The sequence below is a fragment of the Populus trichocarpa genome, chromosome 18 (genome assembly GCF_000002775.5).
Source record: "Populus trichocarpa isolate Nisqually-1 chromosome 18, P.trichocarpa_v4.1, whole genome shotgun sequence".
NCBI lineage: Eukaryota > Viridiplantae > Streptophyta > Magnoliopsida > Malpighiales > Salicaceae > Populus > Populus trichocarpa.
In genome coordinates this window covers 5,710,845-5,855,023 of record NC_037302.2, presented here as the reverse complement: position 1 = coordinate 5,855,023, position 144,179 = coordinate 5,710,845, and the positions used below count along the sequence as shown (strand labels likewise).

General features: G+C 33.4%; 9 protein-coding genes and 1 long non-coding RNA gene across 15 annotated transcripts; 6 read left to right on the top strand and 4 right to left on the bottom strand.

Moving 5' to 3' along the window:
* The first annotated feature begins 25,338 nt into the window (after positions 1–25,338).
* Positions 25,339–39,728, top strand: LOC7476632 (uncharacterized). Of its 3 annotated transcripts, none has more exons than XM_024590547.2 (22): positions 25,339–26,460; positions 27,713–27,828; positions 28,429–28,637; positions 29,601–29,720; positions 30,903–31,031; positions 31,109–31,234; positions 31,949–32,004; positions 32,086–32,185; positions 32,268–32,385; positions 32,673–32,882; positions 33,217–33,550; positions 34,679–34,772; positions 35,502–35,610; positions 36,017–36,288; positions 36,482–36,609; positions 36,742–36,976; positions 37,327–37,515; positions 37,658–37,947; positions 38,442–38,631; positions 38,730–38,972; positions 39,135–39,223; positions 39,334–39,728. In XM_024590547.2, exons 1-22 carry the CDS (start codon positions 25,628–25,630, stop codon positions 39,479–39,481), a joined length of 4,338 nt encoding a protein of 1,445 aa, XP_024446315.1. In that variant the 5' UTR covers positions 25,339–25,627; the 3' UTR covers positions 39,482–39,728. The 3 variants fall into 3 exon arrangements, with proteins under 3 accessions (XP_024446315.1, XP_024446314.1, XP_024446316.1); XM_024590546.2 differs by having other exon boundaries at positions 25,340–26,460; positions 38,430–38,631; XM_024590548.2 differs by having other exon boundaries at positions 26,328–26,460; positions 27,708–27,828; positions 38,430–38,631.
* A 927-nt stretch (positions 39,729–40,655) lies between these two features.
* LOC18107597 (glutamyl-tRNA(Gln) amidotransferase subunit C, chloroplastic/mitochondrial-like) lies at positions 40,656–42,610 on the bottom strand. 2 transcript variants are annotated; one of them, XM_024590551.2, is made up of 6 exons: positions 42,361–42,606; positions 42,227–42,267; positions 42,091–42,146; positions 41,498–41,549; positions 41,313–41,398; positions 40,656–40,899 (listed from the first exon to the last, which is right to left on the bottom strand). In XM_024590551.2, exons 1-5 carry the CDS (start codon positions 42,562–42,564, stop codon positions 41,323–41,325), a joined length of 429 nt encoding a protein of 142 aa, XP_024446319.1. In that variant the 5' UTR covers positions 42,565–42,606; the 3' UTR covers positions 40,656–40,899; positions 41,313–41,322. The 2 variants fall into 2 exon arrangements, with proteins under 2 accessions (XP_024446319.1, XP_052304825.1); XM_052448865.1 differs by lacking the exon at positions 41,498–41,549 and having other exon boundaries at positions 42,361–42,610.
* Positions 42,611–57,732: 15,122 nt separating this feature from the next.
* LOC127904719 (uncharacterized) lies at positions 57,733–61,795 on the top strand. Its single transcript, XM_052449081.1, has 3 exons — positions 57,733–58,123; positions 59,702–59,758; positions 61,608–61,795. The coding sequence occupies exons 1-3, from the start codon at positions 57,733–57,735 to the stop codon at positions 61,793–61,795; spliced, it is 636 nt and encodes a 211-aa protein (XP_052305041.1).
* A 1,093-nt stretch (positions 61,796–62,888) lies between these two features.
* On the top strand, positions 62,889–65,910 carry LOC7476634 (signal peptidase complex subunit 3B). The gene is made up of 6 exons (XM_002324123.4): positions 62,889–63,100; positions 63,184–63,231; positions 64,562–64,624; positions 65,128–65,181; positions 65,428–65,514; positions 65,588–65,910. The coding sequence occupies exons 1-6, from the start codon at positions 62,975–62,977 to the stop codon at positions 65,711–65,713; spliced, it is 504 nt and encodes a 167-aa protein (XP_002324159.1). The 5' UTR covers positions 62,889–62,974; the 3' UTR covers positions 65,714–65,910.
* Positions 65,911–80,714: 14,804 nt separating this feature from the next.
* LOC7476635 (calcineurin-binding protein 1) lies at positions 80,715–91,356 on the bottom strand. 2 transcript variants are annotated; one of them, XM_024589540.2, is made up of 19 exons: positions 91,210–91,356; positions 91,055–91,129; positions 90,734–90,853; positions 90,582–90,622; positions 90,295–90,506; positions 88,220–90,096; positions 87,765–87,977; positions 87,000–87,641; positions 86,686–86,921; positions 86,384–86,594; positions 86,110–86,265; positions 85,521–85,678; positions 85,206–85,398; positions 84,527–84,918; positions 83,889–84,069; positions 83,177–83,406; positions 82,063–82,726; positions 81,424–81,502; positions 80,715–81,192 (listed from the first exon to the last, which is right to left on the bottom strand). In XM_024589540.2, the coding sequence occupies exons 1-19, from the start codon at positions 91,210–91,212 to the stop codon at positions 80,957–80,959; spliced, it is 5,919 nt and encodes a 1,972-aa protein (XP_024445308.1). In that variant the 5' UTR covers positions 91,213–91,356; the 3' UTR covers positions 80,715–80,956. The 2 variants fall into 2 exon arrangements, with proteins under 2 accessions (XP_024445308.1, XP_024445309.1); XM_024589541.2 differs by having other exon boundaries at positions 80,715–81,186.
* Positions 91,357–91,425: 69 nt separating this feature from the next.
* On the top strand, positions 91,426–92,169 carry LOC112324903 (uncharacterized). Its single transcript, XR_002978887.2, has 2 exons — positions 91,426–91,641; positions 91,745–92,169. It is a non-coding gene; the product is annotated as an uncharacterized LOC112324903 (long non-coding RNA).
* Positions 92,170–97,406: 5,237 nt separating this feature from the next.
* On the bottom strand, positions 97,407–98,283 carry LOC18107599 (oleosin Ara h 15.0101). Its single transcript, XM_024589656.2, has one exon. The coding sequence runs from the start codon at positions 97,949–97,951 to the stop codon at positions 97,529–97,531; it is 423 nt and encodes a 140-aa protein (XP_024445424.1). The 5' UTR covers positions 97,952–98,283; the 3' UTR covers positions 97,407–97,528.
* A 9,779-nt stretch (positions 98,284–108,062) lies between these two features.
* LOC7463732 (serine/threonine-protein kinase Aurora-2) lies at positions 108,063–111,365 on the top strand. Its single transcript, XM_002324124.4, has 9 exons — positions 108,063–108,221; positions 108,464–108,580; positions 108,832–108,978; positions 109,066–109,161; positions 109,394–109,489; positions 109,591–109,687; positions 109,883–110,000; positions 110,259–110,331; positions 111,047–111,365. The coding sequence occupies exons 1-9, from the start codon at positions 108,186–108,188 to the stop codon at positions 111,146–111,148; spliced, it is 882 nt and encodes a 293-aa protein (XP_002324160.4). The 5' UTR covers positions 108,063–108,185; the 3' UTR covers positions 111,149–111,365.
* A 9,427-nt stretch (positions 111,366–120,792) lies between these two features.
* Positions 120,793–122,941, top strand: LOC7476637 (profilin-6). Its single transcript, XM_006371807.3, has 4 exons — positions 120,793–121,143; positions 121,308–121,445; positions 122,492–122,634; positions 122,737–122,941. Exons 1-3 carry the CDS (start codon positions 121,021–121,023, stop codon positions 122,624–122,626), a joined length of 396 nt encoding a protein of 131 aa, XP_006371869.1. The 5' UTR covers positions 120,793–121,020; the 3' UTR covers positions 122,627–122,634; positions 122,737–122,941.
* Positions 122,942–134,471: 11,530 nt separating this feature from the next.
* Positions 134,472–140,996, bottom strand: LOC7476638 (endoribonuclease YBEY, chloroplastic). 2 transcript variants are annotated; one of them, XM_002324715.4, is made up of 12 exons: positions 140,475–140,994; positions 140,110–140,361; positions 139,923–140,018; positions 139,579–139,756; positions 139,338–139,406; positions 139,144–139,244; positions 138,759–138,851; positions 137,226–137,297; positions 136,232–136,351; positions 136,091–136,141; positions 135,453–135,641; positions 134,472–135,167 (listed from the first exon to the last, which is right to left on the bottom strand). In XM_002324715.4, the coding sequence occupies exons 1-12, from the start codon at positions 140,847–140,849 to the stop codon at positions 135,000–135,002; spliced, it is 1,764 nt and encodes a 587-aa protein (XP_002324751.3). In that variant the 5' UTR covers positions 140,850–140,994; the 3' UTR covers positions 134,472–134,999. The 2 variants fall into 2 exon arrangements, with proteins under 2 accessions (XP_002324751.3, XP_024446228.2); XM_024590460.2 differs by lacking the exon at positions 137,226–137,297 and having other exon boundaries at positions 140,475–140,996.
* Between the last annotated feature and the right edge of the window lie 3,183 nt (positions 140,997–144,179).

The following is a 144,179-nucleotide window of genomic DNA, read 5'->3' as shown; positions in this document are numbered from 1 at the left end:
ATGATGAATGTAGAAAGGCACCAGTGAAAATAGTTATAATTGATGAGTTGCCTTTTAATTTTGTGGAGGGTAATGGATATAGATTATTTTCTAGGACCTTGCAGCCTAGATTTGACATTCCTTCTCGTTTCACTGTTATGAGAGATTGTTTGAAACTTTATGTTAAAGAGAAGGAAAGATTAAAGAGAGCTCTTAAGGGTCAAGGATTATGCTTAACAACAAATATATGGACATCAATCCAAAACATTAACTATATGTCCTTAAAAGCTCATTGGATTGATAATGAGTGGAATTTGCATAAAAAAATTCTGAATTTTTGTCAAGTTTCCAATCATATGGGTGAGACAATTGGTCAGGTGATAGAGAATTTTTTGTTAGATTGGGGGATTGATAAACTTTTAACTGTTACAGTAGACAATGCAAGCTCTAATAGTGTTACTATTTCATATTTAAAGAATGTGATGAAAGATTGGTCAACTAATATATTGTCAAATGAACATTTACATGTTAGATGTTGTGCACACATTGTAAACCTAATTGTGTGTGATGGTTTGAAAGAGATTAATGTTTCGGTTGTTAAGATTCGAAATGCAATTAGGTTTGTGAGATCTTCACCTTCTAGGCTACTTGCATTTAAAAAGTGTGCAGAAAAGTTGCATATAGAGTGTAAGAAATCATTGTGTTTGGATGTTGCAACTCGATGAAATTCAACTTATCTTATGTTAGAAGCTATTGAAAAGTTTGAAAAGGTGTTTGTGAGGTTATGTCAAAGTGAACCTAGGTATATGAGTTACTTTTTGGAGGTTGATTCAAAGGGGAATAAAAAAAACATAGAGCCACCTAGTTTGGAGGATTGGGAAAATGCTAGAACTTTGCTGAAGTTTTTAAAGATCTTTTACATGGTTACATTGAAGTTTTCTGGCTCATTGCATGTCACATCAAATTCTTTCTTCAATGAATTGATTTACATGCATACAAACTTGTTGCAATTGTGTAAAAGTAGAGATAATCTTTTGAGTGGAATTGCGATGAACATGATGAGTAAGTTTGAGAAGTATTGGGGTTGTGAAGCAAATCATAATTTTTTATTGTATGTGGCTAATGTTTTGGATCCACGTCTTAAGTTGAAATATGTGAAATTTTGTTTAGGTGAGTTGTATGACTATGACAAAGCACAATTGCTAACAAAAAAAGTGAAAGATAATTTGGTGAGCTTGTATGAGTTTTATTTGAAAGCCGATGAAGTGGTGGATGATAATAAGCATAAACAAGATGTTAATGATGTTATTGATGACATGGAGGTAGATGTTAACACTTTAGCTCGATTCAAAAGGCACTCACAAGAGGAAGATATTGTGGAAAATAGAAATGAGGTTGAGAGGTATTTGGTTGATGGTTGTGAGGATTCTAATGATGATAAATTAGATATTTTAGGTTGGTGGAAGATTAATGCTTCAAAATATAAGATACTTTCAAAACTTACACAACATGTTCTGGCTATTCCTATATCGACAGTGACTTCTGAATCAGCCTTTAGCACAGGCGGTCGTATACTCGACCAATTTTGAAGTTCTCTATCTCTAGCAACAGTTCAAGCACTTATTTGTTGTCAAAATTGGTTGCATCATGGTCCAATTTCAACTGATAATAGAATCTTGATGAATGATTTTGAAACCTACGAAAACCTTGAATCAGGTAATGTTTCTTAAAAACTTACATCTTTTATTTTATGATTTATTAATTAACACATTTTTATTCTAACATGTTTAATATTTTATTTTCTAGAATTTAGTGGAAAGTTCCATTTAGCAACAGATGATAATTAATTCACAAATTGTGATGCATTTATTGAAAACGTATGGTATAAATACTATTTTTTATTTTTATATCTTCTGATTTAATTTATCATGTTATAATTCTAGATTATGAATTTCAGGAATCAAAGTGCAATGCTCTTGAAGTGCTTTTTTATTGAGACGATGTGCATATGAAGATTTTTTTTTTTTTGCTTGTGGTGTTTTATGATAATGTTATTTGTTGTTTTTTCGTTAAGCCCTTAGAAGGCAATGATTTGTAATTTGGATTTTAACTTATTGGTGTGTGATTGTGAGTGTGTGTTATTTAAACTTTTCGGAAGTAGAAAAATATTAGGAAGGTAAAAAATATATTGAACACAAGATTGACATTAATAATTTCATATAAATGAATATTCAGTGGCCAAAAAACTTGATAAACATAAGATTGACAATAACAATTTAGGGGTAAAAAAATTAAATATATTTGGAATCTTCAAAGAAAATGAAGCAATATCAACATTAATTGCAAGCCCATCATAAATCCATTCGAAGCCCATTATAAAGCCAAAAAACCGAACCGAAACCAAAAAACCGAACCGAAACCGGCCGGTTTTGGTTTGTTTTTTTTTAGTTTGGTTGTTTTTTATTTTTATAAAAACCGAACCGAATCGAAAATAATTACCCTTAATTACTATTACCGTGGAGAAGGCATTGTCGTTGCTGAGAGAAAGAGCGTTGATCACGATTGGAATCAATGGGGCTGCTGTAAAATGGAAGAAAAAGACATTGTAGAGGATAGCAATTTGGGGCTAATTTCGGAGCTATTTAGGGGCTGATTTCAGGATGAAAAATGGAGAAAATGGTGTCTGCCAAGAGGGGTAGATGGAGTGGACGGCTAAGGCAGCGCCGTTATTTGCTGGTGGTTGTGGAGATTGCGATGGCTAGAAGTGAAGAGGATGGGGGTGCTGGTGTGGTGTTTGTATATGTGGTGATGTGTATGGCCGTTGGAAATGAAGGCTTGTGGGGAGGAGCTGGTGAGGTGGTGGATCGATTCTGGTGGGAGGCTTGGTTTGGTCAGCCATGGGTGGTGGAGGTTCTTGCACAGTGGATGAAGGGGGGGCTGGTGAGTTGGAAAATATGGGGATGTTTTTTTTTGTTTTTAAGTAAAATGAGGAATGACTTTTTTTATTTTTTCTTTTATCTGTATTTTATGATAATATTTATAATAGAGTCTCCAATCCTAAATAAATACAAAATTATTATTTTTCAAATTTAAATTTTATTCAAATTTGAAAATCAAATTTCAAAAATAAATTTATATATGAAGTGTTTAAATAAAATATATTATAATCTCTAGTTTTTTTATAAGTTGATGAATCGCGCCTCTAAATAAATTAAATAAATATTAGTACTTGATCTTTTAATTCTTATATATTAACCCAATTAAAAAAATATATTGAAGTAAATAAAGTAAAATTTAGGTTACACATCATTCATATGAAATTCCTCTTTCTTACACAAATATTTGCAATGTTATTTGATGATTTTTTTTAGTTTTGATCATATTTCTTCTTCTTTTTTTCTTTTGATAATTCCGTTTCTTCAAACCAAAACAGTTTTTAAATGTTGCTAATTTTATTATTTACGAGGAGCTTTTATGTTACTTAGAGTAAACTATATAAGGGCAATTCAAATGATAATGAAAGTATTCATCTAGCCTGACATCTTTTATTCAAGTCTTATCATAAACTTTACGAAGAGGTGATAGATATATTTGTGTTCAATCAGCTTCGTCTGAAGACAAGATATTTCGGAGGCATGAACAGAACAAATTAAGTCAATATATAGGAGGTGGGGGTAAGACACGTCTGCTGAAAGAACTAACAGCAACAAAGGAGAAAGCGGAGCTGCCAGAAAACTGCATATTTCCAGCATGCATGCGATGCGAGGCTACCGATCCTCCGAGCATATTAGGTGGGGAAGCCGTCACTGAAAGATTGAAACATGAGCCTCTCACGAAGAGAAAAAATCAGGGCACCTTCATCCATCTTCACATTAATTACCTTGCAGTACTAACGAAAACAATAATAAATCTATAATTATGTTGTTGATGATCGATGATATACAAAAAAGGAATGAAAAAAATACCCTTTCTGAAGCTAGGAAGATCTCCCAAGTCATCCCTGAGATCTCCTAAGACTCTCTTGTTACCTATTTCAAGGGAAAAGTACAAAGTCCCAATGAGTAGGAGAAATACAAACGCAGGGTAATTATATCAACGATATCTTATATACATGATCAAGCATTTAAATATATATATAGAGGAACAAAGGAATACTTAATTTAATGGAAAATATAAATATGCACGAGGTCCATAGCCAAACTGCACGTAAAGGATTATCAAATAAAAAATCATGGTACTCTAGTTAAGAAGCTGGTGAAGACAATGGTGGAACAGAGCAATTGTGGACACATCTAACGCATGCAAAAAATGCATATAAGTACTATGGTTTCCAACACAGATTGACAAAACAGGTTCAGTCATCGATCAAACCAAATCAAAAGCTACCTACCTCAGCAGCAACAACAACAACAAAAACATTAGGGCACCCAGATCAAACATCTTTCTTGTTTCCTCGATGAACTAGCATCATAAATTCCTGGTTCACTGTAATTAAGAAACCGCAAACTGTAGCAGCAACTGTAAAATTATGGACCATGACAATATCAAAGTATTTTTGTGGCTTTGAAACTTGAACTATCATCATTAATGGACTTGGAATATGGAGACACTCAAGTACATTGATGATCGAGTGGTTAAAAATGATTAGCACCAAATTCCATGAATTAGCTTTGTATTCCTTTAACACGATAAGCTGCTAGAATTTTGGTTTTCAGATATTATTTTTTATCGAGTTGTTAAGAGGTATTTTTACAAAATTTGTGTATGTTAAAACTTTTTTTTCTTAGAAAGCTTTAAAGATGAATTCTTCATTGACATAGGGCCAATTAGAGATGGCGATGAGATGAGTATCCATAGGTTATACATTGCATTATTCATATCCAAACCTGATCTTAATTTTTTTTATTCAAACCTGAATGGACATGAACCAAACTCGATCCAATCGGGTTTCGGGTATTCATTGGATATGTAATCGTTGAGTATCTTTTAGGTATCCATTGTCCATCCATCGGGTATCCATCAGATATCCATACCAAACCCGATAGCGAACCATTGTGACTGTAAATGTTGTATATGTAAAGATCTAGAAGATGATCAATGGACAAATTTGACTTCTAAACTTTCAGATGCTTATTGCAATTTCATATCCATACAACTCAGGCATCTGAATATCCAAAATAAGTATTTGGAAAGAAGATGCAGCTTGGCCAAGAGCACGAAGGCTTTCAAACCCAGATGCAACAATAGCAACATTTCAACCTGGTTTCTCAAGTAGTTTCTAAGTCACAGCTTTGTTGAAATCATCAGCATCAGCCAATCGAACTTCCAAGCCTCTGGAAATAGAGTTGGAATGTGGGTGCTCTAAATATTCTTTGGATTCAAAGATTGACTACAATGGATGGTCAAAGTTGAAATACAAGAACAAATCCCATGCTTTCAGCAAAACCTTGAGAGTTGGGCACTATCTAGATCTTACCTCACATCAACTACCAAATATAAGGAGGTGGGCTTCATCATTTTAGGGAGAATGCACGTTTGGCAGTGATGAGAGGGAAATGTGAATTGTTTCGGCATATGCCCTAGTTTGTCTTCAAATATATAGATCTTATTGGCAATGGTCGCTTGGTATGATCACCTACTACCCTAGGATTATAGGAACAGTTGGAACGGCTTCTTCTATTTCTACCTAATGTAATTTTAAAAAACTTTAAGGTTACGTCAAGACTTCTGGGCTAAGTTTTGGGTTGGGCTAAGTAATATTCATACCCTATTCAAACCTAATTTTTTCACTTTGGGTATTATCTGAATGGAAAAAAAAACAAAATTCATATTCATTTTGATAAATTTAAGTTGATATCGCTCGGGTTTGGATGAAATTACCATCTGTAGGGCCAATCTTACATTCCTAAGGGTTGAACTTTCACATTTTGCCATATCTAGCTAATCTTGGCACTTGAAAGTAAGTCACATTAGACTTTGTTGCAAATTTGTAAACCTCTCCCAAGCTTGAATTTTGTTTCTTTTGTTTTTTTTTTATTATGTTAATGCTTTTTGATAATGCACATCTCTTTTTCCCAAATTCCTATCAATTATATAGCAAATAGGTAATCGAATGCTTCCACTATTTCCCCCCTACCAAGAGTCAGCATTCCATAATGTCAAGTCAATTAGAGATATTAATGTTCTTCAAGAAATCGCATCAGAGGGACTGTCCTTTGCAAAGAAGCATATGCGCGATAAAAAAACAAAATCTCTGGATTTTGAAATCCATTTTAATGGTACTAAATAGTGGAACCTTTCTATAGTTATATTTTGGTTCCATGATCTGTAAGTGTACTTGAAAAGTCCATGCTTGAAGTGGTCTAGATCTAGATCTAGATAAATAGCTAGGAGTGGTCTGATCCAAAATTAAGATATAGTTTAAGACTCCAAGATTATCGATTATAAGACAACGTGCTTAATGTTAGTACTTCCATACTCTAAAATTTCAGTTCTAAGTTTATTACATTAGTTATGTAAGATTACTTAGGTTGGCGACATGAATATAATTTTATCTTGGCATATCCAAAATCAAATGACTAGTTTTTCATGTGGTTAGAAACGAAGGAAAGAATGTCCTTGTGGATGTGCTGGGATTTATAATGCTCATGTTGCTATATATATGACTGTATGCCAAGGTTTTTGAAGAGCTAAGTTCCTGCTGTATCTATTTTTCTTAGACTTCCCTCTGGGCATGAGCTTTGTGAGGTGCAGGGACAAGTCATGTATATTATTTGCACTGCAAATTCCATATCTAGGTTACTAGTTTAGCGCATCGTATGTTGAAATTTTGCATGTGATCGCTGAAACACTTAAATCGTGTCTACTATTTGTATGTGTGTTGCATGTTGCTGCTATTACGCATCCATGTTAAAGATTTGCCTCAGACATGGTGCGTTCATGTCAACTAAATTACTGGTTTTATTGCTTCAAGGCTGGTGCACTTGACAAGCTGGAGGCATTTACAAGCTTTAATGGATTTATGTACTTCCAAGAAACACCTCAAAGATCAAACTGACTTGGACTCCGTGGAAAGTTATAGATGGTGTTGATTTTCATTTTTATTATATTTGTTTCTTATAAACTTTTATATTTATATTTGATAAATACGAAGAATAATAAAATTATAAGTGACAGATACATTATAAAGATGAAATTATTTCTAGATTAATTTAGTACATTTCTTTTGTGTTTATAACTTGTATACGGTATAGATCAGAAAAAAAAAATTATATGTCTCATTGTATTAGTTTTTTTACTCAGAAAATTAACCTAGCTCCTCCCCTGCTCCTTTAATACCTCATTTGCAGATATCCAAAAAAATAACTTATCTAAATTAACACAACAAATAAGATTAAAAAAATAAGCTAAATGCCTTTTAAGTTGTATTTGTTTTCTGGCAAACAAAGCAAGTAGCTAATCATCAAAAGCAGCAAAAGTTGGCAAGAGAAGAAAGTACCAAAAGCTGATAACATTGGCTCCTAGAAAATCCTGAGAAAAAATCAGCAACCACAAGGAGGCACAACACAGAGCCTGAAAAGTTGACGGAAGTGTAGTTGTAAGGACGCAAGCCAAAAAGGGAAAGTTGCGACTATAAAAAAGCAAGCAGGTTTTAGAAAAAACAACTACCCAGAGAATCGCGAAGACCAACCAGCCTGAACAACTGCACAAATATTCTAGCAGTCAAAGGAAGAACACAAATATGATCGTCTAGGGGTACCTTCCCTACTTTCGCATAACCACTGCCCAGTCTTTTTTATGAACTTGCTTGTAGCCTAGTTTAAGCTCGTACTCTACTATAACTAATTTATGAAAAAAAGAAAGAGAAACGGGAGAGAAGGAAGGGGTAAGAAATAAGAATAAGGAAAGGAAAGACTTGTAGACCAATAACAGCTCATGCTATGTTATAATCAAAATAAGAAGTAAAACAAACCCAAATCTTGAAAGCTAGAAAGAAGGAAGGGCCTCGCCGGATTAATAACTATAATTTCAATCATATATATATATAGTCATTACACATAGACAAATTAAAAAATATTTTATGTAGATGTAGGCTATAAATATAGTTATTACACGTAGAAAAATTAAGAAGTATTTTATAGAGATGGAGGTTATAAAAAAAATATATGAGGCAAGTATTCACAAATTAACTTTATATTTTTTGGGTTTATTAAAAAAATATTTAAAAAAATCGATTCTCACTCTGATTCACGACGTCATCCAGGTTCCGAGTTGACTCAACAAGCTACCTGGGTTTTACCGAGCTAATTACAAACCTAGATTTAGACCATTTAAAATTCTAGCAAGATCCCGAGTCACCTATATCCCGGATCAACCTGCCCTACCAAGCTGAATTTTAAATCTATAATTTTAATGTGATAGGTCAAAAACAAAAAGGGAAGAGAAATGTCAAGAAATAAGCCATGTTACCCAAATAAAAGGAAAAAAAAAAACTTTTGTTGTTCATCCAATGCTCCAACCTATCAGTTTTAGCTTTCATTGCAATTTGGTCCCTTAAATTTAAAACACTTTTAACAAAAAAAATATTAAGTTTTATTTTATAAAATTGAGTATAAACATAATATCTTGTTGCCCAAGAATCCTATGGAAATCTAATTGAAACAAATTATCACTAAGCTAATGCAATGTCTAAGAATGAAATTAAGAAAAACAATATGTGATGAAAGGAAAAAAATTCTCCACGAACCCGAAAACAAAGAGAACACTGTTATGATCCAGAGTGTTTCCTCACACAATCCACAATAAAATTATGATTTCTAATTTTATTTTTTTTGTTAATTAGTGATCATAAACATTGGGTGAATGGAAGAAAACTTCATTTTTTTACGATGAGTAATTTTAAAAAATAAATATTTTGATTTTTTTTTAATTTTTTAAATAATTATTTAAGAAAAAGAAACACGTTTGTGACTTTGGGCTCATTTTTTTTTTCAGGAAAACACTTTTATGAAAATATTTTTCAATGTTTGGTAACCTTAAGGAAAGTTGATCAAGGGAAAATGATACGATCCATACTACGTCAATGGTTCTATTAGAAGTTTATATAGGGTTAATTACAAGATCAAAGGCAAAAAAAAGCTCAAAGATATATTTAATAGGCTTATTCAGAATATTTGGACCAAGGTAAATTTCAAGGAGACTACATCATCAATAAATGATGATTAGACCTTAGTCAATTTAATATATGTACAAGAGGGACCTAATCCATCTAATTTCTAGGCTTAATTAATTTCAACAACAACAGGCTTATTTGTTTCCATGCGTTTTAATGGATTATTGAATAGTACTTAAAAGTGCATTTTTATCAAGGTTTTATATCATCATTTTGCACTTGAAGTATCAATAACTCCTTAACTAGATCATGTTTTATAATAACATGTCTAATAATATAAGATACCTTTAATTTATGGTAAATGTTCATCTTAAATGCAGGCCTATCACATGAATCAAAGGATTGATTGATGAGTTTAACTACTGAAATTGAGAAGACAAAGAGAGGGCTAAGCTTAGAAAAGAGATGTTGGTTCAGTCCAAACTGCAACACCATTCAGTTATTGGATCATAACTGGAGCTATAAAACTTGGATTTAAGTCTGGTTTATATGTATAAAAAGCTAAGACATAGACCTAAACCTTTCATGAAGAGTCCAAGATTCAAAAGGATCGTTTTCAAGTTCAAAATGTAGCAACAACAGAGAAGTCGGAATCTGTCCTGCAGCCCAGACACTGTTCAGTGTTCAACCTATATCTCGAGTTCTAGAAGTCCAAATACACCGATTCATTTTTTGTTGGAGAGCTGATACAATTTCCTAGAACTTTCATGAAGACTATCTGTTCAAATTTTGATGTTAGCAATGACGTTTCGGTAGACAAGAAGATAAGGATTGTTATCAAGTCAAGAGGTGGCCACCCACTCAACAATTAGTCATCAAATCAATAGTTCTGAATTTTGGCCTATAAAATGAGGCATTTGCCATGCATTTAGGCATCTTGGTTTTAAGATCAAGATCATGTTCTTGCTCTCTCTCTCTTTCTCTTTATATTTTTGTAATGCTTAAGTTTTGTTTATATTAATCTCTTGTTTATGCTTTTCATTTCCTTTCCTTTACTTAGTTAACTTATATCTTATTTATGCTCTTTATGTTTCTCTCTTTCATTATGTTTAGCTAAGTTTATTATGTCAAGGTGAAAAGGTTACACTAATGGTGTAAGAATAAGTATAGTATAAACTCAACATGGATTTTAATGTTTGATACTAATATGTTTTGTATTTGTTATTTTGTTCACTTTTAATACTTTGCTTGTTAAATGGTTAATCTAGATTTATGTTGTATAACCCTTGGTACAACAAATACTTGGCACTTTCATAGCCCAACCGTATGGTATAACCGACACATGTGCTATGAAAGGAACTTGATTTGTTGTTAACATAAGTTATAATCATGAATACCTGACAACATTTACAAGTATTAGCATTATTCGAATAAGATAACTAATGTAATCATGTTAACAATTTATAATCCGATTGGAACCTCCTTTGTGTGTGGTTTCTAGTTGAATAATAAAACGAGTTTATACTATACTTGTTTGAAATACCATTAGTGGATCCTCTAACCTTGACAATTATTTTATCCTTGTTTAATCCTTATATCAATATCACATCTCAAAGCTCTCTTCAACTCCTTTTCTATTATTATCTATTTTTTTATTTGTAGTTTATACAGTTAACCTCTTGTGGTTCGACCCCAGTCTTGCCGGGTTATTTATTACTTTGACACTCTTGCACTTGGAAGAAGACACCAACTCTTTGGTCGTGTCAAGTTTTTGGCGCCGTTGCCGGGGAGGTAAATTCTTATATAAATTATAATATTTATTTTATTTTTTCTTTTCACTTTTCTTGTATCTAACTTTGTTTCTTTTCTTTTGTTTCTTTTTCTTTTATTTTCTTCTTCCTTTTATTCTCTTCCTACACGTGCATGAGAGTTTGGTCACGTACATTAAGTGGTAGAATTTGTAGGGTATCCTCATCATTTTTAGAAAATATGGCCGAAGAAGATAACCAGTCGCTTCATAATGAGAATAATGAAAATAACCGTGTTAGAACACTTAGAGACCACATATAACCAGTCGCTTCATAATGAGAATAATGAAAATAACCGTGTTAGAACACTTAGAGACCACATGAATGCCACAAGAACAAATGCACCCTCATGCATAGTTTTCCCCCCTTATACATCTCATTTTAATTTTAAGCCAGATATTATTCAACTTTTATTTTCTTTTCATGGCTTAGATCTAGAAAATCCATGCTTGCATTCGAGAGAATTTGAGGAGGTTTGTAACACCTATAATGACTTAAATTGTAGCATGAACACCACAGATTAAAGCTTTTTCTTTTTCATTAAAAGATAAAGCTAAAACATGGCTACAAAATCTTAGGTCAGGATCCATTCGTGCTTAGGATGAAATGTAACAATAATTTTTAAATAAGTTTTTTCTGTCTCACAGAACAAACTCTTTCAAAAGACAAATCACCACTTTCACTCAAAAACCAGGAGAAACATTTTACCAATGTTGGGATAGGTATCGAGATTTGCTTAATACTTGCCCTCATCATGGTTTTGAAACATGAAGATTGGTTTCACATTTTTATGAAGGGTTAACACCTATAAATAGACAAATGGTAGAATTGATGTGCAATGAAACATTTGAAGATAAAGACCTTGATGAAGCAATGGAGTACCTAGACTTGCTAGCTGAAAATGCTCAAAATTAGGACACTACAGGCACTTATGAGGCACCAAGTAAAACTCAACCTCATACATCTAGTGGAGGAATGTACAACCTTATGGAAGATCATGATCTCCAAGCCAAGTTTGCATTTTTAGCTAGAAAAGTCGAGGCACTAGAATTGAAAAAGAGTGGTCAATTAAAATCTGTTCAAGATATTGTGTGTCAAATCTGTGAAACCAATGAACACTCAACCAATAACTGTCCAACTTTGTCTTCTTTTAGGGAATGTCTCCATGAACAAGCTCATGCTTTAAACAGTTTCCAAAGGACCAATCATAACCCATACTCACAAAAATATAACCCTGGTTGGAGAAATCACCCAAATTTTAGTTGGAAGAGTGATGCATAAACTTCACAGCCACCGTTTCAAGCACACTATAATTTCCAAAATTCTCATGGATATGCACTTCCTTATGCTCCACTTCCTAGAAGAAATCTTGAGGAAATATTGCATGCATTCATTGAAAAGCAAGAGACAATCAACACTCAACTTGCTCAAAGCATGACAGATTTTAAAGATATTCTTGAAAAATTCACATCTGCTCTCAGTTTTAAAGAGAAAGGTAAGTTTCCATCTCAACCACAGCAAAATACCAGGGGGCAATACAATGCAAATGCAAGTAGTTTTGGAAGCCAACACATGAATCAAGTCAAATCAGTCATCACTCTTTGCAGTGGTAAGGTTATTAAAAAACCCACTCTTGAACCTTGTGAGAAAGATGATGAATCAATCTCTGAGGGTAAGGAAGAGGTTGAATCTGAACATTGCAAAGAAAAGACTGATTCCCCATCAGCACTTCTATTTCCTCATGCCATGGATGCTATTAAACAGGTACCTTCTTATGCTAATTTTTTGAAAGATATGTGCACTGTGAAGAGAAAATTGAATGTGAAAAAGAAAGTCTTTTTAGCCGAACAAGTAAGTGCTATTCTTCAAAACAATAATGCTTTGAAATATAAAGACTCTGGTTGTCCTACAATTTCATGCTTTATTGGAAAACATAAAACTGAAAAAGCTTTACTTGATCTTGGAGCTAGTGTGAATTTACTTTCATATTCGGTTTTTCAAAGTCTCAATCTAGGTGAGTTAAAACTAACTTCTGTAACTTTTTACTTGCTCATAGATCTGTAAAAGTGCCTAGAGGAATAGTTGAAGATGTGTTAGTACAAGTTGATAAATTCATTTATCCTGTGGATTTTATTGTCTTGGATACACAACCTGTTGAAGCATGTAATTTAATTCTTGTTACTTTAGGACGTCCATTTCTTGCAACTTTTAATGCATTGATTAGTTATAGGAATGGACTGATGAAGCTATCATTTGGAAACATGACATTGGAGATGAATATTTTCAACATTTCCAAGCAACCTAGAGATGATAATGATTTATAGGAAGTGGACTTTATTGAAAAATTAGTTCATGATCAATTTCAAACCACTTCCAGTGAAACTGAGATTGATGAATCTGACGATTTGCAAATGGTTTATTTTCAGGAAGAATCAAAGGCAAATAGTTGAAGACCAAAAATTAAAGAATTGCCACCATGATCAATTGAGTCCATACCTTCAAGTGTTCAACCACCAAAACCTGATTTGCAGCCTTTACCATTCAATCTCAAATACTTATTTTTAGGAGAAAATGAAACTTTTCCGGTAATAATTTCTTCCAAACTTAATGCACATAAAAAAGCTAAGTTATTACAAACTCTGAAAATGCACAAAAATGCATTAAGATGGACCATAGCTGACATAAAAGGAATTAGTCCTTTGATTTGCACACACAGAATTTATTTAGAGGAAAATGTTAAACCCTCTAGAGAAATGCAACGAAGGTTTAATCCTAATATGAAAGAAGTAGTGAAAAATGAAGTTATTAAACTTCTAGATAATGGAATCATTTATCCTATTTCTGACAGTAAATGGGTAAGTCCTACCCAAGTTGTACCCAAGAAGTCTGGAGTCACTGTGATAACAAATGAGAAAAATGAGTTAATTCCAACTAGGACTATTACTGGTTGACGCATGTGCATTGACTATAGGAAACTTAATTCAATGACTGGAAAATATCATTTTCCTTTACCTTTCATGGATCAAATCCTAGAAAGAGTTGAAGGTCATGAATTTTATTATTTACTAGATGGCTATTCAGGTTACAATCAAATTGAAATTGCATTGGAAGATCTAGAGAAGACTATTTTCACATATCCATTTGGTACTTTTGCATATCGAAGAATGTATTTTGGATTATGTAATGTACCAACCATATTTCAAAGATACTTCAGTGATATGGTTGAACTTTTTTTATGCGAACCTCGTGATCACGTGGTCACGCAACCCACAATCAAGATTGAGATTTGATCCTGGAAAGCCAAAATAGGTTTGATAGGAGTGTGACACAATGGAAACCTACCCCAAGGCACCAACACTATTGGATTGAGTAGAATGACGCCACGAAGCCAGTTAATCTTCGATAAGTCAGATTCAGTTCGTTCAAGAACTGAAGAATGCAAGAATAACTCTCACATGTTAAAACTGAAAAATTCAGAAGTAATTATCATCAAAGCTGCCAAAATTTTGGCTTACATGAGTTTAAATTGTTCTTGAAAAATTAACCCTAATAGACCCCTTATGTGGACTTATATGAGGTCCACTCAAAACTGACCCAAAACCCTAAACTGAAAAGCCCATAACCTAATCCAAACAAGCCTTGGATCCTAACTGAAAATAAAGTATTAATTAAGCCCAAACATGAAAGAAAATAATAAAAATAACTAACTTGTCATTAAATACCACCAGCCTTTCTTTCCTTGTGTAGCTAGGATGAATAAGGAATCCTTATAAAAAAAAAGGATTCTGAAACATTAATGAATCATTGCCACACTTGGAGATTATATTGCAGCTCATTCAAAATCCTTGTGGAACTAGGAAATTTCCAAAACAAGCTCCCACATCCTTGTAGGAAAAGGATCCTTGCTAAATAAGAAGTCCACAAGTCAAAAGGAAGTAAATAAAAGAATTCGTATAGCTTGTTCAGACCTATATTGCAAGTCCTTTTCGAACGTGGATTCTCCTGAAAATATACCCCAATATAGACAGACACCTCTGGAATCTTCTGGTAAAGTTTCAGCTCGATCCCATGATTGGATTTGAAGTTATGCTCAATAGCGTAAAACTAAACGGTAGAAACTTTTATGCTAAAATCCGAATCTGACCTTGCTTGGTTTGTATCACAAGGCTGAACCGTATCAGTTTTCTTGAGATTTTTATGGATGATTTTTCTATTTTTGGTGATTCATTTGATTGTTTGACTAACTTATAAAAGGTTTTGAGCAGGTGTGAAGAGAAGAATCTTGTACTGAATTGGGAAAAATATCATTTTATGGTAACAAACGGCATTGTACTTGGTCACATTGTTTCATCAAAAGGAATTGAGGTTGACGAATCTAAAATCGAGTTAATTGCTAACTTGCCAACACCAAAATCTATTAAAGATGTTAGATCATTCTTAGGACATGCTAGTTTTTGTAGAAGGTTCATTAAAGATTTTAGTGTAATATCTAAGCCATTGAGTAACCTTCTAACAAAGGATAATATTTTTTAATGGACTGAACATTATGAAAAAGCCTTTATTAAACTTAAAAACTTGCTTACTTCTGCTCCTGTCATTCAACTTCCTAATTGGTCATTGTCTTTTGAAATAATGTGTGACACTAGTGATTATGTCGTGGGTGCTGTCTTGGGACAAAGAAAAGATAAGAAACCTTATGTGATTTACTATGCAAGTAAAACTTTAAATAGTGCTCAAATGAATTACACCACCACTGAAAAAGAATTACTTGCAGTAGTATTTGCAAGTGAAAAATTCAGGTCTTATCTTGTTGGTTCACCTGTTATTGTTTTTAGTGATCATATAGTGTTGAAATATCTTTTTTCTAAAAAAGATTCTAAGACTAGATTGGTGCAGTGGATTTTGTTACTTCAAGAATTTGATATCAAAATTAAAGACAAGAAAGGCACCGAAAATGTTGTCTCAGATCATTTGTCAAGATTGACAACAGATTCAAGATCTGACATCACACCAATCAATGACTACTTTCCTGATGAATCTTTACTTTTCGTCTCTACAATGCCTTGGTTTGCTAATATTGTTAATTTTCTTGTTTCAGGACATTTGCCAGCTCATTAGAGTACCCAAGATAAAAGAAAGTTATTGAACAAAGTGAAGAACTTTTATTGGGATGACCCTTATTTCTTCAAATATTGTCCTGATCAAATATTTCGAAGATACATTTCTGACAATGAGGTAAGTAGTGTCATTAAATTTTACCATTCTGAGGCATGTGAGGGTCATTTCTCATCAAGAAAGACAACTGCAAAAATCTTACAAAGTGGATTTTATTGGCCCACCATGTTCAAGGACTCACATGCATTCTGCAAGACTTGTGAAAATTGTCAAAAGTTGGGATCTATTTCAAAACGTCACATGATGCCTTTAAATCCTATTCTTGTCATTGAGATCTTTGATTGTTGGGGTATAGATTTCATGGGTCCATTTCCTCCATCATTTGGTTTTTTGTACATATTAGTGCAATATATTATGTTTCAAAATGGATAGAGGCAATTCCAAGTTGAAACAATGATCACAAAACAGTGATAAAGTTGTTGAAAGAAAATATTTTGAGTCGATTTGGAATCCCTCGAGCCATGATAAGTGATGGTGGAACACATTTCTGCAACAAGTCATTTGAGTCTTTAATGAAGAAATATAGAAATCACACATAAAGTTGTCACCCCCTATCATCCTCAGACAAGTGGACAAGTAGAACTTGCTAATAGGAAGATCAAACAGATCTTGAAGAAAACAGTGAACCCTAATAAGAAAGACTGGTCTTTAAGACTTAATGATGCACTTTAGGCTTATCGAACTGCTTATAAAACATCATTAGGTATGTCACCTTATAGATTAGTATATGGAAAACCTTGTACTTGCCTATAGAACTTGAACATAAAGTTTATTGGGCTATTAAAGCTTTTAATTCAAACCTTGAGGATGTTAGTCAGTTGTGAAATTACAAATAAATGAGATTGAGGAAATAAGAAATGATGCATATGAAAATTCAAGAATTCATAAAGCAAGAATCAAAGAGTTTCATGACAAGAAAATACTGAGAAAAACATTCAATGTTTGTCAAAAAGTCTTGCTTTATAATTTTCGACTCCATTTATTTCCTGGAAAACTAAGATCAAGATGTAGCGATCCTTTTATTGTGAAACATGTGTATCCATATGGGGCCTGTGATATCGAAAATCCAAAGAATGACAACGTTTTCAAGGTAAATGGGCATCGTTTGAACGTTTACTTTGACAATTTTTCAGTTGAAAATGACTATTGAATTGAGTGATCCTGTATATAAAGATTGATTCTTTTTCTCACATTGTTTTTGTGTTTCTTTTTGGTGTGAATTTTGTTTTGCTAGTCTTTCTCACCCCTGTCAAATGACGGATAACGGTACTCTGTGACTCTTAAGTTGGTTCTTTTAGTTTCCCATAATAACTGATATATGTGTATATATTTGTGCAATTCTTTGCTCTTTCTCCTTTCTTTTCTTTGCATCTCTTCTCCAATTCTGATTTGAAAATGGACACCACTCTTGACAAATTGAAAAAGTATTTTCCCGCTTTGCCTCCCAATGGGATTGTAAAAATTTACCGTGCTAGGTGTGCAAGATTGAGGTTGTTAATGAATCATGGAATTCCTGAAGATATTCGCTGGCTAATTGAAGCAAAGGTCCGATTATCAGGTGAGTCCTCCAATGCTTTCATTTCATACATGCATGGAATAGGTAAAAGCACTTTTGCAAAGAAACGTCGTGCAAAACGACTGAAAGTCTGTCACCGATGTGCTAGATGGACTTGTAATGCACAATGTCGTTCTTTATGAATGGTATCTATAAACCGTGAAGATAAAATATAATTCATTAAGGATGGCCTGAGTAAGGAGTCTTTAGATAATCTTCTATTGACTCTTGAGACGCATCCTAGTGGAGATGATAATGATTCATAGGAAGTAGATGTTATTGAAGAATTAGTTTATGATCAATTTGAATCCACCGTGAGTAAAACAAAGTGTGACGAATATGCAAATTTGCAAATGATTTATTCTCAAGAAGAAATCGAGGACAAGAAAGGCACTGAAAATGTTGATACGGATCTTTTGTCAAGATTGACAATAGATTCGACATCCGACATCACACCAATCAATGATTACTTTCCTGACGAATCCTTACTTTCTCTTAGTCCAATGCCTTGGTTTGCTAATCATATCAATTTTCTTGCAACATGAGATTTGCTAGCTCACTAGAGTACCGAAGACAAAGGAAAGTTTTTGAACGAAGTGAAGATCTTTTATTGGGATGACCCTTACTTATTCAAATATTGTCTTGATCAAATATTTCGAAGATGCATTTCGGACAATGAGGTAAGTAGTGTCATTAAACTTTGTCATTCTAAGGCATGTAGGAGTCATTTCTCGTCAAAAAAGACAACTGCAAAAATCTTACAATATGGATTCTATTGGCCCACCATGTTTAAAGACACACATGTGTTCTGCAAAGCTTGTGAAAATTGTCAAAAGTCAGGATTTATTTCAAAACATAAGGAGTCTTTAGATAATCTTCTATTAACTTTTGGGACATATCCTAGTGGCAATGTGCATTGTGCATTTCATAACTTATGACCCCATTTTCATAAAGAACATGTTCGACATAGTCTTAGGAATCTGACTATAAAAGACCATGTTTGCTAGTTTTTAAGAAAACTAGATGGGAAGCCCATCATCGACCCACAGAGGGTGTTTAAGTCGTTCTTAGACGTAAAACCAAGGGAAGATGCGAGCCACAATCACAACTACTTGTACATACACATGTTTTGATCAAAAATAAAAAGAGAGAGAGAGAGAGAGAAAGAGTGAGACTCTAGCTGGCCTACATATAGGTGGTATGATTGTATTTTCAATTTCTCATCTATAAAATCTTATCTTTTTTCCCTTCATTTCTACTCAACCCATACATTCAACATTTATAAAAGTGTGTAGAAATGGCAGGTCCCTCAAGTCATCACATAAGAAATATTTGTGTTTTCGGTTGATCCAGTCCTGGGAACAAAAAAGAGTTTTTAGAATCAGCAAATCATCTTGGTCAGGTACTAGCTGAGAGAAAGATTCATTTAGTGTATGGGGGAGGCAGCCTTGGGTTAATGGGGGGTGTGTCAATAGCTGTATTTTTAGGAGGCAGTCAGGTTTTGGGGGTCGTACCCAAAGCTTTAGCAAAAGGGGACATCATTGGAAAAACAATTGGAGAGGAACTACGGGTCTTCACAATATCTGATCGAATGAATGCGATGTTTAACCATGCTGATGTCTTCATTGCTTTACCAGGTGGTCTGGGCACATTGGAAGAGATCTTTCATATTTCCTCTTGGTCCCAATTGCACATTCACCATAAATCTATAGGTTTATTAAATGTTAATGGTTTTTATGATAATTTGTTGTCTTTTCTTGATCAAGCTGTGGAGCAGGAATTTCTAACATCTTCGGCACAACAAATCATAATCTCTACTGCTACTACTGAACAATTGATTGACCAACTACAATCTTTCATCCCTATAATTGATCCCTCCATGAGTCGCATAAATTGGTCAACTAAGGAAAACCGTAAAAAGCTTAGATTGGATTTGAGCCTTCATTTGTGAAACCTTGTGTCTTTTGGTTTTATTAATAGCATATTATTTTGTTTTGTTATTTCTTATATTTGTTTAAGTGTGTTTCAGGTTTGTTAGTGTTCGCTGTTTCAGGTGATGTCTTATATACTCTATCATTCTACCTTAAGACATTGAGGACAATGTCTCGTCTTGGTTGGGGAGAGAGGGTAGTAATTAATATAAAAAAAAATTAACTAACTGTGTTTTCTATTATTAAAACCATTTGCAAAATTGTTATTACTAGGATGGTAGAGTAAAGGAAGAATTTTAGCGACTCTTGAGACGCATCTTAGTAAACATTTTCCAATGGTTATTTGCAATATTCATAACAAGGTCTATCAGAATACTTCCTGAAATATTCAGGTTTACAAACTCTCACATTGTTATCACTTGATTTTGCTCATATACTCATTTAACAAGTATTCTTAAACCTTCATCTTCATACACACACACACACACACACACACACACACACTTACACACACTTTAACATATGATTGTGGGTTGCACATTGGATTATTACATTATTTATGTTCTTTTGTTAAAGGTAACAACTAAGGGAAATGGATAGTATATAATTTGTAACAAAAAAAAACAAATTGATAATATTGATGATAATAAAAACGTAGATAAGTTTGGTTTCGTAGCCTCCCTAACCTAAGCAATTAAGCTCGAAGGGGTGTTTTAACACCTAATACCTTAAAGTCAACTAACTTGGGAGCTATTGGCCCAAAGCTTGTTACATGGGTTAAGGAGAAAAGCTTAAGGGAATCAAACATTGCACTATATATGTATCAGTATCTGCAACCTGAGTTACTAAGCTCGTAGGGGTGTCTCAACACCTAATGCCCTAAGACCAACTGGTTTGGGAGTCATTAGCCGAAAGCTCGTTATATGGGTTAAAGATGCATTGTGTTTTAAGTTATATGTATATATATTAAAAAAAAAAGATAATAATCCCAACCCAAGGAAGTTAACCTTACAAAAACATTAGAACAGAATATTGTTTTCTTCCAATAAAAGCCCCTTCATCTATGTTTTCATACATTGGGCACATAAAAAAAGAAGGTTTATTAATATCTTGTTTAAGAAGTATGAAGCAGATATATAAATTTAATCAGAGTTTGTTTATTTGGATAGATTAATGGAAGTTGAATGATGAATACCTTGCTTTCTGGAACTTGCAAATTGTTTTTCTACTTTAACGCTTTGATTACTAAAGACTAGTAATAAGCTGGTTGGGGGTGTGATTAATACTTAAAAGTGCATTTTTATCAAGTTTTATATCATCATTTTGCACTTGAAGTATCAATAACTCCTTAACTAAAACATGTTTTATAATAACAAGTCTGATACTATAAGATACCTTTAATTTATGGTAAATGTTCATCTTAAATACAGGCCTATCACATAAATCAAAGGATTGATTGATGAGTTTAACTATTGAAATTGAGAAGACGAAGAGAGGGGCAAACTTAGAAAAGAGATGTTGGTTCAGTCCAAACTAGAACACTATTTAATTATTGGATCATACCTGGAGCTGTAAAACTTGGATTTAGGATTGGTCTATATGGATGGAAAGCTAAGACATAGACTTAAAACTTTCATGAAGAGTCCAAGATTCAAAAAGGTCGTTTTCAAGTTCAAATTATAGGAACACAGAGAAGTCGAAATCTGTCCTACAACCTAGACACTATTCAGTGTTCAGCCTATATCTTGAGTTTTAGAAGTCCAAATGCACCGATTCTTCTTTTGTTAGAAAGATGAGACAATTTCCTAGAACTTTCATGAAGACTATCTGTTCAAATTCTGACGTTAGCAATGATGTTTTGTTCAGACAAGAAGATAATGATTGTCACCAAGTTAAAATGTGGCCACCCACTCAACAATTAGTCATCAAATCAATAGTTTCAAATTTTAGCCTATAAAATGAGGCATTTGCTATGCATTTAGGCATCTTGGTTTTAAGATCAAGATCATGTTCTTGCTCTCTCTCTCTTTATATTTTTGTAATGCTTAAGTTTTGTTTATATTAATCTCTTGTTTATGCTTTTCATTTCCTTTCCTTCATTTAATTAACTTATATCTTATTTATGTTCTTTATGTTTCTCTCTTTCATTATGTTTAGCTAAGTTTATTATGTCAAGGTGAAAATGTTACACTAATGGTGTAAGAATAAGTATAGTATAAACTCAACATGGACTTTAATGTTTGATACTAACATGTTTTGTATTTCTTATCTTGTTCACTTTTAATACTTTGCTTGTTAAATAGTTAATTTAGATTTATGTTGTATAACCTTTGGTACAACAAATACTTGACACCTTCATAGCCTAACCGTATGGTATAACCGATACCTGTGCTATGAAAGGAACTTGATTTGTTGTTAACATAATTTATAATCATGAATACCTGACAACATTTACAAGTATTAGCATTATTCGAATAAGATAACTAATGTAATCATGTTAACAATTTATAATTTGATTGTAACCTCCTTTGTGTGTGGTTTCCAGTTGAGTAATAAAAAGAGTTTATACTATACTTGTTTGAAATACCATTAGTGGATCCTCTAATCTTGACAGTTATTTTATCCTTGTTTAATCCTTATATCAATATCACATCTCAAAGCTCTCTTCAACTCCTTTTCTGTTATTAATTCATTATTTGTAGTTTATACAGTTAACCTCCCTGTGGTTCGACCCCGATCTTGTCGGGTTATTTATTACTTCGACACTCCTGCACTTGGGATAAAACAACAATCTTTTGATCGTGTCACACTCATAGGGCCACCACAGTGCAGAACAATGCAATCCATGGTGAATTTACTCACAGTGCATAGTAGATCGCGTTAAAGTGAAACACTGATAAATTTTAGTTATAGTTGATAAACTTAATCTTTGTATTTCTAGTGTTTGTGTTTCTTTATTACATGATTATGATGATATTTTCTCTGATGAAATTTCTACTATTAGAAAAATTGAACATCAAATTAATCTTGTATGCAAAGCAACAGTAACTAATATGCCAGCCTATAGAAGTAGTCTCGAGGAGACAAAGGAGCCTCAAATGCAAGTGGAAAAGTTGATGTTAAATGGATATATAAGAGAAAGCATAAGTTCATCTGCAGTTCCAATGTTATTGGTACCTAAAAATGATGAGACTTGAAGAATGTATATTGATTATCATGCAACCAATAATATTACAGTAAAGTATACACATCCAATTCCTAGACTTGATGATATGTTAAATAAGTTGTATGGATTTTATGTGTTTTCTAAAATTGATATGAAAAGTGAATATCATCAAATTATAATAAAAGATGGAGATGAATGAAAAACTACCTTTAAAATTAAATGTGGTTTATATAAGTGATTAGCTATGCCTTTTGAACTTGCTAATGAACCTAACACTTTCATGAGATTAATGAATCATATTTTGCACAATTTTATAAGTAGATTTGTTATGGTTTATTTTGATGATATTTTGATTTATAACAATAATTTAGAAGAGCATGTTGAACATTTAAGGAATGTATTCGATGTTTTAAGAAAAAAAATATTTATATGCTAATCTGAAAAAAAAATGTAACTTTTGCATAGAGAAAATTATCTTTCTTGGTTATATTAGTAGTGTAAAAGGAATTGAGATGGATAAGAAAAATGTAAAAGTTATCCAAGAATGACCTATACCTAAATCAGTCATAGAAGTAAGAAGTTTCCATGATTTGATTAGTTTTTACAGGAGATTTGTTAAAGATTTTAGTGCACTACTCACACCTTTGTTTAATGTAGATGACAATTTGAAGTTGAATCCTTTTAAAGAGAGATGATGATGTGTATGTTTATTTGTTTCCATGTGTTTTATGAATTCCAAGCTATGGAAGGATTCCCTATTATGTGTGAAAATAGAGGTGGTTAGGGAAGAATTAATTGCAAGAGTTTTATTTGTTTGTTTTGGACTCCAAAGGGCGACATGACACATATTTGCCCAAGAGTTCTTTTTAAACAAGGATTTCACTCAACAATTTTTTCTTCTACTCTATTATATTAGACACATTGGGTTTATTTTTAGAATTATTATTATTCATGTTTTGGGATTATTTTATTTTGAATTAATGTTAGCCCATTAGGTTAACTAATGTTTAGTTTTTCCAGGTATAAATACTATTGTAAGACATTATTTTTTTAAGTTAGAAAATACATTATTTGTAGCGTCTATTGTGAGAGGATTCTCATATTTTGGTTTTTTATTGAACTACTTTGATTTATTGAAGAATTAACCAAGTTTCATGGCATCTTCCATACTTCTTATTCGCTTTGATTTGTAGGCGTTGAGTAGGGGTTCAATAAGTTATAATCTTAGTGCCTCGGTACAGGTTATCGTTATGTCAAGCTCAATTATAATTCTAAATTTAGCTTTATTGGAAAGGTTCAATTTGATTGTGGATTTTTAAACCTTTATTGTATCGGGAAAACTCTTTCTAGTTAAATAAATAATTGACATTAAAGAAAGGAAAGTGTTTTCCTTTCGTTTTTTTTTTAAAAACACTTTTCAAAAATTTAAGGGAAAAAAAAGGTCTAAATATTTTTTTATTATTTTGATTGTTATTTATTTTATTTAAAATAATTAATGAAATTAGATTTTTTTCAATTTCATCTTTCTTTAACTTTTTTATTTGTCAGATTTGGTTCATATTATTTTGATTGCTATTTATTTTATTTGAAATAATTTCTGAATTAGATTTTTTAAAATTTCATCTTTCTTCAACTTTTTTATTTGTCAAATTTGATTCTTTTTTCTTTTAATAAACTTGAAAAAATATAAATAAATTATTTTTTAACTTATATTCCATAACATAGTCAAATATCAAAAATACTTTCTAATCATTTTCTATGACTCTATTAAATATAAAAAAGTAATTTATTTTTCATTATAAAAAAAATTAAAACTCTTATTGATATTACTGCACAGATAAAGATAATCTATTATAGATTGTAACAATTGAACCATAATAATATTAATAAAAGTTTTATTGCATGTTTTTTTAGGTTTAAGCATGAGCTTGTGAAAATAAATTATGGATGGCTCTGCCAAGATAGGATTTTTGCTGCAGTTATTGATTGTTTCTTTTTCTAATTAATATGTTTGTCTTTTGTACACGTGGTTAATCTCTTTTCTTTTTCAGGGTTTCGGTGCAAAATAGTTTCTCATCTCTGTATGGGTTCTCCTTCATATTGCCAGGCTTGCTGGTCATTATTTAACGGTATATTTGAAATTATAAGTAGCAGTTATTATTTACAGTATTTTTTATTAAAAAATTAATTAAAATAATAATTTTTTTATTTTTTAAAAATTATTTTTAAAATCAACACATTAAAATAATTTTAAAATATAAAAAAAATAATATTTAATAAATTATTTTTTAAATTTGAGGAAATAGAGAATCGATCCATTTCTACGCGCCTCTGTTACAGAACCGCGCGTGAAAACAAATATCAAATTCCAAAGCTAAACGGCCTTAAACCCGGAAGGCCTTCATTTCCTCCATAACCGCGCGTGAAAACAAGTTTCCTTCGCGTGGAATTCACTAAACCAAAATATTCACACACGCTCAACGCCATCAAAATACAACCTAATAGCATGTCCCATTGGTCAAATCTATAAGAAGTCAAGCCAAAGCAAGAACCCACACAATCTCAACCAATAAAACCTCGATACAAGACCAAGCTCACGTGACATAGCCTCATTTTATCGCGAACCTAACCTCACCCAATAAAGCGCCCCTCTCCTCCTGTTTTCTCTCTCTTCCCATCCTGTCCGTTGTGTACTGTTTTGTGCCCTTCTCTCTCAAAACCTTTCCATTGGCCGAGAATTCCATTTCTAGGGTTTTCAATCCTCTTAAAATAAGGAAATTGCATCTCCTTCTTTCTTTCTCATGGTGAAATTGATTCCCGAAATCCAATGCTTCCATTTCCATTCAATTCCAAAATCCACAAATCCTAATTTCCAATTGTAATGCCTTTCACCATCAATGAATGGCTCGATTCCAGTTCAATTTCGCCTTTATAGCCTTTTTAATTACAACAATAACCCTAACCTCAAACCCTAGAGTTCTCTCTTCGGATTCGGAATCCGATTCCTTTTCGATAATTGATTTCGATTCCAATCTCCTCTTCCACCAAGACTACTCACCACCGTCACCACCTCCACCGCCACCGCATCCACCGTCGGCATCTTGCACTGATGATCTCGGAGGCATCGGTTCGATTGATACTGCGTGTCAAATAGTTACCGACGTGAATCTCACTCGTGACGTGTATATAGAAGGGAAAGGAGATTTTTATATCCATCCCGGTGTGAGGTTCCAATGCCCTAATTTTGGATGTTCAATAACGATAAATATCTCAGGAAATTTCAATTTATCAGTTAATTCGTCGATTTTGACCGGTACGTTTGAGCTTGTTGCGAATAATGCTAGTTTTTTTAATGGTTCGGTTGTGAATACGACGGGATTAGCTGGGGATCCTCCTCCGCAAACGAGTGGGACACCACAGGGGTTAGAAGGGGCCGGTGGAGGGCATGGAGGGAGAGGGGCATGTTGTTTGATGGATAAAGAGAAGTTGCCGGAGGATGTTTGGGGAGGGGATGCGTATTCGTGGTCGAGTTTGCAGGAGCCATGTAGTTATGGGAGTAAAGGAGGGAGTACGAGTAAGGAAGTGGATTATGGAGGGGGAGGAGGTGGGAGAGTGAAAATGACAGTGAAGGAGTATTTGGTTTTGGATGGGGCTGTATTGGCTGATGGTGGTAATGGGGGTGTCAAGGGAGGTGGTGGTTCTGGTGGGAGCATACATTTGAAGGCATATAAAATGTAATTTACTTACTTACCAACTACATTCATTCCTGTCTTGTGTTGGATTTATTGTTAGGATGCTGTTTTATTTTGGAATTATATATGTTTTTAATTGGGTAATTGGAATTGGGGTTTTGTAGATTACATTTTGGAAAATAATAAATGAAAAGATTGATTAATGAAAATCTAGTTAAAAAAGTCTTGTTCAATAATTTAGAGTTCTTGATTTGGAATTGTTTAGTTTGGTTTTTGAGGGGATTGAGGTTTAATGGTTTAAGAATTTGTGAAGAATTAATGGAGAGATTGGTTAATGCAAGGCTGGTGAAAGAGTCTTGTGAAAGGTAAGATGTAATGAAGACAATGGAGTTTGAACATTAGCCTTTTTAATGGTATTATCAAGAGTGTTATAAGGTTTTAGATATCATACTATTTATGTGAGATAAGATGTAGCATCAGCTTTGAAGGGTAAATGTGAATCCCAATGGCTGTGGAAGATCATTTTTACCATAGAATGAGACTTAATTGGTTTAATTAAATATTTTGTGTTAAATGAAGGAAAATCTTTTGATTTCCTTTCATAGATGTCCTTTCTTTATTGATAACTAGAAAGAATTTGGTCACTGCCTCTCCATGTGGTCATGTTTGTACCCCTTATATATCTAGGCCTAATGCAATGTTTTTCATAAAGTGGCCTTGCTTGGTCTACTGACTTTCAATGTTTAGCTATTTTGTGGCCCTGCTTACTCGATTCTGGTAGTGCATGCTGTTTTGCATTTTCTCAGTCAATTGTCACTGTCTTTCTGGCTTTTGCATTTGGATGGCATGGACAGTCAGATAGTTTACTGATATATACCTGCCTCTAATTATGATCTTCGAATGGAGGACAAGACACTATATTCTTGTATGTCAAATATAGTTACAGTTTATGTGCAGGTGGAGAGGGGTTTAACTATACAAGAGTTTGATAACTGAGGGCATCAAATGTACATACACGCATGCTTCATTATGTCTCTGCTTATGCATGTGTGTCTTGTAACTTGAAGAATATCTGCATGTGTGTGAGCATGCATGCAAGGAAGGCACATTTGAGAGGTTGAATTATTTAATATCATGTCATCCATGTATCTGTGGTAGACTGAGTTTTAGGTACAATGCTGATCATGTCTGTCTCAACTTGCTGATCATGTCTGTCTCAACTTGCATTCTCTGCAGTCATGGTATCCCCATTGGGTTTTAATGTCTTTGTGACTTGTCTCTATGTGAAGAGCAGGACTGGAGGTGGCAGTATAAGTGCTTGTGGAGGTAATGGTTTTGCCGGCGGTGGCGGGGGAAGAGTTTCAGTTGACATTTTCAGTAGACATGATGACCCTCAAATATTTGTGCACGGTGAGACTCATCATGTTCCCTTGCCACGCCTAGATTTTTTTTATGAAATCTTGTGAACTACTTGTCTGCTTTCCTATAGAGACAGAGAAGTGTAGGTTTAATTAAAAGGAAGTTTGAACTATCATTCATGTTCACAACATTTACATTCTTTCCTTTTTTTTATAATCTGAATTATGTTGAAGTGTCCTTTAAGGCAGTCTTGGAGGTAAAAATATGCATTTGGAGGTATTTTTTTCTCTTCATTTATATACACAACCACTAAATACATCCAATTTAGCCACCCCCCCTCTCTCATCCATGTCTGCCAAATATAGTCACCAGATGAATGTGAGAGGGTGGAACATTCTACTGGGTTTATTAAATAGTTTCTCTGTTAGGCTTATACTTTTATTGTTCTGAAAGTCTTGCAAAGCCCCATTCCTATAATTCAAAATTTCTATCTTGAGCTCATTTTTGTTTGGATATTATTATCGGGGTGCGATTGCTATCTGTGTATTAGATGACTCTATGTTTGGAGGACTTGTCCTTTTATGGTTCAATTCAATTGTTCTTTTCAATGTGCAAATACTGAAATCGCATGCTTTGTTGTTATGCTTGTAGGAGGAAATAGTCTTGGTTGTCCAAAAAATGCAGGTGGTGCTGGAACTTTATATGATGCTGTTGCCCGGAGCCTTACCGTAAGCAATCACAATATGTCTACTGATACAGATACGCTTCTATTGGAGTTTCCTTATCAGCCTCTCTGGACAAACGTTTATGTTCGAAACCATGGCAGGGCTACTGTTCCATTGTTCTGGAGTCGTGTCCAGGTTGTTGAAATTTGAGTTGCTTCTTAGCTTCTTTATGTCTACAAGAACTTGTTAGCCTTGGGAAGAGATTAAGACGTCTTTCTTTGTGGGTTGTTGGTATCATTTAATGGAAATGAATAGAGTGGAGAAATAGGAAGAGTATGAAGTGCATAAATAGGAATAATCTGAAATTGCAAAGATTAAGAAATTCTATTTTGAAGGTGGGTTGTGGTCTCATTTAAAGGAAATGAATAGAGTGCAGAAACAGGAATAATTTGTAGTGCTGGTTTTAGAATGTGCAATACTTTGTGTGCCATGCATATAATAGCAGGCAGAAAAAGATGATTTCTTACTAAAAACTACATGTGCATGCACAGGCCCAGACATATAACCAATTCCTGCATAACATGCAAATATGCATTTATTATATACTTCAGCAAAATTATTCAGTCCATTTGTCCATTTTTTCGTCAGTTTTTTTAGTTTTGGGACATCATTCAGGCACAACTATTCAGAAAGTTTTTAAAATTGTACTTGATGAAAATGCTGAAAAGCATAGAAATTCTGTCCATATAAGATGGCTTGCACCGGCTGTTTGAGAGGCTTGTTTCCAATGTCAATAGGAATTTATTGTATTCTTGTATATTTGTCTATATAAGATAGCCTGCACTTGCTGTAGCTTTTTTATATTTCATTCTGTCCATATAAGATAGCTTGCATCAGCTGTAGGATCTTTTGGCGCACCAGGCAGGCCTTTTATGTTGGCCTCCCTTTTTAATCTTTTTCATTAGTGGAATTTTGAGACAATGGGTTGAAGGTATCAACTCTCAAAGGAGAGGATATTTCTACTGGTACGCTATTTTGTTATCGTAGTTGGCGGTCATCTTCTTTGGCCACAATCTTTTGCATTTGGATTTTTGATTGATGCTAAGTTTTCTCTGTTGATATAATTGCATTTTAAGCTAATCCTGGTCAAATATGTAGGTCCAAGGACAAATAAGTCTTTTATGTAGTGGAGTCTTAAGCTTTGGGCTGGCTCATTATGCTTCATCAGAGTTTGAATTACTGGCCGAAGAGCTTTTAATGAGTGACTCTGTAATCAAGGTAAGCTATATGCATTTATGACTTAACAAACATGGCAAAAACCCACGCTGCTGTATGTTTTCAGCCAGCATTAAGGAAAACTGTATGCTTTTCTTTGGTTTCCCATACAGGATACAAGGAATGGAAAGGAGAGAAGAAAAAAGGGGAGAAAATAGAATAACATAGAAAAAAGAGAGTAGAAAATGAATTGCCATCCATTCTCAATTGCTTATCATCAGAATCCTCTATTCCACATTACATAATATGGGTTCTCATGTTGAGGCTCCACCAAAAACTCTAATAGACCATAGTAATTAGGTAATAGAATGAAGTCTCTCAAACTGAACTCCCAATTAATATTAAACACACATCCTTGGTCTCGATTCATTTTATTCTTCTCATCTCTAATTGCATCATTAAATCTGTGCAAAACTTGTGGGTATGTATTGGATCTTCAGGAACCCTAGTATAACAAAACTAAATTGGAAATAAAATAACTTCTAAATCATAAAGTTCCCTAGTAACCCAAAATTTCATTATAACCTGAAGTAACTAGTTTTTGCAAATAAGATACAAATTGTAGTAGAGCCTCAAGAAGAATAGCTTTCAAGTTTCTGTAAACTAAATTGTTTGCAAACTGAAATTGCTTGTGTGTCACTGCATCACTCCTGGAAGTTTCATAACTTCTCAGCATGTCCATGGTTATTGTGAAATTCACCCATCATTCTATCACCCTTTTGTTGGCCCTTGCCTTGTATAATTATGTCTTTGTATGCACTTGTATGTATATATTTTGTCTATCACGGGAACACCTGCATATTGGTGCAGTTTTACCTTTTGAATTTTTATATCCAACATAATACTCTGAGTAATGTTAGAGGTATTATTGCTTTTGTTAATCTCCTATTAAAACTAAAACTTGGAAATCATCCCTAGTATTATTATAACTGTTTGATGTCTTTTCCTTTATTTATAGTATACTTATTGTTTCATAATTATGGTTTCTTTAAATCTTCACTCCTAGTCTGGTGGTAGTATTTTTTTCATAGACTTGATAGATGAGAATTTGAAGTTTCTGCCTATTCCACTCTCTACCCATGCATTGTTTAGATTTGCATTCTGTTGTTATTTGTATGCTGTTTCTTATTCATGCTTGTACGCGTATGAATTTGATGTGCATGATCTTTGCTTTTTGCACATCAGGTATATGGTGCTCTACGCATGAGTGTAAAAATGTTCTTAATGTGGAATTCCCAAATGCTCATAGATGGGGGTGAAGATGCAACTGTTGGGACTTCTTTGCTTGAGGCTAGCAATCTAGTTGTTCTCAAGGTACTTTTTCATTGTGTCCTTTACATATTACTTAAGCTGTGTTTGCAAATGATATGCCGATCCTTTTTGTAAAACAGGAATCATCTGTCATACATTCTAATGCCAATCTGGGAGTTCATGGTCAAGGTCTATTGAATTTGTCAGGACCAGGCAATTGGATCGAAGCTCAACGTTTGGTTCTATCACTATTTTACAGTATTCATGTAAGCTGTGTTTTGTAATTTAATTAACTGTATTGACCTTGATGGCTTACAAAGTTCACTTTGCTTGGTGGTTACATAGTGGTCTGTCCCCTGTTGTTTTGGGGAAAAAACAGTGATTCTAATGCATTCAAGTTCTCTTGTCTCAGTTTTGTAGTTATTTTTTGCACTACCTGCTGCTCTGGTTTTATTTGCAGTACTTGAAAAGTATACCCACTGTTTCATTAGTTTTTAGCAGTCATGGCTGCTGGGATGAGATATCAAATAAGTGCATCTGGCATGGCTATAGTACATGGTTTTTTGGATGTCCAATATTTTTTTCAATTTTTAGAAGTCAATAAAATTGTTTTAGTTTCCAATAATATCCCATAGTCTTTACCGTATGTTAAAATGAACTTTCAATGTAAATATTCAAGTGGATTAGGATTAACTTTGGAAAGTTTGTGTCTATGTATTTATTGCAATCTTCCTAAAACATTCCTCTGTTGTCAAATATATTTCTGAAGGACCACGGGATGGAGTGATTCTTTCGTAAGGGTTATGGAAAAAGGTTGAAAAGTTTGTTTGTTTCTTATTTCTGTTACACTGATAATGTTGTTGTGGCATGATTTTGTCCCCGAAACCTTTCAATGTTTGTCTACCAGCCTTGCTGATGCATGTGACAAGTTTGTATTCTTACCATTGATGACTAATTATGTGTTTCCAATTTTCCATTAGGTTGCACCTGGATCTGTTTTGCGTGGTCCTGTTGAGAATGCAACAAGTGATGCTATGTAAGTCCCATATTTTGTTGGTTTTTTAATCTCTCCACTTTATGTTTGGGCTTACTGAGATCTGTGGTTTTACTTCTGTAGTACACCACGGCTCCATTGCCAACTTGAAGAGTGCCCTTCTGAACTACTTCATCCCCCTGAAGATTGCAATGTGAACTCATCTCTTTCTTTTACTCTTCAGGTGATCCTTGAATAGAAGTTGCATGTTATAAGGTTTGAAATTTACTTATTCCAGGTTACCTTACTTCTTTCATTTATTTCAGATATGCCGAGTGGAGGATATTACTGTTGAAGGACTTATAGAAGGATCTGTTGTTCATTTTCATCGGGCCAGAACAATATATGTTCCGTCTTCTGGAACAATAAGTGCGTCTGGCATGGGTATGCTCTCTTTTTCTTTGTACAAGATTCTTTTATGAACATTATCCTACCCTATTTCAGCTTACACAGACTCTCCTCCCTCCCTTCCTTTTCCACCTTCCCCTGCACACACTTAGACAGACACCAATAGATTCAATGTATACCCTCACACAGATTTAAGCTGAATTTTGAATAGTGTAGGAGGATTTTTCGAGTTCGTTTGTTGTGTTTGAGTAAAGATGAGAGAAGTTGGTGTTCTCATTGAAGAACCATATTTAGACAGAAGTTGACGACATCATATCATGCAGGTTGCACTGGTGGTGTGGGTAGAGGTAATGTTTTAAGCAATGGTGTTGGCAGTGGTGGTGGCCATGGTGGTAAAGGTGGGTCTGCATGTTACAACGATAGATGTATTGAGGGTGGTGTTTCATATGGTAATGCAGAGTTACCTTGTGAACTTGGTAGTGGAAGCGGAGAGGAAATGTCTGCTGGTTCTACTGCAGGTGGTGGTATTATAGGTAAGTTTGTACTTTAGATCAATTTATCAGCTGATAACTTTCAGCTTTGTTTTGACATTCTTATGATGTCGAATTATCTTTTTATCTGTATCATTTGAAAACCTTCTGCATAATATGGCAAGGGATCTGTCTATCCTTCTTGGCAGAGTGATATTTGGATTACCTCTTTCATGGGTATGTTAAAAATAGCAATATCTATTCCTTCAGGTTGGCATCTTTTAACATTGTTAAGTTGCCCTTTTGCATTTCAAGGAAGTTGGTTGTGTTTGTGTTCATATGTTACTTACCTGCGAACTGATCCACTTATGTTCATTTGTTCTACCTGTCTGGGCAGTAATGGGTTCATTGGAGCATCCCTTGTCAAGTTTGTCTGTTGACGGTTCAGTCAGAGCTGATGGTGAAAGTTTTAAAGGAATCACCAGAGATCAACTGGTTGTCATGAATGGTACTGGTGGAGGTCCTGGCGGTGGCTCTGGAGGAACTATTCTTCTGTTCTTGCATACTCTAGATCTTGGTGGGTATGCTGTTCTTTCAAGTGTTGGGGGATATGGTAGTCCGAAGGGGGGCGGTGGAGGTGGTGGTGGAAGGGTTCACTTCCATTGGTCAGACATTCCAACTGGGGACGTGTACCAGCCCATTGCTCGTGTGAATGGAAGCATCCACACTTGGTTCGTATTTTATCTGATCTGTTTAAACTGATATATTTAAACGATGCATATCTGGTTGTTCCATATAATTCCAATTCACAGGGTTTTCTTTTTCCAAGGAATATTGGAAAACCTAGTTAGAAATTATCAGATCTGCACAGATAATATTTTGATCATTTAATTCATTCTATATCATGATTATTAGATTTTCCTGGTGTTTGAAATCAATTTGTTCTTAATATTAAAGTCTTTATGAGTCCACTGGAATAAAGATAATTTGAGAATTTATGGTATTGTTTAGTCTCAGAAGCTATTTATTTATGAGTTCTAATGAAGTTTAGAAGCCAATTTTGAAGGAAAGACCACTGTTAAAGAGAAGTTGCGTCTGAAATCACAGAATGACTATATGCTGAATAGTTTGGTAATTGAATAATCAAATAAACAATAATTATGAATAAGAAATTTAATATGAGCTACTTGATATGAGATGTCGGGTGATTGACTGGGTAATTGATTGGATGAAGCTGTCGGCCAGCTACATAGCATAAAGACACCAGCCAAGTTTGGAAGGGACTAAATTGTTCGTTGATTATCTGAAGATATAGTGGGACATCCACGCTCACATAAATTAGGCAAGGCTGACCGATAGAGCTTCTGTTTGGCACTTGGTATGCTGAACACGTTAGCACGAAAGCTTGCACAATCCTCATCCTAACACATTGCTTGTTAATGCTTCCCTAATATTATATTTCAGGCATTGGCCAAATGGAAGATATGAATTTCTGTGTGAGCAAATATTAGATTATCTTTGCTTGATGCTTTTTTGGACTCTTCCCAAAGATCACAAATAGCATATATGTTCACCTTTCATTAAGCCCGCCACAAGCACACATTTATCATTTGGATTAAGTTCTTTGAGGGACGAAATCCTTTATCCTGCCTCTACTGAATGCAGTCTGCCCTCTGCATCTTTAGCATTTGTGAATGTATATTCTGCCTTGTTACAATGATTTTATTGTTAACTGTTGACTCTGTCCTCTGCATCTTTATCATTTGTGAATGTATACTCTGCCTTGTAACACCAATGTTTGTAACTGTTAGCTCTGACACGCATTCTTGGTCTGATTGGGTTTTCACTCTTCATTGCAGGGGAGGATTGGGAAGAGATGAGGGTCATGCTGGGGAAAACGGGACAGTGTCGGGGAAAGCTTGCCCAAAGGGGTTGTATGGAATATTTTGTGAGGTAGTGTATTTAGTTCTTGACATTGTGATATTATCTATGTCTTTTCTTGAGTTAATTATTGCTTGTGTATGTTGAGATTATATGCATGGGTCTTAGGAATTACAATCCTGCTGTCATCAATACAATTTTAGTTGAGAAAATAATGTGGTATTCAATTTCTGTTGCATTTATTTCATGATAAAAAATTGAAGGTGATTTTGTTAGTGTTGTAATTTTAACAGGAGTAATTGTTAAGGGGTAAAACTTATGGCTTAAGGATTTTTCAAGTGTTAGCAAGTTAAACAGTGCATTTTAAATAGTGATCGCGAGAAAAGGATAAAAAATTGAGAGAGGGTTCCTTTCCTTTTTCTCCCTCTACTTCAACCTATGTATGCTAAAACATACGAGGGACAAGAGTGGAAATGGTTTGATTTCGGAAATGGTTTGATTTCTTGCTTCTTTTCCTTCAGTTTGTGCTATACTAAAACGATCTTGCAACTTGTATTAGTTGAATTGTCTCTTAAGTTTTTGGACCACAGAAATGTACATTGCAATCATCTAATCAGAAATAAGGGACAAGAATCATGGCAAATTGTATTAGTTCTTAGGGAGTTCTGTTGTGATTATCCTTTTTGGCGATTGTTGCAGACATCCTGTTCCAAACAATTATTGACTACAATAAAGCTGTAGTTGCAACATAACCTTTTCTTCAGTCTTCAGTTTATCCTTCAATTTTTTGTACTTCTTCAGGAATGCCCAGCTGGAACATATAAGAATGTAACTGGATCCGATAGAGCTCTCTGTCGTCCTTGCCCTGCTGATGATATTCCTCATCGTGCTGCTTATGTAACTGTTCGAGGTATTTAAAGTTGGAGTTCACAAGTATGTTGCATGATGTAAAACCACATGCTGGGAATCTTTGGTTGTCTGCCTGAAATTTGTATAATTGCATCCTAACAATTTGATCTCTGAAATTTTGTGACCTCTTCGATCCACCTTTATATGTAAAGGAGATATTAGACAGCACGAATGGAGGGGTGCAGTTTTGAAAGCTAGTGCCTTTTACATTCTATGTCAAAGCAACAAACAGCATCTTGTAAAGTTGAATTTTCTTGAGATGGACAAATTATTTGGAGGGTAGGATTTGCAGGGGTACACACGCCCATCTCACACACAATGCTGGAAGACACCATGCATTTGCAGGCTCATGCATTATGTTTGTAGTCCTAAACAAGTGCAAAACCTCACTCTGTTCTCTCTACCAGGTGGTATTGCCGAAACACCATGTCCTTACAAATGTGTTTCAGACAGATTTCACATGCCACATTGTTATACAGCCCTGGAAGAGTTGATTTACACTTTTGGTGGGCCATGGCTGTTTGGACTTCTTCTTTTGGGTCTCCTAATCCTCTTAGCGCTGGTGCTCAGTGTTGCTCGGATGAAATTTGTTGGGGTGGATGAATTACCTGGTCCAGCTCCCACTCAACATGGTTCCCAGATAGATCATTCTTTTCCCTTCCTGGAGTCATTGAATGAGGTTTTTCCATGCTCAGAATGTTAATTTCTGTTCATTTAAAAGTTGTATTCAGAACCCAGATAAGGCCTTGGATATCTCCCGTCTCTTGATCCTTGTATATATGTGTATGTGTATGTATATGTATATGTAAGAGTTTGAAAGGAGGGCTGCACTAGCTAATGTATAGATTGACAAGTTGCATATCACTTTTCAGGTCTTGGAGACAAATAGAGCTGAGGAGTCTCAGAGTCATGTGCACAGAATGTATTTTATGGGTCGTAATACTTTCAGTGAGCCTTGTCATCTTCCCCACACTCCTCCTGAGCAAATAAAAGAGATTGTGTAAGTTAATTTGCACACTGTTTTTTACTGGAATGGCTCAATTGACCCTGCTCTTCGGCTAAACTTCAGGGATTTTGATATCAATGATCATTGTAGAACTATGTTTTCACCTTATTTATTTTGGCCTGTCAGATATGAGGGTGCATTCAATACATTTGTGGATGAGATTAATGGTATAGCTGCTTATCAGTGGTGGGAAGGTGCAATTTACAGTATACTTTCTGTTCTTGCATACCCCCTTGCATGGTCATGGCAGCAATGGAGACGGAGGATCAAATTGCAAAGACTGCGAGAGTTTGTTCGATCAGAGTATGATCATGCTTGCTTGCGCTCTTGCCGTTCACGGGCTCTCTATGAAGGGCTTAAGGTTTGTTTGTATTAAATGTTTGGTCTGGCGTTAGGTAAAGTCAAGTAGTTGAATATTTATGTGTGATTTTCTTTTGCATGTTAAGACCACATTTTTTCTATTCCTCTTCCCTTCAAAATAAGCGTGTCACATGGCTTACTTTTGGTCCTAGTAGTTTTAAATTTTGTTGTATATTCATTAAAAGTTTGGCCTATTATTGTTATTGTACTTTATGTTTTGAATATTTCAAGAGAAAGGAGAGGGTGAGATGTTTGACGATTCAAGACATGGTATATATTCCTTAAAAAACCTAGGACCTTGTGAGAAACAAATCATAAATATTTGGCTCAAGTATGGTATTTGTCCTTTAGGTAGCTGCAACTTCTGATTTAATGCTCGTGTACTTGGATTTCTTCCTTGGTGGAGATGAGAAAAGAACTGATATTCCTGCTCACCTACATCAAAGATTTCCAATGTCTATTCTTTTTGGAGGTGATGGAAGTTATATGGCTCCTTTCTCAATTCAAAGTGACAATATTCTTACCAGCCTCATGAGCCAGGTTTGACATCCACTTCCAAGAACTCAAAGCTAAAAATTTTGCCATTTTCATTTTTAAGGTTAGGGAGGTAGGTTTAGCTTGACCAACATATTGCAGTTCGTAGCTCAACAAATTGATCTATGGTTTTCCTTATGGCATGCAGATGGTCCCTCCTACCACTTGGTATCGAATGGCAGCTGGTTTGAATGCACAGCTGCGCTTAGTTCGTCGTGGGCGGCTAAGAGTAACTTTTCGACCTGTCCTGAGATGGCTTGAAACACATGCAAATCCAGCTTTGAGAATCCATGGGATACATGTTAATCTTGCGTGGTTTCAGGCTACTACTTCTGGTCATTGCCAGTATGGACTTTTGGTTTATGCTGTTGAAGAAGAAAGTGAACATATATTTATTGAAGGCGTTGATGGTGTGAAACAAGTTGAAGAAGAATCTCGGTAATGGTTCATTATGTTTTATTGGGGTATAATTTCCATTTATCTGATTAGCCTCTTAAATTTTAGCCAATTAGTGTGTCCACTTGGAAGTTTATCTCAATCAGGGTGTATAATATTGTGGTGAGTTGTCCTCATTCTGAATTATTGCAAGCATGAAGACGGTGAAATGATGATTATATGAAACAAAATTTGTCAAGTTTGTCATTAAAAAGCCACAAACCAGTTCCCATTGTATGACTAGAGCAGGTAAAAGGTAGTAGAAGGTTCAGACATGCACTCGTTGCAGAGAGGTATTAATGAACATGCATGGAATATGAGGTTGTATGACATAGACCTTTGTGAACTGTTATGCTTTTACATGTCAATTAATAAATAACTGACCTTTATGGTGAACTTTCATCAGATGTGATAAGATGCACAAATTTACATTTATGTGTTCCATGCATTTGATGTTGAATGGCATTTGACTTGGTTTTCTCCAGCCTCTTGGTTAGTGGTGTGAACAACACACACAGCGAAAATCCATCTGGTCATTGGAGAGAAGAGATGCTTGTATCCCAAGCTCACAGAAGCAGTTATGGGGGAATCATAGTTACTAACAGCTTAAGAATGCTTAAAGAGAAGAGGGATTTATTTTACCTCATCTCTTTCATAGTTCATAACACTAAACCTGTTGGCCATCAGGTAGCTTTTGTGTCAATGAGTTCAGTACATCTGCATTATTTTTTTAAAGTTTACCAGCAATCCAACTTACTTCATCTTTACTCTTTCTTGTCTTGCAGGATCTTGTTGGTTTGGTCATCTCTATGCTTCTTTTAGGAGATTTTAGCTTAGTGTTGCTTACTTTACTCCAGCTGTATTCAATTTCATTGGTGGATGTCTTTCTGGTTTTGTTTATCTTACCTCTTGGCATTCTTATGCCCTTTCCTGCGGGGATCAATGCTTTATTCAGTCATGGACCTAGGCGCTCTGCAGGCCTTGCACGTATCTATGCTTTGTGGAATGTCACATCCTTGATTAATGTTGTAAGTTTCTGTATCTATCCACCTGGTCACACTTTATTCTTCCACCATATGAGCATTTCAACGTTGTTCTTTCTGCTAGTTATTTCAGTTGCAGAACATGTGATTTGTTCTTCATCTTCTGCGAAGGAATGTCACCTAACCTATTCTTTGACCGTCTGCCAGGTTGTTGCATTTATTTGTGGATATATTCACTATAACAGTCAATCGCCCTCGAGTAAGAAGTTCCCCTTTCAGCCATGGAATATTAACATGTAAGTTGATTCTTTAGCTTACAGAAAGTTAAGTTAATTGGCAAGTTGGTGTGACACAGCACCACTAACATGGTTTTGCGCTTGTGTATTTTTGTGTGGTTATGCTGCAGGGATGAAAGTGAATGGTGGATTTTTCCAGCTGGACTGGTTGCATGTAAAATTTTACAATCTCAACTTGTTAATTGGCACATTGCAAATCTGGAGATTCAAGACCGCTCGCTGTATAGTAACGATTTTGAGCTGTTCTGGCAGTCGTGATGGTATGCCAAATACATATTCCACATTGACAATGAGGGTTCCTTTTCTTCTCCTTTTGCATGCTTTTTGAGAACACTAGGTAAATGGTTGACACAGATCTAGGAATAGAAAATAGAAAAAAAAAATAATAATAAAAATACATACAAATAGAGTGAGCATTAATTGTTGGTTGTAATTTCACGCTTTATCCTCATTTTGGCATATAGAGTTCAATGTAAATATAAAGGGGCAATACCTGTTTATTGAATTCATTTTGCCATATAGAATCATACATTGATTGTCAAGGAAAAGCTATGCTGGTTGCCTGGAATTCTCGGCAATGATTTCTCAAGATGAATAGCTACCAGAGCGAGAGAGAGAGACAATGATGCGTTTGCCAAATTGGCATGATTATCATGTTTCGGGGAGGCGATGTCTTTGTGCATCGACAGATGACAATGTCTTTGTCCAGAGTGTTTACAAAATCGCTTATGCAGGCAGGCCCGTAATCTTCTTGACAATTCGGGAGTTTAAGCAGTGAAAAATCTCAATCGAACCAAGCGTGTGACATGCAAGACCCGTAGTCTTCTTTGTATTAATCCTGGCAATGCTGGGCCACGCTCTCGATTCCACTCTGAAGTAATTTTATTAATTGAATCATGCTCGGCCAAGACTCATCACTCGAGCATTTTCGATTCATATCCTTGTTCTTAACCTTACAGGTAAAATTGCTAATATTCTGTCTGGCTTTCTCATATTTCGTATAAAAAATTAGACCAACGCTCAAGCGTTAAATGGTTAAGATACCCACGGGCACGGAGAGTAGTTGATGTGGCAATCATTACAGGGCACCTAGAAATTGAACAAAAAGCCGGATGCAATTTCACAAGAGCAGGAGGTCGGTAGGTAGCGTAGCACGCCAGTTGTGCAGTGTAGAAGCTCTTCGAACCACCTGTTTTTTTATTGATCTCGTTCTTTGTACTCCTCTTTCGTTTTCAAGATGAGCTTAGAGTTCCGAAGAAATGAAAAGCTTCTTTCTTTGTTGTATCATTCTTGCTCGGGGGTTTTGGCAGAATCGGGTTCAATTCCTTCTACGAGATATGCATGTCTGCATTAAGATTTAAAACTTGTCTGTTTTTTGAAAATGTTAGGGAAAAAATGGCGCACGATAACACAGGGCCACATTCTCCGACGATTGAGGAAGAAGAAGGAGATTATTCAGAGAGATTTATTCCAGAGAAAATCTTAACAGTTACCCATCACAAAGTCTGCATAAAGAAAGAAATATATGTCCCTTTTCTACTCAATCTAGAAACAAGATTGGACGTTATTCTGGTTCCTTGGACAAAAGATTATGTGACTAGAAGGAGAGTGCTTCACACCAACGCTGCCAAACGTTCCCCCCATTTGCAAGGTCGCACCATAATCTCTCCTTAGTTCTGTGACACGGGATTAAAAAACCCACAGTAATTATGCAATATTCATTGTAAATATCATCACAATAAATTAAAATCATTCACGAGCCTTGGTTGATATCCTAAGAATACTAATTATACTTGAAAAACATATTCCCCTTCTAAGTTGTATCTCGAGAGAAAGGGGTTTGTTGGTGGAATGTGATTATAAAATAAAGGTTGAGTCCTAGAATCCCAAAATCATATGCGAGACTTCATAGGAATAGCTTGTAAGAAAGGTCTAATTGCCCTTATTTGTTGTGATATAAACAACAAATAAGGGCAATTGGTAAAAAAGCAGCAACTTTTATGAGATTTCTTTCTGCTTATATGGCTAAAGGACCATGCAAAGAAACAACCCATTGTTGTTAATGGTGCATTCAAGGAAAACAACTTACCTAAATAGTCTCACTCCTTGTTCAAAACCTTGGGAACTTTGACGTAAGGATCCTCGTAGTTTGGTACAGCAGCAATGATAGCTTCCCTGTTGGATGGACATTCAAACGCACATCAGCGGTGTTATAATAGAGTTTATCATGACACAAAATTATACGAAACGATGAGAGAAAAACACATCAATAACCTGTTCTCAAACGTTTCAGGATTATCATGACGCAAGTTGTCACCTTCAGTGTCTGTAAGTTGAAAATTAGACAGTCAAATTTGAATCAGCTAATGTGTGCTAGAAGGCAAGGAATGCTACAGCAGGCAAACACATCCCCTCCCTTCTATTTAATGAATGAGAACTTCATACAAAAAAGATTCACTTTGTAAATATGTGGTTGTCAGTCTAAATGAGAAGAAGCATGATCAAGGGCTTTCTACCACAAAGTTAAACGAAGGGAGTTTGAATTTCTTCATCATATCAAATAGAAATATGATGTGCCAATTCTTTAGGCGAAAGAAGCCGGCACAAGTGAATGATAAAACTCAATTTGGATTATAAATTACCATCACATTTGCTCAAAATGTGATGAGGATTTTCGCCAAAAAAATCGTCACAAAATAGCCCTCACCAAATGCTCGAAAAAACAACTACCATGTCCAGTTTCAATAATCTCACGTTTCCCTTCATTCAAATCCCTTAAGAATTACATCTTACATTTTCTATAACCACTTTATTGTTTATGCAAATACATAAAACGGTTTTGACAGCATACAAGGATTGTAAAGCACCTGCTCTGATTGAGGGTTCCACACTGTCAAGGTCAACAGCTTGAATTTGTCCAAACCTGAAATAAACAACCAAACATAAAGGGTCTCAAAACACGAACATATCACTGGAAAAAGAAAGAGACAGAGAAGAGCATGCCAATCAATCACTTGTCGGATTTTAGGACCGAATTCTTCAACCTGAAATTTGAAAAGAATAAGAAAAACCCACTACATTAAGTGAACAGGAGAGTAAGTTTTGAGTCGTATTGTAGAGATAAAGAAGAGAAAAACCTGCTGTGGGGTTAGTGAAATTCTAGCAGTTTCAGCCAAGCGAGCGACATCTGGTGGTTCAAGAGAGGACCCATTGGCTGTTGCTTTTGTTGTGAATCTTCGTATTGAAGGAGCGGGGCTGATTTTTTTGTGGTTTAGAAGGAAGAGGATGCTATGCTTTGGTGGTGATGGTCCTTTGAGTAGCAAAACAGCTCTGCTTCCCATTTTCTTTCTTTCTTTTCAATGGATTTTCTGAAAGCCTTCCATAATCCTTTGAATAAATAAAAAGAAGGGTAAATTTTAATTTGGCCCCAATATTTGTTGAGTATTTCGATTTCATATAAAGACTTTGATGTGAATCAATCACCCCCCACAAGTTTCATTTATTTGTTTTTTAGCAATGAAAAACATGTGTAAATCACAAAATCCATCCCTGAAATGTCATCCAAAAACAGTGGTCAAAACAGTACTAGTAATCCGCAAGTTATTTAATTTTTTTGTTCTTAATATTCGAGGTTCAAACATATAGCAAATTTGTTCTCTAAACAAAAGAAAATAAGGTAATTAATAATTAATTAATTAATTATTGGATGTAATAAACTAAAAACTAAAGAATAGAACGAGAGAACTTGGGAATCTTACCGTTTGTTTACTGAAAAATAATTTTATTTTGGAAAGTGTTTTCATAAAAAAAAATTGATTATCTTTTAATGTTTGATAATATTATAAAAAATGAATTGAAAAATATTTTTTAGTGTTTGGTTATGTCATGAAAAATAAACTGAAAAATAATTTATTGATGTTTTAATTTTTGTTTCAAGTTTATTAAAATAATAGAGATCAAATCTAATATATGAAAAAGTTAAAGGATGATGAAATTGAAAAAAATAATCAAATTTCATAAATTATTTCAAATAAAACAAATAGCAATCAAAATAATGAAGACCAAATTTGACAGATAAATTTTTTTAAAAGAGGATGAAATTGAAAAAGAAAGTCAAATTTCATAAATTATTTCAAATAAAATAAATAGAAATTAAAAGAATTCGGACCAAATTTGACATAAAAAAATTGAAAGCTGATGAAATTGAAAAAAATCAATTTCATAAATTATTTCAAATAAAAAAAAAAAAGAATGAGAACCAAATATGATAGATAAAAGAATTTCAATTAAAAAAAAAGATAAGAGAAAAACAAATAATTTTAAGAGATGAAATTAGAAAATATATAAAAAAGGATTCAAAATAAAATGTATAGTAATTAAAAGATTGAGGATAAAATTTGATATAATTAACAAATAACAAGATATTTTTAAATTTTTCATAACTTTTAGAAAGTATATTATGCTTAATAAAGTTAAATTTTTTTAACTGAAAAGTATTTTATTATAAACTTTTTTAATTATAAACAAACATAAAAAAATTTAAAAGTAATTTTTAGAAACAACTTTTCATGAAATAAAAAGAGCAAAGGTTTTCAATGATAATCGATTTTAATTATTTTTGTGATTTAGAATTAGAATGCATGCCAATCATTTAACATGTTAACCGTAACATTTCAAAATCAATGATACATCGAGGGGTCTTTATTGTAAATGGAATATATCATAGAGTGAGCCATTACATCAAATTAATAGTTTAGGAATTCAATTAATTGTGTAAATGTTTGGATTGAATTTAGAATAATATTAGTTAGGTGGCTCGCACTACGCCGCAAGGCCAACTTTTTATTTTTATAATAACATATTAAAAAAATATAAAATCAAAAGTGTTGGGTGTGGTTGTAACGCCGGATTCAAGAGCTTCGAGTCTATTTAACCTGTCTACTCAAATTCTTATATTTTTTAATTTTTTTCTTCAATAATAATAATAGTATTTTTTAAAATTTATTAATGATAATAATAACTATAATTTTTAATTTTACCATTCAAATCAAATCTAAGTTATTTTTCAATATTGATAATAATTTTTTTTTCAAATTTATTAATTGTTTTACAAATAATATTAATTATAATAAAAATAATAATATTTATAATACAAATAATAATATTTAGAAACCTTAGACTCAAAAACCTTGGGTCTTGACGTAGGACCCATGAACCTTAGATTCTAATACATGACCCATCACCCTTGGGTCCTGACGCTGAACCCAAGAGAATTGGGTCCTGACGCTGAACCCAAGAGAATTGGGTCCTGACGCAGAACCTAAGAGGATTGGGTGCAGAGGCAGGACCTAATCGAAATGGGTCCTCACGCAGGGCCTAAGAGAATTGGATCTAAATCAAGTGTTGTTGGGTCCCCAAATTTTTTGGGTTCTGTTGTGCAGTCGGACCAAAAACTCTTTTTGGGTCTTGCCCACACAAGAACCAACTCTAATGAGTCCTGCATTAGGACTCAAGAGAACTGGGTCATGCATGAAGACCTATGAGCCTTGGGTCCTGACGAGAACCAAAGAGAATTGGGTCCTGACGCTAGACCCATGAGCTTTGGGTCTTGTCAGGGCATGCAGCCATGCACGTGGGTCTGACCCAGCGCATAGGTAGGGCAGCCCCAGTGCCAGGTGTCGCGAGCGGGTCTGGCTCAGCACCTAGGGCTTCCCAGCCCCAGCGCTAGGTGTCCGCATCTCAGGCACTGCAGCCCCACCAAAACTGGAATTGGCTATTTTCTCCCAAACTATCCTTTTAATACCAAATGCATCCCAGTAAAAAGACAACCCTACTATGGGCCAACTTTTTATTTTTATAAAAAACATAAAAAAAAAAATATAAGACCAAAAGTGTTGGCTCTGGCTGCAACGTCGAATCAAAGAGCTTCGAGTCTATTTAACTTGTCTGCTCAAATTTTTATATTTTTTAATCTTTAATTTTTTTTTGGTTTTTCTTCAATATTAATAATAGTATTTTTTTAAAATTTATTAATGATAACAACAACAACAACAACAACAATAATAATTTTTAATTTTACCCTTCAAATCAAATCTAAGGTTGTTTTTCAATATTGATAATATTTTTTTTTCAAATTTATTAATTATTTTATAAATAATATTAATTATAATAAAAATAATAATATTTATAATACAATTAATAATAATTTATATTAATAATTTAATTATAATAAAAATAACAGTATTTATACACACAAATAATAATATTTAGAAACCCAAGACCCAAATAACACAAATAATTATATTTTTTATATGAATACTTTGAGTTATAATAAAAATAATAATATTTCTAACAAAAATTATAATATTTTTTATAGGAATACTTTGAGTTATAATAAAAGTAATAATATTTATAACACAAATAATAATATTTTTGATACGCAGGACCCAAGACCAATTGGTTCTGTGTCTGAAGCACTTAAGAGAATTATAATAAAAATAATAATATTTATAGCACAAATAATAATATTTTTTATATTAAGACTTTGAATTATAATAAAAATAATAATATTTTGAACACAAATAATTATACTTTTAGAAGAATACTTTGAATTATATATATATATATATATATATATATATATATATATATATATATATAAATATTTATAACACAAATAATTATATTTTTGAGATGAATACTTTGAATTATAAAAAATAATAATATTTATAACACAAATAATTATATTTTTGAGATGAATACTTTGAATTATAAAAAAATAATAATATTTATAACACAAATAATTATATTAGTAAACCCAAGACCCAAGAACTTTGGGTCCTAACAAAGGACCCAAGAGACCTGGGTCCTGACGCAAGACCCAAGCGAAATGGGTCTTGACCAGGACCATGAGCAGTGGGTCCTCATGTCGGACACAACAACATTGGGTCATGACGCAAGACCCAAGGCTAAGGCTTTTTCGAGAGGGTCTTCAGACCCGCTCGCTTGGGTTTGCAGCCATGTGTGCGGGTCTGGCCTTAACGCCCAGGATAGCCCAGACCCGCTCGCCTGGGTCAGCAACCATGCGTGTGGGTCTGGCCCCGATGTCATGTGTCTGCAAATTATGGCTTGCAACCCCACTTGGCGCGTGGGCACCCAGGGCTTGCCTATCCCAGCGCTAGGTGTCTGCAATCTGGGGCCTGCAACCCCACCAAAACTGAAGCTGACTATTTTCTCCCCAACCATCCCTTGATCAGCTTAAAAATTATGTGTTATATGAGCTTGAACAACTTTTCAATGAAGCTGCAACAACACTTCAAGATTATAAATTGCCAATGCTCCATGGCCAATTGTTAATTAAAATTAGGAACAAGCTTCTAAGAGAATAACTTAATTATGATCTTGCGGACCTTAAGAGTCAACATTCATTAAATCTCCCCCTTCTCAACAATGGACATAAAATAATATATGATTCAGTTGTTGCAGTTGTCCTTTAAAAGAAACAAAGTTTAATCTTTGTTCATGGTCATGGAGGAACTGGTAAAACTTTTTTATGGCATACAATCATCAATCACATCAGATCTGAGGGATTAGTTGTCCTTGTTGTAGCCTCATCCGGTATTGCATCTCTTTTACTGCCAGGTGGTCATACAACCCTTTCAAGATTCAAAATCCCACTTAGTGTTGATGAATTATCAACATGTGCCATGACACGACTAAATAGTTGATGTCTTCTCCCAAGTGTAGGAGTGTCGAAGTAATAAATAACCCGGCAAAATCGGGGTCGAACCACAGGGAGGTTAACTGTATAAACTACAAATAAAAAAATAGATAATAACAGAAAAGGAGTCGAAGAGAGCTTTGAGATGTGATATTGATATAAGGATTAAACAAGGATAAAATAATTGTCAATGTTAGAGGATCCACTAATGGTATTTCAAACAAGTATAGTATAAACTATTTTTATTACTCAACTAGAAACCACACACAAAGAAGGTTCCAATTGGATTATAATTTTTGTTTTTAAATTGTTTTCAAAATTTTATTGTCAGGGCAGCCTCAATGTTTGTGAACCTAAAATTAAATAAAATTAATAAAATATTAATTAGTTGTTCATAAATTATGTTGTAAGTATAAAAAAAAAACTAAAACCTAAACAAACTGACATTGAAAGGTCATCCTTCCATTGTGCTTGGTACTTACGAGTGAATTGACCCTGCTGTGAAACAGCACTAGAAGAGGCAGCATCACAAGTTGGCGCAGGTGCCTCTTCGTGATCAGCACTTAAGGATAAGTGATCCTCGCTGCTAGAAGAACTAGCTGCAACCGTCTGCCGACGACGTGTTGTTGATTTTATTCTACGCATCTACACAAATTTATACGAATAATTACATAATTAACTTTGATTATTTAAAAAAAATTCGGCAGCACCTCCCATATACTAGAGACTACTCACAGTTTTCAAACCTGTAAATTTTTACAATAACCACAAACCAATTGACTCCATTGGAAAATCTTATATACAACCTAACATCCATAGAAATTTAACATCTATATATTTTCAACTAACATCTATAGAAATGCAATGACAAACATTGATGTTGCCCCCTTGTACTGGTCATTGCCCCCAAGTGTGCTATGTCAGTGACTTAGACAAATAATGCTTTTAAGAGGCCATTCTCTCATTTCTCTTCTTTTCATTTTGGTGAAGGAATATGGGTCTAGAATAAATCTTGAAATCTTGATCTTGCATTTTGAAAACAAAAATTGTTAATATGTGAGTCTAAAACAATTTGCTTTTGAAATCTTGCAACTCCTTGGTTATTTTCTTTCTTGGAAAAGAGATTATTTGCTCGTGTTTGGCAATGAGGTCTTCAATGAAAATACATTATTAGGTGACCTTTCGATAATGAGTGTAGGATTCTTAATAAAAAAATAAAATAAAAAAAACATTAAATGATTTAGGAAAAATAGCCAAGTCAAACGCAAAAGCATCTGACAACAAAATAGCATAAACCAGTAGATCATTTATCAAGTAATCACGCAAGAGAAAGGTGCAGTAATTATGCTATAACAGGAAACCTATTAGCTAATCTAAAATAGCAGAATGGCAAACACGACAATCATCTAAATCAAACAGGGCAAGGGAAAGAATGAAAGTAGATAAGGGCAGTACCTCAAAGCCAAAAAAAAAAAACATAGTAGAAAAGAGGACGTGAGCTGAGTTAATTATAGAAGCACCCAAGCAACCTCCGAAGCTGTCTGAAAAGAGAAAAATTCAGCCCCTCCTGCCAATAATCAAAAGAGATAGGAAACCACATTTAAAAGGCTAACCCAACAGATAACTTATCAAGTATTCACGATAGAGAAAGAAGAAAAGGGCAGTACATCAAAGCAAAAAGAAGAAGAAGAAGAAAAAGAAGAAGAAGAAGAAGAGAGGATGTGAGCTGAGCTAATGATAGAAGTACCCAAACAACCTCCGCAACTATTGCAAAACATAAAACTTTAGCTCCCCTAGCCAACAATCAAAGCAGATAGGAAACCACATTTAAAAGGCAAAAAAAAATCACTTTAAGAAAGAAAGGGCGTAAGAAAAGATATATGTATAGGTACATATATATTTACACACTCGGAACAACGTGACACACAGCTAAACACCAACCAAGACCAACAGGAAACAATTTCTAAAAAAAGCTAGACATGCACCTCCAACAACACCTGAACCTAAAAGAGCACACATAAAAGAAGCTAACAACGCACACATGCGAGAACCTAACAACAACATGAACAAAACAATACAGCTAATGGATTAATAAGATAGAGAAAAACAACACAACACGCAATATCGAATGGCTAGCAAGGCAAATAAAACAAAGCCATAGCACAAAGAAAAATACTCACAGCGCAGGACACCAATAAAACAGTAGGCTAACCAAGAACCGACCGAAATCTAATCTCTCTCAGTTTAAAATACAAAAGCCAGAGCTGCAAATAAAAATAAGTCAGAGCAAAAACAATAACTGAAATTGAGAAACAACTTCCAGCCAAAAACAAATGTGACAAATAAGTAGAAGGAAAATAACAGGCACCGGCCAGGTGAAGTAATGGCAGAAAAGTACCGAAACCCAAAAAGAAAATCATGCAGACCCAAAATAGCAGAACGAAATGAAATGGCAACCCAGAAATGACCCTAAAACCATGCACCCCTACAAACCAAAAATAAATGACGTGAAAGCCTGGCAAACCTAATGGAAATGGTAGCATGCCATCTAAAGAAAATTATAAACAAAAAAGAAAATGAAGTGACAGAACAACAACTAGATTTTTGGGAAATTAAAAAATAACTCTTAAAAACCTAACCAAATGAGAACAATTTAAAAAACACTAATCAACAGCCCCCCTGACAGCATAAAAAGGCCAGCGAGAGGTAAAGGAACCAAATTCTCCAAACTAAAAGCAAACGAACCTAAGAATGTCCAATTCAACCGAGAAAGCAGTAGTTCTCCCAATGCTACTGCAGGACAAAAGGCCCAACCAATTGGGTTTTCCATTTAATGCACGATTATGATTACATGACATTTCCTCTAAGACAACACCAAAAACACAATAGAGCAGTGACTTGTAACAGGAAGTCGACACCAGAGTAGCCGAAGCAACTGAGGAGAAACCTCAAAGCAAAGAAGTGTATTACAGCTAAATCACAACCACACACTGGTACGGGTGAGAAATGAATAGTTCTAATCTGGAGGAAATCCAATGGTTATTATGGTGGTTAGCTGGAGAGAAAAGGGCGTGGAGGGTTCCTTAATGTTCAGCCATTGAAACTAACGTAAATGAGAGAATCAAGTTTGTTCGGTTCCCTAAAACTTGGAGTTCATAAGTTTTCATTTCATTTTTCATATTCCTCCAGTCTGTTACAATGCATCTATATATAGCATTCTTCTTTCTACAGGAAACTAGGAACTTTGAGAAGGAAAACTGTATGTACAACTAAAAGTGATACTTATTTACAAAACTAAAATGATGTGTTTGACTATAATTGAAATGGTGTGTATAACTGAAAGTGATACTTATTGACAAAACTAAAATGATGTGTTTGACTATAATTGAAACGGTGCATATGAATTTGCAATCGCTAATTCATTTTAAATTTATAATACAAATTTATTCTTCTTCTTCTCCTTGGCTGGTATCAATTGCCCCTTCTTAAATCCAACCTTGTCCCCAATATTGAATCGTGGAAATCTCAACTTCATTTTATCAATGTATTCCCATGTTGCATTAGTAAGGGAGAGACCATCCCAATGTACTAGAACTTGAGTGATTGCCAAATTCTGTCATTTTGCAATTCGCCTTTCTAATATGGTTCTTGGTTGCAGGTCAGGGGTTCGTGGCATCGTAGGAGGAGTGCCCTGCACTATATGATTACCTGCATGCCTTTTTAGCTGGGATACGTGAAACATTGGGTGAATCAGAGTTGTAGGAGGCAGATCGAGCTTGTAAGCCACGCTTCTGATTTTAGCTATTACCTGGTAAGGCCCATAATATTTTGCTGCTAGTTTTTGTGAGGATCTGTGTGCAATTGACTATTGCTGGTATGGTTGAAGCTTGAGGTAGACGTAGTCCTTAACTTCAAAACTTCTATCATTTCTTTTTCTGTTTGCCATCGTGGTCATCCTATTCTGAGCCTTTTGGAGATGACTCATGACCATTTTAATCACTTCTTCCTTAGTTGACAAATACTCATCCACTGATTCCACTACTGAGTCCTTAGGGAAGTAGGGAATGCGTATAGGTAGAGGAACCCCGTATAATACTTCATAAGGTGTCATCTTGGTAGCTGAGTGGTAATTAGTATTGTACCACCATTTGGCTAAAGGTAGCCACTTCGCCTATTAATTAGGGCAGTCACCGGTCATACATCTCAGGTAGTGCTCTATGCATTTGTTAATGACCTCTGTCTAACCGTCCGTTTGTGGGTGATATGCTGATGAGTAGTGTAGATTGACCCTTTGAATGCTAAGCAACTCTTTCTAAAATCTACTCAAGAACACCGGATCCCTATCACTAGTTATAGAAGCTGGTAGCTTATGTAGTTTATATATGTTGTTCATGAATAATTTGGCCACCCCGGAAGCAGAGTAAGGATGGCTTAGGGTTATGCAATGTATGTATTTGATAAAGCGATCCACTATTACCATGATAACATCATTCCTTTCTAATTTTGAAAGGCCTTCTACAAAATCCATATTGATGTCGATGAATGAGGCAGACGGAATGGGTAGTGGTTGTATGAGTCCTGGGCTAGCCATATTTTCATGCTTGTTCCTTTGACAGGTATTGCATTCCCTGATGTATTGCCTGATGTATTTTTGTTGTCCTTTCTAATAGAATAGACCCCCTATAATCTTAGAGGTTACCGTCATGCTTGAGTGTCCCTCCACAGTTGAGCTGTGAAACATATAAATGAGCTTGTTTTGCATTTCTAGGTCCCTGCCTACCACCACCTTCCCTTTCATGTTAAGATGATCATTCACCCAAGTATAGTTATGATGTGAGCTGGAAGACACTTGCAGACTCTTGATGATATCTTGAATAATACGATCCCTTTCATATAACTTCCTAATTTCATCCATTAAGTTGGTAGAAACAATAGAAGTGGTCAGGGCATAGACTTTATTGCTAGGGATCCTGGAGAGGGCATTAGCTGGCACATTCTCTCTTCCTTGTTTGTACTCTATATCATAGTCATAACCTAATAATTTTACTAGCCATAGATGTTGTGCAAGAGTAGTCATTTTCTGATGTAGAAGGTACTTCAGGCTTCTGTGATCAATGCGTATGGTGAAGTGTCATCCCTATAAATAATGTTTCCATTTAGTAACAGCATGTAGGATGGCTAGCATTTCTCTCTCGTAGACTGACATTACTTGTTGTTTGGGCCCAAAAACTTGCTTATGAAGGCAATGGAATGCCCCTCTTGCATAAGGAGTGCTCTCACCCCAGTCATGGATGCATCTGTTTCTACTATAAATAGTTTGTTGAAGTCTGGCAAAGCTAAAACTGGAGCACTAGTCATTACTCCTTTCAATAAATTGAATGCTTTCGTAGCCTCCTCACTCCATCCCATAACATCTTTCTTTAGCAACTGAGTTAGTGGCTTACATATGCTGTCATAACCCTTAACAAACCTTCTATAATAACCTGTCAACCCCAAGAATCCCTTTAGCTGCTTCAATCCTTTAGGCAAGGGCCAATTTATAATGGCATGTATCTTGTGGGGGTCAATAGCTACTCCTTGCTTTGAGATGATGTGACCCAAATACTCTATTTGCTTACTGTAGAAGAAGCATTTGCTAGCCTTTACCACCAATTGGTGTTCTCTTAATAGGTCAAGGATAATAGTTAGGTGCTTATAATGTGGTTTGCAAGTGTCTGGCTATACACCAATATATCATCAAAGAATACTAGGATAAATTTTCTTAGTTGCTCCTTAAAAATTTTGTTCATTAGACTCTAGAATGTAGAGCATTGGTTAGCCCGAATGGTATAACCAAAAATTCATAGTGACCACTATATGTTCTGAAAACTGTCTTAAATTCTTCCCCCTAGGCCATTCGGATCTAGTGATAACCAGATCTGAGATCAATTTTGGAGAATATAGCAGTCCTCATTAATTCTTCTAGTAGCTCCTCAATCATTGGGATATGGTACTTATCCTTAATAGTAAGCTTGTTCAAAGCTCTATAATCTACACACAACCTCCATGTGGAGTCCTTTTTCTTAATAAGTATCACTGAGAAAGCAAAACGGTTGTTGTGGTTCTTATGATTTTAGCCTCCAACATCTCTTTCACCATCCTTTCTAAGGTGTCTTTTTGTAGGCCTGAATATTTGTAAGGTCGCTGGTTAACTGTTTCCCAACCTCCCTCAGAGGAATCTTGTGATCATAAGTTCTAGGTGGTGGCAACCCCTTAGGTTCCTGAAATAAGTCTTGGTAGTCTACCAATATACTCTACATGTGGTTCTCCTCATTACTCTAGGACTGAAGTGAAGTAGCCAAGGATCCGAAAATAAACCCATCATCCTCCTCTACCATCTGTAGATTACATAAATGATACCCATCTACTTGATTATGGCTCCCAACTAGAGAACTTAGTTGTTCTAGTTCAATGTATTGTAGCTTGGGTGGATTTTCCCCCCTTAGCAAAACCTTCTGCCTTTGCCAATCGAATGACATCCACAAGTGTTTGTAATTAAACAATTTATCACCTAACAAGGATAACCATTATATACCCAACACCATTTCACAATTACTTAGCTCAATGATAAACATATCTGCCATAAAATTGATTCCTTGCATCTTCCACCTGAGTCCCTTGCACAAGGATTTGCAGACCATCTTTTCGTTATTAGCTGCTTGCACAATCATTAGATTAATGGTAGTTAACTGGAGCTAGAGTTTGAGGGCCACAACATAGTTGAGGAAGTTATGTGTGCTTCTTGAGTCTATCAAAATGCTCATTGTCGTCCTGTCAACTTTCTAGTTACCTTCATGATATTAAGCCCTATTATGCCCTCCATTGCATCCAGTTTAAGTCCCTCTTTAGACGCCTCCTCCTCTGTATTTAGAGAACACAACCTTTGTTTCGACACTTGTGGCGAGAAACGAACTTTTCATCACACCAAAAACACATCCCCTTCAACCTTCTTTCTTTGAATTCTTGGTTTTGAATAGATTTTATTGGTTTAATGGGGTTTCTATAAGTGTTGTTGGAAGGGGTATTGTTCCAGGGGGCTAGATTTGGTTTTGTTATAGTAGTATGAGGGGTCATGTAAACCCCGGGAAAAATAAATAAATAAAAGTGAAGAAATTCATGCATATGGTTAAATAAAAACAGGAATTCAGAAATTTTATAAAATAAATTTCCGGGTTAAATAATTCGAGACATTATAATAAACCCGGTACTGTTGAGGGTTGGATTTAATTGAAGGGAATAATACACTTAAAGCAAAAGGGGGCCTAAATGCAAATAAGGAAAAATATAGAGTATAAGTACTCTCTCCTCACCAAAAATCTGCAGGAATCATAAGAAGAGAAAATATGGAGTTTTATACCCATTCTTGCGAAATCAAGAGAGAAACACTAAAATTTCAAGAACCCATCCAAGATTAAGGGTTTATAGATGGGATAAGCATCTGAGAGCAAGGGATTACCAAGAAATTGAACAAGAAGAAAAGAAAGGAGGGAGTTAAAAATATTCAACCGGTTGAAGATCAAAATCTTAATTCGTACCGGGTAAGGTGTACCAAACATGATCTTAAAAAAAATCATTTTAAATTCGATAATGAATTGATGTCTTGATATTGAATCATAGGTTAAAGTTCTTAGACATGAATTGGGGAAAAAGTACTTATTGTTAAGATTAAGTTAATTCATGTGTGTGGTATGTAGTTTATGAAAGTATTGTGTGAAGGGGAGGGGGAGACGAATCTGGACAGACTTGTCTCCTGACTTTCAGTGAGATTTCAGGTAGGAGGATGAGGGAATTAGGATCGGATTCCTCATAGAAATTGTAGATTTGAATGTTAGCTAACTAAGAAAACTAGTCTTGCTCAATTTGGAGATGTAGAACTCCAGTTAGTAAACAGACCAGGAAGGTCGACTCAGTTAGGAACTAACTCAAATAGGGGATGACCCAGAGCACAAAATAAAAGGGATCAAGGAAAGGTTTTCCATATGACCAGGAGGATGTCAGATCAGCATCAGATGTGGTGGCAGGTATGCTGTAAATGAATGACTATCAAATGCATGTTTTGTTTGATTCTGGTGCCACTCACTCCTTTATAGCAAATAAAAATGTAACCAAATTGAGTAAGGAAACAAAAAGGGTAGAAAAAGGATTTATTATTGGGACACCTTTGGGTGAAACTGTGGAAACAAATATTGTATTTGAAGGGGTGGGAATTAGTATTAATGGGTGTGAATTAGAAGCAGATTTAATACCCCTAGAATTAAGTGATTTTGATATAATTCTAGGTATGAATTGGTTGGGAAAAAATAAGGCTCGTCTAGACTGCTTTACAAAAACGGTAACCTTCCAAGGGGCTAAGGGTGAAACAATGGTCTTTAAGAGGGAGAGAATTTCCAATTTTACAAATATAATCTCGGGTATGGTTGCGAGAAAACTACTAAAGAAAGGTTGTACAGGATACCTTGCCTATGTGATAAATTTGAAAATGGGTGAAATAGGATTGTCTGACATTCCAATTGTGTGAGGGAATTTCCGGATGTATTTTCGGAGGAATTGCCAGGACTACCCCCAGAAAGAGAAGTTGAAGTCATCATAGATATATTGTCTGAGGTGTCTCCTATAACCCAACCATCGTATAGAATGGCCCCAAAAGAATTGGATGAGTTGAAAATTCAATTGCAAGAGCTTTTAGACAAAGGGTTCATACGACCAAGCAACTCACCTTGGGGGGCACCCGTATTATTTATGAAGAAGAAAGATGGAACATTGAGGCTTTGCATAGATTGCTGTCAGCTGAATAAAGTGACGGTAAAGAACAGATATCTGCTTCCGCGGATAGATGATTTGTTCGATCAGTTGAAGGGTGCTAAAGTATTCTCAAAGATTGATTTAAGATCAGGATACTACCAGATGCGAATCAAAGGGCAAGATGTGCCGAAAACTGCCTTTAGAACTCGCTACGGACACTTCGAGTTCTTGGTGCTACCCTTTGGATTAACTAATGCTCCAACACTTTTTATGGATTTAATGAACCGAGTATTCCAACCATACCTTGATAAGTTTGTTGTCGTATTCATCGATGACATCTTGGTTTACTTCAAATCCTATGAGGAGCATGAACAGCACTTGAGACAGACACTATAGACTCTGAGGAGCCGCCAGTTGTATGCCAAGTTGGATAGATGTGACTTTTGGTTAAAAGAAGTTATCTTTTTGGGGCATGTAGTGTCTTCAAAGGGCATTTTTGTGGACTCTCAGAAGGTGAAAGTAGTTTTGAGATGGGAAAGGCCTACTACGGTAACTGAAATTTATAGTTTTCTCGGATTGGCAGGGTATTATAGAAGATTTATCGAAGGGTTTTCAACGATAGCAACTCCATTGACACGACTCACTAGAAAGAACATAAGATGGGAGTGGTCAAAGGAGTGCGATGAGAGCTTTCAAGAATTGAAGAGTAGGCTTGCTACTGCCCCCCATACTAATCCTTCCATCCGGAACAGAAGGCTTAGAATTAATTAAAGACTACGACTGTATTATAGATTATCATCCAGGAAATGCGAATGTAGTCACGGATGCTTTCAGCCATAAAGACAAGGCGATTAGGGGTGGACCAGCGACTTGGAAAGAGGAAACTATGATTGGACTAAAGAGATTAGGGGCAGTATTAAGTGTTAGTCCGGAAGGATCCTTAATGGCTCAACTAAGGGTGAAGTCAGGATATCGAGAGCAAATATTAGAGGCACAACAGCTTGATAATGAGGTGTTAAAAGTAAGAATCAAACTGGAATCGGGGGGTGAAACTCTTTTTCGAATGGGTGATGATGGAATAGTGATGTTGGGGCGATGTATGTATGTGCCTGACAACAAAACCCTTAAACAAAAGTACTACGAGAAGCTCATGAGTCTAAGTTCATTGTTCATCCGGGTAGTACTAAGATGTACCAGGATCTGAAACAGTACTACTGGTGGCCAAATATGAGAAAAGAAGTGGCTGGTTACGTGGCAAAATGTAGTGTTTGCCAACAAGTAAAAGCAGAACACTGAAAATCGGCAAGGCTGTTACAACCATTACCAATCCCTGAGTGGAAGTGGGAGATGATCACAATGGACTTTGTGTCGGGACTACCCAGAGGAAAGAGGGAAAATGATGCAATCTGGGTCATTATGGATCGACTAACTAAGTCTGCCCTTTTCCTACCAGTAAAGATGACAGATCCAATTGACAAGTTGGCTAAGATTTATGTGAACGAAGTTGTAAGGCTTCATGGAGTCCCAACATCAATTGTTTCAGACCGCGACCCAAGATTTACTTCACGTCTCTGGCCGAGCATACAACGTGCCTTGGGAACAAATTTGAGTATTAGTACTGCCTTTCATCCGCAGACTGATGGCCAATATGAGAGAGTTATTCAGGTCTTAGAGGATTTACTAAGGGCATGTGCTTTGGAATTTGGGGGAAACTGGGAGGAGCACCTGCCACTAGCAGAATTCACGTATAACAACAGTTATCAGACAACAATTAGAATGGCCCCATTTGAAGCTCTTTATGGCAGAAAGTGTAGGCACCCTTGTGTTGGGAAGAAGTTGGGGACATAAAGCTGTATGGGGCAGAATTAGTACAAATCACTACTGAAAAAGTGAGGGTTATTAAGGATCGAATGAAGGTGGCTCAGGATAGACAGAAGAAGTATGTAGATATTCAAAGAAGACCCCTTGAATTTTGTCCTAGAGATAAAGTATTTTTGAAGGTAGCTCCATGGAAGCACATGCTGAGATTCGGCATAAAGGGAAGTTAGCTCCGAGGTTCATTAGACCATTTGAAATCCGAAAACGTATCGGACCTGTAGCATATGAAATAAACTTGCCCTCACAGTTGGCCAAGGTTCAAAATGTTTTCCATGTTTCTTTGCTGCGAAAAGCCGATGTAGACCCTTCGAGAGTGTTACCTCAAGTGCCAGTGAAGGTAAAAGAAGACTTAACACTTGAGGTAAGACCGATAAAGATACTCGATTGGGGCGAGAAAGAACTTCGTAATAAGAAAGTTCCCATCATCAGAGTCTTATGGCGAAGCTCACTAATCGAGGAAGAAACATGGGAGAGAGAATCAGAAATGAGACGAAAATTCCCCGACTTGTTTATAAACTCAGGTACATCACTCAAATTTCGAGGACGAAATTTCTATTAGGAGGGGAGAATGTAAACCCCGGGAAAAATAAATAAATAAAAGTGAAGAAATTCATGCATATGGTTAAATAAAAACAGGAATTCATAAATTTTATAAAATAAATTTCCGGGTTAAATAATTCGAGACATTATAATAAACCCGGTACTGTTGAGGGTTAGATTTAATTGAAGGGAATAATACACTTAAAGCAAAAGGGGGCCTAAATGCAAATAAGGAAAAATATAGAGTATAAGTACTCTCTCCTCACCAAAAATCTGCAGGAACCATAAGGAGAGAAAATATGGAGTTTTATACCCATTCTTGCGAAATCAAGAGAGAAACACTAAAATTTCAAGAACCCATCCAAGATTAAGGGTTTATAGATGGGATAAGCACCTGAGAGCAAGGGATTACCAAGAAATTGAACAAGAAGAAAAGAAAGGAGGGAGTTAAAAATCTTCAATCGGTTGAAGATCAAAATCTTAATTCGTACCGGGTAAGGTGTTCTAAACATGATCTTAAAAAAAATCATTTTAAATTCGATAATGAATTGATGTCCTTGATATTGAATAATAGGTTAGGGTTCTTAGACATGAATTGGGGAAAAAGTACTTATTGTTAAGATTAAGTTAATTCATGTGTGTGGTATGTAGTTTATGAAAGTATTGTGTGAAGGGGAGGGGGAGACGAATCTGGACAGACTTGTCTCCTGACTTTCAGTGAGATTTCAGGTAGGAGGATGAGGGAATTAGGATCGGATTCCTCATAGAAATTGTAGATTTGAATGTTAGCTAACTAAGAAAACTAGTCTTGCTCAATTTGGAGATGTAGAACTCCAGTTATGGGTTACCAACCGAGACTGAGTCGTGATTGATTATGTAGGGCAGTGGGACTGTTTAATTGATGAGCAATTTTGACTATCTTGGAAGTAGAACTGGGTTCTCCTTCCTTCAGAGAACTAGTAGCCTCGTGTCTTAGCTTTCTAACGAGATCAATCTCACTTAAAATGGAGTTTTAGAACTTTAGATATAGTTAAAAATCTGATTAGTGTTCAGAAAGTAACAGTTCAATGTGTAGACAATAACAGTTCAAATATCTAGACAGTAACAGTTCAAAGTTAGACAGTAACGGTTGGACAGTAACAGTTTAATGTGTAGACAATAATAGTTCAAATGTCTAGACAATAATAGTTCAAAGTTAAACAGTAATGGTTGGACAATAATAGTTCAAAGTTAGACAGTAACAGTTGGACAGTAACAGTTCAATGTGTAGACAGTAACAGTTGGACAGTAACAGATGGAAATTGGACAGTAACAGTTCAAAGTTAGACAGTAACAATAGACTTTCACGTGAATACTATATATAAGAATATCAAAGAATTGAGTCATACGAACACTTGCACATTGAGATACTAACTCTGAAAATATACATGATATATGTATGTATATTAATATGAGGAAATGAACATGCATAGAAAGTAACATATGAGTAATGGATGAATATGGATTCTCTATAATATCGGCTTAAAGGAATCATAACTAAAAACTTCCTTGTGATTCAGGAGGAGCAACCGGGATTGGATCTTCTGTTAGGGGAGGTCGCGAGACAGGCGAAGCAGGTGCGTGATTTTCCCTCCTATTTGCACTTATACAATTTAAAATTCCTCTGGTGAATGTAATTATAATAAATATCGTCTTTAATGTAAATAAAGCCTAGCGTATTTACAAGATTAACTTCGGCTAATGGCATCCGTGATAGGATTGCTAGAAGATGAATTACAAGATTTGTTTCGGCTAATGGCATCCGTGATAGGATTGCCGGGAAATGAATTTCAAGATTAGACTTTGCAAGGTCACCTAGTTCACGCAAGTAAATAAGAGTATCCAAATTAAGAATATGCAAATGAGTGTTAATTGGGTTTAAAAGATTTACGAGCAATATATATAAGTTCTCTGTTAGAATTCTTATAGATCCGATAGAAAATTAATACTTCATTCATATACATTACATGAGCATATATATATATATATATATATATATATATATATATATATATATATATATATATATTCTTTATCAACATAATGGTATGTTTATTTATGTACCAGGTCCATCAAATATCCAGGGAGATCATTAGTTTAGGACTCTACTTTGTCAAGCTTATGTAAATATTTAACTTAAACTAAAGGGAATTAATGCGTTTATGTAGTATACTTTTGTCTAAACCTTGATGTATTTTTATAAAAGTTCAGCTTAGAATGTAGTATTTTAGTTATCTTGTAATTAACCTTTTTGAAATGTTTAAGAACACTTATTATGTTATAAATGCTTTCTTTACATGTTAGTATTCCTTTTCTTTTAAATTTTATGATATGATATGTAGACTATGTTCATATTGAACTTACTCGTAGGATACATACATACATATATATATATATATATTGTGTGGATTGTATGAGGTGTTGAATTATGATGTTTGATGAAAGGTTCGGAATTATGGGACCTTGTGATGATGGGTTGATTGAGTAAATTGATAGTAGTCGATAATTTGGGATGTCATAAATACAAACGAAACTCTGCCAAATTTTTGGTATATATAAAAAATTACCCTCAAATAAAGAGGATATGTTGGGATCTTTTAACATTGACCAAGACGTACAGTCGGACTGTTACAGGTTATAAGGTTTTTTGTGGGATTTAGTGGTGGAGAGTGGATAACTAGGTGAGATGAAGAGGTGTTGGAGGTAGAATATCTTCTAGGGAAGCTGGGAGATTTCTTGTAGGCTAGAGTGTTGGCGTGCAACCTGGCTAGATTATAAGCATGTTTAAGAGTCTTAGGTTCGAACAATTTGAGTGTATTCTTGATCTCCAAATCCAGACCTTCTAGGAAGATGACTAGAGATTGTTTTCACTGATCTCAGCCTTATTCCACAGGATATCGAAGTCCAGGATGTATTCTTCTAGGTCCCCCAGCTTTTTAAGTTCCATCAATTCCTTAAGAGGATCTTGTTGCCCTCAAAACCTATAACAGATTGCTTCCACATATTCTTCCAAAGTAGCTCTTTGGTTTCCCACGCTCCTCAAGAAGTTTTGATGCCAATAAAGAGCAACTCCTTCTAAATAATATGATGTTATTTGTAGTTTGTCAAAGTCGGTAATGTCTTCGATCTCGAAATATTGCGTGCACTTACATAGCCACCAGTGCACATCTTCCCCATTAAATGTTGGGAAGAAGTGTTTGGGTTAGTATACCTTATAGGATGGTACCCTTTCTTCGTGTAAGAACTTGTTTCTAGAATCTATTCCTTCCATGCTCGAGGCTTGTTTGTCCTTGCCTTGACTTGGACTACTTGGGTTTTGAGAGAGTCTTTGCAGAGCAAATTCCAACTGTTGTGCCATAATACCCATGATGCTCTTGATGTCTCTAATCCGAGCTCCTTGGTTTTTGATGGTTTGATCTATTTTAGCATTCTATCCTTTTAGCAGGTCCGTCATCAACTCATACTCCTGGCTATTGTCCTGTGAGACCGCTGTAATAGAGTCCTTGATACGTCTAAAATCTGCTGCTCTTGTGTCTGGTGCCGTGGTAGAAGTCCGTGGATTGCCAGCTCTGATTCCACTTGATACAAGTGAGAAACGATTAGTGCCAATCTAGAGAAAATCTAGTGGTTACTGTGATGGTTAGCTGGAGAGAAATGAAAATCTAGTGGTTACTGTGATGGTTAGCTGGAGAGAAATGGGCGTGAATGGTTCTTAATGTTCAACTATTGAAGATCTAGTTCATAAGGTTTTTATTTTATCTTTCATATTCCTCCCATCTGTTACAATGCATGTATATATGACATTCTTTTTTCTACAGGGTTCTAGAAACTTCGAGAAGAAAAACTAAAACGATGCATATAACTGAAAGTGATACTTATTAACAAAATTAAAACGGTGCATTTGGCTATAATTAAAATGGTGCTTATGGATTTGCAAAGGCTAATTTGTTTTGAATTTATAATACGAATTTATTCTTCTTCTCCTCCTTCGGCTGGAATAACACACAGCCGAGAAAACAAAGAGGCAAGGCCAAGCCTGCATACCAATAGCCAGGCTTGGTTCACAACAGCAACATTTGTGATTTCCCACTTTGTTTTTTTCCCAGCAAGGTCTCCAAGAAGGATACAAACGAAAACCCGAACCTTCCCTTGCCAACCAGCTCTGAATAACCCAACGCTCAAGGATAATATTGCCAGCAGTCCACAGTAAAAGCACTCTGCATGCACAATGATCCAAACAGTAAAAATGGCAGCCGTTTTATATGTTCTGTTAATTAGGTTTGTATTAAATTGTAATCCTTTTTAATATATTTTTTATGTTATTATATTATTTTAATGTGTTAAAATTTAAAATATATTTTAAAAATTTAAAATATATTTTTTTAATGTATTTTTCTTTATAAAAAACATAACCACTGCAACAATATAATACGTCACACAAGCAAAAAAGGGTCGGTAAAATAGATGTGAAAGTATTGTTTTCGTGTTTTAAAAGCATTTTAAAAAAAAATTATTTTTTTTATTTTTTTTGCTTAAAATTAATATATTTTTTAATATTTTCAAATTATTTTGATCTACTATATCAAAAATAATTTTTTTAAAATAAAAAAATATTATTTTAATATATTTTTAAATAAAAAAAACTTTAAAAACGTTTAAAAATAAAAAGCACAATTTCAAACAAAACGCTGTCAAAAACATCAACTCACCAGAGAACAAGGAAATAAACTCCTCCTCCTCCTCCTACCACTTCTTTCAAAAAAAAAAAAAAAAACGACAACGACATCAAAAGAATGCATTCGTTCGGATACAGAGCGAACGCATTGCTAACGTTCGCCTTGACTATACTGGCGTTAATGTGTGCCATCGCTTCTTTCTCTGACAACTTCAATTTCCCTTCTCCTTCTGCCCAAATCCAGGTTCCTCTGTCATTCCGTCGATTTAATGTTGTTTGAATCTAATTGCAACTTTTAAATCATTTTCTTTAATTGGGGTTTTGTAGATAGTGAAATTCAACTGGTTTCAAAAACAGGTACATGGAAATGATGAGGTGATTGATTCTTTCCTTGCCTTTTTCTTATAAAGATTTTGAGTTGTATAAATTGATGAGATTTGTTAAATTTCTTAGTTGTTTAAATTGAATAAACATAATCACTTTTGGGTTCAATTTGTTGCTAATATAAGATGCCACGTGGGTTTTTATTGGTGTATAAATTTGTGTACAAGCAGGTTTCAAGATCTGGGTTGAGTGGATTAATTTTTTAGATTAAGGTTGCATAATTTGTATTTATTGATTTGTTGAATTGAGTTTTTAGTATTTCTATTGATATGTAGCTCTAAGTGTATTTATTTATTTATTTATTTATTTTTCTTAATGTTGTAAGAAAAGGCTTAGAGGTTAGCATTCTCTCAGTGGTTTGATCTTCTGTTTGTTATTGTGCTTAGGTTCTAGTTCGTCTAGCTGATTCCCTTTATTATTTTTTTCCTGCTACCTAAAGATACTGTCTTGGCTTACACTTTCTGAAAACCCTAATGTCAAAATATTCACCTACGTGGAGATTTTGAAAATTGAGCAGAACAATCCGGTTTCTCCCTCTTAGTACTGGTTTAGACCAGATTTCGCCTCTAGCAATTGTTAACGTGCATGAGATTGTAATTGCTAAATCCACAGGAGAATTGCTTTCAGCTTATTAGATGATCTGCCTATGAATCTTTGTTATCAAAGAACGTACTAAAATTTATGGACACTTCTGATAGCACTAAAAATTGTCAAATACGGAATTGAAATAGTTTGCAACTTGATACATGAATGTTTAAGAGTAAAATGATATCAGAACACAACTTCTGTAATCCACGTTGCATCTTTAACTGTTCAGCTTATATATTGGATTTGGCCCATTACAATATGGTTCCTTTTTCTGTTTCAAGAAATTCAAACCAAAAGTCGATCACTTCTTTCATTATGCTAGATATTTTAGTTATCTAGTTATTGGTTGAAAAGGTGCTAAAAACATTATACTGGGGAAGGGATTACGTTATACGTGTTGACCATTGAGTTAATATGGGATCAGCTTCTTGGCTTTTCTGTGCCTGTGCATTGAAGTTTTGAAGATGGAATGAATGTTGATTGAAAGAACTTCTTACAGAGTGATGCATGTAAGTTTGCAGGATGGTGCAATTTCTTCTACCAGAAGACTGGTCTGATTGATTGTGTTGATTTTTCTTTTTTCCTTGTTCATCTGAACTATTTTAAGATAATGTATGTTGTCAAACATTCATTTGTTTGAGATGCATCAGTGTAGATGCAGGCGCTTTATTCTGGACACTTGATAAGCTAGCAATTATTCAACGCTGATTGAACTGCCCATTATTTAATGCAGGTCAGCCTCACCATGAATATAACAGCTGATTTGCAGTCACTGTTTACATGGAACACAAAGCAGGTATGTAATTTGAAATAGTAGTATATGTGTTTCTCCTTTGGTGTGATAGGTGTTATATTTTTTTCTTTCATTTCAGAGTTGTAAATCTTTGACTCTCATGCTGAGGCTAGCCATAGATGGCTGTTCTGTGAATGTAATCCAAGTAGTCAGTACATTTTATTTACTAAACCAACCACTCTATTATAGTTTCCACATTCTGACAAGCTGGGTTTTGGATGCCCTAAGAAAATTTGGAAATCCTATGTAAAACTTCTTTGTGTCTCATAGTTGGGACACTGCTGGGACAAATGACTTCAATATGGAACTGATTTGCTTATAGTTTAAAAACAATTCTTTTTGCTGCCTTTGTTATGTTTGTTAGGATTTTGAATTGATGGGTCACCGAAATTTTTTGGTCTTTTACATTTTCATGTTGGTTATTCTTTAAAGATGATTCAAGTATATAATGATCATCTTGATAGCCAATTCAAACATTTAATAATCATGACTGTCACTTATTGCAGCTTTTCATATTTGTAGCAGCTGAGTATGAAACCCCCCAGAACTCATTGAACCAGGTACAAATAGGTGTTTGAAATTTAAAGTACGCTCTTTTCCATTTTGGTTCTCGTCTTTCTCACTTTGAACTTTAGTTTTTTATATACTTATGAGGCAAGCATGGAGCTGAATCAGTTTGCCTTTTCCATTTTCCTTGTTACACATACAGGCACTACACATGCGCATTTCCTTCACTTCTACTAGCGTCAGGATCTACTGCATAAAACTATGTCCACTTCACAACTCTTTCTAAATGTTTGTCATAGGTGTCTCTCTGGGATGCTATTATACCTGCCAAAGAGCATGCGAAATTTTGGATTCAAACTGCAAACAAGTACCGTTTTATTGATCAGGTATCATCCATCAACCATCTCATGTGCTACTCTTGCTAAGTTTCATAACTGAACATTATTTTTCCTTGTGCAGGGAAGCAATCTTCGTGGTAAGGAATTCAACTTGACGTTGCACTGGCATGTCATGCCCAAGACTGGCAAGATGTTTGCTGACAAATTAGTCATGTCTGGATTCCGCATGCCTGAGGAGCATAGATGAGGATAGGGCATCTACGGTGTATGTTTTTGTTGTAACTTTAGCCATTAAATATGGGATGATAAAGGTCTCCTAAATTAAGAAAACTACAGACGGGGTAAAAGTTTCATGATTGAGGTAGAAACGAGCACGACTTGGAATTTTGAGCACTTGGGTTTATTTTTTGGGCAAGTGTTGGTTTCTGTCTTTGGTTTTGGATATTTCCTGCTCTACTTTTTTTAATTAGGTGCGCCACAATTCCTATTAAAATTAAAATTAAATTAAAAGAAACGCTAAGAGTCCTAAAATTATTGTTCATGCATTGTGCATTGAGAAAATTTATTTTGTTCAAATTTTTCCATTCCGGTCGCCAAATAATTGTTTTTTAATTTAATTCTTCTACATTATATTGATTGAGAATTAAAATGTATGATTTGTTTTAATTTGTTTTTAATAGGTTTATTGCAATAAAAGATTAGAATTCAATTTTATTAGGTTGATATTTGATTTTGCAAAATAGAATTTAATTTTATTGCAAAACAAATATAATAATTAAGATTTATGTAGCATTTCGAATTGTGGGCTTTTCAAAATATTTTTCGCTTGAAAATATATCAAAATAATATATTTTTTTATTTTTTAAAATTTATTTTTGATATAACCACATTAAAACAATCTAAAAATATAAAAAAAAAATTTGAAGCAAAAAAAAATTAAAAATTAAAAAATTTTAAAATTGTTTTTCATAGCAAAAACAAACACACTTTTAGCGGGTTAAATTTGATAATTAGTAATAATGTAGGTTTTTTTTTTTTTTTTACCATTAATCATCCCTTGCCAAAACTTGTGGAATTTTTTTCATATTCATTTTTGGGTCTTTTTGGTTTCAAAATTTTATGTCTTGGTTCAAAACTTTATTTTTATCATGTTTCAATCTTTGAGTTCAAAAAAGTAAGGAGACCCTACAAAACTATCGATGAGAGAGAAAATTATTGGCTGATCATGTTTTGGTAACTAAAATAGTTGATTTTAATATTAATGAGTTATATTTAATTAGAAGAGTTTCATTTAAGTGTTTTTGATTTTTCATCTTATCGAAAAAGTAGCTTGAGGTTCAAGAGTTTTTTTCCCAAGATGAGTTTAGGTTCATGATTGATTATAGGTTGTTTTAATATTAGAAATGAGTGTTTATTAGGGTTTTTTTAGGTGAAAAGAGGCTAAAACAAATGTGGGGTTAAAATACCCTTGTCTCGACTTTCTGATGACCTCTCCTCTAGTTACCGGAATTTGCACTAGCAAATGACAACTTGTTTGCATTGTTTTTCTATTTTTTTAAAAAATAAATGAACGAACGATGTGTCTTCTGTCCTTTAACACAATAAAAACAATCATAGAGACTTAGTGTGTAAGACCGACCTACTTTATAGGCCAAGCGCATTAGCCCATCAAACTGGTCTCTTTTTACAAGCCAAACGTGCTAGCCCACTCAAGCTATATGCCTAGCCAATTTTGTTCTTTATCTTTTTTTATATTTTTCTAGAATTTTAATTTAAATCCATTAAAATGGCTTCCTTAAAAATTTATTTTAATTTTTTTTTATTAAAAACCATTAAGATTTTACTTACCACGTAGTCTTTTTTATTATTATATTAGAAGTGCTATTTTTGTATAACCCTTCATGATATTTTTTTATTTTGTATTTTAATTTTTTTCAATCGCTTTCCTACACATGTCTATTTTTTATCATATAATTAAATAAAAAAATAATTTTAAAAAATAAAGCTGTTAGACCCAACAGGGTGTATGATCTAAGGCATGTTTTTTACGGCTTATCCCGAGTTGATCTGGATGAATCCAAAACGTTACTGACTCAATATTTAAAAAAAACAATGTTAAACATTGTGATGTTGAGATTATTTTAAGTCAAATCAGTTTTTTGCTAGGTTGACTGGGTCGCGCACTAGGACTTAGTCAACTATATCATATAAAGTCACTACCAGAAAATTAAAAAACACTGACAAAATATTCTATCGTGGACAAGTTTCTCATTAGGGATTGTAGTTTCATCGGTATTTACATTGGCAATTCAAATACTAATGGGATTTTTTATGAAATGCCGATGAATTGCACCAAAAAATTAGATTTTATCGCCCATTTTATGTCGGTAAATCTGATGAAAATTAATTTCCAACAAGATTTTTAGTCGTTGATTCCATTTGAAATTCTCAAGCTTCTATAACTTTCTGACAAAATGGGTATGAAATTGCCAACATAAATGCTGATAGTTGTTATAATTCCTTAGCTAACCTAAACATACAATAATAACAACACCAAACATCTTCAAGCTAACAATTGCTCACATTAAACTCACTACCACAAAAAAAAAAAAAAAAAAAAACTTATGGAATTATTAAAACAATGAACATATCTAAAAAAAAAGCATAAAACATAATCCAAAAAACACAAATATAATGCGCTATAAAGTATCAACAAATGTCTTCCACAATTTCAATTTTATTACATAATGAAACATTACATCTAAATCAATTCAATATCTTTTAATCGGAATCCTCTTCATTTTCTTCATTGTCATGTTCAACATCATTTTCTTTGTTTAATTCAATATCGATCTCATCAACTTCCGGATATGAACCTTATGGATATAAAAATCTAGAAACCTACAACGAAGTAGATGACAAACTTAAAAAGCTAAAAATCAAGTTTGTGATAGAAAACCTTGACTTAGAGATAATCATGTACCTAAGAACTAAAGGTACTGGAAATTGAACTTGGACCTGTTGTTTATAGCAAAACAAGAACCTAAAGCATTCAAAGACATCACAAGATCGGTTATACCTTGATAAGTCAATTGTTGTTTTTTTTCTCAATAAAGAACATTTGCACCAAGCAAAAATCTGAATTATTAAATAATTAAAGGCTGCTAAAATTTAACAGCAATAAACAATTTAAATAGACTCAACAAACAACCCTAATAACCCTAATAGCCTAAAACAAAGCCCAACCAAAACTAAAGCCTAAAACACTTAATAAAACCCAAACAATGTTTAATGGAATGTCATGAACCCAAATTAAAATAAAAGTATAAAATGAAACTAAAGCAAGTCCAAAAAAATAAAAATAACATAAAACTCAAATAATAAATATAGTTCTTCATGAAATATAGTTCTTGTAGGAATCATCAGCTCTCATTTCCTTGTCTAGTTAGGATAAATAAGGAGTCTTTGTAAGAAAAGAATTTTGGAACATTAAGGAATCATTGTCACACTTGGACTATGTTGTTGTCCATTATAGATCCTTGTAGAACTAGAAAAATTCTAAAAATAAGTTGTTGAATATCCCTATATCATTAGAAAAAAATATTTTTCAAATAGAAAGTCCATAAGTTAAAAGGTAACAAATAATAAAATTTGTAAGACCTTCCTCGAACTCCTATTGACCTGAAATTTTTACCAAATATATAATAATATGTCTAGAAACTTCTGGTTAAATTTAATCCCAATCTGACAGTTGGATTAAGAGTTATACATGATGGTATAAACCAGAAAGTAAGCACAATTATGTTAAAATCCAAATTTCCTTATTTAACCCTTGCATGAATTGTATCACTTCATTCACTTTTCTATGTCTACTGATACTCAATATTACATTTAACTCATCAATATTAACATAATTATTCTCAATGACATGAAAAATTGGGTTTTCTAACTTGGTAGATAAAGTTACTTGATATAGACAAATTAACTCATCCATTTAAAAGACATCATCTTCTCAATTATTTTATCATTACCATCTTCAACAACTTGAACTCGACTTCTATTTTTAGTTTTCACAAAAGATAATCAATCAACTCTATTATAATACTTTCTAAAAGAAGGAGTGTATGTATAATATACTTGTTGTTATTTTTTGGTAAAAATAAAAACATTGTTAATGTTGCGACGTCTACCTCTTTTATTTATTTCAACTAGACCATGATGATAACCTACTCTAGTTCCTTAATCTATATCATATCGATAATATTTGAATAAAAACATTATATCTTGTAACCTATGATATCGCAATTCAATAACCTTTTGTAACTTGTCATAATAATCAACTTCAAACTTATTAGAAGTTAAATTCTTTACATAAACTCCACTATTATATGTTTTTGTACCTTCACCATACTATTCAGTATAAAAAATATATTCATTGATGAAATACTCATTATAACACTAGACCTTTTTTTTAGGATTCAAAGATAGAAATTTCAATCTACCGACTTTGGCTTCCATATTGAATACTTGGTTAAAGTTAACAACCATTAACGGTAGAAGAAAAGACATAACTAAATCTAAACTTAGGATTTATAAATTATGAAATCCTTATATGTGTTTTAAACCACATGACAAATTGTTAATCTTGTAATTGAAAATTTTGAGATTTACTAAGATTTAGATTTTGAGATGATAATAATTGATAATGTTGCCTAGAAAGAAGTTAACTGAATTTAGTTTATAAGAGAAAATAGTTTAAAAATATTAATTGTAAAATTTACTTACTGAATAAAAGATATCAATTCATCATAGTTAAATAGCATATAATTATGTTCTTGTCTGAATTTAATGTCTATTAGATATCTTCTCCTCATATAACGGTCATCTGGAATGGTAAAATATTAACAAATTCTTAGTCAAAAGCAGTTCACCCACCATCATTTTTTTGAATGAGGATGATTTTTGTTCTCAAATGAGGCTAAAAAAATATGAGGTAAATGTTGAAATCTTTGTAACAATATAAGCCTCACATATCAAAGCTTCAATTTGTTCTTTATTTTTTACATTTTTTCTAAGGTTAAACAAGTATCTGCATTCAAGTAATTTGAGATAAATAATCGAATGTTTAAGAAAAGATAATGGACAATTACTTAGGATGCATGTAATACCTAACCTCTCAAATAAATGCATCTATATATATACTACATAAGACCTTTAGCTTTTACCTTATATACTAAATGAATGGGAATATGCGCCATTAAGTCGAAGAAAAAAGGATAAAAGACCATTTCAAGTTTGTAGATTATCTCAATGATGTTTGTTTCAAATTGCTCCATGTGTTGGGTATGCAACTTGCTCAAACAAATATCTTTTAAAAAATAACTAATCTCTATTAGTTGCATCCCACATCTCTTTTGAAAATAAATCCCTATAAATAATTAGAATGAGTGTTTGCATTGACACATGATAGTCATGACTTTTCATTATATACAATCTGCAATCTCCTAAATCTATCAATCTAGCTATGTTTGAAGCATATCCATCAGGAAATCGCATACTCTTAAGCCATTCATAGACAATAAGTTATGCATCATTGTCTAAGATTAATGTGGCTTTGGGCTTTGTAACATGAAACCTATCATTAATCAACTTCATATTCCCATAGTCACAATACAAAGCTAGATCAATTTTAACTTTTATTTTGTCATTTGTTTTCTCTTTCATGTCCATAACCGTGTTAAAAATATTGTCAGATACATTCTTCTTAATATGCATAACAATCAAATTATGGCAGATGACATTACTCTTCCATTAATGAAGCTCTTAAAAAATACTTTGCTTTACCCAGTTATGAGATACACCAAAACTAGGAAACTTTTACTTTCAAGAATGAAAACCAAATATAATGTTGTCATACTAAGAAGCTTCATCATACAATTCTTTACCTAAGAGTATTGGCGGCGCAACATCCTTTTCCACTTTAGTTTTTAAGAAGTCCTTCCATTTATTTCTGAATCTATGATAACTTGGTAAGAATCTCTGGTGGTAATAAAAAAAAAAAGAAGCTTTACCACCATTGATTAAGGTAAATGCCTTATTATTATGCATACAATATGGACAAGCTAATTTTTCATGTGTGCTTTAACCTAAAACTATCTCATACACAGGCAAATTATTTACAGTCTACACATCAGTGTCGTCTTTATTTGAAAATTCTATTTCCTTGAGACATCATATATCAAAGTCTCGACTCACCATAACTGATTTAATTCATTAATCAACTATTGAAGATAAATATTTATATTCCTACCTAGATTGTAAGGACCAAGTATGACCACATATAAAAACATGAATCCTGGTTTCATACACATCCTTAATAGGTAGTTGTAAACTGTTAGTATATTCGGACAACAAAAATAAGATGCAATAAATTACCTAAATTGATTAAATCCATTAGTATAAAATCTAAGATATATGTTCTGTGGTTCCATTGAAAACTCAGAATGCACTCTATTAAACTGTTTTCAAGCTTCACTATTAAAATGGTGCATCATGACTCAATCCATCTCATCATATGAATGATGTCATGTCTTGTGCTCAATAGTCTTTGGAGACATATATAATTTTTGTAGCCTATGACCTAAATTGATTTTTTGAATGCGATAAATGTCTTTCCTTTACTACTATTGCATTTATACTGAGCATGCAGACAAGTTCTGCACTCGGTAAAATCTACATATTCACTGTAATACAACATGCAAAAGTTTGAATACATATTAATTTTTCTGTATTTTAGACCAAAAGGTTTCATCACAGATTTATAGCGTATAAGTTATCTTCCAACTTATTCCCTTCAAGTAACTTAATTTTTTTCCATCAAAGATCCAATCATAATTAGCCTCACTTAACCTATAATCTAACTTGATGGAAAAATCTTATGCAATGAATGATAATTTACTGTGAGTTTTGTACTTGTCTCATAATAATTTATGAAAATCTTTCAAAAATTCAAAAAACCTAAATGTATTTGCATATGGTTTTTTATCTAAAAGGACGTTACATGAACTTTCACCTGAATAATCTTGATCTATTCACATTGCATCCATTATCATACTCCTATAATAATTACTATTATCATCCATAAACTCTTATACTTTGCTAGAAGTTAAAGTTGAGCCAATCATCTTTTCTAACATGGTTTCATAAGAAACATAAGGTTCTCTATGTGCAAACAAACATAAGTATTTATCAATTAGCCTATTTTAACTAGATGCATCGTCACAAAATTTTTATGGTGAAAATTTTATTTTTTACTTTGCACATGGACATTTAATTTTACCCTAACTAATATTTTTCAAATTAGAAAGTACAAAATTAATAAAATCCTAAACTCCTTTAAGATAATCTTGCCTATACAATTATTTTTTTTAGTCTCGACATTACTTATTAAATTTATATAAAATACCAATGATGAAATTTATTAATATTATAACTATCAATTCCAAATTCAAAATTTTATTAAAAATGAATTTGCAATTCAATAATTAATTACCAATTCTACACAAATCTCATTTGCCATCAAAATGTGAACTGAACTATAAAATTAACAAAACAATAATTAGTATTCAACTAATTATCCATCATTTACTCAATTCAAACTTATTCAACCTAAATTAATACATTTTAATTATTATCAATTCCACAAAAATCATTTTTTCTTAAATTTCTAATTTAACACTAAAATTGATAAAATATAATTGATACCCATTAATTTACTTATTATTTATTCAATTATAATGCATATAAGTTAAAAACATTCAAACTCAATTTAATAATATGATAAATAAAACCAATTTGTCCCAAATGTTGAGCAATTCTTAACATATAAATCATCCATTGATACAACAAATGTATCTAGAAAAAAGTTGTAAAACACTTAAATATACAAACAAGAAATAATTACTATAAATAAATTTCAATAAATAAACTTCAAATATAAATAGGTTTAAAAAAACAGGTGGGCTTGCTAACTTGCTGGAGTGGAACATGATGCTATTAATGGAACCAAAAGAAGAAAATTGACGCTATTAATAAATATTGGTCGACGTTAGTGAATTGAGTGATTGAATTTACAAGAGGGCTGCTAAGGGGGCTGCTGCTGTGTTTTATAGGAAATGAAGATGAAGATATAGGGAGGGGGGGAACTGTCAGGTTTTAATTCCTTTAAAATTGCAAAAAAAATATCATCGGTATTACTGACATGTATTCCTGACATAATTATCAACATAATTTTAATTGATTTTTTTTTTTGTTATTTCCATTGGAAATTACCAATTACTAATATTTCATCGCTTGTTCCATTGAGAATTATTAGAAAACATTTTCCTCATTATTTCTGTTAGAAATTACTAACAGAGTATTATTCATTGCCGCTTTCGTTGCTGTTTATCAATTTTCTAGTAGTGAGTCAACTCCTTCCCGATTTAAATTAAAACTTGGGCTAGGAAATGGCCCCACCCAATGGGCATTTATTTTTAATTGAAATTCATTAAAATAAATGAAAAACAATATTTGTGATATTATTTTATTAAATAATAAAATACATTCAGGATTTATTTTATCAAATATCGTTCAGTTTTTACTTTGTTTTCTAATGAGGTTATAACATTGTTTTCTTAATATCAACGACTCTTTTTGTACAACCCTCTATTGTGTTATTTTTTCTTAGATCTTTTTCTTAAACTTTATTTGATCATTTTCTAGTGCAAATCCATTTTTTGAACTTTTATTAAATAAAATTAGATTCTAAAAAATAAAATTAGACAAAACCGAGTCAAAGACCCAAGTTGTGGGCTTAGCAGGTAAACCAACTATACTTGGGTCAATCCAAAACATTATCAAGCAAAGTTGTGTTTGGACTTGCCTGATAAATCGAGTCATATAAGGTCAACTTAAACCATGTTTAATATGAAAACTGGACCAAGTATGGAGCCAAGATAGGAGGTCTATAGATCAACCCGGTGGGCAAGGCTAGGTTTAATGACACATCTAAAACATTTCCACCAGCAATGAACATGAGGTGTATTATTGTTATATTTTGTTAATACATTCGCATCAGAATTACCAAAAAGATTTTTTTTATTTAATTTAAACTTGATTTTATTATTTTGATAAGATGTTTTCTAAAAAGATATTTTAGTTGAAAAAAAATAGGATAAAAAGGGAACGTGTTAATAAGATAAAATGACTTTAATTAGAGGGATACCATTTTTTATCTTGATTTCAATTTTTTTATGATATCGGTTATGTTTGTTTTTTGTTTTTATTAAATAAACGACATATAACAAAAAATTATATTTAATCTGGAAAAACAATTAATAAGAAAAGAAGGAATTTTGCTAGCATATTATTTTGTTTCAATAGAATAAAATATTGTTGAAAAAAATATTGATATATAATTAAATAATGAAACTTAAATAGTTCCTCATGTCACAAGATCAAAGATTTTAATCCACATCTATTTCTCGGTTTCTCGATTTATTTATTTTTTTGTTAAGAATTATTTTTTATATTTATTAGAGCATATAATTATTGATTTATTTTATTAAATACACATATTGAATTCTCATTTCACAATTAAATTATTTCTTGATGTAAAAAAACATCAACATCACTTCCAAATAGTTTTTTTTTTACGTTAAAAATCAACTTTTGATTCAGCCTGTGACAGAGCATAGGTAAATTGACTAGTTATCTAAGAGATCGCTAACTAATAATTTTTCTTTAAAATAATTTAGAGACCCGTGAACGCTTTGCCAAAAATAAATTGCATAATCCATGTTATTACAAAATATACTAAAAAGGCAAGGTGTTTAATTTAAGCAATCCACAGCAGCTATAAGTTTACCTTTTAATTTCGTCTTTAACTTCTTTTTTTCCTAATAGGCAGCCTTTTATAATCAATTAAATGGTCAATTTGTTTAATAAAAACAAAATTCAATAAAAGAGAACCAAAGTATAAAATAAAGATAAACCTCGTAGCTATTATCAAATTCGTATAAGAAGAAATTTTTAGTCCACTAACTTTCCCTATAGTTTTTAATATTTTTGTTTTGGTCTGAAAGTTAATTTTGTTAATTTTTCAATATCTGGGTTTGAGAGAGAATAGAGAAACTCGTCAAATAATAGAGAAGAAGAAAGAAAGTTGTCAGTTAGTCATATTCCATTTATAAAAACGATCGATTTTAGTGTCGAGTTTCATTCAATAAAAGAATTTCCATGAAGATGTTTTGACCTTCAACTTGCATGAAAAACGTAGATCAGTCGAGAGAGAATCTCTTTTTGTTTGACTATTTTTGGATCAATTTAAAGATGTTTTGAATTGAAAAAGTGGTTTATTGAGGCATCAATGATGCTTATTCAGTGTTTTTGGATCAAAATAGGCTAAAAATATATTTTTAAGATCCAAAAACTTTATTCTCAATTTTGGTGGACAGGATCTTGGCAAATTATATATATATATATATATATATATATATATATATATATATATATATATATATATATATATAACAGATGACATGTCATTCATCTCTTTAAAAAAAAAAAAAAGAGGGTTAGGCGCTCAGGCCTGGCCTCATAGGCCCAAAACGTGTCTGGCTCTTTTTTTGTTGGATTAGGTGCTAGGTCTTTGCTCCTTCATATTTTTTTTATATGTGTGGGTTTATATTTAAATGCAATATAAAAAAATTAACATTATATTTCATTTATTATTCAATTTTATCATGTTTCTCAAGTAATATGATAGGTTTTTAATAGGAATGTTAATTACCCCCCAATTATTATGTGCCTAATATGAAAAAAAAAACTTATGAATATTTCCTTAACATAAAATTTATATTTTCTAAGATCTTTAATACATTATATATATATATATATATATATATATATATATATATATATAAAATTTATCATATTTATCAATTTATTTATCTTCAATGGTATACAAAATACTACTTTGTTTTAATGTTTTATTTTAAATTTACTTTTAAGACCATGATGAATTTTTATTTTGAAAACAGTGCTTGCAATTTACGTCCTAGCATTAGGTTAGTTTTTAGTTTTGCAAGTGTCTTTTTTTTCTTTATCATATTATTAAATAAAAAAGATAGTTTTAAAAAACATAAAATTATTAAACCCAAATGAGTCTATGACCCAGGTAGCAGATTTAACAAGTTAAACAAAGTTATTAAACCCAAAAGAGTCCATGAATTGGGTCACGAGCTTGGTGAATTAACTTGGGCTAATTTTTTTTTTCATTTTCATCTTTCAAATAAGCTGATTGGAGACTGAGCTTCATAATTTATTTCAGTTTGCTTTCTATTGAGTTATCGTGCTCTTAAACAATTCCTAACATTGGGTTGATGCTTAATTTTTTGAGCATCTAATTTTTATCATATAATAAAATACATAATAGTTTTAAAAAAATTGTTATTCAACTTTGTCATAACCTATTTTTGGGTTGTTCCCCAAATTTACTTTTTTTTCTTCCAAAACAAAAATCAAAAAATAAAATAAAAACTGACAACACAGAGAAAGCAGGTTGAGGAGGATCTCAAACATATGGGAAAATCAAGATGTAATTTTGGATGAAATTTAAAGCCTAATTATACCCTATTATACTCAAAACTAAAGAAATAATGCAGATTCAAGGTGAAATTAAATGATTATTGGATGAATCTACATAGAAATTAAGTCCAAGGGCAAATTAAATTTTTAATAGGCCAATTTGATTTAATCATGGGCCAAATTAAAGTTTAATTATGATTAAAAATTAATTTGAGTCCAATTAAAGGATTTAATCAAGTGTAAGGACTTAATTATACTTTAAATGGGTCAAATTAATTTTATTAGGGGCTTAATTGGTGAAAATTTAAGTTTGGGAGCCTAATTTGGGCTTAATTAAGAAGATTAGAATTTTAAGAGATCAAATTTAATTTTTACCAAGTCAATTGGTTGAAATCAAGGGCAAAATTACAAGAAAATCAAAGTTTTGGGGTCAATTAAGGGCTAAATTGAAGAACTTCACAGCCAAGAACCGTTTTGCAAAAGGCGCCAAACTCTAAGAACCCAATTAGGAGAATCAGGGGCTAAATTGAAAATTTTTGAAAGTTTGATGGTCAATTAGAAGTTAAATTGCATAAATCCGAGATAAATGATCAAAATGAAAAAGGCGGCCAACTTTAAGGATGGCATCCGATTTTGGCAAGGGCACAATTGAACTTATTCTTAAAATCAAAAGCTCAATTGAGAACGTGATTCAATAAATCAAAAAATTAAAGACTGATTTGGAAATGGGGCTTTCTTTAGCGCTATTTTGTTCAAATGAAACAATGCATTTTGTACAAAACGATGTCGTTTCATTCACTATTCGTATATATATAAAAACCCCAAAATAGTGTTGTTTTGAACAACACTGTGTATTTTCTTTTGCCCTTGACGCCAAAAGGCAGGGGAAGAAGGTTTTTCTTCCCCTCCTTTGCAGCGCCCGTTTCTCCCGCTCTATCTCTTCCACTTGCCTACAAACCCTGACACAGCCCATACCTCCTCATGGCCTACCACAATGATGAAAGGGGTAGGGGAGACAAGCCCTGCGAGCAGCTCTAGGGCAGCTGCACAAAGGCCGCCCTAGCTACCCTGCCCTATCACCATGACTGGACAAGGGTAGGGTAGCTCCTGCTCCCCCTACCCTTATAAATGCCCCATCACTAGGGGATGAAAAAAGGGAGAACTTACAGGAAACAAGACAACGAAGGAGAGAATGAAAGAGAACTGGAAAAAATAGAAAGGAGGAGAGGGAAGGAAAAGAACGAAACAGAGGACGACAAAGAAAGAGAGAGAACTAGGGGGAGGAAAAACAAAAAAAAAAAAAAAGAGAAATGAGAGGAGAGAGAAAAACAGAAACGAAAGAGAAAAACAGAGAGGGACGAAAAGGCAAAAAAAGAGAGGAAAGGAAAACAGAAACAGAGAGGAGGAAGAACAAAAGTAAAACAGAGGAAAAACACATAGAGAAAAAAAAGAAGAACCGTCGACTGGCAAAGTAGCTCCCTAGTACACAACCCCCTCGTTTGGAAGAAGAACCACCAGTACCACCACTTGCACCACTGTTAGCCACTACTAGCCACCGCTAGGTCAACTTTCCATCGCCCTCCTCCTTCTCCTGCTTCACCACCCCCTCCTTCTTCTTATGCTTCACCACCCCCCACATCTCTATTGTTTTGCTAATGAATAGTGGAGAGCCATTGTTCATGAGTCGGACCAGTTCCAGCCCCATCCCCTTAGTATAGAGTCTGTTGGGCTGAAATTAGCCCAACTCCTTTTTAGGCTGATATTGGCCTAACTCTGTTGGGCCAACCTTGGCCTAGTCTCTCTTTTGGGCTAACCTGGGCCCAATTTATTTTGGATCGATCTCGGCCCAACCATAATTGGGTTGGGCCCAACCCAATATATTATAATAATAATAATATATAATATTATATTATATATTAAATACAAAAAAACAAACAAACAAATTCCAAAAATCCTTTCAAAAAAAATTGTGATTTTCTTGCGTATTTTTCTATCAATTTTGATTAATATTGGTTTGTATATTTATACTGTAAAAATATAAATTTTGTATTAAAATACTCAGTTTTCTCTGAAATGTTGCAATATATATATATATGGAAAACAACAAAAAAAATGTCTTGTTTTCATGCATATGGTCAAGTCTCTTAAAAATATAAAAAGATTTCATGTCGTATTTTCATGCAAAAAAAATGATATTTATTAGCATGCATTTTGAGCTTTAATAACCAGTTTATTAAAGTCATGAGAACTAAAAAAATATTTCAAAAATATCAAAAAAAATATTTTGCTTTCTTTTAATATCTGGGATTACGAACTTATACGTATTCCTAATATTAAATAAGAGTTAATTATTTTTTTGTTGACATTAGAACGGTTAGGTTATACCTAATAAGATAAAGATCTCTGTACCGAGAACTCCTCTTAAACCTTAAAAAAACCAACAATTAGAAAACACGACAATACTTTAATTTTTATCAAATAATTAAACAATGCAGCTTATCTTATGTATGGTGTATTTTGGGTGATAATATCTTTCTTTTACGCAACCAGTCTTCGTGCCTGATCTCTGAGACCAGTTAGGGTTTCTAGTGACCAAAATATTAGGTAGACTCTCATTCCCTCTTTTCACTGATAAAAGACAAGAATTTCTTATCTTATTTCCTGATTTCCAAATATCATGAATTGACGCATCATCGTGACGCCGCACACATGCGACAAGCCTAGCAGAGTTCATGACTTGGATCACAGATTTGGTGTGATACAATATATCATCATCTCAATATCATTAATTTATTTTAAAGTCAAAATATATTTTTTCGGTTGTTCGGATTGCCTTTAGACCCACCAAATCGACTGGTCATATTAAGACAACTCCCACATAATTTAATTTGAAGTTTGGACTATGTATGAAGTCAAGTTGAAAGGTTTTAAGATTGACTAGTGAAACCAAGTTTAATGATACTGTCAAAAAAATTCTTTTTGTCTAAATATTTTTATGTTTTAAAAAAATTAGCTTGACATTACAATTATCTAAGAATTTTTATTTGATCAATAAGTTGAGCAACAAGCAATCAAAATCGAACATTTTACGACAGCATGCAAAATCAATATTCTACAAAAGAACACCAATCCTTCCCGACTTGCTGTTCTTTGCTACCAAGTTGAAGACTTCGAAGCCAATTAATTACCATAGGATGGCCGAGTGTTCAACCGCTATAGCAAAATCAATATTTATGCTGCCCTTCTTAAAGTATCTGTTCGTTCTAATTTTACCTTTCATCAGTTTCTCTTAACCATGGCCAGTCTTTTTTTCTTTCTTTTTTTTATGCAACTCATGCTTTAAAAAAAAACATAAATTCACGCAAAAACTATCATGAAGACAGATTTATTATCTACATATGTCCTTGCTGTCTTGAAACATTGTGATCACATTGATTTGGAATCTTCAATAATAACAGAGGATGAGAGTTCGAAGTAAGACAATGGGATGGAGAAATCAAAGCATCTGTTCAGATTGTATTCTTCGATGATTTGTCAAAGGCCTTATGCTCCAATTCCATCGTAACAAGCTGGCTAGTCCAGCCTAGCAAGTTACAAATATCAAGCGATACCCAATGAGCTCAACAAACAAAGCTAATTCCTGTATTTATTTACACGAGCAAAAATTACAACACACGGCTTGTTTCTTTACACAAGCTCTACAGGTCCTAAAATTGAGTCACATGTGGAATTTACTCACATTGTTCTTTCATATCTTCTCTTTTCCTTTCTATAAAAGGGTGTTAAGAAGCAATTCTGACATGCATGGACTATTTTCTACAACAATCAGTTTAAAAACAAAGGCAGCACTATCTGGATCTCTTCATTCATTCATTGCAAAATTCCTTCCGTCAGGGGTGCTGTTATCTTGATTTTGCTGGGGAGTAGCGAATAAAATCTTTTGGCCCTCATCAGAAGTTAGTGGCGGATTTGTGCACTGTATGCTATCACCCTCAGATAATGAGACCGATGTCACAGCAGTCACTGGTACGCTAACCAAAGGCACCTCTGGTTCATTGCTACCACCTTGAGTAGCACTATCTTTCCCACCACCTGTAGCTGACATAGGATTTGAAAACAGCCATCAGCATGCAGATGCATGAAAATCTGATGTGCAAATGTAAATTGAGCTGTGGAGGAGATAGCTTCAATGACTAGGAACCATGAACATCTTGTTGAGAGAGGTGAGATGCATAAGAGGGAAGCTATACACACTAATCTAAAGACAAATTTTATGCAACCTTGAGTAAGAAAATTAAACTTGTTGCTTCATAAGGTGGAGTAAATGACCTGTATGAATAACGGTAGCAGCAGGCAGGCTTGCATTGGATGGCACAAATGAGGTTCCAGGTCCCTTTTTCATCTTTGACTGCAAAAACACAACCACAATGATCATGATGCATGTGTCCACTTCAATTTCAGTCAATTTTCTCTTTGACAATAAAAATATTCAATCTACTATTGACCTTGCAAATGAACCCTTTTTTTTCCCTTAGCTACATGCCACCACCAAACAAAGAAAAACGTGTCCTAGATCATGTTTTCATGCAGAATAGTTTATTAGAAAACTACACCAAACAGAGAAAAACATGTCCTAGATCATGTTTTCATGCAGAAATAGTTTATTAGAAATCTAAGACTGACAAGTGCATTTTTGCCGTGTCCATCACCCTTGGAGTCAATGGTGGGACTTGAACGAATGAAAGTTGGACACCCTTGGATTCAATGGTCTAGGGACTTGAGCGAATGAAAGTTGGACACCCTTGGATTCAATGGTCTAGGGACTTGAACGAATGAAAGTTGTGTCTACTTTCTCACGTTAGTTATCTTTGTATATAAGCTGTAGATTCCATATTACTACATATGTGATGAATGAAGTCTCTGGCATGCCAAACAAAACATCATTGAAGAGCAAGTTAGCACCCATACCTTCACATTTTCTTCACAATGCTTCACAACAACTGAGATATTAGCATAACGGCCATGCAATAGTGCATAAGCCCACAAGAGAAGCTTCCTTGGAATGCTAAGATCAAGAATTTCAACTCCGTCCAAGTTAGGCTGAACTTGGGCTTGTACTGCCAGCCGAGATGGAACTAAACAAAGGTTGATACCAGATGGGAGCATTACACAGGAACTCTCACGGTAGAAATTATAAGAGCTCCTAAACAGAGAGGTAGCAGTCTCAATATTTTCATCTGAAACTTTCTTAATCACTATATTCTTGATTCTACTCAACATGGGGTTCCATTTTGTTTCAAGATTTCCCAAGGAGGTAGAATCCTCAAATGATTGACTCCATAACTCATTTGTTTGCAGATCAATACAGAGCAAAAGACTACTTTCCAAATTGCTATCTGATGAGTTAAGGGCATGTATCTCACTTTGGAGTCCAGATTGTACGGGGGTGATCAATGCCAAACTGATTATAAGAGATCGGCACCAGGCAAAGGACGCATGCCTGCATACCTTTGCACAGTTGCTATTGGACAACTTGGGATTTTTAAAGCGCTTTCGAATCTTCTCATTTATTGCTTCAAGTGTCTCAAGCTTTCCATTCCCCTCTAGTGAAGCAATATATCTGTGGAGATATCTGTAACAAGGTAGTAAATTCTTAGACAGGTACAACTAAGAGAAGACAATAGGCCAAATAACAATTAGCAATACCATGCCAAAAACACAAATTCATAAACATCAGTTATCTTGATATGAGTCAGAATACTGACATCTCATAAATAAACTTTATATTGCTGAACAATTAAGAATTTGATAGAAGACTTGTGATTAATAGGGTATCAATGATACAGAAATTTTCAAAAAACATTGCTAGACAGTTTGAGGGAGAAGTTGGCAATCTGAAATTATGACAAAGGTTAGCACATAATGCTACGATGAAGTCATTCAGAATAAGATATTTTCACAAGTAAACACCTAAGTTGAACAATTCATTTCTAGACGAACCACTAACAAAATTATAATGGAAGAAGCCAAAAGAAGTTCACCATAAAAGATAAGGACAAAATCTAACAAATATTCTAGTTACCCATATAAGCTGCTCTCAGAAATTACTGGGCTTCTGATCTCAGGCAAGCTTAATATCTCTGGCCATAAGTTCCCCTGTTCCATAAACAATGAGAACATCTTCTCCAGTTGCTGACCAGAGTTGCCAGGAACACCAGAGTCGGCAGTCTCAACTTGAGATATCGATAATATAAGGGTCTTGATAAACCTCCCAAGAGCTACTGGTACAAGATCTTCAATGCACAACGAAAACTGGATTTAAATTGAAATTAGATTCCAAAATGAATACTCAAATAAAGATCATGGAACATGGAATGAAATCATAAACGTAGATAAGCCTAGAAATTTCTATGTTGATAATGATAGGAAGATATTATTTGGCTAGGCATGAGATAACTAACAAGCTCTGCAGTTGCATGCAGAGCCCTTGACAATAATTAAAAAAATCCTGCTTGTATTCCATTTCCTACACTCTTAACACAAAATGAGTGAACAAATTAGGAGCAGAAATATAAAGGTGGAGAGCACTTTGATATTCAAAGTATAGCCATGTCTATATTGATGGTGTTGTTAACAAAAGTATGAACATTTTTCTGATATACAATTTTAATTGCAACAATCAAGCATTTGTGAAGTCGTTTCCTAGATATGATGGGATGACTAAAATGGAAGCAGGCATGGCTCTTGCCAGGCAATGTAAAAGAAAACAAAGTTTAAAAGGGTTGAGCTTTTACCCTCTTATCTGCCCTTAGAGATATAAATGCTCGATCAAGTGTACAAATGTCTCCAGTTTCTTCCAACAATTTCAGATAGAACAACAAATACTTCCGAATGCAAGTAATAAATTTCCGGGAACTTTCTGGTAAGTTTACTTCGAGGGCCTTTTTGTTCCCAGAAAAACCTGGTGTTTTGCGCCTGACATCCAAATATAATAAACAAATGTAATGCACGTCAGCATTAACAGCAAGATGAGCAACAACTAGAATATGCTAATTATCAAGGGGATTTTGATACCACCAAGAGACAAAGTGACTTGATGTTTTTATGAAATGAATTAGGGAAATTTCAGTGAGAAGATTTGTTGCATGTATTAGATAAAGTTGGGATTTGAAGGACAATGCCCTTTCACATTTCTAAATCAATTTTACAAATAGCATTCTTCTTTCCCCATGAATGATTTTCATGTAATTTCCATGCTACTATTGCTGGTAAATCAAGAAAGCCTTCAACATGAACCATGGAATAGCAGTGAGACCATGCTCTCTACGAAGTGATAAACCACCAGAAAAATTTGTCTAGATCTTATGTCTATGTGGCCCCCAAATTTTGCACAAATAATTGTGAAATAGGTAGGGAATAAAGGAACTAATACCTTCCTTTTTTGACCATCCCATCAATCTCCCACATATTTATAGTGAAGGATGAGCGAGAAGATTTGAAGCAAAAAGAAAGTTCATCCTTTGCTCTCTCCAAATCACCATTCAAACCCCTTTTATACAGTCCTTGTGCAAGCATGTATCTGGCCTTATGAAAATGTTTGAGATCGCCTTCAACACAAACTTCCAAAGCAGAAATGCAATCATTGTAAAGCATTTGCCACACCTCTTCTAACTGAACTGATTCCTCATGTTTTCTCTCAAAACTTTCCTCAGTGCTTATGTCCTCAATATTATCTGCTGAACATGACACTTCAGGTGCAAATGTACTAAGTATGCTCATGACAGAATCCTTTGTTGATTCATTAAAGGAATATTCTGCAAGGACCTGTAACAAAGAAAAGATAAGATATAAAGATAATATGCAGGCATCTGATAAATATAAATATTGTGTAATTCCTAGAACTGTAAGATGATAACCATTGAAACACAAGTAAACATCACGAAGAAGCCAAACACACACACAACACAAGTACAGAGATTGCAGTTCAATCCAAAAGCACAACATGTTCTGGAAAACAAGTCCAAAAGGATAAGAAAAGGAGTTAGAGATAAAAATAGGAATCTCTCTCTTCGAAGTCTGTTTCTATGAAAGGTGCAGGCCAGAGAAGAAACCTTTAAAACCTCCAGATTCAGTCTTCCAGATTTGCAAAGTAACTTTAGGCGAGAAGCATGCATCCTATAGACAGGATCCACAGCTGATGAATTCAAAGCGATAGCTACACTATAATATGATAGTGATGTCTCATATGAGTATCCAAGCTTTTCGCAGAGTTTCCCCATGTAGAATGCATGCGACCAATCCTGCCTGCAACATCAACAAATTCTATAAAGTCTATATAGGAGTATCATAATAAAAGAATAAAACAGTAATATCGTATGAAAAAGGATCCATAAAACAGTAATATCATATGAGAAAGGATCCATTACTTTTGTGTGTGAGCTTTCTTAAAATGCTTCAATGAGTTCTCACAAAATGCCATCCATACTGCATCTTTCGAGGGTATGGCAGATCTTTGGTCATAAAAAGGTACCACATTCTGAAGGCTGTCATAGCAGACCAGTGCCAGCAGCTCATGTATCTCACACTAGAGACAGATAAAGTTCCAAGCTGGTTAAAACAAATTATACCAAGAATACAAATCATCAAGGTAGAAACCTTAACCTTAAATTATGTTCAGTAAACTTGCTGGACATGCATTCTGTCTAATAAGATATACTTTGTTTATGTTAATGTGGATTGAAAGTAGTTGATGATGGAATGGCACTAAATAATACTTCAAAAACAATCCATCATAAGTTGCTTCAGAACTTTCAGTGTGATATCATGTAATCATCCTCAAATAAACCATGAGAATGTGTCCCATCTCAAACAAGCCACATGCACAGCAAGCTGCTGTATAGATTAAGGCACCTCCATACAGTTTAAGAAATGAAAGACATAACTATAGAAACAGTCTAGAAACCAGAAAAGAATATATCTGGTGCCCCTTGTATATAATACTGAGAAAGGACAAACCTGCTGGGCTGGTGTCTTTGCTAAAGCCAAACTCATTAATAGACAACGCCTACTCCTCCTTCGACTTGTGTCAACTCTCTGAGGTAGAGTAACATTTTTTCTCCACCCTGCCACATTTATGTGCTTACTTCCATCATTTAGCAACAAGTCTACCTCCTGCTTTAGTGAAAACAAAAAAACATTCAAACTAAGTCTAGAAAAAACTGTAAACCACACCAGCTATCTTTGGTTTTCAGAGTAATGAAAATTAAACTGACACTAAAATAAACCTTGCCTCATCGTAAGTATTTCCAAGCCGTTGCCAACTTTCAAAGCGTAGAGGGTTGTACAGTAGATCATATTTAAAGAGATTTGCATTTTGTTGTACGAACTCTTCCCCTTCCTTGGTCAGTACAAAGCCTGGCCATTTATCAGTTGCATTCATTTCCTCTGAAAGGGCTAGGAAATAATACAAGTTGCAATACACTTCAAAATATGGCTCGGAGCTGAATAAGTAAATTATTCATGGAGTTAGCTCATTCTTTAAAGGTAGTGCACCTCAAAAAGAAGTTACATCTTATCTGAGTAAGAAAATACCTTCTGACCATCAATGCCCTGTGCTGTTTGACACTTCCTGCATCAGGAAATATTACCTTTGTTATGGTTTCAAGATACCCTTCAGATCCAGCCTCATCTGAGAGTTTGTCTTCACATAAATCAGGATCATCTAAAAATTTATCTATTGCATTTCCAGCAAGAACTTCTTCTGGCGGTTGTGGAAAGTGTTTGCGTATAGCTCTTAACACTCTACGAAGTTTTATCAATCCAGTTTTCTGAGATGCATATGCACACAACTGCGTTAAAACAGACCTTATACAAATGGTGAGAGGAGAGATAGAGAGAGTACTTACTGACGAAGCTCTTGCACATGGCAGTATATACTGAAAAACATCAGCACATTGTTCCTTGGACTGATAATCTCCACGACTGGTATTTTTGTGAGTGGCTAGGTCATCGTCATAGGAAGAATCAGATCGAATATTGAGACCGTACAAGCAGAAAAAGCACTGATCCAAAGCATTATCAATTAGTAACTCAAGTTCCTCTCTTTCATCTTCACTAAGTTCATTGATATGTTCTATGGGTTTTTCTCCTTTGTTCTTCCCCTCATTGCCACCTACTTTTCTGCATTCTACATCTGCATGGTCTTTCTCTAGACCTGCAGGAGATGATACATCTTTGGAAGAAATCCCTCCAAAACCATCACTCATAGTAGCACTTACTTCATTGATTTCAGCTCCACCCCCCTCTACACCCAATGTATTTAATATTGTCTCAGTTTTAAATGTTTTGTTTGGGCTATAAAGCTTGTCATCATGTTGAATTGCTTCTATGTTGGAAGAGTTTGAGTTGGACTTGAGCTTCATGTCCAATGCCAAGAGATGCTTTATTGCAAATTTAAGAAATGTTCCTTCCTCCCCTTCACCATCCCCGCCAGCACAGCAGAGGCCATACTCAGCAAGTAAGTCATGGATTGCAACAATTAGTTCAACCTAGCATTGGAAGCATTGGAAATAAGAATTCAAGAAAAAAATATGAGAAGAAGAAAAGATTGCAAATGATTAATATGCCCTCACATCCAACGTTTAATTTTACATTAGAAAAGTATAGCTTACTTGGGTTTTAACAGGGATGGTATGGACGAGATGTTGAAGCTTGCAGTATGCAATGCCTGCATCAACAAAGCAGCAAATTTGCTTTTGTTCTAATTCTTCACTAATCGCTGGCACAGAAGATTTCTTAGATAAGTAATTTGCAATATGGCACATGACAGCCAGCAGCAAAGACTGAATGTCGCCAATACTGCCAAAGTGAATGATTTTTCCATTCTGCAAGCATAATATATACACAAATGCATGATTCTGTAGCAATGGAAATAATGATAACTATGTAGGAGGTGAAAAGAGCCATTACTCAAAACAACAGAATCATACGGTCACAAGCTGCATTTGCATCATGTACAGAAAACATCTATAAACTGTAAATTTTGTCTAAACTGATGAAACAAATTGCTGTTCTTTGACAAAAAAAAAAGACCATAAAAAAGTATTTCTTTTTATAAACAACTTACAGAATCAACAGATGGACCCAGAAAGTTCTTGAATTGTGATACACATTGTGAAATTGCTTTCACTTCCTCCATCACCAAGTCATTCCAGTGCTTCTCTGGATTTTCTTTTGACACTATATCAGAGGCAAAGTATGCCTTTAACTCAGACTTCTGATGGAAGGTTACATATCCATCCATACCAGCTAGTATCAAGAGTATTTCCAGCTTCCGTTGGTGACTCTTCAAACATACCTCAATTTCCATTGGCTTTGCCTTCTCACATGCTTCAATTAATGTATCTAATGCTGAAAGTTCGATGCATGTAAATTCTTCACCTTTCTTATCAGCAGCAGGCAATGGCAATACATTGAGGTGAACATGCTTGGAAGAGAATAGAAGTGGAGCAAGCAAGTCTATACAATCCGAATACATTTCTTTCTCAATCTTCTCTCCTACGGTCTTCTCAAGCAAGAGATCAAGCTTTAATAGATTAATTCCATGCAGAATCCTGTCTAAAGTTAACTCTTTATCAATCTTCAGGTGTGGAAGACAGACTGATGGAGCACTGTTTGTTACTTCCTTCTTTGCCAAAACAGACAAGGAAATACAGAACTCTCCATGAGCTTTTGCCTTGTTTCCATCCACGATAGACAATTTCCCACTCAACCAGAAATACCGAACCCAGAAGGAACTTTTGTTGTCCAATAAGGAAATGTTTAAAAGTGAATCCCAGCCTCCAGTGCCTTCTTTTAATGTTTCATCACTATCTTGGAAACTCTTATCTGAAGAGAAATTTATATTTCCAGATACATGAGTCAAGTGAAAAGGATAATCCAAAGCTACTGATTCAATTATTTTACAAAGATGATAGGAAGCCTCTGACAAATATTCAGACATCTTGGAAACATTTGAAGGTAACGATCCAAGATCATAATATAGTTCAGCTAGAAAAAGGCAGCATTCAGGCGTCCTATCTCTCCCCCAATGTCTTGTCAACCTCTCCAACTCCAAGAATTTGACAAACGCATCTTGATACTTAAGGCCCCTGCTTGCAGCATGTTCCAAAAGCAAATGGCCCATATGGTAAGCACCATAATTTTTTGAAGTTTCCCTTACAAAATCAGCCACATCATTGTGTTCCGTGTCCAATGAATTAGCCTGATCAAAACATGGAACCGAACAACTACCCACAAGATCAGAATCCTCATTTTTAACTATGAAAGGTTCTATGAGCTGAACTACGACTTTGGCCAGATCCTTTCTGGTATCAAAATCCAATTCTTCTTTTCCTGGTTTACGACTCCTAAGACGAGTGCTCCGCCTCTCATGAGGCTGTTCATCAATAATATTTGGATCCCTTTCCTTAACACTGCTGGCTCTTTCAGAGTTACAATCGACAAAAGACATGCTTTGAACGCTAGGGATGGATTTTGACCCTTTCTTTTCCACAGACTCCATGATAATTTCCATATTTGAAGGCATGTTTATAGTTAACCTGATATCCCCAGATCTGCATACTGTGTCACCCCCCATCTCAGAACCAAAACCATTGAGTTTAAGTAAAATTTCCAGAATGGCATCAGTGAGAGCTGCCCATGAAACTTCGGGTAGGAGCAATTCTATGTTGTGGTTTGCCCGTTTACATGCAATACCCTCATCAAGATTTTCATTGGTTGCTTTTCTCTTATCAAGAAATTTAAGCCTGACATGCTTAGGTTCCAGCTTATCTATACCTCTAGGAGAAAATGGAACTGGCTCCGACTCTTCAATAGTATTTTTGACATGCAAAGCACGAGAATGTGAAGGCCAATGTCTCAAAATTAACTCTGCTACAGAAAGGCATGCGACCTCATCACCAATGGCAATAAGAACTTCCAATAGTTTCTCCATGCAATTCCCTGAATGCATGACAAAGAGAGAAGACAAACTTGTCCACATCATAAAAAAAATGATGCAATTTTACTGAAAACTGTAACGTGTAAACACTAAGAATGAATGATATATCCAAACAATTAACACAAACAAACACTAAACAAAGAGTTTGGACGCTGGCCAAGCAACAAATTATAGAACATTGGAACAAGATAACTGCTTACAATTATTTGGGCTACATAGAAGCCCTTGCTCAAACGCCCAACGTGAAATACTCAACAAACCCATCGAGCAAGATAATGTTCCCAGCTGATTCCAGACAACAGAATCTTTGGTATCAATCTCTACAGCTTGGAGGTAACAGCGAAGAGCACTCTCATAATGACTAGGACCTTGTTGAAGAAAAACAGTTGCAAGATTCTTCAGCACCAAGAATCTACAAAACAACAAAATCAATAGCATATCATATAACCCTCCAAAAAAATTAATAGAAAATGCAACAGATACAGACCTGAGTTGTAGCAAATGACCATCACTCGCATTACGATCAGCCTAAAAGAACAAATAAACAACATACTTAACAATCTACGCAAGCACGGTGAACAAATTAATATTTTAAAATTAGCCTTCAGAAAAGAAAAGCAAAAAAATAAATAAAAATACCTGAGCATTTGATATTAACGGATCTTTTAAAACCGATTCCAATAACTCGCATGCCTTATCATACTCTTTCGCTTGTAATTTAAGCAGCCCATCATGATAATTTTGTGTAAGATGAAATTCCTGAAATTTGCAATTCAACCTCCCAATAATAAGAGAAAAAAAGAGGAAAAAAAATCACACAATTGGCGATGAAATTAGGTTTAAAAAAAAAAATTGATATGTGCATTAAATTTAATAACAGAATGTGTAGTAATTAGAGTAAATAAATGTTACTTTATTACTTTATTGTTCAAGAGTAAAAGGAGGGAGGGAGAGACGAGCCTGGGCTTCTTTAGTCGGGGCTAAGGGTTCCCATTGCTCTTTAGAATCAGTATCGTTAATGGCTGCAATAGAGAACTGAGAAACACCCAAGTTTCATTAAATAACAGCGTTAATCGCTGATTAATCAAGCTAATAATTTCAAGAAATTAACCTACCATTATTCAGCTCTCGCGATTACGGTCTTGATTCTTCGATTTCTTCTTCTCTGCTTCAGATTTTTTTAGGCGGGTTCGTTTAGTCGCGTATTTTTTCATTAGTATTACAGTGTCCTGGGCTCTGTGATTTTACTATTATGGGCTTCCTAATAAACCCCCCTCGGAAACAAATTGTGGTTTATTCGTCATTCTGCTTCCAAAACGCACCATTTAGTTTCTCTTCTCCGTCTTCTAGGATAAACAGAATGGATATTTAGTAGACGAGCAGTCGTTCGTTGAGATTGATCTGCTATGCTCTCCCATGTGCGTGCTGCTACATTGTTGGGTTCAGTAGCAGCAGGCCAGCTTTTGGCGACGGTAATGTTTTGATTGTTGGGGGAGGAAACACTTCCTCTGCAAATGGGTTCCCGCGTTTCCGAACTGAAAGGGCTGGTATGGAGTGGAGATACCGTATCCTGCTTCTGTATTTATTTCTTTTTTCATCTGTTTTTTTGTTGGTAATTCTGAATCTTAAATCCCCATTTGTTGATGATAGATACCTGCTAGCTTTTACTATACAATTGAAGAAAGATGATTCTGAAAAGATTGTTAGATACGGATTTTCAACACTGATGATATTCCTGATCACAACCAGGTTTGCGATGAACTATTCTATTATTGGGAATCCCACACTGGGCTTGGTATTGCTTTGTTTGAGAATGGCTTTCATCATTCCTAGTTTTCTTCCATCAGGCCAGAGACATTGGATAAAAGTATTTCCATCATTTTTGTAGTTTTCCTCTTTTGATGTCAGAATTGTTTGAGCAGAGACCATCTTTCCCCAGATCATATTCTGTAGCAAGTGTTGGCGTGACCTCTGGTACTGCCCATTTGAATATTTCAATTCGTTTCATAGGAGGAGTTCTGATGCATCAGCGAGCCTTCTCCTGGAAATTTTCTATGAATGTCGTGAACTTTTCACGAGGCCTTTGCGTCCCCAACTATAACAACATGCAATGTCGGTGTTTTACCAAACTAAGTAAAAGCATTAGTTAAAAAAGTACTGAGAAAACATCACATTTTCACATAACCGCTAATAAGAATCGTCGTCGTTTTATTAATGAATTATTATAACCGCTAATGTAAATAGTAATTGTGTTATGACAAAACCCCTCCATTGAATTTGCCTCACTCCCACAAATTCTAAACAACTCTAACCCTCAATTAACCTTAAATCATATTATAAAATATCAAAATTCAAATTTATAATTTAAAGTGTGATATTTTAATATAATTTTTATTCATTAATTATAATTTCAAATTAATGTATAATTTATAAATATTATTTTTATTTATTAATTATAAAGATAATTGATAGTGACAATAATGAAATATAACAATGTACCTTTTTAACATGTAAATATGTGATTTTAAATTTTACTCAACTTGTTCGCAATGTTCATATGTTCACCTGGAAACAGAGGCAGAATCAAGGGGAGGCAAGCAAGGCCTAGCCCCTGCAAAGAAAAAAAATATAATGACTGATTCTGTGGATTTGTTTTTTATTGCTTAGTAATTAAGATGTAATATTTAAATGGGTGAGCCTGTCTAATGTAAATATATTTGTTATCTTTGACTTTAAAACTATCTACATGAAAAGAAAAAATATGAAGTTATATAGATTTTACCATTTATTCTAAGCTGCAGCCCTAATATAAGGTAAAATATAGAAATAAAAATATAAATTGCAAACAGAAAGATTGAAGCAGAACGCCACCGATTATTTTTTGTTTCATTAAACAAATCAAGGTAATTGATCATCGCTAACCCCAAACTTAAAATTTATTTTTATTTTGTGTTTGGGATGTTTGTTAAGAATTTGATAAGGTTTTTTTATAATTCTATTATTTTTGCTTCTTTTTGTTTTTTTGGCTTAGATCTGCTAGTTTTACCAATTTTGTTTTTGAATTCTTGTTATAGTGATGTTTTTTTCAAATAAATTAGATATATTTTATTGGTTTGTCTTGATTATACCTGGATTTTTTTTTTATGTTTTGCTTTTAGCAGAGCCATCAAAATTACCAATTTTTTCTCACAATATATATTTTGATTTTAGGTTGAACCATGAACAAAATAAGAAGAATTGATTTTTTTTTTGAGAAAAAAAGAACAAATATTGATAACTCACAGCCTAGTGAACCAACTCCAATGTGTAATGTTGAAGTTATGGTTGAGCAACCTCAATGTGCTTCAGTTTACGAAGAACCTGCATTGATTAGTGTGCAGCCTCTTACTAGAATCGACATTGCTCATTTACTTAAAGATCCAAGCAATCGTCCTCAAATTTGAAAATACCTGGTTAATCAACAAGATGAAATTCGAAGGGCATACATTAATTTGAGGCCATATCAACCTTTGATGTCTGAATATCCGTTGACTGGTGAAAAACATCCTCGTCGATTTCAGTCTCATTGGTTCAAAAGTTATTCATGGCTTGAATATTCAGAGAAAAATATTGCATTTTGTTTCCCTTACTATTTATTTCTAAGTAAACCATCTAGAAAGTCAGGATCAGATACATTTATCGTTAAAGGATTCAATTGTTGGAAGAAAGTTAATGATGGAGAACGGTGTGAATTCTTGACTCATATGGGAAAATGTCCAAATTCAACTCATAGATTTCCTACCAGGTGCTTGGAAAATTTAAAAAATTAGTCATGTCATATTGAGAAGGTAGTTCAGAGGCAAACTACTTAAGAAATTCTAAATAATTGATTGTGTATTAAAGCTTCAATTGATATTGTTTGTTGGCTCACATTTCAAGCATGTGCTTTTAGAGGGCATGATGAACGTCCAAAATCAAAAAACTGAGGTAATTTTCTTGAAATGATGGAACTTTTAGCATCATACAATGATCAAGTAGGTGCTCTTGTTTTGGATAATGCTCCACAAAATGCTAAATACACCTCACATCAAATTCAAAAAGAAATTTTGCATGTCTTTGCTAGAAATGTGCAGTCTTCAATTCGTCATAAGATTGGTGATGCAAGATTTTGTTTAATTGTTGATGAAGCTCAAGATGAATCCAGAAGAGAGCAAATAGCCCTTGTTATTAGGTTTGTTGATAAAAGTGGATTTATACGAGAACGATTTTTGGATATAGTTCATGTCAAAGATACAACTGCTTCAACTCTTAAGGAAGAGATTTTCTTTGTTTTATCTCATCATAATCTTGATGTTCAAAATATTAGGGGTCAAAGGTATGATGGTGCTAGTAATATTCATGGAGAGTGGAATGGTTTGCAAGCTTTATTCATTAATGATTGCCCTTATACATATTATGTACATTGTTTAGCTCATCAATTACAATTGGCTCTTATTGCTACAGCTAGAGAAATATCTGATGTTCACACTTTCTTTTAGAATTTGATTTTTATTATTAACATTGTTAGTGCTTCTTGCAAGCGTAATGATGAATTACGGGCTTTTCAAGCAGCTATAATTAAACATTTAGTTGATATTGGTGAGATTGAAATGGGTAAAGGAATTAATCAAGTAGGTGGTTTGTAAGCGTAATGATGAATTATGGGCTTTTCAAGCAACTACAATTGAACATTTAGTTGATATTGGTAAGATTGAAATGGGTAAAAGAGTTAATCAAGTAGGTGGTTTGCAACGACCTGGAGATAGCAGATGGAGTACGCACTTCAAATCAATTTGAAGTTTGAGAAAAATATATGGGGCAACTTGCTTAGTTCTTGAAAACATTGCTTTAGAGGGATCTACTTATTCTCAACGCGGTGATGCAGCCTTTTCATTTAAGTTGCTAATGTCATTTGATTTTGCATTCATCTTACATTTAATGAAGAATGTTATGGGAATTACTGATATGCTTTGCCAAGCCCTACAACAAAAATCTCAAGACATTTTAAATGTTATGCATTTGGTGACTACTACAAAGACTTTAATTCAGAAGTTAGGAGATGATAGTTGGGAAACTCTTTTAGAAGAAGTGACATCATTTTGTAAGCATCAAGACATTGAAGTTCCTGATATGGATGCTTGTTTTTTTAGTGTGAGACGATCTCGCCATAAAAAAAATTAGTAACAGTTGAGCATCACTACCGGGATAATATATTTACAGCTATCATTGATCAACAATTGCAATAGCTAAATAATATATTCAATGAGCAAGCGATCGAGCTTCTTAAGTTGAGCACAACTTTAGATCCTAGAAATAACTATAAATTATTCAAAATTGAAGATATATGCTTACTTGTTGACAAGTTTTATCCTAAAGATTTTTCTAACCAAGAAAAAATTCATTTGAGACTTCAGTTGCAGCATTATGAGCTTGATGTACCTAATCATCCAAAGTTAAAGAATATGTCATCGATTGCTGATTTTTGTCAAGGATTGGTTGAAACAGAAAAATCAACAATTTATCCACTCATTAACAGGTTGATTCAGCTTATTTTGACTCTTCCTATTTCGACAACAACTACTGAACGAGCTTTTTTAGTAATGAAGATTGTTAAAACAAGACTTCGCAATCGGATGGAGGATGATTTTCTTGCAAATTATTTGATTGTCTATATAGAAAAAGAAATTGCTGAAAGATTCATAATTGATATGATAATCGATGATTTCTATTTTATGAAAGAACGACGAGCACAGTTAAAATAAATATGTAAGAATCATTCTTTATTATTTTTTACTTTATTTCAAAGTTTATCAAACATAAATAATGTTTCGCTTTATCTAATGTTTCTTATATACTTTGTATGTTTATATTTAATAGGTATAAAGACCAACAAAATTAAAGTGATGGATATATTATGAAAATGAAATTAACTTCATCGCTTTGATTCAATTTGGTATAGCTCAAAACCTTTTACCTTGTGCAAAGGTCATTATATGTTTGTATTTTTTTTATAACTCGTGTACAATAAATTTTAAAAAAATATTATATCTTGTTATATTAATTTTGCCCCCCAATAAATAATCCTAGCTCCGACCCTGCCTGCAAATTAACAATTTTAAATTATGCTTATCTAAAATAAGTATGAAAATTTATAATATATAAAATAATATTAAAATCAACATAATAATTAGCCAAAAAAATATTACAAAAGTAATTATAATAATAAGAAAACTAAAAAAATAACATAACATAATTATACACAACATAATAATACATTCGAGTCTATCTATGTCTTCTACGACAATGAGTGGTTGGGTCGACTTCATCAATAGCACGACTTCCATATGTCTATATGTGGTTTCATTCTCAAAGACAACATCATTCAGGCTCAATGTCTCTCATAACAAGTCAAATATAGTACAATGTGTCTCGAACTAAAAAGATACACAATATCGAGCAAGTCCATCATCATCATTGAGATCACGAAAATCAGCAGCAACACGTCAACCATCATGTAATAATTGTCCAACCTAATATTAAGCAAATACAAATTATTAATCCATAAATAAAATGCAATGGTTTTGACCAAACCTATAGAAAGTAACAAATACTTACAACATTTTAAATCTGTCGTGCATGTGGTTCATACTCCATCTCTTCACGTGAAGGAATCCGCGTTGGGTTTGATATAATGATTTGACGTGTTATACTCAGATATCAGCTTATATATTTCTCTTAAAAAATTATAGGATACATAAAAATAAAATATTTGCATGCATCCCACATCGATAAATACTGGAGATGGTGAATCATCCATGTGTAATTGGCATGCTTACCCGAACTATTAATGGAATGCAACTTATAATTACTCGTATTTATGTTATACGGGATGTATTGTTGAAAGTCAAATTATCGCATTACGGGAAATGTATTGTGCCAACTTGCAGTGTTTTATTGATGTTATACTTTGTATTTGGATGAGAGCCACCAAAATGCCTACAACTTGCAGTTCAATTTCATGTTTCGAAAGGTTTTTTTTTTTTTTTTTGAGAAATGACTGTTCTCTAGAACTAGTTGGTGCATTTCTTTCTTTGAACATCGCCATCCCAAAATGTCCATAGAGTACTGACGTTCCGCGTATGATGCAAAAGCATCATTCTATATATAGCAAGGTAGAAAGATGCAAAAGCATCATTCTATACTTGTTTATTTTAGGTCCAAGAGGCCATCCCATCATCCAACGCAGTTTTTCATTTTTGAACACAATTTTTCTTCCTTTTTTTTAAGAGAAAAGCAAGATCTACACAATGCAGCTTGTTTTTCAAAAGCAAAAGACATACTACATAATGAGGAAAGTGACAAGAAAAGCATAACACACTGCTTCACAAGACATAAGCAGAAGCCACGTACGCCAAATCACATTATACCATTAACCCAAGCAATTAAGAAGTTTGAGTAGCTTCTTGAGCCTTTGGTTGCACGTACTGAATTAGCCTTTTCTGCTATCTTCCGTGTAGCATAATCCAGCCTATCCGCACCAGGTGGATGCTTACCAGTCACATAATTATATGTCCACAGCAATACCATTATAGCAGCCAACCCACACCCACCGGAGAAAAAGAAGCCAGAAGATACCAAGAAAACAACCATGGCTGCTGGGACCAAAACCGGACTACACAGCACCAGAATTGGTGTAGCCACGATCAAGGCTATAACTGTTCCGGTCAGAGTCAACCCGGACAACACCAACAGTGCTGCACCTATTGTCCCTGCAGTCATAAACTTCAGTACTGCCTTGCGTGAAGTTGGTTGTGCTGATGATTGCTCGTACCTCGACATGACTTTCTTTCTTGCGTGGCACGCACTCACAAGAAATAAAGACTGGGAAAGCTAAGAGCAAGCGTTGCTTCTTCTTTTTTAACCTTCTTCTTAAATGGAACGAGCTAGCATGGTATTATAGGGAGGGAGAGACAAGGAACGTGGCGGGGAGTGAAGGTGTATCACCTCGTGAAGTGTACAAGAAGGTATGGTGTGGTGGTGTCTAGAAGATGGTGTGGAGATGGTAGGTGGTCGGTCGTATGGAGTGTATAGTAGCGTGGCGGGGCGTGGCGTGGCGCTAGTCTGGGGATTGGGCAGCTTTGCATGGATGTGAAATTCATGAATGCCTGACACGTCTCAGAGTGAGTGGCTAAGAATTGAAATTTTTGAGAAGTCCAGCCTGGCCTGTTCATAGATTAATTAACAAGCCCGTGAACTTTCTACGATCTAGTATTCTTTTTGAGTTGGGGAAATAACTATTCGTCAGCAACGTCTATGACGTGCCCATATTTGATCATAAACAAGAATAAGAATGGAAGGAATTGGAGAACTCGGTCTTTCTTTTTTTTTGGTATTTTAATTTTAATCTATTTTTTTATTTTTTGTTTTTGTTTTTGGTTATTTTATAGAAGTTTTATTTATTTTTAATTTTATTATTTAATCTCAATTCATAATATATTATTTTTTTCCCAATTTCATTCCCATTCATTTGATTTTTTTCATCATTTTTCATTAAATTGATTTTTCTTTTTAATTTCACCATCAAATAAAAAATTATTTATATTTCTGATTTCAATTTTGATCCTCATTCTTTTGATTTTTTTTTTTGCATCATTTTGTTAAATTAATTTTTCTTTTGAAATTCACCCTTCAATCAAAGATCAGATTTATTTTGCATTTCAATTTTGATCCTCATTATTTTAATTTCTAAATTTTAATCCTTTTGTATAATTGTAATTCTTTTTTCAATTTCATCCTTCAACATTTAATTGATTAAGAATTAGGTTTTATTGTTTTACTAGATAGGGTGCTTTCAATTTAATGACTCGGTCACGGGTTTGAAAAGTTAACGCGAGTTGACAATAACTTCTTTTAAAAAAAACAGGTTTTGTGATTTTCATTGTTTTCATTCTATCATGTTATCCTGGTCTTATAACTTGAGCTGTGTGTTTGACGGGATAATCCGAGTTGACTCGACCTTGATTATAGAGTTGTCATGTTATCTTGGATTGACTTAGACAAAAAACATTTACCAATTTCATCATTTTGTATTTAATGGGCTGAGAATTGAGCTACATCATTTACTCCTTTTTAAAAAAAAAATTTCCTAGGTTATTATTATCAATTTTTTTTAATTTGGTTCATGTGCTATTGTTGCCTTTTTTATCGTTTAATTAAAATAAAACCAATTTATTGACCTAATCAAGTTTATGACCCAAGTTGTAGATTTATCTTCCTCCTTTGAAACACATTTGTGGCATATGAGCATTATTTTCTATGGAGAAAATTAAGCTCATAGTGTAGGACGGGTCCATGACTAGTAAGAACACTAAAGAGAAATTTTGATATATCACTTGCTATTGATAAAAAAAAAAAAAAAAAGATGTGAAACCCATAACATGAGTGGGCCATCCATAAAATTTATGATTTTGACTCCATAAACATTTTATATTTTTCCAAATAGGTTATTCTTGAATATACTCAACCATGTGATTGAACATCTAATCAGTATCAACTCTTAGCTAAATTTGTTTTGAGATTTTTTTTAAAAATTAGAATAGTAAATTAAAAATATTGGTGAATAGCACAGCATAAAAAATAATTATGCGAAATGACATAGTTTGTACATGCCGCGATTGAGAAACGTGATATTTATAGCTTGTCGCTATTTAGAATGGAAACATTTACAAAAAAAAAAATAATGAAATGTATAGGAGAGAGGAGGGAGAAAAAAAGAAAAAGAAAAAAAAAGGATCTTAATAGCACACTAAAGCTTTGATTATAACATTATTGGTACCATAAAAGATATCTTGACAAGATGAATCTAACGACATCAAGGAACGTCACCAACAGTGACCTAAGTAAGCCACACTTGTCACCCAAAGGTGACAGGTTGATCACTTTCCTTTGGCGGCAAGTGTGGCTTACTCAGTTCACCGTTGGTGACCATCTTTGATGTCATTAGATTTGTCATGCTGAGATCTTTTTTATGATACCAATAGGGTTGTAATTGAAGTTTCGGTGTGCCTCTGAGGTCTTTTTCTTTTTTCTTTGGTTATCTCTCCTCTCTCCTGCCTATTTCATAATTTCTTTTTGTAAATGTCATTATTCTAAATAACAACAAACGATAAATGTCGTGTTTCTCAATCATAACATGTACAAATTGTATTATTTTGTCAATTCTTTTTTCATGCCATACTATTTAACCAATATTTTTTAAAAAATATGATAATAAGCAAAATAAAATAGCCTAGTTTTAAAAGCAATGATTATTTTGGAAATAAAAAAAACTTTACTCAGCCAATGAAAACTAATGCATTTATAATATTACATTGTATTTGGGTATACATATTAAAACCCCTAGATATAAAATCAAATGATCCATTCCTCCTTAAAGCTGTCTAGAGGGACCTGGCCGAAGACGTTGCCTAACTAGATCATTTTGGGTTCTCTTAAATCCATCCCTCACCTGTCCTCCTCGTAGAGGCATTATATACATGTATGTTTTTGGAATACATGGCATCATTTTGATAGTGTTAGGAGTTGTTTTCAGCAAGTGGATAAAGTAGAATTATTAAATGAAAAGAAAAAAAAAATAAAAGGCAACAGGGTTTTGCACGGTGCATATGCATTGCCTTGATTCATTATGAACTTCAATAGTCTATATTTTTTGGTTTTTAGTTATCGATTTTTTTCTCTCTTTGATTGAGTTTTTTTGTGGCCAATTGATGGTGAATTGTTTATATTCTTTTTTAATAAAGGGCAAGATTAAAAGTCAGGATCTAGAGTCAGTGAGGAAAATGTGTGGCAATTTCAGAATTCACGAGTAAAGTTTGCTTTGGTCTTCATACTTTCCAAATGATTGGTTTTCGGTCCTTTTTGTTTTTGAAATTTAGATTTTGTTCCAAAAATTTACTTTTCTTATTTTCCAATCCCTAGTCTGAGAAAGGAGAGAGGGAGTCATCAGATTCTGGTTGTAGAGAGAGAAAATCATCATTGACACTGATTTTATCTACAAAGGGTTGTTCCTGGTTTCAATGGGTTCCATTTAATGATGAGATGTCCACTAAGATGTTCTTTAACATTACTTTTCCTTAAGATGATAGATATGAGCTTGAGTTGATTTGGTGTTTCTGGACTGATTTTAGGGTTATTTAAGGTCATAAAAGGGTTTATCAAGGTCTCTGGAGTTTTTCTTTTCTAAGTGTTTTGGGTAAAAAATTAGTTAAAAATCAAATTTTTAAGCATAAAGTCCTCATGATCTAATTTTCTAGTGACCTTTTGGTCATCGAAAACTAAGCCAACAGATAACATGACGTTCGCCATATTTTTTTAAAAAATAAATATCAAACAATGCGTTGTCCATAATTTAATATAAAAAAAATATTAAGAGGCTTGGCATGTAGGCCCACACACTTGCCAAACTTTTTTCCTCTCTCTTTCTCTCTCCCTCTCTCTCCATGCATTTATACTTTGATCAATTCAAACAGATTGACAACAATAATGTTAGTCTTTATTGAATACCATTGAAATCTCTCTTCTTCTTCTTCTTCTTCTTCTTTTTTTTTTTTATGAAATCATAGCTTATTTAGCTTGAAAAAAACAATGTTAGTCTTTACTTTTCAGTCCAACACATTTGCCCTAATTTTTATTTCATTAAATAATTTTTTTAATTGATACAAAAAGAGTTCCATCCGCATGGTTGTCTCGTGATTAAACAAAGAATAGTTTCAAAGATAAAAGGTTATTAAATTCAATGGGGTGCATCACTAAGATCGCATGCTTGAAAGGTTTCATCACTTTAAAATCATTTTCAACTTCCAACTTATTTTCATGCATAAACAAAATTATCCAGAGTCATTTGACATCATTAAATCACAAATTTAAACCAATTCTAAAACAAACATTTAAATAATTTCTCTACCTCTACAACATAGCAAGATTCGGCCAAAATAGGGAAACTTATCCCCTTGAAATTCCTTCTATTTTTGTTTTGCACACTACATATATTAAGTATTAACATCCTTGTTTAGCTTTATTAACAAAACAATGAACCATTCATTTTTCATTTTCTCCTTGTGAAATTAAACATATGCAACAAATCTTAACAATTAATGTTCTTACATCATTATCACAACAATAATTTCACCTTACTAGTTACAATCTATGATAATTTTCATTAACTAATCAATTTGCCAAAAATATTCTTATGGCCAGCCTTAAATATGTTTCATTTTCCAAATCTTTTTCATTCCAATTTCTTCATGGTTCCACTCCATTCACATCCACACAACCAACAAGTTAGTCTTTTATTCATTCAACATGCTTATATAACAATGTTCTTTTCTATTCTTACACCATAATCATTTTTCCTTTCGTACAAAGAATACACAATTCATCCATAACAATATTCATAACAAGAACACATTTCACCATTACATCTTCCATAAACGATAACACCCACACAATTCCAATTTCATAAAAAAATGTATTTAATCAAGTTTCTTAAATTTTGCCGAAACTAGCTATAAACTCAAAAACCAATAAGTCATCTACCTTAGATGATATTTTCAAACCCAATGGTCAGAATATAGACCTTGGAGACTTGCACAATATATCTCAAACTCAAAATGATCCAATGGTTAAATCTCCCTAGATTGGAATAAAACCGAGCTAACTTGAAAATTGGAGAGCTACTTTTCAACATGCACAAAACCTTGCTGGAGAGTTTGTTTCCCATCTCCACCATCCAGAATGAAGAACACATCCAGATGCATCATATATCGAACAATAGATGTGATCCAACGATGTAAGAGAGAGTAATTGACCGGAACTGCCTTGTAAGGTGTTTTTTTTCATAAGGACTGGTTGGCCTGTTTACTGTTTTAAAGGCAATTTTTTCATAAACTACAATTTTATCTCTCATTTATACCTTTATGTCTTTTATTTGTTACGTAAACTATCCGATTTTCTTCTTACATGCTAGTCCTTACTAAACTCCGATTGAGCTGAGATTTTAAACCAAGGTAGGAAAACATATTAATAGACTTCATATAAAATTGTACCTCGATCTGATGGTTGGATTGAGAACTCTGCTCTTTAGCGTAAAATTGGTCAGTTCATGATTTTTCGTCAATAATCCAAATTTTCTTATTCAATCCTTATATAAATCATATTAATTATCCATTTAAACCCTCAAGGTCATTTTATTATTATGAAATATATTTATTTTAAATTTTTCACCTTTATTTATTTATTTATCAAGCTTATTATTGTTTCAAGGCAACTTGACTGATTTTTAACTGTTGCTTGCACCTTCAATCCTACCTTTTCATTGCACTATCCTTTCTTATAATTTATTATTTATTACCTCACTTATTCCTTATAAATATTTTATAATTTTTCTTATTATTTTTTCAATCGAAATGCATTACCAATTTTGTCGTCGTTGTGAAGTCTAAACTAAAATTCATTTTATGAAGGTCATCCCCTCTATTATAAATCATAATTATTGTTATTATCATTCTTTATCTATTCTTTCTTATCTAAGTTTCCATCTCATCAAGGTCTTACTAGTTTCAGTCTTATGTTTACACGAGAGTTTACAATTTCCCTTGGTAACACCTAAACAACATCTCACAAACCTCAGCAAAAGTATATCTAATCTCAAACTAATCTTTAATCATTCAAAAAAACCCAAAAAATACCCCAAATAAAAAAAAAACAAAAACTCTGAGTCTCAATCTATCTTTTCTAGCAAGAAAAAGGTTAAAAAACACCTTAATCTCCCCTCATCAAATGAAATCTATTAACACTATGATCGACTTTTTTTGTTATAGGATAAAGGCCAAGCAACCATTTTCTCTCTCCTTCATTGTTTTTCAATGACATTCTCTTTCTTCTCTCAAACTTATGGACTAAAGCTTGAACAAATTGAAGTTTTAGAACAAAAAATAAAATCCCCGAACTTTACGAACCAAAATGAAAAAAAAGTTTTTGAGGACTAATTTCTTTAAATACGCGCTTCATGTAAAGTAAAATAAAAACATCATGTTTTTTGTTTCATTGCTAATTTTATCCCCCGAAGTTCTAATTTTTTAATAATAAATTTAAATTCTATTTTGCCAAATCGAATATCAATATAACATCAAAACATTTTTTTGAGGTCGCGAGAACCCCATAGGAAGCTATTAAGAAAAATTATCTACCCTAAACTCTAGTAGCACTATTTAAGAATGAAATTGAAAAAAATATTTATGACCACATTGGAAAACCCTTTAAGGACCAAAAAGAAAAAAAAACAGAGGAAATTATTAAAATGCATAGTGTTTTCATGAGCACTATTGGTTTTTTTTTTAATGTTAAAGTTGTATATTTTTCAAGAGAAATTATTAAGTTAATTATGTTTATCCCAACATCCATAAAATGGATCGATAAATACAATATATAAAAGATAAAAATAATGCCTTTCCACCTGAGAATATATATATTTTATGTGACTTTATATGTATATAGGGTTTATTGATTTAATCTATGAATGATGTGGTAGATGAAATTTATCAAATATAATTGGAAAAACACACTGAACCTTAATCAAAGGAGATTTAAGATAATCTATGGGAAAGATATTACTCTATACATGGAAACACTAATAAAACAATAATCCTAAGACTTTTACTACTAAGCCCACCATATGGTTTGCCGAATTACCCACCAAAAAACACGAACTTTTAAGAAAAATATAGCAAGAAACGTGGACATTTAAGAAAAAAAAGAGCTTAAACAGTAGTAGATCTAAACTATCCAACACCTCTCATAATTGTATCCAAATCCTTGACTTCCATAATATCAAGATTCACAATCTTCTCAAAAATCAATTACGCAATTTTATCACCACCTTTGATCTTAAAATCAACGTCATAAAAGGTAATTACAATTGAGCCTCTGTAATAAGCATATATAACATAAACACCCACATCAATCGAGTGTTTCCGTTCCAATTTAGATATGTGTGTTGAATCAACAAAATCGAATTTTAGAAAGAAAATCAAACATTTATAAATATAAATTAAAGGCTAGTTCAAAAACTTACCTCGTGTGCTCTTTAAGATTCAAGGTATTCTAGAGAAAGAGAGTAGAGGGTGGACGGTGGACGGTGATGAATTTAATAGAGATTGCATGATTATTATGTTGTTTTTCTATGTTGGTTTGGTTTTGCAGTGGTATTTATAGTAATATTAGGTTTTGCATATTGAGTTTTGATTTTGGTAAGACTTTGTATTTATTTAAAAAGAGAAGAAATTGTGTGATCAATTGATTTAATGTAGTTGCAAGTAAGCCTTGTGAGACTCGTATTAATTTTGCCAACATAATTTACAAATAGATAATGATATTTTAATTTCAACACTTCATAACAATTGTCTCTTGAGACCCATTACATTTTAACAACAATTGAATTCTTAATTTAATTGATCAAGTTGTTTATCATTTTATATATCATAGGACAAGCTATTAAATTTCACATATTATATGAGTGTGTTTATTTTAGAAGTTGAGGTTAAGTTTTATGTATAGAGTCCATCCAAAAAGCTAAAAAAAAAAAAAAACTAGCTTTTATGGTTGAATTTTATGCACAATCTCAACCTTAACCACATAAACTAAAACAACCATAGCCTAAAACCCAAAACAACCACAACCTAAAACCTAATGACATATTTAGTACATAGTAAAAACATTTGAACTAAAAACTACAAAGGCCTCGTTATTTAGTACATAATAAAAAAAACATTCAAACTAAAAACTACAAAGGCCTCGTTTGGAAACGTCAGCCAACCCGCATTTCCAAAAAATTCAAAAAAAATGTTTTTGCTAAAAATTATTTTTTTTTTATGTTTTCAAATCGTTTTGATGTGCTGATTTCAAAAATGATTTTTTAAAAAATAAAAAAAATTATCATTTTGATACATTTCTAAGCGAAAAATATTTTGAACCACAACCACATTTTCAAATATAATAAAAGTTGAGGTGTACAAAAGACTGCTGCTCGATTATCTTGGAATTGATCCAAGCACAAAATAACAGGTTAGAAACTTTCAAACTCACCTCAGTAGTTACTAGTTACATGACCCGCGCGATGTCGCGGGTCAATTTGTTTTGCATAAAAAATATAAAAAAAATTAAGATTTAAAAGTGTTAGGTCTTTCTACAAAGCTATACCCAAGAGTCTTGAGTTTGGCTACAACGTCTGACCTAAGAGTAATATTTATAATATTAATAATAAGATTAAACTTGCATGACCCAAGTTTAAGTGGGTTTGACTGCAATACCAGACCCAATAGCATTGGATATAGGTCTGGCTGCAAGGTCGTGTCATAAAAGTGTGATAATTAAATAGATTAATTAAAAAGAAAAAAACAAAGAAAAAAAACCAATAGAAAAAAAAATAATGAGAAAAAAGAAAAAAAATTGAATCAATTGGGTTAACTCGCCAAATCAGGTTAACCCGTCAAACCTAGGATTCATGTCATGAAAGTGTGATAACTAAATAGAAAAAAGATTTAATATTAATGAACTAATTTTTTTTAAAAAAAGATTAATTAAAAAGGAAAAAGCAAAGAGAAAAATACCTACAGGAAGGAAAAAACTAATGAAGAAAAAGAAAAAGAAAAATCTGAATCAACTGGGTTAAACCATCAAACCTGGGATCCGTGTCATGAAAGCCTGATAATTAAACAAAAAAAATTTAATATTAAGAAACTATAGACAAAAAAAATAAACTAAAGGCATAAGCTTTTTCACTATGGATTGCACCGTGTTATTCAAAGTAAAAGGCTTAAAAAGAAAAAGAAAAAAAAAACAAAGGCATACGCCACGGGTTAATTTTTTTTTTCTTGCATAAAAATATCAAAAAATGCTAAGATCTAAGAGTGTTAGGTCTTTCTGCAAAGATATACCCAAAAGCCTTGGGTCTAGCTGCAACGCTTGACCCAAGAATACTATTTATAATATTAATAATAACATTAAACTTACATGACTTAAGTTTAAGTGAGTCTGGCTGCAACACCGGACCCTAGAGCATTGGATGTGAGTCTGACTATAAGGTTGTGTCATAAAAGTGTGATAATTAAATAGATTAATTAAAAAGAAAAAAAACAAAGGAAAAAAAACCAGTAGGAAGAAAAAAACTAATAAAGAAAAAGAAAAAAAAATGAATTAACTGGGTTAACCCTTCAAACCAGGTTAACCCGTCAAAACCTGGAATTCACGTCATGAAAGTTTGATAACTAAATAGAAAAAAACAATTGACGGGTTTACCCAAAATTAACTGGGTTAACCCGTCAAACCAAGTTAACCCGTCAAGTCCGGGATACCTGTCATAAAAGTCTGATAATTAAATATAAATAAATTTAACATTAACAAACTAAACAAAATGAAAAAATTAATTAAAAAGAAAAAAAATCCTGGTTAACTCATCAAATCAGATTAACCCATCAAACCATGGATCAAACAAAAAAATTAAAAAAAAATTTCGCGTTTCATTTAATTTTTAGTATATAATATAATATAATATTAAAAATAGAAAAGTGAAAGGCATAAAAAAGCTACAGTAGTTTTCTCACGGCTTTTAGAGTATTCCTTAGTATTATTGAGATGGCTCTTTTCAAAAGATTCCCCGAAACAGTGTCGTTTTCCCCTTTGCAGTCGATCAAACCAAATATTTTTTAGTGCTATATCTCACGTTTTTTTTTCAAAAAAAAAATCTCAATCACGTGATCGACCCTGAACATTAGACTATCTTTTCCAGATCCCAAGTTGGCCAGCCATCTGCCAGCGCTCCTCTATGTAATAATAATAATAATAAACCTCACAAAAGGACAAAATAATTTGAAAACCAAAAAAAAAGGAAAAGGAGAGGGATTGGTCTCCGTACTAAATTCGACCGTTGGAAATAAAAGTGCAGAACCCTCATTTTTGTTAATGTCTCTCGGAAAATCTCTCTCTGAAAAACACTTCTCTCTCTAAAAATCTATTTCCAATGGCGATTGCTGCGGAGGCCCAGCCCCAAGAGAAGGTAATTTCTTGTAAAGAGTTTACCTTGATTTCAAAATCTAGGGTTTTTGTTCTCTTATCGCGTAAAGGGAGAGAAGGGAATTTCTTGTAAAGAGTTTACCTTGACTTCAAAATCTAGGGTATTTGTTTTCTTATCGCGTAAAGGGATCGGTGCTCTTCTTGGTTTGTTTCTTTGATTCTTTTTATGGATCAAAGATAGAATTAGGATTTTTAATTGTGGGTTTTTCTTAAACTTTGGTACAGGCGAGAACAGATGTATCAGGGGCAGAGAAGAAGAGATGGACGCTTAACGATTTTGATATGGGAAAGCCACTTGGGCGTGGAAAGTTTGGTCATGTTTACTTAGCCAGAGAAAAAAGGGTGAGTTTTGATTTTCAGGGATCAAACCCTTTATTTATTGTTGAAATTCGTGCTTCTTGATCATGAATTGGACTTATTTTTGTGAATTTATTTGGGTTTTCTTATGTTAAAATGAATTTTTCGTTTTGGGTTTTTCAATTTCTGGGTTAGCTTAGAAACTGAGGAAATTAAAAGGATTTTGTTTTTGGGAATTGTATTACAAGTGGTTGCTGTATAATCATATTGATCTTTTTTCATGTTTGCTGGATCAGAGCAATCATATTGTGGCTTTGAAGGTTCTGTTTAAGAGTCAGTTGCAACAGTCACAGGTTGAACATCAGCTCCGTCGCGAAGTTGAAATTCAGAGTCATCTTAGACATCCCAATATATTGCGCCTTTACGGTTACTTTTATGATCAGGTGTGCTCTTAGGATCCTTGTATGTATTTTTGAAAGTGCTTGGTAAACTTGACTGATTTGTGTTTTTTCAAACTGAAATTATGGCAGAAACGAGTTTATTTGATATTAGAATATGCAGCCAAAGGTGAACTCTACAAAGAATTGCAGAGGTGTAAATACTTTAGCGAAAGACGTGCTGCTACTGTGAGTTACTTTTGTGTCATCTCTTTCATTTATCTTCAGTTTACTTGTGCTATCACTAATATCCTTTTGCCAGTATGTTGCTTCAGTTCATTTTTCTTTCAAGTTCCTCTTTTCATTTAATTGCCAATCAAGCATTTTTTTTATTCAAAATTAGATTTTTCTTTGTCCAGTATGTTGATTATGTGATTACTGATTAGAAGTTATGTTGGTGTGGATGTGGTAAATGTGGCAGTATGTTGCGTCATTAGCCAGGGCACTGATTTATTGTCACAGCAAGCATGTGATACACAGAGACATCAAGCCAGAGAACCTGTTAATTGGTGCACAGGTAATAACAATTATCCTTGAATAGAATTTCCAATATGTTTTAGATGATTGATTAAATTTCATGTGCTCATAAATAAAGCCAACATTGACTTCTGTTATCAGGGTGAGCTCAAGATTGCAGACTTTGGTTGGTCAGTGCACACTTTTAACCGCAGGCGTACGATGTGTGGTACATTGGACTACCTCCCACCAGAGATGGGTATGTATGTAAGCCACTGGATTTAAGCCAATGGAGATTCCATTTTCTGGTTTGATTTCAGTGAAGGCTTTCAAATACTGTTTGGCTGAGTGAAGGAAATGATTTTTAATTAGTCTTGAAAGAGCTCATCCCTAGCAATAACTTTATCTGATTCCATCCCAAAAAAACTGTTCTTGTATTCTGTTAATGGTGCAGTGCAAAGTGTAGAGCATGATGCTAGTGTTGATATATGGAGCCTGGGTGTTTTATGCTATGAGTTTTTATATGGCATCCCCCCGTTTGAGGCCAAGGAACACTCAGACACATACAAAAGGTAAGCATGAATAAGAAAAATGAAAGATAATGAAGAAAACTGCAAATTTGCTTCATTCAGAATACATAAATTCTTTTTTCCAATTTAAAGGCACCGAAGGATACTGCATGATTCTCATGGTTAACATTGCTCAACTTGCTAATTGTTTTTCTCATTAAGAGTCACTTGCTTCTTTGCTTTTAAATTTATTTCTATATCATTTTTTCTGTAATGTTCTTTTTTTCTCTGAGTTGCTACTACTCGTTACCTTATAAACAGGATTGTGCAAGTGGATCTGAAGTTCCCTCCTAAACCAATTGTCTCTTCTGCTGCAAAGGACCTTATTAGTCAGGTGAAAAATCATTTCTTGCATTTAACTGACAATGGTTGTGCATCTTCCATAATAGAACTTAATTGGCATTTCAACTTTAAAACTTAGATAACCCAAAAGAAATAGGAGATGGGGTTGGTGGAAACAAGGGGTGGATTGCGAAGTTGAAAACTGTGATATATATGCAGAAAGCGACAATGGTTGTTGCATCTTCCATAATAAAACTTAATTGGCATTTCAATATTAGAACTTAGATAACCCAAAAGAAATAGGAGACGAGGTTGGAGGAAACAAGGGTGGATTGCGGAATTGAAAACTATGATGATATATATGCAGAAAGCGAAAGTTAAATGTAAAATATATAGTTAGTAGTTCATGTTGAGTGCAACTACTTAATTAGACCTTGCTAGTAGAATTAATCAATTGTGCAGGAAATAATATCATGTTACCGCTTTTGGGAGGAAACTGTTGAGAGTAAATGATGTGTATGCAGAATTGAAAACTGTGATAATATGTAGAAAACGAAACTCTCATGTAAAATATGTAGTAGTAGTTCATGTTGGGTGCAACTACTTAATTAGACCTTCCTAGTAGAATTAATCAACTGTGCAGGAAATAATATTATGCTATCACTTTTGGGAGGAAACTGTTTTAGAGTAAATGCACCTTGCTTCTAGCGTGCTTGTGACTATTCTCTCTCTTTTTTGTTTTTGTTTTTTTTCTCTTTGATCAATAGATGCTTGTCAAGGATTCTGTTGAGCGACTACCATTACATAAGCTGCTTGAGCATCCCTGGATCGTTCAAAATGTTGATCCCTCTGGCATCTTTAGGGGTTGAATTGTCTTTATAAGATGCTTTACTACTTCAGGGGAATCAATGGTGTGAGATTTTGGAGAAGAACATGAAGAACCTTTGGCAAGGTCTATGAATTTGTGAAGAACCGGATCACAGTATGACTTGTATGAGTTAATTGCCCATGTTGTCTCCAAGCTCTGGTGAACAAAAAAACATTGGTTTATTATGTTAATATAGAGCCCATATTCTTTTCTTTTAAGATCTTCCATTTCCATTTCGAACAATGCACTTTCTGCTAGACCATGCCTGTTTTTTTTCCTTTCAATTTTCAAAGAATATGAAACAATAGTTGCAAAACTTTATGGGGCCTCGCTCTTTTTGCGAACTGTTCGCACAGCTTTCGATTTGAAGCATGTAGTAGTAATAACATCTCTCCCTCCCTTGGGGATGGGGATGGGGATGGGGATTGACAAGTCAAATTCCCAAGTCGAATATACTGTTAAATTAATAGATAATTTACTCTTTGTCATGGCACCCTTGAACATAAAATTTCCAAACAAGACGGATACTTAACTATAGCTAAATGCAGTTTTCATAGATTAAAATCTTGGGAAAATATAAATCAATTAAAACCAAGGCTGCATATGAGAAACAAACAGAACATAGAGCTACCCTTTCAAGCAAACCTTTTTTTGTTATTAAAGAGTGTTTGCACGGGCAAGTGGCCGCTGAAGAATATATAACATGACAAAGAAATAGCAAGGATAAAATCTTAAGATTTCTTTAGGGATGATAATTTTATTTCTAACGACTTAATATACTTAAATAAGTGAGTTTTTTTAGATAATTATTTTATTGGATGGGTAATAGATAAGGATATGAATTTTATCAAACCTGACTTGAAACCCGACTTAAACTTAAACTTAACACAAAATATATGAATTTTATCAAACCCGACTTAAACTTAACACAAGATATATAGTTGTGTTATACAAATATATATGTAGAATATTTGTATTTTTTAAATTCAGTGTAATAAATACATATCTTAATATTAACATAATACTCATATTTACTAGGGATGAGCAAAAAACCCGAACAACTGATAAATCAAAAAAACTAAACCGAGAAAAAAAACCAAATTAATTGATTAAAAAATCACAAAAAAGTTCATGTTAGTTTGGTTTCAGTTTCCAACGTCTGAAACTGATTGAACTGAATCGAACCAGTTCAACCAGGCCAGCACTTGGAAAAAAAAAGGTATAAATATGATTTTTTTCTAACCCTAAACCTAAATCAGTATTCTCTAAGACAAAATCAATTGTCCGCCCTTTGCTCTCTGCGTCTCTTCTCTCCTATTTTCCTCTATGCTCCACAATTGTTAAGCTCCATGCTCCTCAGTCCTTTTAATCAAAAGCAATTGCCTTCTTGACTGAACGGTCACATGAGTAGGACAAATTTCGGGTTGCACAACTCACTGGTAGCAATATTGTTGTTCTCTCATCACTTATCTCTAACCTGTTTGCTATTGAACCTTCCATAGGGAAGAAGATAAGTTTGCAACCCTAACAATTGATGGGGCCAATTACTATTAAATGGAATACTCCAAGCACAACAAGAAGAGATGTTGTGACAATAAAAAAAATGAGGCAGTCATCTACATGCAAAAGCTTGTGCCATGACTGATGTGTTAAGGAACTCAATCTTTTTAACCCCATCCAAATCTCTCGTTTGGTACATCTAGGCCAGATGATCTGGCTTTGGTCCCTTTTTTGCATAGCTAAGAAAATAGAAACAAGACAAAAACAGAAACCCTTAAAATTATGGCCAATGAAAAAGCCCAAAAAAAAACTCAATTGAAATAATTTCAGTTTGAACCAGTTTGGAAGGGAAAAAAACCAAACTGAACCGAAACTGGTCGGTTTGAACCTGTTTTCGGTTCGGTTAGTTCAAAAACTTGAAAAAAAAATAATTTTGATTTGGTTATTTATTTTGATCCAAAACTGGACTGAATTGAAAATGCTCAGCTCTAATATTTACATATAACATTTATAATTTTATCATTAAGTGTGTGTGTAATATAATTTTATTTTATATTTAGTAATAAATAGACAATGAATATCTATATGGATACTCGAAACTTAATGAATAAGGTATAAATATCTAAATTTCTTACTCGATATGGTCTTCTAGTTGGATTTGGATAAATCAACTATGTTTATGGGCCTCAAGAGCCCTTCCCAAGCTGTAATATAATTAGATTATGAGAATTTCTTTGAAGTATATATGTCCTATTTTAAGTACTTTTATGTATTTAAATCAATCCTAATCATATCTTTCTTGTTATCAATTGCGTGGAAATGATGATTTTTTAAAAAAAAAACAAATAGCACAATATATTAAAAATATTGGTGGAATGGCACGATTTAAAATTTTTTTGACAAGATAGTACAGTTTGTACATGTTACGATTCACAATTATGACATTTAAAGATGTCACGATTCAGAAGTGCAACAACTCATGATATTGCAATTCTGAACTGTGATATCCTTAAATGTCACAATTGTGAATTGCAACAAGTCATTAAATTTAACATGGTTTCTTCCTCCTCCACCCTATAGTTACAACCCTTCTTTCTCTTAAAACTCGCATTCACATTGTCTCTCTCACTAAAAAAAAGTCAGTCGAAACTGCAGCCCACGACCTTAAAACACACTAAAAAATCACTATATGCATCTTTAAGCCTTTATTCACCATCTTTAGTGTCAAAACCATTTCCCATAACACTGCCATCACTCCCCAAGGCATGAGCACTAGACTACAACCACTCCCCAATTGAAAAAAGCAAGGTAAACAACCTACATTTGTATTAATTTGGTGTATTTACAATTATCTTTTTTTTAAAAAAAAAATATGCTTGCTTGAAATTGAGGTTTGATTGAATTATGTTAAATTAGCCATGAATTTATGTAATTAGGATTGATGTCGTTGAGTTGTGATCAATTAAGCTTTGCATTTATTTTTTAGGTAAGTTGCCAAAATTAGATATTTTGATTGAATTGTGTTAAACTAGCTATTTCATGCAATTGAGCATGAAAATAACAGGAATTACGTTGAATTCTGATCAATTATGTTTTGTGTTGATTTGTCGGCTAAATTGCTGAAATTGAGGATTTGGATTGATTTGTGTTAATTAACTATGAATTTATGCAATTAGGGTTGATTTCATATAAATAAGCATTAAAATAACATGAATTAGGTTGAATTTTGATCAATTAGTTTTTGCATTGATTTGTCAGTGAAGTTGTTAAAATTGGGCATGCACATTACAAATGTGGCATATGCAATGAGACATGTCACAATAGAAAAACATGTTCTACTCGCCAACATATGTTTGTCAATACATTTATAATATGCTTTGTTATTGCTATATACCCATTATTTTTAATTTGTTTCATTTATTATATTTTTTGTTTTTTTAATATTATAATTATCGCATATTATATTATAGAGGTACATTTATATAGGATGTCGTGCACACGAGGTGATGGGTATTCTTCTCATTAAGGTTATTCATTTTTGGATGTTGACTTGTCAGATACGCTTGGCTCATTTGTTGGAGATGTGGTATTATAGTACATGCCTATCGAGCCAACTAATACTTATGTCTCGTGGTTGTAGGACAAACATAAATAAAATAATGTGTTTGTCAGCTTTATAAGCATATTTAACTTGTATGGAATATGAATAATAAATCCAATTAACACTTATATTACTTTACACTCAATGTACTTATGTTTTAAATTACCTATGAATATGACATGTTGTATTACAGAATGAGATTAAGATGTATTGGAAGACACATATGCTCATGAAACTACATGATAAGGTTAAACCATTTGTGTTCCATACGGTTTTTTATACATTAGTTGTCTTGAGCACATTAAGCTTGATTATGACTTGATCCATATATTGATTGAGTGATGATGACATGAGACACACACATTCCGCATCAAGAACGAGAAGATGACACCCACATTGCAAAACATGGCAATCCTACTTGGACTTCTCATCAATGAATGGCTAGTCATATCTAAGGGGTATGTAATGAGGTTACACTATGTAATCGTGCATTTGGAATGTCACCCCCTCTTACTAAATTAAATGGTGGTAGCATACGTCTTAAATGGCTTGAGAAAACATTTGTCGCACCATTAAATGATGCTGACGACAAGGTCTAGTGCATGTATGCATTAAATTATTATTTTAATTTGTTAAGTATTTGTGAATTGTAGTATGATGATTATAAGCTTATGCATATATGCCAAAGCATATATACTACTTATGTTTGACAACATTTTATTAATAGATCTTACTTATAGATATATGTTGCTCATTTATTTGATGCTTTTTGAGGATTTTAGCATGATCCCCATATATAGCTTAGGTTTTGCTATCTTGGTATGCCTAAGAAGCCCCACTCATTTTTCTTCCTAATTCTCAATTTCCTCCTCTCTTTTTGAACTAGCCATTTTGTGCCCCTTTTCTTTTCTTCGAGAGATTAGGTTTCCCTAATGAAAAAGTAAACTCCTTTCTCTTTCCAAACCTAGATTGTCATTGATTCATCACCTTTTCAAGTGATATTGCAGCTTCTACTAGATCCCTAATAGTTTTGAACTACAATACTACCAACCCCATCTGCAATTCCTATTTCAACCCATCTCTAAATCTCTCTATCCGATGTTGCTCAATAGGCAAATAAACGGATGCAAACATAGAAAGATCCTAGAACCTCTTCTCTTATTCCAAGACTGTTATATCATCTTATCTTAATACTAGGAACTCTAGCTCCTTATCCTTCCGATGATATCTCAAAAAGTACATGTTTTCAAATTTTTTCTTGAAATCTACCCAAACCAATACTTCTACTGTTTTTGTTTTCTCTCACCTTCTCCCACCAAGTTTATGCACTATCTGAAAGAAATAAGGTGACACAATACTCTCTCATATCATTTGGCTATATTTAAAAAAAAATTAGAAAATGTTAGTTTTTTAAAGAATGACAAAGTTTTGAAGCCTTAGAAAATAAAGTTAGTACATATTGACTTGCAGGGTCCTTCCTCAGTTCCTCCCCTCAAAGGCTTAAGGTACTATATAACCTTTATTAATGATTCAACCAAGGAGACATAGGTTAATTTTCTAAAAACTAAATCTAATATGTTTGATATATTCAAGAAATGAAGAGTCATGATGGAGATTAAAATATGATTAAAGATAAAGTGTTTGAGGTTAGACAATGGAGGTGAGTATATTGATAGAGGCTTTGAGTAATGTGATATTAATGGCATTCAAATGGAGAATACTATTCTAGAAACACCACAACAAAATGGTGTTTCCGAGTTGAATAGAACCATTAATGAATGAGCTAGAAGTATAAGGTTGCATTATAGGTTACCTACAACATTCTAGTCTAAAGTAATTAACATTGTAGTTAATTTGGCCACAAATACATAAGAAGTCAATTAGGGGTTTAATTGAGAGGAACAACTAAATTGGAAGTTAATTTTGCCACAAATATATAAGTTTTTGAAATCAAGGACCAAACTAAAAAATAGCATAGTTATTAAACCCGGCCCGGGGGTTGACCCGGCCAAGGGGCCGGGTCCCGGGTTTCATGGGTCAACCCGGATCAACTCGGGTCAACCCGGATTAACCCGGAAAAATTAAAAATAAATTAAAATTTTAATATTTCATATGAAAAAATCTATGTAAATATAGATTATACATATTATGAAGTTTAAAAAAATATTTTTAAATTTTTTTTATCCCACATTAAAAAGATATTATGTTATGCTTTTAAGTTAAAGTATTTAAACTAAAAAAGTTTTTTATCCCACATTGAAAAAACATAACCTTTTCCTTGGAAACATATAGTATATATACTAATGGGTTTCAAATCCCACATTGAAAAAACATAACTTTTTTCATGGGAACATAGAGTATATATATGAAAGGGTTTCAAATCTCACATTGAAAAGATAATATGTTATCTTTTTAAGTTGAAGTATTTAAACCAAAAGATTTTTTATCCCACATTGAAAAAACATGATTTTTTTCTTGGGAACATAGAGTATATATACTAATGGGTTTCAAATCCCACATTGAAAAAACATGGTTTTTTTCATGGGAATATAGAGTATATATATGAAAGGGTTTCAAATCCCACATTGAAAAGATATTATGTTATCCTTTTAAGTTGAAATATTTAAACCAAAAGGTTTTTTATCCCACATTGAAAAACATGGTTTTTTTCATGGGAACATAGAGTATATATATGAAAGGGCTTCAAATCCCACATTGAAAAGATACTATGTTATCCTTTTAAGTTAAAGTATTTAAACCAAAAGGTTTTTTATACCACATTGAAAAAACATGATTTTTTTCTTGGGAACATATAGTATATATACTAATGGATTTCAAATCCCACATTTGAAGAAAAAAAACCGGGTCTCGTTTGGGTTCGCCCGGGTCCCGGGTTGACCCACCGGGTCGCCCGGGTTTGGCCGGGCTATTGCCACAGCCGGTCTTTTATTAAACCTGGACCAGTCCAGCCACCGGGTCGGGTTTAATAACAGTGAAAAATAGGCAAGATATTAGGTTTAAAACCGGACTATCCAAGGGCTAAATCAAAATGAAATCTAGAGATAGAAATTCAAATAGGGCCAAAATGAAAACTTTCAACACTACCACTACGAGCACAAATCTGTCACAACGCTCGCAATATCAACCACCGATCAACTGTAACCAAACTTATAGTAGAGAGGGAGAAATGAAAGGGAGAATAAAGAGAGAAACCGAAGTCTTATTATGGTCAGATCTCCCTCCTAATGCGTCAACTGGTCTCATTGTTGGTATAGAAAGGAAAGAAAAGTGAAGATGCTCTTGATCCACTCGGTTCCTATACTCTAGTAGAAGCGGCACATAGGACAATGTTGGTATCGCGTGGCTACACACTACACTTGTTTTTGTCCATTTCATGTGTTCCCGTTGAATCTAGCAACTTCTCCGACCTTGTTCCAGCCTCCCTGAAAGGTTGATTTTGAACCCAAAGATTTTTCTTACAATTTTTATAATTAATTTATCAAAAATAGTTAAAGAGGGACAAAATTGAAAGAAAGGACCAAAGTATAAAATAAGGAGAAAAATAATGGCCAATCTAAAATTCAAGAGAAATCTTTTCTTAGTCCTTATTGTTTCCATTGTCTTCTTTTATGGTCCCCATAGTTTCTAAACATTTACATTTTGTCTAAAAGTTATTTTTCTTAACATTCAAGTCCCTAAACTAGAGAGAGGAGACAAAAGTTATAAGAAAATTGCAAGGAAAAAGAAAGTGGTTGGTTTTGTCACTTTTCGGCGATGAAATTCTCTATTCATGATGTCCATAGGTTTCATTTAGCGAGGAGAGTTTGATGGTGGTTATTTGGAGTCTTAATTTTATCTAAAAAAACTTATTGGAATCGAAAGATAAATTTTTCTCTTGTTTGATTTTGTATTTTTGAACCATGTTGGTTTTGTTTTTTTATTGTTGTTAAATTAGTTTTGGTTCTAGAGGTGTTTATCAGTTGTTTTTAGGTGAAAATGGATTTCTAAGTCAAAATTTCACTAAATCTGATTTTCCAGCCACCACTAGTGATCAAATTCAAGGGAGAAGCAGGTAATGCATTATCTACCATAGCAGGCGACGCCTCACCTGCTAATTATTTTTTTTCAAAAAAATAAGGGTCGAACAACTTTCTTATTTTTTTTCAAAAAAAAGAAGGGGTTTAAAAAAGAAAAATATATAAAAAAATATGTTTAGGTGCGTAGCTTAGGTTGGAAGGCCCATATACCTGGGATTTTTTTAAGCCCAGATATGTTAGGCCACCCAGGTCAGGCTTGTGTGCATGGACCTTTTTTTTTCATTGAGTTTGTGGTCTATTTTTTTTTAATTTTATTATTCAATGTCGGGTTTTTATTAAGGTTTTTTCTGTCAACTTTAATATTTTTTTATGATTTTTTTAAATAGAATATGATTTAATTTTCACTTAGTTTACGAATAAGGTTTCAATGTTTTTCTAATATTAGAAAACATTTCTCCTGTGTAGCCCTACTTAAATTTCTTTTCTTTAATTTTATTCAATAATTTTTTTTGTGTGTTTTTTATTATTATCATGTTATTAAATAAAATATTAGTTCTAAGAAACAAAGTTATTAAATATCGTTTAATTTTTACTTGTTTTTCACATAAAATGCTAGTAGCTTTTTTTTCTAATATGTGCAACGTTATATAATATTTTTTTTTTATCTCCTCTGATTTTATTCAATCTCTCTCATGTGTATCTATTTCTATTATTATTTTTTAAGTAAAGATTCAATTCTAATAAACAAAGTTATTATTCACAACCGGGTACATGATCCGTATTACAAGATCAAATATCTTAATTTACATCAATTTCTTGATTTTTCCAGTTTAGTATTTAGTTATCATTAACAATAAAAAACTATATTTATTGGCACAAATTATTCTTCATTTATTTAATTAAATACATGCATTATTTTTTCGATTTATAAATAGGATTATGTAAAAAAAAAAAAACAAGTTGAAAAAACCTAAATATTAAAAAGAGAATTATTTAACCCAACAAAATACACAAAATACTGGTGAAGCAAACTAGTAAATGTGTTGTATCCTTAATAAATAAAAATAGACAATTATTATTTTTTATTGAAATGATCACATGGTGACAATTTTCAACTAATAGTTTCCTTGAAAGAGATTATATATGGGACCTTACTGCCCAATCAATTACGATTACAATTGATAAGCTAAACATCAAATCCTAAAATTAGTCGACTAAAAAGAATTAAATGTTATTCAAGAATTTGTCACCTTCACTTGGGATTTAATAATTACAATATTATCAACTTAAAAGAAATAATAAAAAAATTAAAAGGCTATTGATCATTAGAATTTGATCTCTTGAGAGTTTTTTTCTCTCTTTAATTTTTTTTTGATAATTTTTCTTTTTCTTTCAAGATTTAAGGACCTAAAGGTAAAATAAATAGATTTTAAAACCTAAAAAAAATAAAATAAGAAGTAGTCATAAATATTTAAACTTTAGGGACTAGAATACCTTTTCTAGCAAAGGTTGTTATTTTTCCCTTGATGTAAATCTTGATCCTTTAACCATTTAATAGATTGTCCAGCGGTAAAAGTTTGAAACCGATAAGTTTGTTTTCCCTATAGTTTAAAGTTCAAGTCATGTAGTTACTAATATGATAGTCACTGGAGGCTTATATTATCATTAAGGATTAATCGAGCTGCACACAAGTTAGCCCGGATATCCATGTTAATAATAATAAAAAAATCTTGATTCTTTATATTTCCTTTTCATTTGTTATTTAAAATAAGTAGGAACTCAACCTCATAAAATTGGGTGTAACTCCAAAATATTTAACAAAAATATACAAGGAAAGACAAATTGAGAAAACATAATAGAGCATGAAACCATAGAAAAATGGGATTGAAAGGAAAGATGTTTCCAAAAACAGAAATTTAAGTGAAGAAAAACGACTATGAACAATGGAATGAGCAAATAAATGTGAGATTATGAAGAGTGAAACACTTAGCTGTTAAAGTACATGGTTAGTTAATTAATAACAAAAGAGCCCACGAGTGAGAACCGCATAAGGCAATAATCCACGGTGGACAAACGCGTTGGCGTAGTTATAACGCAACCTTCCTTTCTTTAGCTCCCACTGCCTGTCCTTCCTCTCATAGGCTTATTATATCTTCCTCCTCGCCCCTTCCCTCAATCCATAGCTACTAGAAACTTCTACAGCTCTTCCTCTCTGCCTCAAATCAATCAATCAAAATGTCGTGGCAGGTGTACGTTGATGACCACTTGATGTGTGACATCGAGGGTAATACCCTCACTTCCGCTGCCATCATCGGCCACGACGGCAGCGTTTGGGCCCTAAGCGCCTCCTTCCCTCAGGTTTCATTTCTTATAATTCTTAATTTCCCCGATCTGGTCCAGATCGGTACGGTTTTTTCCCGACATGTCGTTTGTTTCCCCTTGCATGCGTGGTTTAATTTGATTGGTTGCTGCAATTTAAAAGGTTAAAATAATTTATTCACGCATCGGTGCTTCTGATGCAGTTCACCCAAGAAGAAGTGAGCGCGATCATGAAAGATTTTGAGGAACCTGGATCTCTTGCACCAACTGGGTTGTTCCTTGGTGGCACCAAGTACATGGTGATCCAAGGCGAACCTGGAGCTGTTATCCGAGGAAAGAAGGTGATGATTCGGTTTCTTTTATTGAGATATTGCTAATTTTGAGGATTTTAAATAGCGACATGCACTGACTGACAATTATTAATTATATTGTAAAGGGTCTTGTTACCTGGTTGGGTGCCGTTAAGAGATTAGTAGGTGTTATTTAGTGGTTAATTGTTGTAATAATTAGACAATTTTGAATTTCAAACCCTTCTTTCGTCATCGAATAGCATCCCAAATTCTTGGATCAGATATCCAAAGGCATGCAATGCATGGGAAAGTGATGGTGATTAGATGAAATATTTGAAATTCAAAATTGTTTAACTAACATTAACGATCAACAACTAATCTCTTGATGATTGCCCTAACTTGTTAGCTTGTCCTGTTGTTGATTTGTGTCTACAGTCAATGTTATATTTAACAGGTAAATCATTTTGATATTTTCAAAAGTATTAAGCTTTTTCCAGACTTGACCAATTATTTGATGCTTCTGAAACCCAGATATTACCATCTATTGCTTGCCATGTTAGTTGCTGGGAGCTTTTATGTGATATATTGTTTTTAAGTTATTTTCCTTTTAAATTAGATTTGCTCCATGTAAGTTGCCAAAGGTCTAGTTGACAATTAATATTAATAGATTAGGTTTGCGCAATGTAGAGATGGGATAGGTTGGTGTTTTCTGAAGTTGGAAACGGAATGGAGTATTTAGGGAGTGATTCCTAGATATGGAATGGAAATGTGAATGTGATTTGCTAGTTCATATTGTTGTGTATTCCCCACTTTGCAGCTAGGCTGTTCGAATTTAAAAAAAGAAAAAAAAAGATGGTGGCTTTAAATGTATGATAGTTTTGGGGTTGGCAAGTATCTAGCAGAGTGACTCGTGACTGAATTAGTTCTTAATTGTGGAATGTGCATTGGTTGGTTGCTTTGTACACAAAATTTGATGAAAAGAACTTAGTGTTTCACAGGTGCAGAAATGTTTGCTGCATGGTGCATTGCATCAAGCTCTTGCATACAAACTCTTTTGCCTTTGTGTGTTTCCACTGACTTGACATTATTTTTAAAAGGGTTCTGGTGGTGTCACTGTCAAGAAGACCAATCAGGCACTGATAATTGGCGTGTATGATGAGCCTCTAACTCCCGGTCAATGCAACATGATTGTGGAAAGGCTTGGTGATTATCTAATTGATCAGGGCCTTTAGTCATCTAGGTACGTGGTTTGATTCTTTCATCTTTTTTGTCCTTTCTATGGGAATTTGATGGTAGCTTTGGAGGCTTGCATGTACCCACTTGAAGTTGGAATTTCTTGCAGTTGCTGGTGTTTAAAGTTGAAGTTGGGTCTAAGTGTGACGTTGAAGTTGTTTGACACTATGTTTTGAGGTGATAGACGTGGCTTCTCTTGTATGAAATATCTGTGTTCCTAATATCAGACTTCTGAATGGAAGTGTGTTGATTTATTATACTGGAATATTTACCTGCGAGGGATTTAATGGATTTGAGATTGAAGTTTTTTGTTAGACTTGTATTTCTTGATTTTTAAATTTATCTGCCCTTTTACTCCTCCCTTTTCCCTACCGTTATGGCTTGGGCAAAATTAATGTTCTGGAAAACATATCGGATGCAAGTACAAAGCCCTGCCTAACCATTTTAAGATGTTGTGCATTTCTGAACCCAAATAGTGCCGCCTAGCATAAGCCATGGTCACCCCATAGCAAGGTTGTTAAAATCGCGAGTTGACTCTTAAAATCTTACGATTTTACGAGTCAACATGTATATAACGTGTCAAATCGGGTTAAAACTCGAAATCGCTCGAACTCGGTCAAATCGAACCGATTTTATGAGTTTGACCGATTTTGACTGAGTTTGACCTATTTCGAGTTTTAACTCGCAAAAGTTAAAAAATTTACTATCTTCCTATCTGAGTCCCCTGACACTCCACTACACAGTCCCCACTCTTCAGTCTCCCCTTTTCCTGTCGCTCAAATCTCAAATTTTCAATCTTAGCATACTAACACCAGCATTAGAGGATTTTGGGTATGAGAAACCTTGTACTGTATTTTAGGCCAGGAAGGCATGATCGGAGGATCGAAACCATGGGAAGACAGGTAGATGGTGAGGAATCAAAGGAGTAAAATAAGAGATAGGAATACTTATATAGAGATAAATATTGTGTTTTAGACTAACCATTTGTCAACTACAAAGATAAACGACAAAGACTCAGAGAGAACTTGAAATACATGTCTTGCTTGGTGGGATATTTGAACATTATTTCTAAGACTTGTTACTAACATAAAAAAGGTGGAAGAAAGGTGGAAGGTGAGGTGGCATGAAATTAAATTGATGTCATTTTGTACATTTTTGTTCTCGTTGTCACGAGTTCACTGTATTGGTCTCAGTTAATTTTTTTAAAAAAGTTGGTGATATAACTTAAAATGTAGTATCATCTCACTAGTCGTCTGCAGCGTGTTTCAAGACCTGTCCTCTAGAAAATGTTCTGAAACTCTATCAATAAAACATAGCTGTTCAATTTTATTTTATTTTTTTGTATTTTTAAGTTATTTAAATCATGTATAAATTTTTATTTGAATTATGTATTTTAAGGTGTTTGGATATTTGTATTGTTTATTTTATTTTTATTTTAATTATGTTATATTATTATTTACTACTTGACTGAAATGGTCAATATATAATTAGTTAAAATATTTTTCTTGTGATTTTACGATTCAAGTTTACTATCCGAGTTTATATTATATATTGTGTCGTGTCAAAAAAATATTTTTGACAACCTTACTCCATAGCATTCATTGGGCACTTGTTAGTAGGCTCAAAACTGCGGGGTGACAGCCCATTTGGGATTTTTTTTGGCCTGTGACCATAAGCCATGTTTGCTGGATTGGCGACAACAGATAAGCCACACACTATACACGAATGATGAATAGGGACAAGAATCCCTAGTAGATCAGTTATAAACAAACTCATGAAATCAATTTTTTATACACCAATTAAAGGTGGTTACTTGCAGATGCAGCCTCCTGGGTTTAGAATCGGAACATGTATCTTCATTTTGAACGATTATAGTATTGACACTACGGTTAAATTTTTCCTAACAAAAAAAATATATTATAAAAAGATAGTGTAATAATCTTAGTTAATTTAATAATATAATACAAAAAAAAATATTGATACCTTATGGAAAAAAATAACACTACCAATATTATTAAAAAGATATTTTCTAAATATTTTTAAAAATTATAGTTGATAACAAAGTAGAAAACTTAATGAGAGTGGGATACTTCTTAAACAGGAAAATAAAAGAAATTCAAAGCTTAATTACTTGCAGAGGACAAACTAAAAAAATATCTACTTTGAAAAAGGAAAAAAAAAACTAGCTTGAGTCAATATGTTAAACTCACGGCCTGATCGTGAGATCGGTATCATAGCATGCACGATATTGAATGATAGATCTTTCTCATGGATTGAGGGGGTTTTGGATGTGTTGGGATTAATCATGAAATTATAATTTGAAAGGTTCAGGAGTCGTCACCTAATATTATGGTTACTAGAAAATCTACTGATCTGCAAGAGTCTACGTAAAGGAACTAGTTGTGCATGATGAAAACATATCACCTTCAATGCACTCTACTTACAGTAAGTTACATTATTGATTAATTGTTTTTTAAGTCATGTTTATATTCATTGGTTTGTCTAAGGTTCAAGAAAGATCCTCCTGAATATGAAGGTTTTTACCTTATTAGGCTAAAACCTAATCATTATAAGACCCAAACTTTAATGATGTATTTATTTTTATTTTGTATCTTTAATAATTGAGGATATACTTTACAGTGTAATTTTATATCCTCAAATATTAAAGTCTATAATTAATTCTTAACATTTTATTTTTGGCAATTCATTTAATTTAATACCGGAAATATGCATTACATTGTAAAATTCATGCCCCAAATATTAATTAAACAAGTTGCCTTTTGTGGTGTTTTTGAAATTTTAACCAAATCCTAATGTATAATCACAAAGTTATTATGATACTCATTAATTGATTTTTGTATTTTTTAAAGTATGATAAAAATACAATTTTTTTATATAAAATATGCATGAGAATTTTTAGAATTTGGTTGTATGCACACAAATAAAAATGTATTTTTTATTTTTTAAATAAGAAATTTTGAATTTCTTTTGCATTTTTATGAAATTTTGAAGAAAAACATGTATATTTTATATCGGGTTAGTATCTTATAGTGTAAGTTTACAGCCCAAATACTAAATGAAATGGTTGAAAAACATGTGAGGGATCCACAATAATTTTAAAATGATCCCTAGATGTTTTTTAAAAAATTAAAAATTATTTGGGGTTTGTTTAGCAATGGGTCAGAAATACAAAAGATAAAAATACATAATCTAGAATAAAGGCGTATATGCCAAACACACTCTAAAAAAAAATGGTTTTTTTCTTGCAAAATTAAGACGGGTCAAACAAGGCCTTAAAATTTATGAGTCAACATAGTTATGTGAGTTGGGCTTGATGGGCTTAGCTTATAAACAAGAAAATAAGGCTCAAACTAATTAAAACCAATTAAACAAGGCAAGAACACAATTTTTCATAAATTTCAAATTGAAATGTATCAAAACTTAGAATTTGTCAAAGACATGAAGAACATTCAACATAAATCTAGAAACATGGATTCAATTTCAGACCAGATTTCACAAAATCAAAGACATGTAAAATCATCTTTCAAGCAAAATCTTGAGGCTAGATTATCACAGCGAACAACCAATCATCATGATTATTTGATTTTGTGAAAAATACAAATGAAAAATCAAAGATCGAATGCCAAGATTTTAGTGTTTTTAAGCCTTTAGAATCATAGATTAATGATTAACAAACTTATACTAATGTGTAAGAACCAACAAGTAATCAAAATTACATGGAAATCACGAACCCAAAGCAATTTTCTTCGGATGAATGTTAAACCTAGAAACCCAAAATCTGCTAAAATCCAGAAAATGCACCAAAAACCTAGAATAAATACCTAAGGCCTATTCATACAAGTCACATACACTCATGTATACATGTTTAGGCCTTCAAAAACAACAATAAACATGTAATCCTTAAAATACATAGGATTCAAAGTCTATAACCTAATGTCAACATGCAAACATACACATATACAATTTTTATCAATCCAAAAGTTCATTCAACATAAAAAAAAAACATCAAAATGACCTATATGAACTTTCAAAACTGAACAACAACACCAGAATGACTAAGTATTTTTATATGTCTCATTTTCTGCATATAATCATCAAACCATAACATATGTTTTTCATGCATAAAAAACAAGTATTTGAACATCAAAAGCATACCATTAATCATTTATTAAACATCATAAAACACCATATTAACAACAAGAACAAACAATCATATTGCAACTGGAACATATATGCAAAAACAACTTAAAACATGGTCGAATCATTTCAAAAACAGCATGAACAAACACTTAAACAAATGAATCAAAGCTTAAAATGCTGAGGGGATGAATATTCTCAAAGAATTCTAACCCTTCATGAAGTTGAGTAATATACCTTCAAGAGACAATTGCAACTAGTTTTTGCCTCTTTTGCTTGATTTGAACATATTCCAGTAGCCCTTTCCAAACAACTTTTGATCTCCTTCTTCATAAAATCTTTTTTTTTTTTTACTATCTGATTGGTTTTCTCTCAATGTTTCTTCTTTTTTTCATGGCTTTTGTTTTTCACCTCTCTCATCCTCTTTCATGCTTCAAAAGACATTTCTTTTGTAGCCTCAAAATGGCAGGTGATTGTGAAATTATTTGTGAGTTTGAATGTGGTTTTTAAAAACTAAATCATAAGAGATTCTTTCCTATTTTTCCTCTAATTTGTTATGGGACCACTCTCCTCTCTTCTTCTTTTGTTCTCCCTCTCCCTGGATGTCTAACTATTGGAAAACTCGGCTGAAAATGGTTGATTGGTGGTGCACCTTTCATGAATTAATCGTGGAAAATGGGAGGTCATTAAAGCCAACCAAGCAATGGATCTTGTAAAGGGGATGCTAGTTTTCAACTAGGATCAAACCATGCTTGATTTGGTGATTTGTAGCCTTCTCACCATCAACTCAAAGTTAGGTGTAACACTGTTGAATTTTACTGAACCAGACAAGGTCACATTGAGACAAGATGTTGAGGGCTTTCGCTTGACAGGTGGGGCACAAACATTGAAAAAGGACGACATAGCCTTGTAGAGGGGAAGCTTCTCTATCGAATGGTGATCACTGTTCGTTCAATGATAGCTGGAGTTGCCATGATTGTTGCTCAGAAAAGTGGTTCATGATTAGCCAAAATAAGAGAACCCTAACCAAAACGACATCGCTTTCCTTAAACCCTTAAAATTAGGGTTTTAGTAATTGGGATCAGGTAGTCTCCAATTTAGTCTTTGATTTTTTAATTTAAGCTCAAACGATATTAATTGAGCTAAAATTGATTAATTTTGTGTAATTAGGCCCTTGCCAAACATCGATTGAGACCCCTCATGTCTGGTGCCTTTTTCAAAGTAGTCCTTGTTTTTCAATTTGTTCAATTTAGCCACCAATTAATTCTTAATCTTTGATTTTCTCCAGTTTAGTCCCTGGAAAAGTTTGGTATAGCTCTAAATGTTGCGCGCTTTTTGCAGAAAAGTCTGTGGTTCTGAATCTCTTCAATTTGGCCTTTAATTGACCCCTGAACTTTGATTTTCTTGCATTTTCTCCCCTGATTTCAATTGATTAAGCTTGTCGAAGTTAAATTTAGTCCTCCAAAATTTCATTCTCAATTTAGCCCAAATCAAGCTTCCAAACTTAATTTTTCACCGACCAGGTCCTTAATAAAAATAATTTAACCCATTAAAAGTTTAATTAAGTCCTTGCACTTAATTTAATACTTTTAATTTTGGCCTAAATTAATTTTTAAATATTTAATTATGCCCATAATTAAATCAGATTAGCCTATTAAAAATCTAATTAAGTTTTCATACTTAAGTTTTATGCAAATTTGTCTAACATTCACTTAAGTTAACCTTGAATTTGCATTGTCTTTCACATTCAGGTTCTTTAAGGGTGCAATTGAGTTTTTAATATTGTCAAAAATCCAATTTGGTCACTTCATCTCTCATTTATGCATTTAGATCCCTCTTTAGCCTATTCTTGCAATGCAAGTCATTTGTCCTCCTACATTTTTGTATTTTTAAACCTTTTTTCTTTTATTTTTTTATTTATTTTTATTTTTTAAAAAGAAAATGATAATTTTAAGGAACTCAAAATTCGTTTATGACAATCGGGATAATCTCGCATAGAAGAAATTGAATAAAACAATGGAGGTTAAATCTCAAGCAAACTAAATAATGAAAGACAAAACTGAAAATAATCAATTTAAAAAACATCAAAAAAAATTTAATTCAACCCAAGTTAACTTGACTAACTTGCAACCCAGGATATGGGATCGATATAAAACAACAAAGAGGAAAGGAAAAAAATTCACAAAACTCAAGGCCCAATAACCTAATGTTGAAGGATGAAATTGAAAAAAAATCAATTTAAAAAAATACCTAAAAAAATCAAAGTTAAATTGGGTTAATCTTTGAAACTCGTGACCTTGGTCATGAGACTAGAATTACCCCATAAAAGGCTACACATGAAAAAATCATGAAGCAAAATTTCTAATTATCCGAAATTAAAAAACAAAACAGTGAGGACCAAATTTGGTATAAAAACTAAATGAATAAAATAATGAGGGACTAAGTTGAAAAATAAAATAAATCAAGAAAAGGGTTAAAAAAAATAGCAATCAAAAGAATGAGGACCAAATTGAATAAAAAAAATTAAATGAAATACAATATTGAGGGACAGAACTAAGAAAAAACTCAAGAAAATAATAAAAAATAATGATCAAATTAAATACAAAAATCACATGAAATAAAATGTTGAGGGGTGAAATTGAAATAAATATCAACTTCAAAAGGCATTAAAAGCAAAACAAATATCAACCAAGAGAAAGAGGACACATTTAGTTTTTGGAAGGGTTAACCCAAATCCAAGGCGAGGAGAGAGAAAGAGGAGGAAAGAAAAAAAGTCCATCATAGCCCAATTGTTGCTCCGCCACGCACACGCGCTTGACCACGGGAAAAGGATGGCAAGAGCTTTCAATGTCATCATGGAAGGAGGCTTTTAATCACTAGGAGGCATTGCATGCATCTTTTAAAGAGTGTTGCGCACATGCTAGCAACTTTTATTTTTTTATTTTTTTTTATTTATTAAAAGATCAAATTACCTCTCATTCAAATTGATAATAACTAAAAAAACCATGATAAAAATATAAAAAAAATTAATGGATGCAAGTTTTAATTTTTTTGCTTTTAAGAGCATTGTAGTCATTTCAGTGTGTAATTAAAGCATTACAAGACCAAAATGCGTCTGAACCTAATTTTATTTTATTTTTGTTTTGTTTTGTTTTTTAAGGGTTTTTAAGTCATTTCATTATGCTAAAATGTAAAAAGACTTATGTGTTCCCAATCAATATGATAATGACAAATAAATCTTATGGAAAAGACTATTTTACCCCCAATAACTAGTTAAATGATATTTCTTGAGATTGATAAAACAGTCATTTCACTGTTCCAATCCACAGTAACATCCCTTTTAGTTTTTTTTTTAATTTCAATTTTAATTTAATTGTTAATTGCACAGTATTTTGTGATCTCTCATCCCTTAACATAAAGATGAATTTTATGGTGCTCAGGAAGTAACTAGTGGCATCTTAGTAGTTACTTCCTAGGGTCCACTTTGAATAAAATAAAAGATATAGCTAGGAGAAAGAAATCCTAAGTAGAGATATTTTTATTACTTTTAGTAAGTCATGAATTTTATATTATCTCTTCTGTTTATTTTTGTCTCTTTCTTTAATGTGAATTTTAGAAAGTAAGTAATAGGATGTTACAAATTAATCCATGAGCACCATAATTGTTTTCCTACACATATGAGAGAGAAACCAAATCAATTGTTAGACAAATAAAGGTGAGATAAGAGGAGAAAGGCGTAGCAAGCATATATAAGTGAAAAGCTAATATTTAAGTGAAACACGAGAGGAGAGTATACATGTGAGGGAGTGAGTGAGGAATATTTATTTCTTGTGAACTAACCAATTTATAAATTTAAAGATGTCAGAGGGAAGCAATAATATGGCACCACAGAGAGGAGACAATGAAATTATAACTCAGATACCCATTATGAATCAACAGATGGATTGAATGGGTAATGCATGCACTCGGAGATAAGTTGAATAGGTTAAGAGGCAACATGACAATAATCATGGTGGGGGTTCAAAATAGGCTTGAGCAAAGAGAATTTAATATTAGGAGTGCTTTTATGCAATTTAACACTGATATGGATAAGTTTGTGACTGGTAATACGAACATGAATGATGTTGATTTTGAAAATGTTTCGGACAGTAGCAGAATCTTCAGTTTGGAGGGGAAAGATATGGTGATAATTTTAGTCATAGGGATAATTATAGGTACTGAGACCATAATGTGGAGTTAGAGAAGATGGTGCATATGGTCGTGAAGATAGAGACACAACATAAATGGAAGGTTATCATTTAGCAAATCCAACCATTAGGCCCTTTGACACCTTAGAAACTCAATTGAAAGGCTAACATTGAGGGTGATCCATCATAACCAAATGAAGAGGATATGGCTAGATACCCTAGAAGAAGAAAGACACCTTGGTTGTTTTTTAAGGTAATAATGTTACTCCTACTTCTCATAACCGTAAGATTAAATGCTCTCGTTGTTTGGGTTTTGGTCATGTTGTTTCAAAATTTCCAAACAAAAAAGTCATGGTTTTGAAAGCTAATAATGAGGTTGAGATCGATGAGGAGGATAAAAAGAAGAAGATGTCACCATTGAAGGATGTTAATGATATTTATATTAAGTATCTGGTTAATGAAAAGACACTTGTGGTGAAGAGAGCACTGAATCTGCTTATCAATATGGATGTTTCTGAAGGTTAAATAGAGAACATATTCCACACGAGATGTCATGTTCAGAATAAGAAATGTAACTTAATAAAAGATTATGGTAGTTGCATTAATGCAGCAAGTACTAAATTGGTGTAAAAGTTGAACTTGCACACTACCAAACATCTCATACCTTATAAATTGCAGTGGTTGAATGATAGTGAGTTAATTTACTTATTCAATTCAGGGCACGGGAAGTCTTTCCTTCTTGCCTTGGGGTCGAGGTCAAGACCAAAAACTCGTAGACTACCCTTTTAGGAGTAGATATGAAGTGAAAGTGAATAAGCAGGTTTTAGTTGTTTTTTTTATCTTGGTAAATATTATGATGAGGTGTTATGTGGTGTTATGTCAATGCAAGTTAATCATTTGTTTCTTGGTAGACCATGACAATATGATAGGAGAGCTATGAATAATGGAGTGAAAAATAGATATTCATTTGAGATGAATGGAAAACTTGTAACTCTTGTATCTTTGAAACCTAATAAAATATAAGAGGAGAACTGAAATTAAAGAAGGGGAAGATGGCTCAAAATAAGAACTTGTATATCAAGCAGACCTTTTTTGCTAACAAGGTTCTTCTTGGTTTTGATGATGATGTTATTCTTCAGCTAGTACTAATTTGTTGACCTTAAAAGATTTTTTCATGATATAGATTTGAGGTCAAATTTTTTTAAAGAATGGGAGGATGGTATGAACCAAGTCAGGTCTGAATTTGGCCTTAAAAGTTTTGTTGACCAGTTTTACAAGATCAAGCATATCTCTCAAACCATACATTAGGTCAAGCTGATATTTTATAGAGAAATACTAGACACATGAAACTATATTTTGGTAAAGTTTCAGGTCAAATAAAGTTTGGGAACATAGTATTTCAAATGGTCGAAGTTATTGGACAAATCTTGTCAAATCTACCAAACTAGACCTTCGTTTACTATTTGGGACATATATGGAGCTACAGGTGTGATGTTTCTACTATTCAAGTTGGGCTGGAAGCTAGATATCTCAAGCTTGCCAACCATATATATTAGGCCTAGTAATTCATCCAGACAAGAGAGAACGATATGATTGAAGTTATGACTAAAATCTGGCAAGAATGTGCGAAAATTGAAGATTTTGGCTTGTAAAGGAATTTTAGGATGAAGAATTTGTTTTTATTATTCTATTTTATTTATCTATTTAATGTTGAATAAATATTTTTAATTTGGGTTTGTTCTAGCTTGTTAGACATTTTTTAATGGTTTATTTCATTATTGAACTTATATTAATTAATTACTAATATAGGCTTATTAGCTTGCAATCTAAAAAGGATCCATTAGAGTTAGTTAATTAGAAGAGATTATATTATGTTTTTTTGAGCTGCAAATTTGAATAACAAGTTGGAAAATAAACATAAGTTTTTTCTTATTTGTTTGTGACAAAACAACATTTTTTTGTAGGAACAAAAATCATAAACTAACTTATCAAAGATTACTTAGATATCATTTGTCTTTGCGGTAGCTACTGCGTTTTTGTTCAACCTCAATAATACGGTGTTTGGTTATAAAATAAAGTTGTGGTTTGATTCATAGGACCCACTAATAAATGAGGTTTAACTTTAGTTTTTGGTGAAGTAATTTTTTCATGCTTCTCATCAAACGTTTTTGTATTTTTACGTATTTTTTTAATTGTTGAAAAAACATACAACGGTATACATTGTGAAATCTACATCAGCATATAAATATTCAAAATCAAAGTGAACCAGAACCCTCCCCCGAAATAAAAATGGGCAGGCAAGGTTGCTTTACACCATCAAGTCCTTATCTGCAAAAGGCACTTGCTCACTGAGAAGATGAGATATTTTAGCAAGAAACAAAACAAAAGGTTTCTTCCCTCCGATTTGTATTCTTTTATCAGAGAATTGAACCTTGAATATATGTAGAAAGAAAGATGATGTCTGCAAACAATAAAAAGCATATGAGCAACACTATCAGAATTCACTTTCCATAAATTCAATGCAGGCTTCTATGGACCAAAACAATTTTTGTAGTTCAAGAAACATCTGTATCAATAAAAAAGCTATAAATTATCTCTAAAAATTTAGAGTGTTTGCATTTTAACAGACTCACATTATGTGTGTTTGACGAGAGCAAAAAAGACCAATTTTTTAATTTATTAAATGATAAAGTAGAATGAAATAAATATATGGATTTAATTGTTCTTGTTTTTGTAGTTAAGTAATAATTAACAAGTACATTATAGTGAAATACATATTCCTTTGTGTTTTTATTTCATGATATAATAGCAATAGTTAAATGTATAATATTTCAATTAAAAATCATTAATATTAATATATGTTTTTTTTAGTTATTTTATAACCTTAATTTGAAAAGCATTCTTAACCAAACACATTAAACTACTTTTTGTTCAACCTCAATTTCAATTACAGTTTTAACCAAACATCTATTTTTTCAAACCAACCTCAACTAAAAGTATTTTTTATAAAAACAACTTTTTAAAATCACAACCACAACAGCTACCACAATACCAAACACAGTCTAACTTAGTAGTTGCATTCATATATTTAGGACTTTTAAATATAAAATTATCTTTGTGTCCATATCTTTTTATAATACCTTGTGTTTTTATACACAAATTTACCTCTAAATCAGGGTTCTGTCAAACCTAATTTTTAACTTTTCAGGTTATTATCTACTTCGTTAGAAATTACTTGACTACATGATCAAGAGATACACTTCATAAAAGAAGAAAAAAGATTTTCTCACACTTATTTAAAATGCAATAGTAATGTGGTTTCTTAGAATGACAGAATTACTCTACACGTGCCTGGGGTTGAAACAAGCATTCATTTTAAAGTAATGACTTGCATCAATGGAAGCGACGTTTGGAGATCTTCTGACTTGTATCTATTTCTAAAAGCACCAATAAGATTGAGTTGTTACTATGAAATAATGTAAATGAAGGATCCAATCAATTCACGGCCCAAGAACGCAAAAAGTTTAGTATCATTGGTCCATTTCTGAATTATCCAAACAGATACATGAAGTAGTAGCTACATAAATCTCATATGGAAAAGAATATCGCATAAAGATTCAGGCTCTGGGTGTGGGCATGCCTGAAGTCACACTCCTCGCCCCAAAACAAACCAAAAAGAACAAAAAAAGAAAAACAAAAAAGAGTGAAACTATTTCTGGATACAAAGCTACCTAAAAGAATCCATGAAGTTCAAATCATTGAGATCAATCAATATGAGAAAAAAACGTCGCTTTATTCGCACCGCCGTCTCGAGGACCTTGCTTCAGAGGAGCCAGCACTGAATGATAACCTACTGTTAACTCATTCAATAGGGAAAGAAGTTGACAAGTTTCTATTTTCATTTATGAGGCCCATCTTTCATCTATAACGAGAAATAAATACTGTCAAAATGGCCACATTGCATCCAGCACCATGTATCTTTCGCCATGTGACCTTTGTTCGAATTTTTCAAACTAGACCTTGTACCTCAGAATGCATACTCGTAAATAGCAGAGGCCACACCATCTTCATCATTGCTGGCACCAATAACATTAGCCACAGCTTTTGTCTTCTCTGATCCATTGCTAAGAGCAATGCCTAGAGAAGCCAACTCAAGCATCTCGATGTCATTTTCACCATCACCAATAGCCATTATCTAAAAATTTACAAATTAGAAACAATCCAGAATATGGTCTAAAGAACAGGCATGTCAGACCAAAACTCGGAACTATAAGGTGGTCACAGGTTTGGCCATTCATCATTTTCTCCTAATGAAAGAGAAAGGGCCATTAAAGAATATGAAACTATGACAGTAAGTAAATAAAAGAGAGACTTCAACAGCAACTACTGCAAGTCTTATAGAGATTTTCTTTATTCTGGAAAGAAAAGATGGCAAGATGAAAAACAAAAGGAATACAGAACAGATTATATCTTCCCATACCTCCTTTGCAGTGACACCCAAATGATCAAGCAACAATTTTACACCACTCCCTTTTGAGGTTCCAGGGGGGACAATTTCAAGCATATCTGGAACAGCTTGCACAACATTGGCACGGCCTCCAGTTGCTTCTGACCAGTATGGCCGCAGGTTCATAGCCACTCCCTCAGCAGTGTCTAAAAAGATCATCTTCTGTAAATTGAAAAGATGTGAACCATTATAAAAATAAACAAAACCAAAGGTAGAGAGGATCTAGTTTTCTAGGGCTTAATTATACAGCTGCAAGCATAAAGGTACACAAATACATTTAACAAGAGTGTGGGATCCATAACTCCCAGTTTTTTAACAAATGAATCAGAAAGAAAACAAGACAGGATCAATAATTGCCGTTTGTTTAAGAATGCAATCATAAGTGAAAAACTATGTTCACGATTTTCTGAGGTACAACGAAAATAAAAGATTGACATTATAAAAAACTGAAAAGTAGCCACTCAGTTTATTTGAATAAAAGATATCATGGCTAAAACCATCTGCTAAACACACACCTTAAAAACATGTCAACCTTTTTAGGTTCAAAACATCTACACCACTTTTCTTTTGATACTCCAAAAAGAAAAATGAGACCATATTTGTGCAAATACCTGTATGTCCGCAGCAGACAAGAGATGCTCAACTGAAGGCATGATCTCAGCCTGTAAACATTTTCTCATAAATCATGTGTCTATATGGAATAATTGCTCAGCCAGTACCAGAGAATTGTTACTAGAGTGAAAAATATTCACCTTTGGCTCATGATATACAGTATGCAGTAAATCAACTAGAGGGTGCTCAAATAATGTCAAGCAACGATCGTTGCTGAATGCAATAAGAGGAACCTTGTGCTCCCAAGAGTAGAGACATGCCTACAATTTTAAAACCAAGAACAAGTACTTAGTGACCAACAATGATCCTTAAATACAACCAAGAGATCCACATGCCTTGTAAAGCCATTTAGCTTCGGTTCTTTCTTTTCAGTACATAAAAAAGAATATCATATTGGTTAAAATCTGCCACCAATAAGAGTGGATTACTATGTTTTTTTATAAAAAAAGAAAAAAAAGAAAGAAAGAGTGGATTGCTTTATTAACAATATGAAATGCAAGGCAATCATATTGTGGAAGCTCCATGAACATTATACCAAGTTATATCAAGAACATGAACTCTATGGACTTTTTAGAAGGGGGGAGGAAAATTTAGTGCTGCTGTAAACATGAAGATGAGTGAGATTATCGAAATATGGTCTGACAAAAGGTCAATCAAACTAGAGTAGAAGGGAAAGTCTGTTGCATAGAAAACACATGTAATTTGATACTAACGACTTCCCTAGATGAAAAGGTTGGGCAGCTCCAATAAAATTCAGGGAATTCTACAGCTGCAACAGCATCCAACCACCAGAGAGCCAGGAATATCCAATCCAGGACAGAGCAGGCAGGCAAAACTCAACTGTACAAGACTAGGACAAATAAACAGTGTGCAGCTAATCTCAGATGGCATTATGAAAAACTCAGAAAATAACTGCCCTAGACAACTTAGCAGTGACAGGTAGCTGCTAGCTACAATGAAACAGCAAAATATATCACATCCAGGTGACCAGGAGACAAAAAAGTCCAATCACCCAGCAGATATTTGTCTATGTGTGTGTGTGTAAGGCCCCTTCTCTTCTTCTTCACTATTCTGATAAAATTCATGCATAGTTCAAATCCAATTGCTACCATATGATATTTCTGTATGAAATACCTCTCTGCAGACACTCAGATCCAAATTGCTTCTAAAAATTTCCCGACCCTGTCTACCATAAACAATTAACCCCTGAAATAAACAGAGACCATCAATAAGTGACAACAAATGAGTCAAAATCAACATCTAGGGGTTGAACATGACAGCATACCATGGAAGCAAAAGTATGTTAGCACGAACCTTTAAGCTTTGCAGCATTCAGGAAAGTGGGAAAATTGACTTACTTTTATTTTAAAAACAATATTCATAGGGGAAGATGAAAGCATATCCGAGGAAAACTAAAAGCAAAGCAGAAGCAAATGTAAAACTGGAAAGAGAAATAATAGGGGGGAAAGTATGTATAACAATACCTAAGAAGACAAATCCTTTTTTCTCACTAAGGTTCTATAGGTTTGCAACGCATCAATTTCATGATACTAAGATAATAACTTAAGCCAAGTAAATGTATAGAAGAAATCCTGTGTATAAGAGGCCTCAAATTCACACAAATCCTGTGTATGAAGTACAGATTGGTAAAAAAAAAACCTTCTAACTAACTGTTACTGATCCAGTTTGTTCATTAGAAATCCAATGTTCATCAAATCTATTGTAAGCCTCTCCTGAACTCTTGCAAGTGGGAATACCTAAACTCCCCTGGGTTGCATCAAATTTAGGATTGGTTTCAAGAAGAAAGAGGCGAAATAGCCTCAAGCTTGATAGAACTAAGCTCTTTTCTTTAAGGACTGAAGAATAAAGAAACCTGCTAAATCTTATCCTTCTTATTATCTTAATGAAGCTAGATAGGACCCCTAGGTCCTATCTTCTAACTAACTGTTACTGATCCAGTTTGTTCATTAGAAATCCAATGTTCATTAAATCTATTGTAAGCCTCTCCTGAACTCTTGCAAGTGAGAATACCTAAACTCCCCTGGGCTTGCATCAAATTTAGGATTGGTTTCAAGAAGAAAGAGGCGAAATAGCCTCAAGCCTGATAGAACTTGGCTCTTTTCTTTAAGGAGTGAAGAATAAAGAAACCTGCTAAATATTATCATTCTTATTATCTTAATGAAGCTAGATAGGACCCCTAGGTCAATTTTGCATAACAGATAAAGACGTTCCAAACATGCTGAGTTTAAGAAAAACTTGCATGTATAAGCGTAAGCACAAAATGAATATTCATGCATGCATATGACCAGCAATTTGAGAATGTCTTCGAGAAGAGAACACTATTTTCTGTTTATGATGTACAACTTGAAAATTGTTAAATTGATGACATCCATGGTAGAAAATGCATGACCACAAAAGGGTGATTAGATGATATGGGGTGTTTGGCATAGCTTCTGCTTTTAGGTGCTTTTCAAAGGTGCTTCTAGCTTGAAAAAAGCATCAAATTGATGATGTTTTTAGTGTTTTCTGATGGTTTTAATGAGTTGATGTCAAAAATGAAAAAAAAACTGAAAAAAATTCATTTTGATGCATTTTTCAAGCGAAAAACACTTTTAAAAAGCACCATACACTACAATCCCAAACACCCTCGAAGAGATAAAGGAAAACCTGTAAGAAGACACCAGGAGAGAACTCTGAGATAACGCCATTTTTACCAGCTAAATCTACCGCCTTCAAAATATCTATCACAGCAGGACGTGCCTATTCAAGATTTCAGATCAATAACTAGCAGCAAGATAAGTAACTGATAAGAAACAAATAGAACAAAGAAAGAACAATAAATAATAAAGAGGAGCCTAGCTAGTGGATAGATAAATAAAAAACTAAAAACAAACAGTAACATCCAGCACCTGTTAAAGAAAATGAAAACTAAAATCTGAGGGTAATACGAATGGGAAAACATAGCTAGAAGTCGAGCATATGCGTATAAATAATGTGCTGGCTGGTAGTTAATGAACTAGAGATGAAAGGGTAGAATTGCACAGTTTCTTACTTTTCCAGTCGCGATCACCACTTTCACACCTCTTGACAAAGCCTCTTTCAAGGCCTTTGCATTGGTCAAGGAGATTTGGCTTTTGCTGTTCAGCAACGTTCCTAGCAATCAGGAAAGTGGGGAGACAAAGGAAACATTAGAATCCAATGTTCAAAACATGTGGATATCCCATCAAAAAGTATGGGTCACCTCACCATCCATATCGCAGAAGATATAGCTGAATTTTGGTTTATAGAATCTAAGACTGCCTTCTTTCTTCCTGTCTTTTAACAAAGTAGTGTAAGATGATGTCATTGCATGATCATGTATTCATATCTTTGCATGGTAAAGCACATTGTAGCTCCAAAATAAATAAAAATGTAAGTATGCATCCAAGAAGTAGGATCCTCTCAAAACCAGAAAGCAATTTTTTTCTAATTAATACAGTGAAATTACCATCTGAACTTTCCATATGATGATTCATAGTAGTTTCTGCATCGTATGCACTCTGAATTAATCCTTTCCCTTTCCAGCCAAGACTCTCCAAAAGAACTCCCTCCTCCTTATCCATTTCAGCTTCAGCCTCTTCACTAATTTCATGATCAAACCCAAAAAGATGCAACAACCCATGAACCTGCAAGTGTGGTAAAGTAACCAAGGGAGTCAAACTACAAATTATGAAGTTAACCAACTACCCTAATACAGTGAGCACAGACATCCAAATTATGTATAAAAATCATAACAGCCAAAAAGAGATGTCAAAACATGTAATTGAAGACTGAAGTAAAATTTGCACCAACCAGGAGAACACGAGTTTCATCAATAAGAGTATGTCCTCTTTCCTCGGCTTGTCGTGCAGCAGTCTCAACAGAAATCACTATATCACCCAACATAAGCTGCAAAGAATAAAAAACAAAGAGTGACCAACCCATGTTGACACTCTAAATGAATCCTGTAAATAACTAAAACTATGCATTTCTCACTTACAATTGGTAGGTCAAGGCCAGGCACGTGTTGTGACATTGAAAGAACATCAGTTGCATGATCCTCATCCCTCCATTCCTTATTAAGTTTTCTAATAAACTCATCATTGCAAAGCATCACAGACAACTCAATGCTGTCAAACCCACCAACATCAGTTATAGTTTCATCCCTTGTTTTGAAAGTTGAACTTTTTAAACTATCAAATGCTAACTTCATTGCCGTTGGCACATTTAGTCTAAGCAATTCTGCTATACTCTGTGCAACACCAACCATTCACAACAAAACACAAAACCCATTTGTCAAGATCACCAATCAAGTATCAAAACACATAAATTTATCTTTACAGACAAGAAAGATGTTTCCTTTACCAATATTTCAGGGTCATTAGGGAGGCCTTCTTCAATGCAAATGCTAACACTGAGCTCCAAATCCTTCTCTTTACTCCTCCTCGCCGCCGCCGGCCGCTGTCTGACTTTCCGGTAACCTCTATGGGAGGCCCAAACCGTGCACCTATAATTTTCTTGAGAAAAAGTTTCGAACTTTTTATTAAAGAGTCCAGTATTAGTTAACAAAAGGAAGTTAAAATTGCTGGGTTTTGGAGCGAATGAAAGACTCGAAGGAGAGTGGAGAGAAGAGAGAGTTGTGGCCGGTAAGAGAGTAGGGAGTGGGAGAGGGGTGGAGGCGCGTGGAACGGCACGTGCCATTGAAGAGTTGCGGAGGAGAGGAGAGAGGCGAGGGAGCATATAGTAGGATCTTTTTTATTTGATTTGGTGAATGCGAGGCTGGATTTGTTTGTTGTGTCGGATTTTTTTTTTGGGAGTGTCTGGTTGGGACGACAGTGACATTAACGAAGTGAAGGCCACAGTTTGTGTCTGTCTGGAGAGAACGGTGGATGTAGAACTCGGGATGATTTTTTCTGCATGGTGTTCACGCTTGGAACGACATGTCAGTTGCTCTTTTATTATCACATTTTCAATAGTTTTAATTTTTAAATGTTTATTTTGGAATATAAATATTAATTAACCAAAAAAAATCTAAAAAAGAGAGGGTTTTAATGTAATTCTCTCGTAAAATACTATTTATTTAAATATTTTTAATTTATATATATATTTTTTAATTTCAATTTCATCATTCAATAATAGATTTATCAGTGATTGAGTTTCATAATTTTTTTCAATTTATTTTTTATAAAGTTATTTTAGTCTCATAACCTAAACCACAAATTTGACTGGTTAACTTGGTTGACTCGAGTTTTTTTATTTTTGTTTTCTAATTGTATTTTTTTCTGAATTTCATCCTTCAATATTGAGAGTTGATTGGGAATTAGGTTACAGTTTGCTTTCTATGAGAATATCTTCATCTCATGACTCGAGTCACGGGTTTAAGAGATTAACTCAAGCTGTCTTAAGTTATTTTTGTGTCCTATTTTCAATCAATTTTTCAATTTCATCCTTTAATATTAGATTTATTGGAGATTGAGACTCATAATTTATTTTTATTTAATTTCTATTAGGTTATCACAGTCTCATTTCCCAAGTCGGGTTTATTGAAAATTGAGTTTCATAATTTATTTTGATTTGTTTTATATAGGGTTATCGTGATCTCATGACCGTACATGCAGATTGACAAGTTAACTCAAATTGATCCAATATATTGTCGTCTCAATATTTATAAAAATAAAATCATCTTGAATATTTATTTTGAGTCGAACGATGTTTTTACTAGTTATCTAGATTCTATTTTGACCTATCAAGTAGACCGAGTCACATCAAATCAATTCTCATGCGGTTTAAATTTTTTTCACTAGAAAAAACATTAACAATGCTAAGATATTTTCTTTATGTGAAAAAAAAAATGATTTAACCTACAGCATAGTATAGGCCAATGATCTAGTAAAAAACTAAAAGGAGTGGCCAAAACACTGTACTCATATGCATTGTTCACCCTCTCACATTTACTGTGGATTCACTATTCAAAATTTTGCTTTTTTTTAATTTGGTCCTCGATCATTTTTTTGCGTGGTGGCATCTTTTTTTTTTTTTTTTGCCAAATTAAGGACAATTGAATCAAACTTATCGATTAAGGACAAAATTGAAAGATAGGGGACCAAAGTAGAAAAAGTTCCATAAAAGGGTGATGGTCTCAAAGTTCACACAAGAATTTTAATGAGTTTATCTCAATCTCATAACTTGAACCGCGGATTTGACCGGTTAACTTGGTTGACTCAAGTTTTTATTTCTTTTTTCTAATTGATTTTTTTTTAAAATTTCATTATTGAACATTGTGTTGATTGGGAATTAGGCTTCGTGATTTGTTTCAGTTTTCTTTCTATAAGGCTATCTTTATCTCATGATTTGAGACACGGGTTTGACAGATTAACTCGAGTTATTTTTTTATGTTTTTTTTTTTCAATTGATTTTTCAATCTCAATTTCATCCTTCAACATTAGGTTTATTTGGAATTGAGATTCATAATTTATTTTAATTTACTTTTTTTTATTAGGTTATCCCGGTCTCATGACCCAAGTCAGGTTTGACAGGTTAACCCAGGTTGACTTGAGTTATTTTTTTTTTAATTTCATCATTTAACATTGGGTTTATTGGAAATTACATTTTATAATTGGATTGACAAGTTAATTTGAATTGATCCAATATGTTTTCGTTTTAATATTTATAAAAATATAATTATCTTGAATATTTATTTTGAGTTAGACTATTTTTTACTAATTATTCAGTTTATATTTTGACTTGTCAAGCTAATCAGGTCACATCAGATCAATTCCTATACAATTTAATTTTTTTCAACTAGAAAAAACATCAATAATGCTAAATGTTTTTTTATGTGAAAAAAATTGATATGACTTCTAGCGTAGTGCAGACCAATGATATATTAAAAATCTAAATGGTGTGACCAAAACACTATATATATATTGTAACACCTCGATCTTTTTTGTTTACAATTTTCATATTTCCAATTGTCTTGTATGTGAAATTTCAAGTCATTTTTTCTTTTTATGTACAAATATACACACACTCAAATGCATAGTTTTGAAACCCGGCCCGGCCTGACGGGTCGACTCGGGGCTAGAACGAGGTCGGGTTTAAGAAAATATAGGAAAAGGCAAAACTCGGGGTGACCCAGCTTACCCGACGGGTTGACCCGGCGACCCGGTTGACTCGGACAAAAACTCGGTTGCAACCCGTTAACTTTTGTTTTTTTGTTTTACTAAAACGATGTCTTTTTTACTTTAAAAAAAAAAATTGACTCGGGCGACCCGGTCAAAACCCGGAATCTGGGCCTTGGACCGGGCCGGGTTTAAAAACTATGCTCAAATGTATACACATGATCATGGTTAGCTGCAATGCTATATTTCAATCTTTATTATAATATCAAATATTTTATTGAAAAATTTGGTAGAGTTTTTCTATACTTGAACGGTACCAAGTTATTAATATAAACCTATACATTTCCAAAACCATTTCACAATCCTTTATCCAACCGTCCTAGAATCATAATTCATTTTCCCAACATCATCCCAATCAAATTTTTCCACATATCATATAAGCAACATTATATAGATAAATAACTAAATAAGGAAAGTTTACATTAAAGTTCAAAGATCATGTTATATTTACTAAATAAACTTTAACTAACTATTACATATGCACTAGAAATAACATTACTTAGTTCACAAGCATCAATATATAAATCTACTTATTTACAATCCATAATCATAGATTAATGATTAAGTTATGAATATCCTTCGTATGGGTTTCATTTATTAGTAAGTTACATTACAAAAAAGTAGCCAACATGTTTAAATTACATCATCATCATCACTTAAACAAAAGAAATACTATATAAGAACTACCGTTCTGTTCGAGCCTGCAATAAACCTGAAAACAATATTCATTAATTTTTTTATATAAACATCAATCTATGATAGATTTCAATTTAATACATTTCCACCATCTTTTGATGAGCTTTTATCTCATTATTGTACTCATTTAACTATCTTAATCATATCATGAAAATTCTTATTCATATTACATTTAATTCATACTATGAATCGT

What these genes read in the sequence shown, in the direction of transcription:
- LOC127904719 (XM_052449081.1), top strand. Translation starts at nt 57,733, where the DNA reads ATGGAAGCACATGCTGAGATTCGGCATAAAGGGAAGTTAGCTCCGAGG. An exon ending in CGACTTGTTTATAAACTCAG is followed by an intron (nt 58,124 to 59,701) that starts GTACATCACTCA and finishes CTTGTGATTCAG; the next exon opens with GAGGAGCAACCGGGATTGGA. An exon ending in TCGCGAGACAGGCGAAGCAG is followed by an intron (nt 59,759 to 61,607) that starts GTGCGTGATTTT and finishes GATCTATTTTAG; the next exon opens with CATTCTATCCTTTTAGCAGG.
- LOC18107599 (XM_024589656.2), bottom strand. Translation starts at nt 97,951, where the DNA reads ATGTCGAGGTACGAGCAATCATCAGCACAACCAACTTCACGCAAGGCA.
- LOC7476635 (XM_024589540.2), bottom strand. An exon ending in TGGGTCCATCTGTTGATTCT is followed by an intron (nt 87,978 to 88,219) that starts GTAAGTTGTTTA and finishes TTATGCTTGCAG; the next exon opens with AATGGAAAAATCATTCACTT. An exon ending in GGGATGGTCAAAAAAGGAAG is followed by an intron (nt 84,070 to 84,526) that starts GTATTAGTTCCT and finishes TTTGGATGTCAG; the next exon opens with GCGCAAAACACCAGGTTTTT.
- LOC7476634 (XM_002324123.4), top strand. Translation starts at nt 62,975, where the DNA reads ATGCATTCGTTCGGATACAGAGCGAACGCATTGCTAACGTTCGCCTTG. An exon ending in AGGTACATGGAAATGATGAG is followed by an intron (nt 63,232 to 64,561) that starts GTGATTGATTCT and finishes TATTTAATGCAG; the next exon opens with GTCAGCCTCACCATGAATAT. An exon ending in AGTACCGTTTTATTGATCAG is followed by an intron (nt 65,515 to 65,587) that starts GTATCATCCATC and finishes TTCCTTGTGCAG; the next exon opens with GGAAGCAATCTTCGTGGTAA.
- LOC7476637 (XM_006371807.3), top strand. Translation starts at nt 121,021, where the DNA reads ATGTCGTGGCAGGTGTACGTTGATGACCACTTGATGTGTGACATCGAG. An exon ending in TAAGCGCCTCCTTCCCTCAG is followed by an intron (nt 121,144 to 121,307) that starts GTTTCATTTCTT and finishes CTTCTGATGCAG; the next exon opens with TTCACCCAAGAAGAAGTGAG. An exon ending in CTGTTATCCGAGGAAAGAAG is followed by an intron (nt 121,446 to 122,491) that starts GTGATGATTCGG and finishes TATTTTTAAAAG; the next exon opens with GGTTCTGGTGGTGTCACTGT.
- LOC7463732 (XM_002324124.4), top strand. Translation starts at nt 108,186, where the DNA reads ATGGCGATTGCTGCGGAGGCCCAGCCCCAAGAGAAG. An exon ending in ACCTGTTAATTGGTGCACAG is followed by an intron (nt 109,490 to 109,590) that starts GTAATAACAATT and finishes TTCTGTTATCAG; the next exon opens with GGTGAGCTCAAGATTGCAGA. An exon ending in CACTCAGACACATACAAAAG is followed by an intron (nt 110,001 to 110,258) that starts GTAAGCATGAAT and finishes CCTTATAAACAG; the next exon opens with GATTGTGCAAGTGGATCTGA.
- LOC7476638 (XM_002324715.4), bottom strand. Translation starts at nt 140,849, where the DNA reads ATGCTCCCTCGCCTCTCTCCTCTCCTCCGCAACTCTTCAATGGCACGT. An exon ending in TCATATGGAAAGTTCAGATG is followed by an intron (nt 139,407 to 139,578) that starts GTAATTTCACTG and finishes CTTTGTTAAAAG; the next exon opens with ACAGGAAGAAAGAAGGCAGT. An exon ending in TGTCTGCTGCGGACATACAG is followed by an intron (nt 135,642 to 136,090) that starts GTATTTGCACAA and finishes TTCAATTTACAG; the next exon opens with AAGATGATCTTTTTAGACAC.
- LOC18107597 (XM_024590551.2), bottom strand. Translation starts at nt 42,564, where the DNA reads ATGGGAAGCAGAGCTGTTTTGCTACTCAAAGGACCATCACCACCAAAG. An exon ending in ATCCGACAAGTGATTGATTG is followed by an intron (nt 42,147 to 42,226) that starts GCATGCTCTTCT and finishes TGTTTATTTCAG; the next exon opens with GTTTGGACAAATTCAAGCTG. An exon ending in CCTGAAACGTTTGAGAACAG is followed by an intron (nt 41,399 to 41,497) that starts GTTATTGATGTG and finishes TCCATCCAACAG; the next exon opens with GGAAGCTATCATTGCTGCTG.
- LOC7476632 (XM_024590546.2), top strand. Translation starts at nt 25,628, where the DNA reads ATGGCTCGATTCCAGTTCAATTTCGCCTTTATAGCCTTTTTAATTACA. An exon ending in TGTATGGAATATTTTGTGAG is followed by an intron (nt 34,773 to 35,501) that starts GTAGTGTATTTA and finishes GTACTTCTTCAG; the next exon opens with GAATGCCCAGCTGGAACATA. An exon ending in GAGCAAATAAAAGAGATTGT is followed by an intron (nt 36,610 to 36,741) that starts GTAAGTTAATTT and finishes TTGGCCTGTCAG; the next exon opens with ATATGAGGGTGCATTCAATA.